Genomic DNA, 144,179 nt, shown 5'->3' with positions numbered 1-144,179 from the left:
TCCTGTGGGTCGTACATGTCCAGTTTATACAGCATACAGTCAAGCAGTCTAAGCAAGAGCAGTTTCTTGCCCAAATGGCTAGCCTTGCCATATTGAAAGCAAACTCCATAAGTAACTTCTTTGATGCCCATCATCCTCTTGAAGTAATTGGTGCTGCCAGGAGCAGACATGTCTCACTGCTGAGAAAAGCCTTAAGTTCATAAAATATTTTAAATTCTGTATTCTGTAGCTCTTTGACATGTTTGAAGATTACCTATCTATTTGAAATATATCTCTGCATATCTAGAAAATCTAGCTAATGTGACTATAAGTTTAACTATTATAGATGACTTACTTTATGTTTCTTAACTATACAATATATTTTTAGTAAGCTACATAAAGTTAATACCCTAAACTAGAGTAGAAATATACAGATAGAACTGGCTTTGTGGGAGCCTAGCCTGTTTGGATGCTCACCTTCCTGGACCTGGATAGAAGTGGGAGGACCTTGGACTTCCAGCAGGGCAGGGAATCTGGACTGCTCTTCAGTCTCGAGAAGGAGGGGGAGAGGAGCGGGGAGAGGGGGAGGGGAGTGGGGAAAGGGGGCGGGGCGATGTGTGGGAGGAGGGGGAGAGAAATGGGAAACGGGGAGGAGGCAGAAATTTTTTTCAACAACTAAAAAAAAAAGAAATATACAGATAGTAAGTATAACAAAATTGACCTCCAATTTGTATCAGTAAATCAAAATCCATACCAATGTAAAGTATTTATTTCTATATCATATCCCCTTTTTTCTTTATAAGCAGATTGGCTATGACCATTAATTATTTATAACCAACCTCTTTTAAATAAAAACAAACATTTATAAACAACATTTTGGGAATTTGGGCATGGGTTCTATACTACTTCCTGCTGACTGAGGGTACTGGTAATCTTTTGGGGATCCTGAGAAAATTTTAAATTATGGTTAAATCTTGACTTGTAGTAGTCTGTAAGGCTGCATAATCTCAGCCAGTTGTCTTGAAGCTGTTCTGGATGTTGGATCACCTGGGTCATTGTCCCCATGGAGACTTCTCAGGGGGTCTTACTTGATGAAACCATGTTACCTGGAAGGAATCCACAGCTTCTCATCTTCTGTGGAAACAAAAACAGAACTTATTTTCCAAAGCAACATATCATTAGACCTAAAGATATCATTAGATATCTTTAGTTGGTTTGGCTTAACAACTCCCACAATCAAATGTCTCTCTGTATTTAGCTCAGTAATAGTCAAAAATTCAAAGAAAACCCAATAGTATACATAATCCAGACTCTGTGTATTTTTCATCTTTACATGGTTTTTTTACATTACTTTTACTGTCCCTTTAAAGACTTTGTTTTATTTTTTTGAAACTGTCTATATTCTTTTCTTCCTCTCTCCTGAAACTATGTACATTTTAAATACACTGTGACTTGTTTAGAGGGTTTTTCTTTTTCTGAAACTATCTTTTTTATTTTTTTTAAAAAGAAAACAATCTTTTTTCATTTTACATACCAATACCAGTTCCCACTCCCTCCCCTCCTCCTATTCCCGCCACCTTCCTTCCCACCCCACTCACTGACCACTCCTCAGAAAGGGTAAGACACACTGCTTTGGGGAAGGTCCAAGGACCCCCCCTTCCATATCTAGGCTGAGCAAAGTATCCATCCAAAGAGAATGGGTTCCCAAAAAGTCAGTACAAGCAGTAGAGATAAATCCTGGTGCTGCCAGTGACCCTGCAGTCTGCCCCAGTCATACAACTATCACCCACATTCAGATGGCCTATTTTGGTCCTTTGCTGGCTCCTTCCCTGTCCAGCTGGGTTGCTGAGCTCCCATTAGCTCAGGTAAACTATTTCAGTGGGTGTCTTCATCATGGCCTTGATCTCTTTGCTCATATTCTTACTCCTCCCACTCTTCAACTGGACTTTGGGAGCTCAGCTCAGTGCTCCACTGCAGGTCTCTGCCTCTGTTCCATCAGTTGCTGGATGAAGGCTCTATGGTGATATTTAAGATATTCATCAATCTGACTACAGGGCAAGGCCAGTTTAGGCACACTCTCCTCTGTTGCTTAGAGTCTTAGGTGGGGTCATCCTTGTGAATTCCTGGGAATTTATCTAGTGCCAGGTTTCTTGTTAGCCCCATAATGGCTCCCTCAATCAAAATATCTCTTTCCTTGCTCTCATCTCTGTCCTTCCTCCTTCTCAACTATCCCATTCCCACAAGTTCTTCTCCCCTTTCCCCTTTCCACCCTCTTTTCTCTCCCTACCCACATGCTCCCAATTTTGTCAGGTGATCTTGTCTATTTCCCCTTTCCAGGTGGATTTTTTTATATATGTTTTTCTTAGGGTTCACCTTGTTACTTCTCTAGTTTCATGGACTATAGTATAGGCTTGTTATTCTTTGCTTTATAGCTAGTATCCACTTATAAGTGAGTACATACCATGTTCATCTTTATGGGTCTGGGTTACCTCACTCAGGATGGTTTTTTCTAGTTCCATCCATTTGTATGCAAAATTTCAAGATGTCATTTTTTTTTTTACCACTGAGTAGTACTTCATTGTGCAAATGTACCATATTTTCTTTATTCATTCTTCAGTTGAAGGACATCTAGGTTGTTTCCAGGATCTGGTTATTACAAATAATGCTGCTATGAACACATAGTTATACAAATGTCCTTATAGTATGATTGAGCACCCTTTAGGTATATGTCCAAGAGGTATTGCTGGGTCCTGAGGTAGATTGATTTCCAATTTTCTGAGAAATTGCCATACTTATTTCCAGAGTGGTTGTAAACATTTGATACTAAGATATTAATGACTAGTGATTACTAATTCCTGTTACTTTTCGGTGGTAGTTTTTGTATGTTTCCCTTCTTTGGGGTTTGCTGGTGTGAGGTTATCTGTTGCTTGTGTTTTTGTGGTTGCAGTTAGCTTCTTTGGGGGGGAGTGCTTCTTCTAGTACTTTCTGTATGGCTGGGTTTGTGAATAGGTATTGTTTAAATCTGGTTTTGTTATGGAATATATTTTCTCCATTGGTGGTATTTGAAAGCTTTGCCTGGATATAGTCATCTGTGCTTGCATCTGAGATCTTTTAGTGTCTGCAGCATAACTGTAAGGGACCTTCTGGCATTCATGGTTTCCAGTGAGAAGTCATATAATTCTGATAGGTCTGGCTTTATGTTACTTGAACTTCTTCCTTTGCAGCTCTTAATATTCTTTTTCTATTCTGTATGTTTTGTGTTTTGATTATTATATAGTGGTGGGACTTTTTTTTTTTTTGGTCCAGTCTATTTGGTATTCTGTAAGCTTCTTGTACCATCATAGGGATATCCTTCTTTAGGTTGGGAAAGTTTTCTTCTATGATTTTGTTGAATATATTTTCTGTGCCTTTGAACTGGAGTTCTCCTTCACCTATCTCTATTATTCTAAGGTTTCATCTGTTCATGGTGTTCCAGATTTCCTGAATGTTTTGTGTTAAGAATTTGTTGGATTTAATGTTTTCTTTGATCAATGAATATATTTCCTCTATAATATCTTCAACACATGAAATTCTCTATCCCACTTGCATTCTGCTAGTTAAGCTTGTCTGTAGTTTCCATTTGTTTACCCAGATTTTCCATATCCAGAACTCCCTTAGTTTGTGTTTTATTACCTCTATTTCACTCTTCAAGTCTTGAACTGTTTGAACTGTTTGCTTCAATCAACTATTTGATTTTTTTCTTGGTTTTACTGAGCTTCTTTAAGAGATTTATTGATTTCTTCCAATTTTTTGTGTTTTCCTCCATTTCTTTAAGGGATTTTTTTCATTTTCTCTTTAAAGGTCTCCATCATCCTCATAAAGTTATATTTAAATTCATTTTTTTTCTGCTTCTTCTGAGTTAGAATGATCAAAGTCTTCCTGTTGTATGATCACTGGGTTCTGGTGTTACCATGTTGCTTTTTAGATTGTTGAATGAATTCTTGCATTGGTGCCTACCCATCTCTGCATCCTTCCAACTGGTGCCAGCAGTGTCTTTGCCTGTTGGTCCAACCTTTTCAGTGGCTCACTATGACTTTGGGAACTGTTCTTGGTCTTCTCTGTACTGTTGCTGTTTGTGTCTCAGGGAGTAACTGAGGTCTCTCTTGGCCCACTCTCTTGGTCTACTTTTTTGGTTCCCTCTCTTGGTCCACTCTGAGCAGTCACAGCTTGTGCTTCAGAGTTCCTCTCTTGATCCTCTCTATGAATTTGCAGCCTGCGTTTCAGGGTTCTACTTAAGTTGCAGGGTGTGGAGGGCAGGAGATAGGAGGATTTGGGGGTGGAGTGGGACTTGTATCCTGCATGGTCCCATCCATGGGGTGAGGGACATCAGTGCAGCTTACCTGCAGCCCAAACCTGTCTTTATTGCTTATCTGTCATCATTTTTTGATCACTATTTTAAACTGGTAAATTGGTCTGGCTAGACCAAAACTTACACTTTGGCTGTTGGTTCTGCCCTGCTCAGCCTTTCAACATGGCAGAGGTAGCAATGAGTGTCACTCTTACCCCACAATGCTGACAGGTAGTGTGCAGTCAAAACAACCCACAAACCATTTTTGTCTGTATGAGCAAAAGCCAAATTTGCCACACAGTGCAGGCTGATTAGACTCTCTGTAATGAGGCCTCTGTGAGTATGCAGAAACCCACCATGCAGGTTAGCTCATGGAGGCTGGTGGTTGGCTCCATCTTGTAGGCAGCTGTTGAGAGATGCTTCTCTGTGCTGCTGCTGGCATGAGACTGTGAAACTAGCAAGACAGTGTGGCTCCATTTTTGTGTGTTTAGAATCTTTTTAAAGCTTCTTCAGGTCTTATGTAGATCCATGCCAGATGGTGGTGGGCAGAAAGTGAACCCTGGCAAAGAGCTTATAGTAATTTTTGGGAGAGATTAACAACAAATATTCCAAAAGCAAGAGAATTCAACTTATAAAGAAAACTGGATCCTTTCTTGAATTGTATGGGAAGCTGATCAAATAGCCAAAATTTAGGTAATTTAGGGATTTGGCTGTTGTCTGATTAATCCAAATTTCTAAATTTCCTTGTCTTGATCTATAAAATTGACCTTTTTAACCACATAAACCAAGTAAAAAATTAAAAACTTATGTAGATGATTAATTTCTTATACTCTGATGTGGGAGTCCCTTCTGTGTGGTATGATTACCATTATGAATAAAAAAAAAAACTGCTTTGGATCTATAGTAAGACAGAACTTAGGTAGCCAGGGAAAGCTAGGCTAAATGCTGGGAAATAGAAGGGTGGAGTCAGAAGAAGCCATGGAGCCTCTGCCAGAGTCAGACTGTAGAAGGAGCTGCAGGCAGGCCTGCTTTTCATCCCGCCTGGCTCCCGCATGGCTTGCTTAACACCCGAAATAACAACACACAAATTGTATTCTTTTAAACACTGCCTGGCCCATTAGTTCTAGCCTCTTAATGGCTAATTCTCACATCTTGATTAACCCATTTCTAATAATCTGTGTAGCACCATGAGGTGGTGGCTTACTAGGAAAAATTCTAGCCTGTGTCCATCTTGGGCCAGAGCTTCATTGTGCCTACCTCACTGCCTTCTTCCTCCCAGCATTCAGTTCTGTCTACTCCACCCACCTAAGAGCTGACCTATCAAAGGCCAAGGCAGTTTCTTTATTAACCAATGAAAATAATACATAGACAGATGACCCTCCTACATCATTAGACATGCCAAAACTTTGCCAGTAAGCCACTTCCACATGGCAATACACAGATTAATGGAGATAGGTTAAATTAATATGTAAGAGTTAGCCATTAAGAAGCTAGAGATAATGGGCCAAGCAGTGATTTAAATAATACAGTTTCTGTGTGATTATTTCAGGTCTAAGAGAGCCAGGTGGCCAGGAACCAACAAGCAACCTCCCTCTCACAATACCCATTTCTGCTCTCAATCTTCTGATAAAAGAAACTGTTGATAAGTGAGTATGCACCCTAAAAGTTTATAGTAGAGCTGACAGATTCTTTTTCTTGTTTTTTAAAAATATTTATTTATTTATTTATTTATTTATTTATTTATTTATTATGTATACAATATTCTGTCTGTGTATTTGCCCACAGGCCAGAAGAGGGCACCAGACCTCATTACAGATGGTTGTGAGCCACCATGTGGTTGCTGGGAATTGAACTCAGAATCTTTGGAAGAGCAGGGAATGTCTTTAACCTCTGAGCCATCTCTCCAGCCCCAGATTCTTTTTCATATATAAAAGTTTATGTTTGTGATTCCTTTAAGATTCCTTATAAGAGTACCTTTCAAGATAAGTAATAAGTGACCCTTTCTTTGTAATTGCAAAACACAGCCTAGCAGTAGAAGACCTGACTGAAAAGAATATCTTGCTTGCCTATACAGTTAGTTTATAACAAGTTGTTTGGGTATGAATGTATGTGGGTTCTTGGGATAATTTGTTTTACCTTTAATACATAAAATGTTTAATCATGTAAGGGAAAATGAAAACATGCTGTTTTTACTGTTTATTTTGTATTCATTGTAATCATTCACTTGAAAAACAGAATATAATCACATTGTAATTCCTGTATTGCCTGAAAAACTTTGTTGGGGTATACAAGCTGTAGGAAAAAAAAGTATACAGTAGAAAGAACACAGAAGAAAGGATGAAGAAGGAATCCATCAAGGGAGATTGTGAGTGTCTTTGTCCCCTAACCCACTCAGATAAAAAAGTCTAACATGCAAGAGGACTCTGTGGATTCCCTTTGCATCCTGCTCTGCTGGAGATAGTCCCCCCAAGCAGCTAAAGTATTCTGTTGTAAGGTTTTACATTTCTTTAGGTATCTCTTACCATTGTTTTGTTTCAGTTTTGGAGATTTCTATTTAGATATCTTCAAGTTCAAATATTCTTTACTTAGCCATACATAGTCCACATATTGAATCATCAAAAAGTTTTATTCTGTTACTTTTTAAAAATCTCTAGCACTAGCATATTTTTCTACTCATTTCTTAGATTTTTCTTCACTTTGTATTGTCTACTCTTACATTCCATCTACCTTAGAACCCTTAATTGATCACAGTTGCTTGAATTCCTGATGTGATCATTCCACACCCCAACATATTCTAGCCTTGTTTTAATGCTCCTTTCAGACTTTGATTTTTGCCTTTTAGCTTTGTAACTGTTTCTTGATAAGACAGACACATACACTGAGTAAAAGTAACTACTATAAATAACGGTTTTAGCAATATGGTGATAAGCTGTGAGGAAGTGCTCCACAAACCTAGGCCTTAGTCTCAGTTGTTGGGAATTTTGCCATTTTCATCTCTCCTCAGCATTTAGGATAAAAGGGATGCTGTCAGAGCTATAATTGAGCAATTCCCTTGCATTATTGGAGTTATGATAAAACTCCAGCAATTAGACTTTTGCTAAAGTTTCTCCTTTGTTAAGAAAATGGAGTACTCTTCTGTGCTTCAAAATGATTGGGCCTTTCTTCCTTCCCTTGCTGGAAGCATAGGGGATTTCCTCTGAAGTTTGCTTTGAGAATATTCGAGGTCTTTGTCAAATAAGACTGAAAAACGAGTGCACCCAACACTCCTGTCAGACTGGGTCTGCACTGAAGTTTGACTCTCAGGTTTGTCCACACTGAAGATACAGCACTTTGCCTGTTACAGCTCAGATGTCCTATCCCAGCATTTGTTCTCATGGTGATTGTTGCTTATGGGCTTCTGTTCTGGTAAACTGCTTCTCTGTCAGTTCCTCTAGTTTTGTAGGCAGCAGTATAACCTATTGAATCTAAAAAGAACTGTTTTTTCCTTGTTCTTATGTGTATATGCACGTGTCTTCACACATGGGCAAGTGCCCACGATGGTCAGAAGAGTGTGTCGAGCCCCTGGAACTAGAGTTACAGGCAGTTGTATACAACCGAGTGTGGATGCTGAGAACCAAATTTCAGCCCTCTTTAGGAACAGCAAGTGCTCTTAACCACTGAACAATCTTTCCAGACTTGAGATGTTGATTTTTCAGAGAGTTCAGCTTTTTACTTGTGATAGCATGGTAACTGAAGCATCTTACGTGTGAACTAGAGACAGTAGTTCAACAGCAGTCTGTATGTCTACTGTATAGTGACTAGAAAGTGGTTGTATTTATGCCTCCATAATAGAATATATGTGGACCAACTCCAATAAAATTTTTCTATTAAATAGGATAGTAACAGGTGAAGGCGTAAGTCACAAACAATGCCACACCAGTTTGGAATTATGATTAATAGGGTAGTATTTATTTAAAGGGGAAAAAAACTTACAGATCACCGTCCCAGACAACAGCCCTCTGCACAACCAGGAAGGGAGTCTAGTCGCCAGCGAAGCAGGAAGTGAAGAGAGAAAGGAGAGGGAAGTGGCCGCTTTTTTAAAGGGAGAGAGACCACACCCCAATGGGCTGGTATCTCAGCGGCTATAGGCTGGAGGAGAGGGAGGACCTCCCGCAACATCTCCCCCTTTTGTTTAAATAAGAGAGTTCTAAGCCTACTATGAAATTATATACAATAAGTACAAATATCCTATTCTAACTAGCTTAGGTCTTGTATAATAAATAACTTGGCCAAGTCATGAGAGAAAGTAACTACATTTATATAGTCTTCAACCCCATCAAAGATCTGAGAAGGGAAATAATGTTACCTGGGTAATTAGGAAGTTCAGTAAAACAACTTCCAAAACATGCAACAAATCACAGAGACAACTAGCTACCTGGGCAATCACCCAAAATCATGTTAGCAGCGTTGAAGCAACCAACTTTGGCTAAGGCCTAACATAACTGACATACCATTTTCAAAGGCAAGCAACTTTTCAAAACTATCTTACCCTGTCTTGGCAGGATATGACAGTCCTGTTTTATCCATTGATGCATGCTCTGTATCTCTGTCAGTGGTTGAGGTATGGGCATTTCTTTGCCCAAAGGCCAGTTCTGCTAAAAAGAAAGGCTCCAGGTGGAGTGTCTTTGGTGCTCAACATTCTCTCGGGAATAGAGCAGTGTTGCCAGGAGCAATTGTGTCTCACTACCAAAAAACTCTGAGTTAGATTAAAGGCCATTTTCTACAGTTCTTTGAAGAAGTTGAAGATTATCTATCTATACTGAGTATAATCTCTATATGTCTAAAGAACCTGATTAGTCTAATTATTAATAACAAACTTAGATGACTATTAATCTATATAATTCTCAATATCTATCTAACTTAAAGACTAAGAAAATAAACGACTGTGAAACAAATGAGGACAATGACCTCCAAATATAAACAATGTACAAATATACATTGCAGTAGGTAAATATATATCAATACACAAACATTATATAAGTATCTTAATCAGAGGTAGAAATGTACACTGCAATATGGTAAATATATACTATATATATATATCAATACAATATATGTCAATACATAAAAAAATATTTTAAAAAGAGGTAGAAACATGCATGCATACAATAGTCAATATAATTTAACTTTGTATCAATATACAAGAATCTATACCAATATATTTGTCTAAAAACAGTAACTCACAATTACAAATCTATTATCCCATCATCCCTCTTTTTTTTTTCAAAATGATCCCTGAGCTTATAAAATTCCTCCCCCAACCCTCAATCGTATACTAATTATAATCAACCCCTAAATGATGTCGTTAAACCCAAGGGCAAACTTTACTGGGAGAGGGGACTTCGTCCTCTAGAATTACTTCCAGCTGTCATGGGGGCGACGTTCTTTCTGGGGGATCCTGTGAAAGTAAAATGATGGTTAAATTTCAAGATCAATGTCTTTTAAAATTGCCAATAGTCTCTGAGTATTTTGTGCAGGTCTGGCCAAAATGTTGTATAAGATGTGCACCATTTCAGCTAACCAAGTTGGAACTGTCTTGTGCAGCTGGTACCCAAAGCAGGTCTTGTAGTAGCGCTATCAGTATCATGACGTCATATCAACCAGGTGGAGTTGTTGTTATGGGGCCCCATCTTCTTCCTGGAAACTTCAAATGTCACTTCAGGAAAAACTCATTGTTCATTGTGAAAACCTTAAACATTAATCACACACACACACACACACACACACATATATATTCACTGAAAGGCATGGCATAATAGATATATTCAATGAAAAGTATGATAGATATGAAGAAAAGCAAAGATGTTTTCTAAACTCATATTTCTTTCTGTCCCATATCATGGTTCTTGACATGAGACAGAAACTCCAGAAACTCTGGGTTTTTCTCTTACTAACAGGCTTGGAATTGGAGAGGGACTGAGCCAGAGTCCAAGTTCAAAACCAGCTTTATAAATTTAGAAATATGGTTTAATATTACTTACACAACCCTTTCAGTTTTCTTGATATTTCCTATTGGGCAGGTATTTTTCCATCTGTCAGTATCCAAATATCCAGGGTCCCTTGAATTTTTCAAAGATGAGTGTTTTCCTGTGGAGATAAGAACAGAACCCGGCCACGTCCCTCTTCTCTCTCTCTTCACTTCCTGCTCCACCGGCGACTAGACTCCTTTCCTGGTTGCGTAGAGGGCTGTTGCCTGGGACAGTGATCTGTAAGTTTTTTCCCCTTTAAATAAATACCACCCTATTAATCATAATCCCAAATTGGTGTGGCATTGTTTGTGACTTACGCCTTCAAGCCATTTTAAAGGTAGGGCTGTTGGTACCTCTAAAGGGTTGGTATTTGCTGTATGTTCTTGTACAGCCTGAATAGCTGGTGACCTTTTTCCATAATACCTCATCATATCCTTCCCAGAATTATGAGTTCCTGGAACTACAGGAATGTTAATCTGGGTATTCCATTGCTGTAGCAGGTCACGGCCCCATAAATTTATGGCAATATTGGCTATATATGGCCTTAGTCTTCCTATTTGCCCTTCGGGCCCTATGCATTCAACCCATCTTGTGCTTTGTTTTAAACGAGATAGGGTTCCAATTCCCAGAAACTGAACATCTACCACTTGAAGAGGCTAATTCGGATGCCAAGATTCTGGGGAAATGATACTTATATCCGCACCTGTGTCTAATAAACCTTCAATAAAACGGCCATTTATACAGACTCTTAGCTTTGGTCTTTGATCATTAATAGAAGTCTGCCAAAATATACATTTACTCTGTCCTACTGGGTTTTTTGACTCATCCTCCACACGTAATTCATCATTTAGACCAGTATTACTTTTTACAGCAGAAATTGGAGCTTTTAATTTTCTTGGTGAGGCACGTTCTCCACTGTGACTGGGAATGACTGGGCCACTGTTGGCTTGGGGGCCTGCGAGAGGCTCCCCAAGGAATTTCCCGATGATATCGGATTGCCCCGTCTCTCTGTTGTTGACCTTCATTCGTTGGACCAATGCCTGCCTTTACCACATCTCCTACATATACCTGAAGGCCGAGGTCTCCTAATTTTGTCATTCCCAGAAGAGATATTATTCCTAGAAATTCTTTCCCTGCAATCCCTTTGCAAATGTCCTAATTTACCACAATTAAAACACCTGGCAGTTTGATGTCTCCTCATTGCTTTGGAAATTGCTTCTCCTACCCAAGATTCATCATTATAGCTAAACATCTCAACATTCATCGTATGCTGAATCCATTCATCCATAGGTGCTGATCTAGACTTTAAAGGCCCAATTATCTTTTTGCATTCTATGTTTGCATTCTCAAAAGCTAGAGATTCAAGAAGTATTTGTCTAGCTTCTGGGTCTGTTACCCCTATGTCCAGAGCCTTAATTAATCTTTGCAAAAAGTCAATAAAGTGTTCTCTCTGTCCCTGCCTAATTCTGGTATATGATTCAACCCTTTTTGCTGGATCTTGTATCCTATTCCAAGCATTTAAAGCTGCTTGGTGACAGAGACACAGTACTTCATCGTCATAAAGAGCTTGGACCTGTGGATCAGCATATTCTCCTGCACCAAGAATTTGATCTTGGGAAACCTCAACACCTTTTGCTCTTCCTTGCTGTTCCATATGTTTGGATTCTTCTCTGAAATAAATTCCAAACATCAAGGAAGGTCCATTATCTAAAACTGCAGACACTAACTGATGGAAATCATGGGGGGTAGCTCTAGCATTAGAAGCCCAAGTCCTTATCATTTCCTTTACATATGCATTGTGCAAGCCAAAATTAACAATAGCTTGCTTAATTTCTTTCAGATCATTCATTGCTATTGGCCTCCATTTAGCTTCTCTGACTCCCTTTGAGCCTTTAGAAGTTGACGCTTTGTCAGAATTAAGTATAGGGTATGTCGCTACAACCCTGGGTAAGCCAGTTCTAATAGCTGGTGGAGGCATTGTATCCTGTCTTTGTGCCTCCTTACTCTGTTCACCAGCTGCAATAATTTCTCCAATCTTTTCAAATCTTTTTATCATTGTCTCTCTTAAATCCTGAATCTCCTGACCTGTATATATTTCCAGTGATTTCACTGAGGTATCAATTTTTTGGTCCCCATTCTGCACCTGTGATTCCAAAGCTTTAATTTTTTCCTTCAAAGATAACATGTCCTCCTTAAACTTTTCTTGTATATCATGTAAATTCCCATCTTGGAGGTACATTCTGTCTGTTACCTTATCAAAACTTTGTGATAAAGTCTGAAGGTCAAATTCAACAGCCTGAACCCTTTCAGGTAACTTTCTAATACCCTTGGATATGGAGTCAATTTTGTCTGTCATAGCATCCACTTGTTCAGATAACCTCTGATTTTCAATAATTTTAATCCTGTCAATTAGTTGTTCATTATTAGTTTGTAAAGATTCTATCTTTCTTAGGAGTGCCATGTTCTTCCTTAATGATAGAATATGGAAAAGAAAACTGAAACCTAGTAACAAGCAAATTAAGGTATCCCCATAATCATATAAACCTTGTATGATGTAATCCATTGTATTAGTAAATATAAATTTACTAATCCATTGTATTAGTGAAAACAAAGCAGTAAAATTTGCGTTAGAAACGAAAACTGCCATATTACCTATTATCCAGCAGGTGGCGCTGTTGCCGAGTCGCGATGAAAACGGGGTCCTGTTTCAGTGCCTTTGCAGATGCTAAAAACTGGAAAATGCAAGTTTCTCAACAAAGTAAATGTAATTAAATCAATTCCAGAGACGGAACCAGAAACCCAGAATCCAGGGGTAGAGAAGAGCAACCTGGAAGCTGTTTATGCCTCCACATGACAGAATCACCCTGAGGGGTTGCAGCTTTCAGCAACCGGCAACTGCGTGCTCTGGTTCGCGCCACTTAAGAGCTGTGCTTGCAAGGGAGATTTAAAAATGACTCAGAAAAGAGCAAACCACGCAGGCAGAGACTACGCAGGCCTGTGGAGTTTAAATCCACGTGGGGAGGCAGACGATAGGGTGCGTGGGGACTGGAAGTCAATCTGAGGTGTCTAAAGGGAAAATATAAAGAACTGCAGCAAGAAAATCCAGTGTGTGGTGATTTATATTAAGCTGCTGGCTCCACACACAAGACACAGGCCACCAGGCCGCCGCTGCCGCAAGGCACAGGCCACGGCTGAGGAAGGGAGGCTCGCGCCAAGCCGAACTCGCGGCCGGCAGCTAAACGGGGTAAAGAGAGGTCCTAACACCAAACGTTGGGCACCAACTGAAGGCGTAAGTCACAAACAATGCCACACCAGTTTGGAATTATGATTAATAGGGTGGTATTTATTTAAAGGGAAAAAAACTTACAGATCACCGTCCCAGACAACAGCCCTCTGCGCAACGAGGAAGGGAGTCTAGTCGCCAGTGGAGCAGGAAGTGAAGAGAGAGAGGAGAGGGAAGTGGCCACTTTTTTAAAGGGAGAGAGACCATGCCCCAATGGGCTGGTATCTCAGCGGCTATAGGCTGGAGGAGCGGGAGGACCTCCCACAACAAACAGGTCTGCATTAACCTTGGTTTCAAGGTCATTTTCCTGGTTTTGACAGTGTGGTATTTTATACAGGATGTTATCATGTTGGGGGGGGGGAGGCCTGATAAAGGTTATTGTCTATATTATTTTTTAAATTATATTAAGATACAGTATTAAATAAAACAATTTAAGTTACTGAAAGTCCTTCTACCTTTGCCTCCATGAAGTAGGTACAGCTTTATAACCTACTCTTTTCCAAGACCAAGAAATTGAAAATATTATCTCAAATTTTACAGCAATCTTTTAAAAATGCTGTACCATGCTTATATTCTGACAACTGGATGCTTTACTTATCTTCGGCTTTGGTTAAAGTAAACCAAAGGAGCACTGCAGTTAACAAGGCAGCACAGGGGAAAATTCAGGCTGAATAAGACTATGATGTCAGTGGTGTCTGCAAATGTCATCTCACAGTAAACGTCCCTTAGAGAAGGAAAAGGTATACTGGCTGAGCTACCGATTTCTCTGTCCAACAAAATTTTAAAAGTCAGTTCTAAAAGTTATTTAAACTTTTGTATGATGATTTTTAGTTCACTAAAACCTGAGAACCTGGCATTTTGTATAAGTAGTCTACCGAATCACCAAAGCCTCCACCTTCTGACCCAGAAGTTTTCTGAATTTTAGGTATTCATTTGGCAGACATCATGAACCTTTTGTTTTTAATGGGACAGTGTTTGAAAAAGAGCTGGTCTCAAATTGGTAATTTTCATGTCTCAGCCTCCCGAGCAGCTAATGGTGTATGTCACCAAACCTAGCTTGACCATTCATATTCTACATGTGACATGTATGAGGTTCTTCTGAGTAGCAGTGTCCATTAATGGGGTACTAATTTGTTGACTCATGTCAAGCTATGAAAATGCAATATTGTGCTGCTTTAAAATGAATGCAGAGATTCCTTAGAATCAATTTATGCTGGGTGGCAGCGATGGTGCATGTCTTTAACCTAACATTCAGAAGGCAGAGGCATGCAGATCTCTGTGAGTTTGAGGCTAGCCTGGTCTACAGAGTGAGTTTCAATACAGTCAGGGCTGTTAAACAGAGAAACCCTGTCTCAGAAAAGATAAAAAATTTAATTTACAAAACCTCCAAGATACATGATGAAAGATAAGAATTCAAGTTACACTACACTAGTATCAATATACAGCCATATTTGTTTGCATTTACATACACTATATACATAAAACACAGAGTTTAAGAATGTGGGAGTTGTGCAAGAGTAGAAGGGGAAAACGTTCACTGAATATTCACTTTGGTAAGTTATTCCTTTTGATTTGTGAGATGGGTTTTCTATTTCCATTTGTGAGATAGTATTTTCTATTAAAACAGAACTAATTTCAGAAAAAAGGTTACAATTCACAAAAAAAACACTGTTACATATGCAGTGACTATGCAATTTCTACATCTATACTTGTTACAGCAAACATGCAGTAATGTGGAAAAATGATGCCAGGCTATAACTGAGGCACATTCAAAGAGAAAGCTATACACAGACCTGCATTATACACTACACAAACATCTTTACTATCCCTACACAGTTAGAAATTTAAAATGTTATTAGTTTCTAGAACTCTTCATCCTGTTTTATGAATATGGTGGCAATCCTATTACAACAAATTCTCCATCATGTTCGTAAAGTTACTGACAACTCAGAAAATTCTTAGACTGAGTAAATACATTTACATCACCCTTTTGAAAAGTATGTAGTAAAAGAGGAGTGGTTATGAAAATAAAGACAGTGTAAGCTGATTTTCAGAGACATGGGATGTTGGTTTCCTGGAAGGACACAGTGATGGAATAAAGGGTGTATATCTTGATTCATCTTGTGTCAGAATACCCAAGGCTGCATACAATATCTCAGAAGCAACAGCAGCTCATTTTCTTTCCATTTTGGAGAAAATCCAAGATCGAGGTGCCAGGATGAGTTTGACTTCCTGCAGATCTTGCTGCATCCCCACACTCTTAGCAGAAAGTCAAGAGGTAAGAGAACAAAATAGCAACATGAAGCTATTTTAAAATATTTAATTCCATCACAAGGAATGAATATTCAAAGTCTGACCATTTTACATGCTGTACTTCTCAATACTGCCTGTCACATTGACAACACCTAAACTTTTGAGTATCATCCAGTCAGTAGAGGGATGGCACAGGAAAAGAAAGTGAAGTACTTTATTTCTGTCTGGTCTAGGATGTCTCCTGCCCTAAAATATTGACTCTCCTGGTTCTCAGGGAATCAGTCTTGCACCAGGATTTAAAGCTTATAATTCCAGATTGCAGGGCTGGAGAGATGGCTCAGTGGTTAAGAGCACTGCTTGCTCTTCTACAGGTCCTGAGTTCAATTCCCAGAAACCACATGGTGGCTCACAACCATCTGTAATGAGATCTGGTGCCCTCTTCTGACCTGCAGGCCAGACAGACCACTGGATACTTAAAATATAAATAAATCTTTTTAAAAAATTCCAGATTGCATGCGGCAGTTTGTGAAACTTCCTCCTCTTGGCTAGCTAATATATCAGAGAAAATTTTTTCATCTTTTTAGAAGCAGTTTGTAGAAACAGCAGAGCAGTTCTATAAACTCACTAGGAGCCTGGCTCTCTGAAGTCCTCTTTTCTACCATCACTAGAAAACCCCTATCTAATTCCTCTACATAGAAAACTAGATGCAATTTCTAAAGGTCTCTTTGGCCATTTAGATTCGGGGAAGATTCTTTTTTCTACTCTGTAGAATTGAAGCTAGGCAGGTAATAAAGACAATTAACTGCACTGAGAAAATAACTGGCTCTTTATGCTAGCATTTATAAATCTTAAAACGAAAGAGTGCAGAAAATTATCCATTCTCAATTTTTTAAAGTCTCATTTTGTTTTGTTGAGACAAGGTCCTTTATTTATTTATTTTAAAATATTTATTTATTTATTTGTTTATTATGTATACAGTATTCTTCCTGCAGGTCTCATTACAGATGGTTGTGAGCCACCATGTGGTTGCTGGGAATTGAACTCAGGACCTTTGGAAGAGCAGGCAATGCTCTTAACCGCTGAGCCATCTCTCCAACCCCTCCATTCTCATTTTTTGGGGATAATTTTTATCACAAGGAACAAATCATTCCAATTACGTTAGTTGAATTGAGGAATTAAGGGTGAAGCACACCTGAGGAAGGAAGGTTTCATTTCCATTGTTTTCCTATCATTCTTTTATTTATTTATTTAAAAGACTCTTCTCTCACACAATACATCCTGACTACAGTTTCTCCTCCCTCCACTCTTCCTAGCTCCATTTCCCCTCTCTCCTGAATAAAACCCTTCTCCATTTCCCTTCAGAAAAAAACAGATCATGACAAAGCAAGAAACAATAAGTCAAGGCAAAAACTCTCATATTGAGGCTGGACAAAGCAATCTAAAAAGAGTCCCCAAAATAGGCATGTTTTTATGGAATTCCTATTCTGTTCAATAAACTTTTATTATCTCATTATGTCACTTCTTCAAAGAAAAAAATTGAGATAGGGTCTTAACATATTTCAAAGTGACCTCATATATGGTAAAGGATGACTTTGAACTTATGATCCTCCTCCTTAGTGCCAGGGTTGCAGACATGGACCACACTTCAGGATAGAACTCAGAGCTTTTCACACACCAGGCAAGATGACTACCAACTACCAACTACATCCCTAACTACCAACTATATTCTCAACTTCTTAAATTAAGGAAAAAACATCTACTTATAGGTGGTCATCCTGTAGTGCACATTTGGAGGTCAGAGCACAACTTGTAGGATTTATTCTCTTCTTTTATGTAGGTGCTGAGGATTGAACTCACTGAGGCTTGGTGGAAAGTGCCCTTACTTACTAAGCCAGCCCTCTTGCCAGCCTATACAAAATTTTATAAAGAAAAAAATGTGTGATCTGATTAAGAACCAAGGCTACATCATTTGTATTCATTGGGGAAGAAGCAAGATTGGGAATCTTGGGTCAGTGAAAGCTTAAATTTTGCAGCCTCTCTCATTCCTGGCCTTTTGGAGATGTGTGGGGGTCATATATTTGAGGCAATCTAAGTACAACTTCAGCATCCAGATATTACTTTTTTTGTGGCACCAAACACTGAACATGCCTCTTATTTTAAAGAGAACTCACTTGTTCTCTTCATTACTTACAGTTTAATGAAAGCTTAAATTGAGAGTCAGTGGTTCCGTTTTTAATACAGCTGCCCTTGGTTAGCAAAGAGCAGGCATAGACTAGATTGTGGTTTACTTTCCTTAGTGATTATTTATGATTTTTCCATTATTCTTATTCTAAAGTCTACTATCATTTGAGCAAATTTACTTTCAACTCTCCACTGAGTTCACCAAAGGCAAATAATCCTCCTGCAACTGGCAGGGCTGAAAATTAAGCCACCCAATACGCAATTAAACATATCCCAAGGTTCAGCTGGTATGCTACAGTTTACATTCATTACAGCCATTTAGCAAGGTTCTGCTGCTTATACCCTGCTCTGGAGGGGGATTTGTGTCTTTCATTAGCATGCTGGTGCCAGCAAGGATGTTGGGGCATATTCTACTATTAGGGTGAATCACAGTATTATGAGATTATGGCTGCAAATTTCACCCTTCTGTCACTAGTGGAGCCCTCTAGGAATAGGACTTTTCAAGCAGCTGTGCCAATTTTTTAATGGAAAGCTGGAGTTACTGGTTACTGGTAAGGAGCATAAACCAGGGTGAGTTAGAATGGTTACACAATTTGAAATTAGGGATTCTGTTTTGAATCAGGGCTCAAAATAAAGTTATACAAGTAAGTATAACTTTAAAATCACCAATTCAACTTTCTGCCTCCTGATGCAGTGAGGGAAGAAGCATTACTGAAAGTTCTTATCTCCCTGCCATCATATCTAAGTCAGAGTCTCCTAAGGAACCAGAACAGCTGCTGAAGCTCTTCATCAGAGAGCCAGACAACCAATGAGTCTCTGAGGACTCATTTGAGCAATGGGAAACTCACCCACTGTGTGGCAATGAGAGATCCAAATACAAAGCACTCCAGAGGCTTTGGACTTGTCACCCACACCACTGTGGAGGTACATGCATCTATGAATGCAAGGCTACACAAGGTACATGGAAGAGTTGTAGAACCAAAGAAAGTTGTGTCAAAAAAAAGACTCTCAAAGACCAAAAATATTGTTGGTATTGAAGAAGACACTGAAGAACAACACTTCTGACATTATTTTGAACAGTATGATAAAGCTGAAATGACTAAAATGACCGACAGAGACAATGGGAAAAAGAGAGGGACTTTATCTTCGTCACTTTTGATGACCATGTGGATAATATTGTCATTCAGAAGCACAATATTGTGAATGGCTATTGCTGTGAAGTAAGAAAAGGCCTGTAAAAGCAAGAAATGGCTAGTGTTTCATCCAGAAAAAGAGGTTAAAGTAGTTCCAGAAACTTTGGTAGTGGTTTTGGTGACAGTAACAATTTTGGTGACAGAGGAAGCTTCAGTGATCACGGTGCCCTTGGTAGCTGCTATGGTGGTAGAGTATTTTGTGGCAGTGGGGATGTCTATAATGGATGGTATTGATGGAAACAATTTTGGAGATGTTAGAAGATACAGTGATTTTGGCAATTAGAACAACAAGTCTTCAAATTTTTGAGCAATGAAGGGAAGAAACCTTGGAGGCAAAAGTTCTAGCCCTTATGGTGGTGGGGGCCAATACTTTAAGTCACAAAAACCAAGGTGGCTATAGTAGTTTCAGCATCAGTAGCTGAAAGGTTCTAATTCTTGCCAGAAATGAGCAGCCTAGCATGAGGAAAGCCTGGGAGTGACAGGGAAACTAGAGGTTACAACAGATTTGTTAATTCATCCAAGCATATTGGTAGCGATGCCTAGATTCTATGAAGAAGGTATGTTTAGACAGTTCTTATATATATATGGGTAAAAAACCCTTCAGAACTATATTTGTGACTAATTGAATAACTGGTTACTTTAGTTTCTATTCTGTAAAAAATGTCAAGCATCTACAAAAGAAGGGTTTTTCTGCAGACTTTTTTCACCTGTACTGTTGGCTGCTAAATATAATGTCTGATCATATCACTGGATAAATACCTTTATTTCTTAAATGTGCTATGTAAAGTTACTCTACTTTGAAGCCAACTGGTGAACTTCTCCAACAGTCTGAAGTTAGACTTCCTTCAGGGTAATGCCATATTCCACTTGAAACTTTACTTATGACTATTTGAATTAAGAAGCCATTATCTTTAGAAATCTTAGTGTAGTTAAACTGCTATGTTACTGTTGTTGCTTTAATGAGTTTTGGCATTTAAATGGTCACCCAAACAAAGTCACAGAATTATTTGGCTAGAAAAATGGTTGCTGGCATATCCTATGTGATATCAAAATTGAGTAATAGTAACATAAAATAATAGAAGAGAATGTAGCTTTTGCACCATCCATCCTCATGTGTCAAGGGCAAAAAGGATGAAGTATAGTATGAGGGAGCTGGCTGTGTCCTGCCGCCTGGCTACCTTAACCCCCGAAATAACCACACAGAAATTGTATTAATTAAATTACTGCTTGGCCCATTATATCTAGCCTCTTCCTGGCCAACTCTCACATCCTGATCTAACCCATCTCCATTAATGTGTATCGCCACTTGACTGTGGCTTACTGGCATGAGTCTAACCAGAGTCCGACTGGGGCAGGAGAACCAGGGCGTCTGCCTGGCTCTGCTTTCTTCCTCCCAGAATTCTGTTCTGTCTCCCCACCTACCTGAGTTCTGCCCTATCAACTAGGCCAAGGCAGTTTCTTTATTCAACCAATGAAAGCAACACAAATACAGAAGGACCTCCTACACCAATGAAGAATGTCATACAATTTACCAGATGGGTCAGAGTTTTGAGAATGTTTTTGGTAATGATGAAAAAAGAAAACATCAGTAAACAACCAGGTCACTCATTTCAAGATCTGCTAATTAAAACAGATTGTGGCAGTACACACTTAAAGTCCTAGTATGCACCAGAGAGACTAGGGTAGGATTGAGAGTTCCAGGAAAACCTGGGCTACACAGTGAGACTCAAAAGAAAAAATTCCAAAAGAAACATAACATTTAAAAACTTACAATTGGGGGCTGGAGAGATGTCTCAGCAGTTGCCTAACTGTTCTTGCACAGAACTTGGGTTCAATGGGTAGCTCATAACCATGTATACTCTAGTTTCAGGAATGACACTTCCTCTTCTTCCCTCCATGTGTACCAGGTACACATGTAATGCACATACATACATAGAGTAAAAACACCTATACATATAAAATAAAATAAATTAAAACATTAAAATTAAAAATGCAATACCCTTAAGATATACTAATAGGAGACTATTAGCCACAGTTAGGACTGAGGATCCTGGGATTTTACAGTTGGACCTCTAAGGCCATCTAGACCACAGTCCTCAGTCAGCTTCTTCAATAGTTGCATGGACATACATGATTTTACAAGCATTCTTTAGAGTTTGTCAATTTAGGTCTGAAAGTTCTCCCAAATCCCCATGTATTGAGTCCTTGGTCCTCAGCATTCACTATCAGGAAGTAGTGGAACCTGTAATAGGTGAGGTCTTCTGGAAGGTTGTCAGGTCATTAAAGTCAGTGCCCTCAAACAAATAGTAGGATTCTGATACTTCCCCCTTTTCTCCTTCACTCCACTTCTCTCATTCTCAGCATGATGTGTTGTCTCACCACAGTCCCCGAAGCTATGGGGCCAACCAGTCACAGATCGGAAACTTCAAACTTTAAGTAAAAAGCAAACCAGCTCTAAGATGATGATCTCAGGTGTCTTACATTAACACAAAACTCTCTCACACGCATATGGACTCCTGGATCTAAAAATAATTTTGTCATAGATGGGAAAACTGAGTTACATTATTATTTCTTTATGATCTAAGAGATCTTTCACCTGGTATGAAAATTATGTATTTAGAAGAATTTAGTATTGAGTCAAGATGAATATATACCATATTCACCAAATGAGGGCTGGAGAGTTGACTTAATGGTTAAGATTATTCTCAAGTTTGGTCCCTAGAGTCTATATCATGCATGCAGCTCACAATTGTCTGTATCTCTAACTCTAGGAGCTCCAACATGACTTCTGGCCTCTATGGGTACCTGCACACACACATGGAATACACTCAGACACACACTAATTAAAAATAAAACAAATATTAACAAAATTAAAAAGATGACTATAAACCAGATTTAGCATGGTGGCCAAACCTATAATCCCAGTAGCTGTGAGGAGGAAGCAGGACAACCAAGAGTCCAAGATAGGCCTTGGCTACAAAGGAAGTTTGAGGCCAACAAAGGCTACATGGAACCCTGACTTACAAACAAAAATAACAATAAAGAATTAAATTAAACAGGCTAGAACAGTTCTTTAAAAACACCAACAGCACTCCTTCACACAGGGTAGTCTCTTCTCCATACTATAATCTGCCAGGTTGTTAAAGGGCTGGCCCCTGCCCACCTTCACAATTTTGCTGTTATGTCATTTTCCTCTTGCATCATCATCCAACCAAGCAAGCTTCTGTGCTGTTTCCTGTACTTGCCAGATTTGGTGCCTACACAGTTGCTATTCTCTAGTCCAGGTACTCTTTCCCTAAATGTTCATATTTTACTTGCATTTCCTTATCTTATGATTTCAGACAAATAGAGGCCTTTTTTGAACATGGAATTTACTATACCATTACCAACCAATCTTCTTGTATTTATAAATGTAGCCATTTGTTATCTTCTATATGGTCAGTAAAATCATCTGAGAGTGGAAACTTTGTTTTGCTCTTTAGCATATCCTTAGTACTTGTATTCAAGCCTGAAATATAAAAGGTACTGGATTGGTATCAAGTGAGTTGACTGATTTACAATAAAATGCAAACCACAAAGGAACCCGGAAAAGAAAATGTGCTACAATGTTAGATTGGGGATGTTAGCTCAGTGGTAGAATATGTGCCTAGCATGCACAAGGCCCTGGGTTCATGCACAACAAAAGCAACAATGAAAACTTTAAAATATAGCTGAATGCTGCACTTCATAACTAAATTGTGAGAGAGTTCATACACCTTATTCTTATGGGCAATGGGCACTTTTTTCTTCTAGTTTTCTGGATTGCTTTCACTTGACAATTGTAATGCTTAATCCAAGTAAAAATGAAAGTTCATCAAATCAATCTATATCCATATCTAGGAATTTTGTTTTTACTAATTTAGTAACACATATGCTAGTGTGGGTAAAAATGCTGTATGGAAGTAAGCTTTGGAAAAAAAAAAGTTGTAATCACTGAACCTATGGCTGAGTTGCTTCCTTTGCAAGTGGACACCATAACACTGCTTCTTGGTGTGTGGCTTTCCTCTGTATTACCAGGCTTGTGAGTGTCTTACCAAACATTGACTGAAGATGATGAGTTGGCTGTGAAAAGATTACAAGCTATCCTTCATCATGATTAATGATGCTCTGATTTCAAAGGTTAACAAAGATTCACTTTGGGTTTTTATGCTGTTTTCCCAAGTCATTCTGAATTGACAGCTAAGTATGCAGCCGCTTTGTTGGCACCTTTTATGGGTAGGTGCAGCTGGATGAAACTCAGCCACAAAGGAGATCCCAGTGTTATCATTAATGATGACTTTGTGTAACAGATGTTGTCTACATATTAGGCAGGCTGCTTAATTTGTCTCTTGCAAACATGAAGCCTCTTGAAACTATAATGTACTACTACACACTGAAATTTTCTATTCTTTTTTAACACAGTCCTCCTTCAAAAAGAGCAGCATTTACAATTCAAAAATCAAAATAGAGACTTAAATGGAGAAATTCTATGATCTTAACATCTGTATTCATCATGATTACAATGAAGAGAATAAGGAAAAGACATTATGGGTAAATGCATGTATTAAAAACAAAAGTCCAAATGAGTAGGTGCTGAGCAAGTGATGAGATGTGTTCTGCCTCATGTGGTTCCAAACGCAAGTGTCTCCATTAATTTACTGCTTAGAATAAATAGAATAGGTAACAAAGAATTAGAAATTTTTCATATAATGTTAAGAAAAAAAACTTCATCCCTCCCACCATCTTGTTATGTCTGTCTTATTTTTAGGCAAAGAACTAGTCGTTTGTTAAGTACAGTAAGATCAAGTTTTCCACAAAACCATCTTCCACAGTAATGATACCATATCTTTTTCTTTGATTTTTAAATAAAAATACACATAAGTTCCACTTTAATTTTGAAATAGCAAAGAATATTGTCATATATATCATTAAATTAATCAGTTCCATTTTTCCCTTACTAAAAAAAAGTCATAAAATCATAAAAAGGTTGTGGACAGGTACATACCTCTAATCATATCACTTGAAATGCTGAAGAAGGGGGATCAGTAGCTCTGAGCCAGACTTAATCTACATAGTGGAAGCCTGCAAAGAATGAAGTATTTGAAAATATTTAAACACCATAACCCCAAACATCACTCTTGAAAATATATTCTTAATAGTTTAAAGTGATTTAAAAAATAGATCACTAGGCCGTGGTGGCACAAGCTTTTAATCCCAGCACTCAGGAGGCAGAAGCAAGTGGAGCTAGAGTCAGCTGCACAGGTTGCTTTGGCTTCTTTACAACATGGTGGTTGTAAAGACCAAGCTCAAGATTGCAAAGATCACATGTGAGGCATTTTTGCGTTCTCTCAGGCCTCATATACCAGCTCTTATGATATCTTTACCGGTTGAGTCATAAAAGTTCCTCCATGTTCAACAGAATGTGTATACCTGACATTGGGAAAGAAGAATATCATGGTCACATTCCAGAAAAGGCACACATAAAGAGATGCTGTAGCTATCTATGCAAAACACAGGAAAGTAGAAAAGGCACACATAAAGAGATGCTATAGCCTATGCAAAACACAGAAAAGTAGATGCTGTAGCTATGCATTTAAAGTACCAAGTATCATTCATTGCCATTATTATTTTCAGTTTTTGAGCACTCTAACTTTATAGGAAATAAAATAGTTATTTCTGGAGTAAAAAGCATGTATTAATTAATAGGTCATATTAATTACTCTTATCAGAAAATTTCAAGAAACCTATAAAAACATTATTAAATATAATTAATGAGCTAATATTAGGTAAGAAATTCTTTTAGGGTTGGCTAGACCTCAGACCCTTAAGTACTCTGGATTAATATTTTCTTCTCATAGATTAGGGGAGAATCTTTTGTGGCAAACTTGTTTCTTTTCCAGTGGCCATAAGCATCTAAATTCTGTTTGGTGTGATATTACCCCCTAATTTAAAAAAGATGAAGACCTAGAGCTTAGAGTCACTTACACAAGTTGTCTTTCTGCCATGAATGATCAAAAGCATAGTTTGAGCCTGTGTAGCAAAATAGGAAGGGACAGTAACCATGCTTATCCACAAGGAAAAGAGGACTATTGTCCTTCCTCTTTCTAACAGCTTCTGGGTGTCCCACCCCACTCTTCTCTACTCCATTTGACTTTGTGCCCTGGGAGGCTTGTCCCTCTGAGCTGTATAATCTGGGCTCCAGTGTCCACTGGATTTCAGTAGGAGCATAGAAAGAAGACAGAAGTCTAAAACATCTTTACATATCTTTCATCATTTACTTTATACCCTTACAACTTGCTTTTATATATCTTAAATCATTTTCTGTATTCCTTTAGTGGGAAGTTATATCTGAAACCTATTCATCCTTTACTATGAAACTTGTGAACAAGGTAAACCTGTCTGCATTTTTAACAAGAAACTTAACTAATAAACAAGAAACTGAACTAATAACTAATGAACTACCGAAGTGGTTGTAGATTTGGGAAGGGGTGCTGTTAAAATGGAGAAGATATCAGTAGCCTAGTCATCAAGAACCATCAGATCTGAGCAAGCAGAAGTGCATACCAAGAAGCTTCCGAATATATTAAAAATGGTAGGGACTTTCTGACTACTTAGACAGCTACCCCAGGTTCCTCCATGGTCGTTGGGGACAGAGGTCCCAGGGCAGCATCAGTCTTTGGCTACCAGGCGTAGAAGATATGAAAGACTTTCCTGTGAAACAGGAACTCAGAGGGGTATCAGCCTACCTTGTCTAGTAAAGCAGGGCAATCAGCTCCTCAGTGTCTTGCCTGTCCATAGTCTGGACAGCATATTGGCAGCAGTTGAGGTGAAAGGCAGTTTTTTTTTTCTGCTCCATGACCGGCTTTGTCATATTTAAAGCAAGTTCCAGGTGGAAATTCTTCTGTTCCAATCCATCTTCTTTGGAGGAGGTAGGGACACTGCCAGGAGTTGGCATGTCTCTCTATCATAAAAAGCTTTTTTATTAAACATTTTATTTTATTTATTTTATTTTACTTTATTGGTTTTTCAAGACAGACTTTCTCTACAGCACTGGAGCCTGTAATGGAACTTGCTCTGCTGACCAGGCTGGTCTCAAACTCACAGAGATTCACTTGTCTCTGCCTCCCAAGTGCTGGAATTAAAGGCCTACACCATCACCACCTGGTTTCACTAAACATTTTAAATGCCATATTCTCAGATCTCTGAAGCATTTGAGGACCATTATCTGTTAAGTATATCTAGATTAGACAAATGTTGTTTGTTTCTAGTTAGTTGTTTTAGGCTTAACTTTGAATACATATATAAGAAGCTAGATCTGTACATATCAAAGAATTTAATCCTTAATGAGGTGTTTGACTATTAACTTATATGTCTTAAAATTTTATAGCTTTATCCATGTTAAGTTTAGCCTTAAAACAATAACAATTTCTGAATTGAAGCTCTTTTAAAAACAAGACTTTTCTGTATGACTTCATTTATCAAACTAGCTACAGCTTAACAATATTAGTAAAAGCAAGGAGGTTAGACATACATTCCTAAATCAGTCTCTGTAAACCTGAATAGACTAGGAGTCTGAATAGACTAGAATAAGAGACCCTTTGCCAGACTGCTTAGGTCACCATCTTGCTACATCATGAAATAGGAATACCTCAATCTCGAGTGTTTAGCTGTGCTCTTAAGTTATTATTTCAAGAATAAAGACACAGAAAACACCCATAATTTGTAGAAGACAAAACCAAGTTTCAACACTGTAAACAATTCAGTGTTTCTAAAATCAATACCAAGTGGATTACTCTTATGTTACAAAATTCAGCTGCCAGCAAGATACGTCTCTGTAATGCATCAAGGTGCAGTTTTAATATCTCATTAAACCAACATTGTTTTAAATTCTCTTTCATAAACCTTGTATTAAGAACAGGACAGGAATTATCATACAAAAATCCATTCTAATTCACCTTTAATCAAAATGGCAGCAAAGTCACATGACCTCCCTCTCTCCAATCCTAGTCAAATGGTGACTGCCCACATGGCTGCACTTAAGAGGATGGCAAACAATGCATTGCTTCCCAAAACAGCTCCAATTCGGACTCACAAGTTTTAACGTTTTGTTACAGATTTCCAACTATATCCAATTCCCTTGGCTGTTTTTTAAATAAGATAGAATATCACAAAACTTTAATATTATTTATACCCAAATGACATATAAATCTCTGTTATTACATCAGATTCAGTGGCCAGAAAGCCCAGAGGCAGATTCTGATCCCAGGCAGCTAGTTGCAATAGTAACACCTGAGCTATCACCAAAACATACAGAAAACAGTAAAAACACACATCCAAGACCATTCAGAAACAAACATGCAGTGGCCACACACATTTATACATCTGAGACTGATGAGATTTTGTGTGGCTCCATGTACACAAGGAGACTTAAAGGCACAGATCCATACATATATACAAAATAGACAAGCTTTTCTTTTTTTAATTTCTCAACAGGGTTTCTCTGTGTAACTGCCGTGGCTGTCCTAGAACTCACTTTCTAGACAAGGCTGGCCTCAAACTCACAGAGATACACCTGCCTCGGTCTTCCAAGACCTGTGATTAAAGATGCACACCACCACCACCCAGGACAAACCTTTTCTAACAAGACAAACAAAACTTCCTGCAGGAAACAGACTTTGTTACAAATTATATAGATTTAAACCACAAGTAAGGAGAGAAAGAGTACAAGTAGAACATTGTCAGAGTGGTCAGGTTGGCTGCAAGGCAAAATAAAATGAGGGAGAAGAAAAGGGAAGAGTCTATGTGGGTCAGCTGGTCAAAAGAGCCAGAGCCATGTGGAATACAGTGGCCTAGAGTTTAAGCTGTGGATTCCCTAGGCTGCTAGGAGAAGGAAGAGAGCAGGAGAGGAGATTCCACATGGGTGTGAGAAGGCTGCAGAAGCCAGAAAAACACATATGTGCCAATGTGGATGGTGACACAGGGCAGAGGGAAGCAGCAGTTGAAGAATCAGATTCTAGAATTTGGAATCAAATTTATAGACAAATAATCCATACATATCTTATTGAGGATTAGATCAGTAGATGCTATAAGGGAGAAAAGGCACGTGCTGAGAAGACACCAGCTGGCCTCTCTTGTTCTAACTAATGTAAGGACAGGGCATTTGCAGAGTTAAGGGTGGGATAGCAGACAGAAACAAAGAGAGCAGACCCATTGCAGGTGGAATGGGCAGGTAGGATCCCAGCATGGTAGGGTGAGAGAGCAGACAGAAACAGAGGGAGCAGATCTGTTTCAGGTGGAGCAGGTGGGTAGAATCCTAGCATACCAGGAGAACCTAGTGAGTCTTTGGCACCAATGAAAATATTTTCAAACAGCAAAGTGGGTACCTTTTGACAGGCCCTGCCAAGGTAAGCCATTAAGTGAAAACACCAAGTGCAACAGAGTTAGTGCAACAGGTTTATTGGAGGAAAGAGAGAGTGAAAGAGCAAAAGGCTATGTTAGAGTGAGTACATGAGAAAGACGGGCAAATAGACAGAATAGGGATGAGAGCTAAGAGGAAGAAGAGAGGTGGGGATGCCAGCAACTCTAGAAGCTCAGTCAGGGTGGAGGGCTCAGGGTCAATCCCTAGGTGAAAAGGTGTCTGGAGCTGCCACTACTCTGGCGAACAAAACCTGGACCAATTAGTACTGGCTACAGAGGGAAGGGCAGAAGTGCATGGCTCAAAAACCCTAGATAAGGGAGCTCAACCATTTGTTTTGGTCATATGGTGTGAAACAGCCCCAATATGGATGAAATTCACAGCAGACACCCAATACCAGGGGTTACTGAGGATCAGGTTTAGATCTGGTGTGTTGAAGGGAGCTGCAGGCTTGCTTTTCGTCCTGCCCACCTCCTGCACGGCTAGCTTTACACCTGAAATAACCACATACAAATGTATTCTTTTAAACACTGCCTGGCCCATTTCTATTAATGTGGGTAGCACCGAGGTGCGCTTACCGGGAAGATTCTAGCCTACGTCCATCCTGGGTTGGAGCTTCATTGCATCTGCCCTAGAGAGGAGAGCTATGGAGTCTGAGCTCACTTCCTCTTCCTCCCAGTATTCTGTTCTGTTTACTCTGCCTACCTAATTTTCTGTCCTATCAGGCCCAAGGCAGTTTTTTTTATTTAACCAATGACCTTCCTCCATCACTGGTATTGCACATTTCCAAGCCTGTGCCAGAGACCAAAAACTAGGGTGAGGCATTCCACACAATAGCCTGGGGTTGAGCAGTGGGGGGTCGGTAGTCTTTGGGAAGGATATCTTCTAACACAAAAGTGTCCCCAAAACAGAAACTATCTCTGCTCTGGGATGGGAGGGCTTGTCCAAGCATGGCCACTGTTTGGCAGGAGATCCTGAGGATCCTGAACCCAGAAAGAGGTACTTGGTACCTCTTTAGGTGGCAGTTGGGAAGTGGGTAACTTACCCGAAGTCAAAAGTCTGTCACATGGAAGACCTGGGCTCCCATGTTTTGGCACCAAGATAATAGGTTTTCTGTCCCTTAATAATAGGTTTCTCTACCAATGCAATAAGTCAGATCAAGCAGAATTGAAAAAGTATAACAACAGGTTTATTTGAGCAAAGTAACTCCCAGATAGGTTCTCCAGTCCCAGAGATCAAGGCGAGAGTAACTGCACCCAAAAAAGCAGGGAGATTAAATAGCTTGTAGACAAGGGTGATGATGTGTCTTCCATAAGCTGGGTTTGTACCCAAGTATGGTCAAAAGCTGAATGCTTTAGGCGAAAACTTGGGCAGCTGGCTAATTCAAGGGAGGAAACTGCAGTAGTCACCAGGAATGTGGGCTTTTGGTGCCTTCCCTTTGTTTGGAGAGTCTCTGAGTGGACAGGGTTTAAAGAGACAGGAACGGGGCTTTCCAGATGATGCAGGGGTGAGCTGGAGGTTGCGACTGAACAGTATGTATATGCTTATTGTTATTTTATTGTATTATGTAATCTTGAAATTTAGTTTTGTTTCAGGGTAACTCATTTCTCTTGGATTTGGACATCAGTCAGTGATCTCAATGTTGACATTAAGTGTTATTGCTCTATTTATAGAACAGGTACATTACTTATATTTAGAGTTGTCTACTCAAACATATTTTCACTTTCAGTGTTTATAACAGAAACCTTTAGTTATCTTCACTTATGAGAAACTAAATCTCCCAAACGCAGAACACTTTTTAAAAAATGATGTGAAAATTTTAAAAATAGTATAATCAAGATAGTCCACCAGACAATTATTTCACATAAAGCAATAGTTTTAAATCCTAAAATATATGTAGGTTTACATAATGATATATATGGAGATTAACTGACACAGATATTTTCCCAAATGTCTCTCAATCTGTACTTGAATTTTCTACCTAGAATATCAGCAAATTATAGCTCTGTCCTGATTAAGTACTTGATTGTGGTCAGTGATTTTTGAAGGTTTTCAATGGTTTGCTTAAGTTCCACTTCAGACACTCTGTGATAAACCTCTGTATCAATTCTCCTACATCCCTACAGCAAATATATTCTGAAGGATGCTTATAAGGTCTTGATCATATCTCTGCTTTGGAGAGAGCTGAGCATCAAGCCCACTGACCTAAACTCTGGAGAGCTGGGTATTATATGGCTTGGCAGGTAGGAGCTAAATTACATATTTTTTATTCAGCAGACTAAGTAATTCCTTTGAAGAATCTTAAAGAACCTAGGTTTCATGAGGCTTTTTGTGAAAATTTGACAGGCAGCTCTCTACCAGATTAAAATTCCAAATCTTCTTTCAGTATTTGCCATACTGGTCAATACCATTTTGAATATCTATGATTACTCTTCAGAATTTCACCTGAGCAAAATTCTATCCATGAGCAGCTGGCTTTCTTTCACTGCAACTCAAGTACTCTTGCTTGTGATAACCTCTTCTACCCCACTCCAATTAATATCATTTCTTTGGGTATTTGGCTGTTTTCTAAAGTATGTATTTTAAATAATACAATGTTATATTAAAATGAAGAAACACAGCATTGGCCTATTATCACACCTGAAAATGTTCTCAGTATTTCATTTTACCCTGCAAAGAACTCGGTGTCATACTCCACAGATACTTGTTCAGACATGTTCATCGGTGCTCTATTCACAATAGTTAGGCAATGAAAACAATTTAAATATCCTTTAACTGATGAATGGATAATGAAAATGTGGTGCATATATACTATTGAAATCTATTCAGCTGTAAAGCAAAATGAAATGATGAAATATTCAGGTAAATGGATGAAACTAGAAGAAATTATACTGAGTGAGGTGACCCAGACTCTCAGACCAAGAAAGACAAATGCTACATAGTCTATTCTCATCTGTAGCTCCTAATTCCAAATCTTTAAACATAAGCAACTCTCACCCCTTATCTTAGTTAGGGTTTCCACTGCTGGGAAGAGACACCATGACCATAGCAACTCTTAAAAAGAGAAATATTTAATTCTGGATAGCTTACAGTTTCATAGGTTTAGTCAATTATCTTCATGGTGGTGTGCAGTTAGACGTGGTGCTGGAGGAGCTGAGAGTTCTTCACCTTGATTCACAGGAAGCAAACTGAATGCCACATTGTGTGTAGCTTGAGCATAAGAGATCTCAAAGCCCGTCTCCACAGTGACACATTTCTTTCAACAAGGCCAGACCTACTCCAACAAATTCATACCTTTTAATAGTGCCACTCCCTATGGGGGTCATTTTCTTTCAAATTACCACACCCTCATAAGAAATTCTTTGTAACAGACAGAGACCATTACAGAAAACACAACCAATTAATATGCAGATGTTATGTGTTATATGTATACTTTACCACTAAGCAACATCCCAGTTCAATGGCCCATTTTCAGTTTTTAAACGTATTGAATACCTTTAAGATTTAAAAAATCTCTAACTACTCTATTGCAAAATCTTAACTACCTGTGTTTCACAATGCATTCCTCCTTTTTCATTCTTCTCTGGTATGTCCCGTGCTCTTTTTTTAGTGGTTGTTCCTCAAGACTCATCCTCATTTTCTTTGCTTTCCATTCACTATTTTCTCCCTATGAGTGCAAGTTGAGTTTTTCAACTTGACACAAATTAGACATATCTGGGAAGGAGGGAATCTTAAATGAGGAACTGCCTACATCAGACTATCTTATGGGCAAGTCTATAGAATGTATGACTTGATTGATGGTTGGTAAGGGAGAGCCCAGCCCACTGCAAGTGGTCTTGAGTGGTATAAAAAAAGGCAGGCTCAGTAAGCCATGAAGAGCAAGCTAGTAAGCAATGTTCTTCGATGCCCTCTGCTTTTCACTTCTGGTTGCATCTTTAAATTTGTCCTCACTTGCTTCAATGATAGCCTGAGGCATGGAAATTTGAGCTAAAAGAAACCCTTCTCTTTCCCAAATTTATATGCATCTTTCACAGCAATAGAAACTAATCTAGGACACTAAGCATCTTTCTCTTCCCATGGTTTCATCAGATGCCTAAATCCAACCCTGACCCACTCCTGAGTTCCAAGACTACACTATCAACCAGTTTAATTATCACAAGTATTCCAAACATGAACAACATTAATGATCTTTCCCTCTTCAAACCATATCTTATAGTTCAATCACTGAAATTCCTAACCATCCATTCTAGCTCTATAATGTAAGACTGATATTTTTCCTCTATTCCAGACCTCTAACAGGGCTCATCCTAGTTTGCAAGAGGCCTGCCAAAGTAGCTAGTATTAATGCCACCATCCAGCCTCTTACTAGACTGTAGTTGAAGTCTTTTGCATACAAGTAAAAGTTCCTCAGATGCCTTGCTCACCCAGGTGTAGTCCAATTTCTGCTCCCATTTCCCTATCCCTTTTTCATAATTGTTTTACATGGTTTCTCAATGAGTACATTGCAAGGTCTCATTTTGTTGCTTCTCTTCACATGCTTCCTGTTCTCTCTGCCCTTCCATTAGCCCTCTATCTGATAATCCTACTTATCTCCAGGTCATTAAATAATAGTTCCATCATAAGTCTTTCCATATCTCTCCTGCTATATTTGACTTAACTAGATTTAAGTCTCTGGGCCACTACATGATTTGAACCTTTATTTTGATGCTATCTACAGATTAACAAATAGACTGTTTCATTACATGTGGACCTGTCTCACCTTCCACATTTTTAACTCCTAGGGGATAGGGTTACTTGTGATCCAATTATTTTAATTTCTAGAAGCTCCCAGGCACATGGTAAGCTGTCAACAAATATTTCATATGACTTTTATTTCTTCCTGTTACAATTATACCAGTTACCTTGAGACATTCTAGTAAAACCTGTCATTTTTATTTTGAAGTGCTTCTTTTGATAGACCAATCATTAATGTGGGATTCCCCTCTGTATGTTGTGAATATTTTTTATTACCATCTGTGGTTTCCTTTCTCTTTTTATCCCTCCTCCCTATTGCAATATCTCACCTTATCCCCTTAAGTATCCCCCATTCTGTTGTTATGAAACAGGGTCTTGTTATGCAGGTCAGGCTGACCTGAAACTTATTTAGTCCAGGTCTAATCCTTCAGTTTCAGCCTTCTAAGAGTTGGGATTATAAGCATGTGCCAACTGACCTGGCTTACCTTCTTCTCTGAAATTTGCTCTTATGAAAGGGGTGGGATTACACTTCACTTGTAAGGATGGGTAGAGATAACAATTCAGTTCTCTTCGAAGACTTTTATACTGTTCTCTTGTGACAGGACAGTGGGGACTGGATAAAATTACATCAATATTAATATATGAAAATCCAATCACAAAGCATAGAGAGGCTGGGGAAAACTATGAATGGGAGAGACTGGTAACTGTTAAAGGCCATACACTGAGTGACTGGATGATTTTGGACTATTTTCCTCAACTCACCAGGCCACTTCTATTCTCAGGAGTGTTCTTCTTTATTTCTGGTTCAAATGGGTCCCTGGGACACAAAAGCCTGATATCAAACGTCCACTTAACTTACACCTGCAGCTTCTATGCATATTTTCCTAACACTACTGACTTCCTCACCATTTCTCTGATCTTCATGGCTAAATTAAAAGGCATAACTTTTTCTCCATATCCCTTTCTGGTGACTGCTAGAATTTTAAGTTTGTCTATATTGTTGCTTTTCTTTCAAAATCTAATAAAATTGTCCTTCTTAGTCTGTTGTTAAATCATTTAAGATACTATGAACCCCCCAAAATAGAACCTCACTTTCTCCACTAACAATCTTGTCACAATTCTTCGGTCCCTGCTAGGTGAAGTATTCTGCACCAGATGACTCTATAAGCTCTAGTGACACACTACAGAACATCTTATGAAAATTCTAACTTGCAGACCAAATCAATAACATTCAAGAGAGGTTAGTAAACTTGCTCAAGGTCATCTAGGCAGTTGGCAGCAGCCTTTTGGGTTTACTGTATTTTCACTTTTATCATTCCTATGAAGAGAGCTTTACACATCATTACTCACAATGCTGAAACAGTCTCCCAAGAAAGCTCATTTCACAACACTAGCTCATCTTATCTAGAGCCAGTCATTGTTCCTCTTCTTGATTACTGAATATATTATATTTTTCTATGTTTGCTAAGTACGTTTTCATATATTGTAAATAATTCAGAAAGACAATGTTTCACATATGGGAATTAACTAAACATCAGTCTTTATTTTGCCAGATAATTGCAAAATAATAAACACCTGGAAAAATCAGATATAGTTTTCTATATTCTGTTGTCTTCAATAGCATTGGATTTGATTAACAAGGGGGAAAAGAGCTGAAACGAGAAAATGGAAGAGGGTTATTTACATCCTGGTTTGTTTGTACATCCTCAAAGAAACTGTAATGCTGCACAATTTCAATGATTGTCACAAAATTGGTAGTTCTCAGCAGCACCTAAGATTCTCCATTGACCTGATTGTTCCTGGAATTCATTATAAAACAAAGATAAGGATAATTTTCGTAGGATTATTGTTAAGCATCTGATTGTGTGTAAGAGCAACTACCATTTTCAGTTTTCTGAATATAAAGGCATGGCAAACAGAATGCAGTTATTAGGAAGAAATCCAAAGCATGCCATACTCAAACTTCATAATATCTGTCAGTATTTGTTCTGTTTTTAGAACTCAAATTCAGAGAAACAGAAACTATATCCTTTTGGATTCATCTTTATTTAATATTCATTTCCTGGAGCTCATGTAAATTAAGTATTCTACTTCTTATGTTTGCAGTGTGTCTTGCTTTATTTTTATTTTTTAATGATGAATCTTCTAAATAATGCTTAGATCATTTCCAAAGTAAAATGTCTTCCTCTGTGTCTAAAAGAAGTACATCCAATTAAAAATAAAGGCTCAATGGTGGTTAATTTGAGTTTACTTGTGTGTGAAGGTGTGTTCCTCATTCTACAATAAACAAAAACCACTCTGTCTTTAAACAGGAACATTTTGGTTTGAGTTCTTCCAGAAGTAAGTAGTGCTTTTAAATATAATTTTCATCTTGTGAGTACATCATTTTCATTACATTCAGATAGAATACTGCACAAGTAATGTCATCTCTTGCTCAATATTTTATTTGAAGGTACACAATGTTTTCTCATTGGCTTCTGCCCCTCATTAGTATTGTTAATTGTGAACACCTATCAAGATGTGTACAATTTCTCCTACTAATAGACCATCTCTGGTGGTGGTGACACAAGCCTTTAATCCCAGCACTCAAGAGGCAGAGGTGGTGAATCTCTGTGAGTTCAAGGCCAGCCTGGTCTACAAGAGCTAGCACTAGTTTCAGGACAAGCTCCAAAGCTACAGAGAAACCCTGTCTCATATTAACCTATACTTAAAAGAAATAAGTTCTGTTGTTCTCTTACATAGTAGAGTGACTGTAACAATAATGTACCTGTATATTTTTTGGAATACAGAAGAGTAAATTTTTGATGGTTTTACCACAAATATAACAGTTTGAAGGGATTATTTATTTATTTTGTTTAAACATGATACACTGTATTCATGAACTGAAACACCAAATGATACCCCACAAACATCTACCATCTATACACCCATCTTTAAAAAGACATAAATAAACAAAAATCACCTGCAAATTGAAATTTAGTATGTGATAAAGGCAAACACCTAAGCTGGTGAGATAGACGTCTCAGTGGGTAACAGAACTTGCTCTGTAATCATGAGGACTAACCTGAGTTTGAATCTCCAGCACCCATGTAAAAAAAGCCAGGCATGGATGTGGGTGCCTATAACTCGAGCACTGATGGACTAAGACAAGTGGATCCAGAGAATTCATTAGTTAGCCAGCCAAAATGATGAAATTCTGGTTCAGTAAGAGAACTGTCTCAAGGCAACAAGGTCTGCTCTGGCCTCCCCGTGCATGCACAGACACACACACACATGCTCACACATGCACACACACCACCACCACCACCACCACCAACAACAACAACAAATGTACATACATACATACACCATACTACCTTCACATCCCACCCACTAAATAAAAAGAACTTAAGAAACATCTCAGCTGTCTCAGGAGAAAAGAGGTGTTAGATATTAAAACAACTATGTGATCAAACAGAACAGGTTAGGTTTTTATCTACTTTCTACACCATAAGATTTTTAAATGGATCAATGATTTCACTGTAATGTGGCAGTAGTGGTGCATAGTTGTAATCTCAGCATTTGGGAGACTCAGATAAGAAGACTGTCATGAGTTTGAGGCCATTCTGGGATATACAGTTAGTTCAATGCCAGCCTGAACTACAGATTGCATCCCTTCACCACACTTCTAATTTTTTTCTGCATAAAAATTAACATGTGGAGGAGGGCAAGAAACAAAGTAAATGTCTCTATAATCTAAAACTGAAATTACGACTTTATAATATAAAAATCTATTCACAGTATAGTTCTGTTGATAAAGGGCTTGCTGCACAAGTATAAATTCATCTTAGTTCAATCTCTAGTAGTCATAAAATCTGAGCCATGGTGATGCATTCTTCTAATTCTAGTGCAGAGAAGGAAGTGGCATCAGGATGGTCTCTGGAACTCACTCACCATCCAGTCTAGCCTAATTGACAAGTTCCAGACCCCAGTGAGAGAATCTGTCTTAAAAAGACCTTGTAGGTGGCTCCTGAGAAATAATAACCTAGTTTGTCTATGGCCTCCACATACACATATGCATCTACACACACATGTACACCATGCACACAAAATATTCAAACACAAATCTAGAAAAAATAAAGGAAAGATACGTTACAAAATGGGCTCCAAAATGGCGTGTTGGTGCTACACTTAAAGAGGGAAGTTCAAGTACCACCAGAACTGGTTTTTGCTGGGAAACAGAAACCTAACCTCCAACAGTCATTCTCATCTCTTCCTGGAAAATACCCATACTCTCAGAAAGCTCTCTCAGGCTCTTTGGCCTACAGGCCATCTCCCAGGATAACACTGATAAGACTTTTCCTGTCAAGCTGCGGCTTTCTACTCTAGTGAGCCAGTCAGACAGTTTGTCCTCCAATAAACTTTTTTGCCTATGTATCGAGTGGTCTAGTTTGGTGATTTTGCTGCACTTGGCTTATAATGATAAGCTAGGAAAATAATTTTGCAAGGCATACAGGGTTGTCATTATTCTTATATAGGAAGAGATTCCCAAGAAAAGGGAAAAAGTCAATACCCCAAATTTTAAAAAAAGAAAGGAAGGAAGGCAGGCAGGCAGGCAGGCAGGCAGGCAGGCAGGAAGGAAGGAAGGAAGGAAGGAAGGAAGGAAGGAAGGAAGGAAGGAAAGAAAAGGACCAAGAATTTGAACAGAAAACTCCAGGAAAGAAACTTATTTTTTTTATTTTATTTTCTTTAAGATTTATTTATTTATTGTGTATATAGTATTCATGCATGCTTGCAGGCCAGAAGAGGACACAAGATCTCATTATAGATGGTCGTAAGCTACCATATGGTTGCTGGGAATTGAACTCAGGACCTTTAGAAAAGCAGTCAGTGCTCTTAACCACTGAGCCATCTCTCCAATCCTGAGGAAAGAAATTTAAATTGTGTCCTAGCTACTTTCTAATGCTGTGATGATAAGACACCATAGCCAAAAACAACTTGAAGAAGGGTTTATCTTACAAGTCATAGTCTATTGTCTGGGAAGCTATTGCAGGAACCCAGGAACCCAGAGACAGGAAGTGAAGCAGGGATCACAGAGAAATGCTGCATACTGGTTTGCTCCACATGGCTTGCTCAGCCTGCTTTCTTATACCACCAAGAGTGGACTGTGCCCTCCTATATTTGCCCTCCTATAATCATATGGAGGCATTTTCTCAACTGAGGTTCGTTCTTCCCAGATGACCTTAATTTGTGTCAAGTTGACAAAAAACAGCAAACTATCCAGCATAGCTAGAGATACAACTCAGTTTAGAAAGCATGCTTAGCAGGCTGGTGTACCTGAGCTCATTCTCTTGTGTGAAGGGAAAAGAGGGAAAAGAAAGAGAAGGAAAGGGAATAGGAAAGAAATTCTTTGACACATGAAAAGTTCTTTACCACATGGAAGGATATTGAATCTTATTTGCAATAAGGGAAGTGTAAATTAAGAGAATACTGGAATGCCATTTATCAGATTAGCAGAAGTTATCAAAAAACATTGGTGGCAGGAATACAAAATGACACAACCATCCCAGGAAAAGAACTTGGAAATATGTTGCAAGATTACAAGGGCAGTTCTTTTATCTAGTAATCCCATTCTAAACTCCAAACATATCCTGTAAAGAAAAACATGAAATGATACATATTATTCACTACAGTGTGCTTTTGCAGAAGACTTGAAACAACTCAAATTTCAATCAGAAAGGGGACTAGGTGAATGTATTATAACACATCCATAAAATGGAGCATCATTTACCTGCTCAAAAAGACTAGGAAATGTCTATTATCTCCACACAGTGATTTCCAGGATATACTGGCATGTGAAAAAGTAAAGTAAAAATAAGTGTATACAGTATACTCCCCCCGGCACACACCTTCATTATAGGAACATCAACTAGATTATTTTATTTAGTGGGTAATTATTTGCTTACATGTCTAATAATAGCACCAAGGTTTTAAAGTTCACATTTCTAGGAAAGAGGTATGAAAATATATTCTCCAGGAGACTCAGAAATAGGAAGGGAAAACTCAGAACTCAAAAACAAAAAATGGAGGTGTTGCATAATATTTGTGTACCCTGTAAAGATGTGTCTCTGCTTGTGGTGCCTTCTGATTGTTTTAATAATGAACTGAATGGCCAATATCTAGGCAGAAAAAGATAGGCTGGGATTTCTGGAGAGGGAGAGGAAAGGAATCTAGGCACACAGATTTTGCAGAAGACTCAGGGCAAGTCAGACATGATGTACTGAGGAGAGGTAACTGAGCCATGTGGCAGAACATAAAGTAAAATAATATGAGTTAATTAAGTTAAAAGAGCTACTTGGAAACAAGCCTAAGTTAAAGTTCAAGCTTCCATAATTAATAATAAGTCTCCAGGTCACTATTTGGGAGCTGGCGATCCAAAGATAGTCCAACAAGAAAGCCTGCTACATAGAGGCCAGGCATGGTGGTGCACAAATTTAATCTCAGCATTTAGGAGGCAGAGGCAGGCAGAGATCTTTGTAAATTAGGAGCCAGGCTGGTCGGTAGCAAGTTCCAAGTCAGCCAGGACTACAACAGTGAAACCCTGACTAAAAAGAAACAAAAATATAGAGGTAGAATATAGATGCAAAATCCCTAAAAATGTATGAAACCTATGTAAGGCAAATATATACAAGTCAGATATATTTTATATACTAACAACAATAAAAATTAAAGTATTTTACTTACAATGGCAAAAAACTACAAAATGTTTCGAGAAAAATATGTATCCTAAAACATTACCAGTAAAAAACTTTAAAAGCTCTAAATAATGCTCATAACATCAGTTATGTGATATAGGACATAACTAATTTTAGAACTCTGGAAAGTGAACAGGAAAATCAGAAATTCAAGATCATCCTCAACTACATTTGAGTTCAAGTTCAAGACCAACCAACATGAAATTCTGTCTCAAAAAAGCTCATAAATTGTGCAGCTCCGTGTTATCAGGATGACAATTCTCTGTAAACTGATCTACAGAGTCTAATACAATTCCAGTTAAAATCCCAATACAATGCTTTGTGTATACTGAATGGTGTTAAAATCCTTTCAATTTCATATAATCCATTCCAGATAGGAACAATAATTTTGTTGGTGGTAGTGGTGTTGTTGGAGCTGGCTGGTGTGCTCTTTCTCACCCTCTTCCTCCACCTTCCCCACTCCTTCTCCCCATTCCTCCCTGGTTTTTGGAGAGGGGTTCTTGAAATGAAACTCTGGCTGGTCTTAAACTTGTCAGCTCCTCCTCTGCCTCCTAAGTCCTAGGGTTACTAAATCCAGCTATCCAACCCATTCTGGATCTGATTGAAGCCAATTTTGTAGCACTAGACAATAGCAACAGCAACAGCCAGGGAGCACACCTTTATTTCTGTGAGTTCAAGGCCAGGCTGGTCTACAGAAGGAGTTCCAGGACAGCCAGAGCTGTGACATAGAGAAACCCTGTCTCAGAAAAAAAAAATAAAAACTCTCAAGAAAATGAAATTTAATCTGTCAATCAGGCACCTCAATTCACAATTTTACATCCTTTTGGCATACTTTTTCCTTTTTCCCCTCATATAGTTTATCACTGAAATTTTTTGCTCAGAAACATGCTCCTACAGTTAAATGTTTTTTTATCAAATGTGAAGTAAAATGCATCTTTTACTAAGAAAATGAAGAAATAGAGAGAGGAGTAAATGGGTAGATTGTACACACACACAAACACAAAAAAATAGAATTGGAATTGTTTGGTTATAAAAACCAACATTAAATATAAAAATTATTCTATTGCTCTAAACATAATAAAAATAAATTTGCAGAAAAAATATGTGCTTGGTTTTTTGAAGCAGGTTGTACTGTATAGTAAAATGGTCTCAAATTTCCTATATACCTGAAGCTGGCCTTAAAGCCTTAATCTTCTTGTCTCTTCCTAAGTGGTGGGATTACAGTTGTGTGACATCATATACTTAGCAAAATATTTCACTTAAATTAAAAAACTGTAAGTGCAAGTAAGATTATACTACTAACTTTAAATATATTATAAAATAAAGCATAAAAGTGTTATTATTTGTATCTAAAACTTAATTACAAAATAACAGGGATGAGAGAAGAGAGAAGTACAAGTGTATCAAACCTCTTGACTAACAGAAGCTATTTTAACATACAGCTTTCTCTTGTTTCTGAAGATTACAAAAATAATGACTAATATTATTTCTGAAAACTGTAAAAGTAATCACTAGCAGAATTTAAGACAGGAATATGTCTTTTTGATGACTTATGCAGAAAAGTGCACACAATTATTTATGACAAGTAAAATAAAAAGGGGGAAACAAAAAACAAAAACAAGATGACAAAAGTAAGATAAGTCTTACAAATTATAATAATAATTAAAATACATGAAAAGCCAAATCCCTTGACTGAGTAACAACAATGTCTCATCAAAAAGACCAAAAGGTCAGGTGAGTATTAATCGGGCAATTCAAAGAACATAAAATCACGTTACAAAATTAATATCAAACAGCAAAGCATTTAGGGCAAACATTAATTGGGTAAAGCTATTAAAGCAGATTGAGAATATAATTTTCAAAATGAATTAGTTTCATGAAGTTGTACTAAGTATAATTATATTACAATATACAGAAGTTATATATTCACATCTTGTGTTTGCAAGAATAAATTTACCAAGGCTTTGTAAATGCTACTACGCTGTGAAGTTTCCCATTATCAGCCATGTTTGACATTAGTGTCAAAGGCAAACTTTTAGGCTGCTGCATCTTTGTTGAGCTGTTTGCAGACCAATTTCCAAAAATAGTAAAAAAGTTTTTTTTTTCTAAACACTGAAGAAAGGGAAGTTGGCTATAATGGTTCCTCCTTTCATAGAATTATTCCAGGATTCCTGTGCTAGGGTGGCAACTTTACATATCTATGGCGAAGATCTTAACCAGAGCACACCAGCATTTTGTTCATGGCAAATGCTGAAACAAACACAAATGTTGGCCAGTTTGTCATCTGCACTAACAAGACTGGACAACTGGATAACAAGTATATGAACTTCTGGAAGATAAAAGAGAGCAAGAGTCTTATAGGAGACATGAACATTTGAAGTCTAGGAATAGACAAAGCTAGCAAGACCACCACTGCCACTTGTGACAATTCTTTAATATTTTGACTTGTGTTCATCTCAAAAACCAGATCATTTCTTTTGTAGCTGAGAAGAGTACACTCATCCCTTCTAAGTCTAGCTGGATTGCAGAATTATTTATGATTATGAATAAATCCTAAATAATAACAACAAAAAGAACAAAAACTAGCACAGTTTTATATGAGCAGTGGTGGTAGAAGGCAGAACAGCACAAAAAAATTATCTTTCAGAGACTACCACTGGCAGATCAAATAAACAAAAGGTAACTCTTATGGGTCAAGTTCCTTGGAAAGAGACAGCTACTGACTGCAAGAGATTTATTGGTTACGCTCTTAAAATTAATACTTGTGATGGAATGGTAAAACTGGATACGTACAAAGGGAACCTAAACCATTCTGCAGGTATATTAAATACCTTAGATTCTACAGGGAGCTCTGGAGATGGTAGGATCCTCTGAAACAAAGTCCCCACTGAAGGAAGGATGGAAAATCCTTGTATTTCCTTTTTTAAAGATTTATTTATTTATTGTGTATACAGTATTCTGCCTGCATGCATGCCTGCAGACCAGATCTCATTACAGATGGTTGTCAGCCACCATGTGGTTGCTGGGAATTGAACTCAGGACCTGTAGAAGAGCAGGCAGTACTCTTAACCACTTAACATCTCTCTGGCCCTCTTTGTATTTCTCTATCAGTCTCTGGGGCAGAAGTTATTGGGAAATGACTCAGCTCTAAGTTATAAGCAGCTAACAGTCATTACAATGTCCCGGACAATGACAATACTGTTCTCAACAAAAAGAGGAGGAGCTAGAATCTCAAGAGGACCACTGGATCAGAATAGGAAGACAGGCGAACTGCATATACATCGCCGAGATTACTCTGATATGCTTCTTCCAATCCAAGTTGGAAGCACTAAAACCTAAATAATGCAAAGTTTAAAGCTGACCTAAAATACATACCATGTCTTTCAGGCTGGAGGGGTTCAGTAGTTAACAGCACCTGCTGCTCTTCCAGAAGGCCAAGTCAAGTCACAGCACTCATTTGGAGGCTTACTTATAACCTTCTGTAACTCTAGTTCTGAGGAATCCAGTGCCCTCTTCTGGCCTTCATGATCAGCAGGTATGCACATAATGCATAGAAATATAAGCAGACAAAAGACTTATACACATAAAATAATGAGTAAAACTTAAAATAATCCTTTTAAATTTAAAAATTGAACTTACTTTCCTAGCCAGCATCTAGGTAACATTTACAAAAGTTTACCAAATATTAGATTATAGAAAATGTGTAAGTACATTAAAAACATATTATATCCAATATTGTTCTAAACATAATAACTGAGTTATAAAATAAGACAATCATTGGCAAAATGCTGATTAATTAATAATAAATTAAAAGAGTCCAAAATAATAAGGGAAAATGAAATGAAACACAGAAAGGACACTCCTATTGTTAACAAGCAAAAGCTGCTTTTAGATCAAGAAAAAAAAGTGAAAAAAAAACTTTAACAGAAAAGTGAACAAAATAAACATGATATTGCATTGGCTGGAAGCCTTGTGACCTGCATCACTGCTTTCACCAAAGCTACTGCAGCTACCTTTTTCACTTCCATACATGTAACAGACCACATAATCCTTCTGTTGACCTATTCTTCCTTCTAGATTAGGCAAATTTTCACTAGAAAAAAATATGCTGGAGTGGAAGGGTAAGTAAATAGGAAATAAGCAGAATAATTTGCCCTGCATCTCAGTCCTAGTATAACAGGAACAGTTATTTTGTGTCTTGTCAAGAGACACGTGGAAGAAGGTGTACAAGGTATGGGGAAGTCTCACAACAGATTTATTTCTGTATTTCCTGGTAGACAAATAATGTCATAATTTTTCCTTCATTGATTTCTCACTGCATGATCACAAAAGTCTATCTTTCAACTTTATTGATAGCATTATATCCAATAGATACCAAACACAAAAAGAATGGTTCGGGAGGAAACAGAACAAGTAACCAACTTCTAAAATTCTTTAGATTAAAAGGCTGAGGATATTTTAGATTAAAACAATTGTAAAGTAATACCACAAGGAAACTCTGAGCCTATATGTTAGAATATTAATTTTAAAAGTAACAGATGGATCAGTGGGGGTTCTTGGGAGAAACAGAACCAAAATGAGAAAAAGAGATGTATACATATAATCATCCTGTAAGATATATAAAGGAATGGCTGTAGGACAGAAATTCATGAACACAAAAATCTGTTGCTGTGCTCATTTCTTACATGAAATATCATATACATAGAGTCTATATATTTTTCCTATATGCTTTACTCCTTATTTTCTTTTTTAATTGTTGTTATTGTGTCCTTTGTAGTGCTGGAGATTAAACTCTTGGCCTTATGTATATTGAGGAAGAAATCTTCCTCCGAGCTACACCACCAGTTCCCTATCTCAAGTATTTTAATGATCTCTTGGTTAGCTATATATCATATATAAAGTCACACAATCTAAATATCTATTATACTGTATCATTTAGGTAATAAGAACAAATGTCTATACACATTCCATATAATTTTAGAAAACAATTTTGGTCTATAGTTAATGTCACAAACATGGAATTCATGTATCTGTAAAGTTGACAGTATATATAGGTTGATAGGACTTTAGGAGTTAGGAAATCTGATACCTACAAGGCAGAATTCCATTCCCTAGGGACTGCAATCTATAGTGATATTTCCTTTGTACTTTAATAAATAAAGCTTGCCTGAAGATCAGAGAGTAAAACAGTCTCACTGGTTATAGACCATGCAGTGGTGACACACGCCTTTATTCCCAGTAGCCACACCAATTTGCCATAGAAATCAGGCAGTAGTGGTTCATGCCTTTAATCCCAGCCATAGAGAGGAATATAAAATGGGAGGAGGCAGCTCTCAGACATAGTCTTATTCTGAGATTCCTGATGGCAGGATCTCCATTTCAGACTGAGGTAGAGGTAAGAGCCAGTGGCTGGCTTGTGTTTCTGACCTACAGACTGAACCCCAGTGTCTATTAATCATGCTACAGCAATCTTTGCTTTTAAGATTGTCAGCTAACTGGATGAAGATCACTCAAATTATGGAGAGTAACATGTTCAAATTCATGTACATTGAATTAAATGTTAATCGCTTCTAAATAAAGCCTTCATAGTAACATCTAGACTGGTGTTTGACTAAACAACTTGACACTGTGGTCTAGACAGGTTGATAGAAGAAATTAACTATCAGATTAATTATCATGAGGTTTTAGACTCTGTGGCATAAATTCTATATATTAGAAACATATAAGCATCATGCTATTCCCAGGACCAGTCTTTCTAAATGCATTAGAGTAGCAAGCAATTTCATGCAGATATTTGAGTCACTTGAGAATAACTACTAAAGAGCAGTCTAGAGCAAATCTTCACAATTCATTCAAGTCTCTTAAAGAACACCAGAAACCATTCTAGTGGTAAACATGATAACAGTATTTGATGTAACTATATTATAGTAAAAACTCAGAACACTGACTGGCAATGTTGGAGGATCACAATATATTAAAGTTTAATATTTTATGAGGCCAATATACTGACCACTATGCAAATTAGCATTTTAGCATCCTTTTTTTCTTGGAAACCATTTCTGTTAACATCAATTTTACACTTTTATGCTACTGTTTCATCAATGTATAGTGTTTATTTTTATGGGAAGTTACATTTCTCTTTTAATAGTCACTGTGTTGATATGCTAATAGCAATTTTGATATGCTACAATCATGACACTAGCTATGTTGTGGTGAAAGTTTTTTACATACTAGTACTTGCTGAAATTTTTCTGAATATTGAGTTTGCTGACTCAAAGCAAACATATAAGCTCTTTACATTTTACTTTTGAGTTCTAATTTTAACCAGCAGTATTCTTATTAAATTATTGCCTTCATTTTATGTGACATATTGCCTAACTCTTTCCAAAATCGGATAGTTCTTTTTCCTTATTTTTATTTTTTGTGTGTGTGTGTGTATACAAGTGAGAGCAGGTGCTTGTGAAGGCCAGAGGCGTTAAACACCTTGGAGCTAGAGTTACAGGTATTTGTGAGCACCTGGTGTGGGGATACTGGGGACCAAGTTCAGATCTTCTGGAACAGCAATAAGGACTCTTAACTGCTGAGCCATTTCTCCAGTCTGATGTGGGAGTGTCATATATCAATCTGTTGATTTCATTGGTTAAGCAATAAAGAAACTGCTAGGCCCATTTGATAGGCCCACCTTTAGGTGGGTGGAGAAAACAGAACAGAAGGCTGGGAGAAAGAAGCTGAGTCAGAGAGTCGCCATGATTCTTTTACTCCAGGCAGATGCAGGTTAAGATCATTCCTGGTCCCAATCCTCCTTTTTCCCCAAGTTCCCCCCTTCCTCCCCTTCTCCCTTTTCTCTCCCCATCTCCCCTTACCCCCATCCCACCCCACCCCCTAGATCTCAATTTTCTCCCCGGCAACTTTGTCTACTTCCCATAGCCAAGAGGATAACTATATGTTTTTCCTTTGGTTCACCTTCTTACTTAGCTTCTTTAGGATCACCAATTGTGTAGAAGGTTGGATAGGGGAGCACGGAAGCACAATTCTTAGTTAAGGGAGCCACCTTAGGGTTGGCAAGAGATTTGAACCTAGAGTGGCTCCCAGGTGTCCAAGCCGAGGTCCCCAGTTAATTCCTTGGGCAGCTGGGGATAGGGAACCTGAAATGACCCTATCCTATAGCAATACTGATGAATATCTTGCATATCATCATAGAACCTTCATCTGGTGATGGATGGAGATAGAGACAGAGACCCACACTGGAGCACTGGACTGAGCTCCCAAGGTCCCAATGAGGAGTAGAAGGAGGGAGAACATGAGCAAAGAAGTCGGGACCACGAGGGGTGCACCCACCCACTGAGACAGTGGGGCTGATCTATTGGGAGCTCACCAAGGCCAGCTGGACTGTGACTGAAAAAGCATGGGATAAAACTGGACTCTCTGAACATGGTGAACAATGAGAGCTGATGAGATGCCAAGGACAATGGCAAGGGGTTTTGATCCTATGTAATGTGCTGGCTTGGTGGGAGCCTAGCCAGTTTGGATGTTCACCTTCCTAGATATGGACGGAGGGGGGAGGACCTAGGACTTACCACAGGGCAGGGAACCCTGACTGCTCTTTGGACTGGAGAGGGAGGGGGAAAGGAGTGGGGGGAGGGGGAGAAGGGTGGGAGGAGGGGGAGAAGTGTGGGAGGAGGGTGAGGGAAATGGGAGGCTGGGAGGAGGTGGAAACTTGTTTTTTCTTTCTCATTTTCTCAACAAAAAAAAGATTAAAAAAAAAAAGATCATTCCTGGTAAGCCAGCTCGTGGGCTACAGCAGATTATTAGAAATGGGCTAGTCCAGGTGCGAGAGCTAGCCTAGAAGAGGCTAGATAGAAATGGGCCAAGCGGTGTTTAAAAGAATACAGTTTCCCTGTAATTATTTCGGGTATAAAGCTAGCCGGGTGGCGGGAAGCAGCCCCGCCGCTCCTTATTACAACACCAGTCCCTTATTTTTAATATTTAAGTATTGACACCCTCATTTTCATTTTCATCAAATATTTCCAGCAAAATGTCTTTTGATTAAATGAATTTAATTGAAGTGTGAAATTTCTGTCAAACTGTCAGGTTTAGAATTCTGATAAACAAAAAGAACATAAAGGAGTTTGATTGTGAAGTGTGCTTGATTGTGCTTTGAAAAAGAAAGCAAACTTTTATAGTTAGGAATTTAAAAGATACAGTATAAAACAAAAAAACAGACAACTAAGCTTTTAAAACAAAAACTTATAAAAAGAATTTATGACTCAAGAATCTGGTATATGACAACCTTTTACAGAATGCAAAAATTAATTGCATAGCACTAAGTGGTCAAATATAAGTGATGAGCCTGAGCCAAATTTATCTCAAAACTGAAAATTTTCACACACATGCACACATACATATATCTTATCCAAGTTTAAAATATACTAAAATCAAATGACCATTTATACTCTCTAAAAAGGCAGATGTAGGTAGGTAGGTAGATAGATAGATAGATAGATAGATAGATAGATAGATAGATAGATGGAAAAAATCTCTATTATGTCAGTTTATACTGTTGAAAGTGGTTACTATGAAAGACAGAAAATCTGAAAAGCAAGCAGTTCAGGGCAGTAACTGCTGCCTAAAGAAATAGAGTGAAATTACTGACAATGACGGAGTGATTTCAGGAGGAAATGAGAAAATCATATATCAGCGAATAGAATTTTCACAAACGAAAATAGCCCCAGTTTATCAAAGTTTTGATACTCAGTATTCTAGAAATAAATGTACTGCTGACATCTGATTCATAGAACATTAGTAACTAAATTACCACATAATAGAGAAAGTCAGAAGCCTGAGACATTACCATTAGAAGAGTATTATAAGGTCATTGTGCACCTATATGGTAAGAATCATTTACAATCTGTCTCAACACAGCTGCCCAGATATCTCAAGCTGAGTGTGGTAAATACCCACATCATGATCTTGTGAGCTACTGGCATGAATATTTTTAAGGCAGTTAGTTGGTTATTTCTGGCTATTAGCAACTACGTAAATGTATTTGAGTATTAACTCACCTATGAAGGAGTGAATCCTTTTCTCATCTGTCACCATTAGAGGAGCCTGTGTATATGTAAACGAGCCCCCTCAGGAAAAGGGAGACCACTGGTTGGTTTGGTTTTCGTTGTTTTGTTTTGTTTCTGACTGCCATCTGTATTTGAGTTTTCCCTTCTCTATCCCTTTGTCCCACATCTGGACAAGCTGAGAAAAACCTAAGCAGTCCTTTCCTGCTTTTCTTGAGCCATTTCAGTATTGCCTGCTCTGCTTTCTCCAGAACTAATTATGTATGTAATACAGTTTTTCATATCCTCTTGGTATGTGTGTGGTGTCACTAGTATCAACATCCAAATCTAATCTTGAGAAGGTGTCCTTTCTGTTCCCCAGTGGTAACAAAGTAGTTCATAATATATTGCTAAAAAGGGATTCTTTCGCCCGGATTTTACTTTTATTTTATTTTTCTAAATAAAAATATAATAAAAAATCCAGGTTACTAGTTAGTGGCTTAAACATTAACAAAGCTGGTATAGATTTAGTGATAGCTACAGATTAAAGAGAAATTTGTCAATGTAATGACAAGAGAATCTACATTTAATTTGCTTACAGCACTTTTGGAGTAATTGTGGATATAACTATGAGGCCACAACATAATCAAACTGAACTCCTGATCCTATCTTATTTTTGTGGTGTTCATAAGATTCTATGTCAGTGGTTCTCAACCTTTCCAGTGTTGCAACCCTTTAATACAGTTCTTCATGTTGTGGTGACTCCCAACCAAAAATCGCTTTCATTGTTACTTCATAACTGTAATTTTGCTACTGTTGTGAATCATAATGTAAATATCTGATATGAAAGATATCAGATATGCAGTGTGGAAGGATCATTAGATCCCCCCTCTAGGGGTTGCAACCCACAGGTTGAGAACTGCTATTCTATGTTATTAGATCTGTTTAAAGTGACTTCACATTATATTAGCCTTCTCTATTCCATCATTTGGCATTCTCATAACAAGACAGATCTTCTGTGCTTAGATTTAAAAAGGCATAAGAACAACATATTAAATATATTTTTGTCTGAGAAAACATAAGCTATGAAAGAAAATAACTATATAAAACTGTGTTTTGGGGTTTTTGTTTTGTTTTGTTTTGTTTTTTGTTTTTTGTCAAGGCAGAAATGAAGGTTTCCAAGGCCACAAAAAAAAATGGTAGCTTCTGTTGCAGCCCAATAATAGTTGGGTAAGATAAGAACTGCTGGAAAAGGGGACAGAAAACCTGTATCAAGTCAGCTCCCATTTCTTTTAATCCTCAGTTATGGTGATGTCCAGAGTAATTGAGAACCTTTGGCAGTATAAGGAAAACCCCAGTTTTTAGCAGCGGGTGCTCTATCCCTAGCTCTTTGCACTACCAACAACAATAGACAAAAATCTATCCATAGCTAAATATAGCATAAGGAAGGGATTAGAAGATGGATGGCTTGAAAGAAAATTGCCCCCAATGGGACTGGAACTATTAGCAGGTGTGGTCTTGTTGGAGGAAGTGTGTCACTATGGAGGTGGGCTTTGACATCTCATATACTCATATATGTTCAAGCCAGGCCCAGTGAGACAGACCTGTTGCTTTCAGATCAAGATGTAGAATTCTCAGCTACTTCTCCAGCACCATGTTTGCCTGCATACCACCATACTCCCAGCTGCCATGTTCCCACCATGATGATAAAGGGCTAAACATCTAAAACTGTAAGCCTCCACCTCAATTAAATGTTTTCCTTTATAAGAGACATAGACATGGTGTCTCTTCATAGTAATAGAACCCCAACTAAGACAAAGTCAAACACCTGATATAATAAAAGCTTGTCAAAAACCACAAAGAGAAATTACTTCAGGTATAGGCAAGGGAGAAATTGGAGTCCCTCCAATCTTGATGCATATTTTTGTAACTCAAACTCATTTAGATAACATGCTAAATAAAAACAAAGAATCATTTATCAGAAGTTCAGAAATACATCTCTACTATCTTAGTAATGTTTTATTCTTAAATATTTTTAATATTGAAACAGATTTTTCTAAAAACTGGCATGTAATTATGGGACTGTGACAACCTGTGACAAGGCATAAATAATTTCATTGTAATATCGGAAAGATTTTCAGATGACAAGTTTAAACATGTTAACATTTTCATTTCATTATTCTGGCAACATAATTAGCTTTAGAATATAAGTATGGAAAGTGTTAAAAAGGTACAGAAGGTGTTAATCTGAGTATAATATCTTTATTTTAGCTCTGAGATATAAATGCCAATGAATTTTGGTTGCCTAAGGCATTTTAAAAAGTTAAAGATATATAGAGAATATAGAGAGTTGCTGTTCACTTTAATTTTTTTACATATATAGAGAATATATAAAGTTGTGTGGGAGTCAGGAAACAACTTGCAGGACTTTCTTCTCTCTTTTAACCCTGTATGTCCTGGGACTGAACTCAGGTCGTCAGTCAAGATTAGCAGCAAGTGCTTCACCCACTGAGTCATTTCATCAGCCCTTCTTTGTATTTCTTTTTGCATGTCACTGATTGGACAAATAGAGAAATACTGATAGCAGTGCTATGTCTTAACCACACTAATTTAAAATTTGTAAGATTTGTAAACATTTAGATCAACAAAATGGGAAAACTCAGGCATTAACGTTACTAAAGTAACCAAATATCCAAAAGAAAAAAAGAAAGAAGGAGGGAAGAAAATTCAAACTAAACTACATTTATTCCTTCTCATATGCTATGCAAAACTTGGCTCGATGGACCAAGACCTAAAAAAAGGCAAAACCTAAAATTAAAACATTAGTGAAAAGGGCACAGGAGTGTTAATGAAATCCTGGTTACATGATTGCACATTTTTCAAAATTCACATACTTAGAAAGACTAAAAAGAACAAATTCTGACACATATTTATGCTTAATTTTGATTATTTTCCAAGTATGAGTGTTAAAAATTATTATTTTATCTGACATTGTGACATAGTCCTACAATTCCAGCGTCCAGGATGCTAAGGCAGAAGGGTAGCAATTTTGAGGCCAGCCTGGACAAATGGCTATCTAGCAAGTTCTAGGACATCCTCCTAGGTGACATGAAAAGACCCTGTCTAAAATGCTATATTATTTCACAGTCTTGTCAACAATCTGCCTATGTGGTTTTATTTTCTCTAGCTCTGCTTATAATACAGATTTTTCTGGGAGCATGGATATTGTATTTACAAGCCCTTCATACTAGAGGGGAATAAAAACTTTTTTTCTGGTGACGATTTATCCAATATCCTTTGTAAATTATTCTCTGCTGGCTTATTTGAAGGCATTGCCACTATAAGTGGCAATATCAATTTTTTATATACAAGTAGTACACATTTTCTCCCATCATAAGTATTTTTTGACAGTGACACAGCTTGCTCAACCAGTCCTATTCTTGGCTTTTTCTTTCAAAATTCCAGAATGTGGAATGCTGCAGTCACTTCTTAGCAGTTGTCTCCTGAGCTTCTAAATCTGCCTCTTTCTGAGTAGCCAGAAATACCTCTTGATCCTTCTGGTAAGCTGCCAGCTCTTCTGCACTGATATCTTTCACTACATAAATGCCCAAGTAATAGGCAAAGCCAATGATAGAATAGATAACATACTGCAGAGCAAAAGCATCATCCTTACTTAGCTTTGATATAAAAAAAAATCTCATATATGTGCTTCAATGTTCCCAGGCCTATAACTTCTTTCCCTGTTTGCCAGGCCCCCTTCTAAATTCCGGCAGCTGTCTTTAAGTATTAGTATATAGCAGTTTTAATCTTGAGCTTGATTGTCCTGCCAGGCTTCATAAATACATTTGTAGGTAGAGAAATGTATTCTTTGATGTCTTTTGTCTTCTTATGAACTACTACAAAATTGATAAATATTTATCAAATTGATAACTTTATCAAAATTTGTTATAAAGACACTAAACCGTGAGGTGGGGTTTAGTGGAGACCAAGGCCCTGGGCTAGACTGCCCTGTCTGTATGGTCCAGATCATACCTTGGGTTTCCTGAGGGCTAGAGTTACCCAGCTTAGCTTAAATATGATGTGGGGACTAACAGTCTTAGTTAACCTCCCCTATCAAATGTCTTTTAGCCTTGCTTGTGATATATTTTGCTTCATATTAATTTTGAACTGCTCTGGAATTTAACTTATAATGCTTTCCAAAAGCAAATCCAGGCTCTTCATTCTACAGATGTACAAACAAACTCAGGGCAAGTCTCTTGCCTAATTTCTATCAGAATATAGCTGTTTCCACATAATTCTCTTGAACAACAAGAAAATAAGAAAAATGATGAATACAATTGATAAAGTTAGTATCATAGAAACCCAAATGTTTTATCAACTTTTCAAAATTCAGCTGGGTGGTTGTGGTACAAACCTGTATTCCCTGCACTTGGGAGGTAGAAGCAGGCAGATTTCTGTAAGTTCAAGGACAGCCTGGTCTACAAAGGAGTCCCAAAATGGCTAGGAATATATACACAGCAAAACACCACCTTTGTGAGCAGTTTTCTTCCTTTCCCATCTTAAACACGTCTTTAACTCAATAGTTCTGAGGCTCCAACAGGTTAGTGTTAGAAAGCTCATTAACTCAATAGTTCTGAGGCTCCAACAGGTTAGTGTTAGAAAGCTCAATCTTTCAGTCCTTTACAGGATTAGACTGCCAGTCATCCTACAAATTTAAAACCAAGTTTTGAATACCACAAATGTTTAAATGTAAATTAGTAGCATAAATTTCTACATGAGGCTGAACTTGTTTCTATTTTAAACTTCAAGGAAAGTAAGAGAGATTTCTGTATAATGATTCTTGAAATTTTAGCTCCAAATATTTCATCTCTTGAGTACATTTCAAATCTGTCCTTCTCTATCCCCATGGCCTCTGCTTTTAGGAGAGAGAGAGAGAGAGAGAGAGAGAGAGAGAGAGAGAGAGAGAGAGAGAGAGAGAGAGAGAGAGAGAGAGAGAGAGGTAAATGTGAAGTAAATGTGATTGAATCTATGTGTTTGCTGGTCATTTTGTCTCTGCAGCATCCTTAGAGGCTATGTGTCACTGAACAATAAGTAAGATGAAGATCTGCCAAAAAAATCCAACTTTCACAGTTACATTGGGTCATTTGATTATGAGATCTCTTGAGCAAACCAACCCTGGATGGCTATTTCATTAACTTTCTTTCTGCAAACTTCTTTTGCTTTACCTCAACTGTATCCTTTAAAAACAGACAATGCTTACTCTAAATTCAAATGAGTGGAACATGTTTCCACTGGAAAACTGGACCATGTTCATGCTATTTGAACAGAGACAATGACAGATAAAATTCTACCTCAGGGTATACTAAAACTCTAGACAGACAGAATGTTACATGATTTTTGAAAGTACTCATGTCTTCAGAGTCCAGAGGAAGGAATATTCAGACTTTTAGATTGTATGTAGCAAATAGCAAGAAAATAAGGGGATCCCATGCCAATGCCACTGTAGCACCTTCACCATATGAGCTGAGCACTGTGAAAAAAGCTGAGGGTAGAGAGAAACCAGCTATAAGGGACCACTCCCCATGGATTTGACTGGCTAACCAGGTAATTAATTCCTGAGCAAGCCGGGAATTACTGGTCAAGCCAACCAAGAATTATGTTGCTGGTATACTGGTTAACTGATGCTTCAAAATATTATTATTATTATTTGTTTTGTTTTTTGTTTTTTGAGACAGGGTTTCTCTGCAGTTTTGGAGCCTGTCCTGGAACTAGCTCTTGTAGACCAGGCTGGTTTCGAACTCACAGAGGTCTGCCTGCCTCTGCCTCCCGAGTGCTGGGACACTGCCCAGCTATTTTTTTAAAAAGTTATGTGTATGGGTGTTTTGACTACATGTGTGCCTATACACCACATGTATGCAGTATCTACAGAGGTCAGAAGAGGGCATGAGAACCCCTAGAACTGGAGCTACAGGCTATTGTGAACCACCATGTGAGTTCTGGGAATCAAACTCAGGTTCTCTGAAAGCAATCCCTGCTCTTAACTGCTGAGTCATCTCTATAACCTTAATATTCCTATTCTTAGGAGAAGAATGGGGACACAGAAAGGAGGGACAGGAGCAAAGCAAGATCAAATCTAGTAAGGAAAACATTAAATCCCATAATTTGGTATCATACACCCGGAACACATGGTGACCTGATGAGAGTCCTGCCAAGTGTGGGCAGTCCCATCCCTAAGGCTTTACTGTAGGCCCATATGGTTTCACTTATGCTGGGTTCCCTTGCTGCCTACGGTTTCTCTCGGCAGACATTCCACATCCTTACTATGTCCAACATCCTAGAGTCTCCATTACAGCTTAGGTTTCAACCTCAGGGCTTCACACATCAACCTCTCATGCGTTCCTTGCAAGGGAAACTGACACACCATCTGATTTTCTAGACTTTCCTTTAAAAATAAGGATGCCTCGATGACTCTGTAATTCGTATCTTGCATGCTTGCAAGAGCAGTATCACATGGATGATTCAATGGCTGGGCCCCCTTGGACCATTGTTGCAGTAGCCTTTAAGTGTATGGGTAGTTAAATCTAGGGAAATTCTTCTACTCTGTTGTTATCTGATTATCTCATAATCTTTACTATTCACATTCCTACCCGCATTCAAATATTCCAAGTTAACCTGAGAATAACTCATTAAGCTCTGCTTATAGCATTCAGGCCTCTCTAGCTTAAACTTCCAAACTTCACATTTCTTGTGTGGCTTTTTATAACAACCTTCTAACTGAATGTTCTACATCAAGCATTAATATTCCTGAATTCTTTATCTATATTGATGATAGCATGATTTCCCAAAATATGAATCTAGTCTTGTTCTTTGTGGATAAAATCCCAACTACTTAATGTTTAGCAAAGTACTTTATAATCTGTATCCTACCAAACTTTCCAATTCTATCTCCCATTGATTCTTAGTTTGTAGTTTATGCTCCATCCACATGAAACAATCAGTCACTTTCAGAATACTGTACATTTTCTTGGGCTTAGAATATGTCTATTTTTGTTACTATAACAAGGAATCCAAAGTTGCACACTGTTATTTAACAGTCATAGAAGATGAAAGTCTAAAATCAACTGATCCCATCTGTTTGACCACTGGTGAAAGTTTCCTTAACTGTACCACAGCATAGTAAGGAAATTGCTGTATGTAATAAAAGGTCAGTAGTGAAGAGTAGCCTTAATTTAATAAGAAGTTGTAAGTTAGGTCCCAAGAAAACTGTATTAACCTCATTCAAGAGCAATGCCCTAAATGGTCTATAAATGGTCTATTTACCAAGAGGGCCCCTACTTTCCTTTTTTGGTTTTGGAAATTGAACTTAGGACCTTGTGCATGCTAGACAAGCACTTTACCACTGAACTGCATCCCCAGTCACTGTCCCTCTTAAAAGGGACTAAGTTTTCAGCATATGAATTTGGGGACACAAACTCAAATTATATACAAATCATAGCAGTAGGCACTAAGTGATCACTGATTTAAATTACTAGATGTGGTAATATATGCCTATACAGGCAGACATTCCATATCGCTACTCCACTCCCAGCTCTCAGAAGGCTGAGACAGGATTGTAAGTTCAAGGAAATTCTTAGCTACATAGTAAGATCTAGGCCAGCCTTTTTGAACCTGTCTCAAAATATACATACCATTCATTCATTCATACACACATATACACATAACTTCTATAAATATTCCTAAAATAACCTTTGGTCTGGAATATCATTTCTACTTTCTATCTCCTGACCTACAGAGTTCATAAAGTCCCCTTCTATAAACTTTATAACTTTCTTAAGACATAACTCAATGTTCCTCTTCTTTGGCATATAATTTTCCTTTGCAAGCCATTTGCTTAATAAATTCTGATTGATTCCAGGATTATCCAATCCATTTTCTTCTAAAAATATATAGGTGTAATAAAGAGAATAAAGAGGGGTACTTATTTTATGCCTGAAGATCCATATTTTCACAAGTATTATTCCACATTTTGGATATAGAGTGATGTGTAAAAAGTGAAGGAGAAGTGTCATGAGACTACAGTAAAATGACAGTCCTGGAGGAAATAAATCTTTCTATATATCTATATTTATAAATATATTAACATCATTCTCCAGCCATCACTATTTACATATTGGAAATATGTCTTTTCTGTTCTGATAAGGGAGTAAAATGAAGAATAATGTTGTGAAATATTATTTTAAAATATGTTACCTTCTTTTATGCTGTGAAATTATTTAATAATGCAAAGATGTGTTGCATTCCCTTATGTTGCATTTGTTTAACTCTGTGAAGTTGTGTTACTTTGTGTGTCTAAACCACCTGATCGATCTAGACAAATGAGTGTAACTGTGTTCAATAAACCTTTATTTATGAGTACTTAAATCTGAATTTTATGGGGTTTTCACATGAGATAAATTAATATTATTTGATTTAATGTTGGTGCACACTTGTAATACTGGCACTGAGGAGGCCAAAGCAGGAGGATTGTCATGAGTTTGAGGGTAATCTGGGTGCGTGGATATCAGACCCACCAGGACTATTTAGCAAGAATCTTTCAAGAAAAAACAAAAAAGAATAAAACCAATTTAGTTCTTGGAAGATACAGAAAGAGATACTAAGCCAAATCTGGGGCACAAATTTCAGATCTATGTGAATTTCTGTGAAAAAACATACTTGTAATGACAATGAATATACATTTAGACAGAGACATAGGAAATGTGAATTAAACACTATCAAATCATTGTCTCTCAATACAATAACCATGAGTGACACATGTCCACTGAGCCCTTGAAGTACGGTTACTCCAAACCAGGAGTGCAGTAAGCATACAACTGCAAAAGTCTAGCACACAGTCAGAAAAAAAAAATACATCCTTAATCATTTCATATACAGTGGTTGCAGAGATGGCTCAGCTGTTAAAAGCACTGGCTGCTCTCTTCCAGAGGACCAGGACTCAGTCCACTCACCCACATGGTGACCCACGGCTGTCTGCAACACCAGTTCCAGGGCATCCAATGCCATCTTCTGGCCTCCAAAGGCACTGCACACACACATTGCACTTACATGCTTGTAAAACACAAAAATAAAAATAAATTTTTAAAATTTAACTCCATGGATGAGAATAATATTTCAGATATATTGGGTTAAGTATAACCCACCTACTCAAGCATTTTCAATTATATATTGCCTTATATTTCTATGAAACAGCACTGGTATATATACTTACTACTTGAACTGATTTGTAACAAGCTTCTCTTTGCTACTTACAATCTTAATAGTGCCAAGCTGATATTAATAATCAATAACAGTGGTCTGTAAATATGCAATTCACTATAATATGAGAAATCATACTGTTAAGTTTTCTAAGAAAATTATTGTATTATTGTAGGATCTGTAAGAAAAAAATAAATTTCATCAATTAACTATTTACAGGCACTTGAAACTTTCGGGCTTTCTATTCTGCTTATAATATAAACATGCAGACATGTGTATTTGAATCCATACATATCTATATGGATACAAATATCCAGATGAATATTTACTTTGTAAACTTTGTCTGAGTAGTCATCAAAGTCATCAGGCAATATAAAAATGTCTATCACAACTGACACTCAAAGATAGCATAAATTCTGACCCATCACCCTTGAAGAGTTACAAGAAATTGATGTATAGTTTTCTGAGATCTCCTTTCCTCTCCTACTGAGAATATTTAATTCTATGCCAAAATTATTTTTATGTTTGTGTCAGTCACACTTTTAAGTTCTATGTATCAGTTAAATAAAATAAACACATAAAACTCATGACAGCACTGAGTATGTTACAAAGCATTAATAAGTGTTAATGACTTTTCAATTTTAACCTATTTTCACCTACCAAGTAGGACATGTTCTAAGAAGCTGACAAACTTACAAAGCTTGATATATAGTCTGTATTGTTAGATGTTTCTCCTTTCTATTCTTCTAATAAAGTTCTTATTTGTGAGGTATAGTCAGAATGCCTTTTAATTTTACAAATCAGAGAAAAAAATAAACTGTGTTTTTTGCCTTATACAATTCCTCCTGGGTGTCAAAATATTTATGTGAGAGATGCAGCTGGCTTGAGCACACACAAATGATGCAATCTAAATAAAGATAAGTACAGTTTGTGGGCTAGCTTTCCTTTTCTTTTTTTAAAGATAAGGTCTCACTATGAAGTGTAGGCTGACTTCAAACCCACCATTTTCCTTTAATCATCCCCTTTATGCTGGGATTAAAGGTGTGTGTCACCATGCCTGCCTTTGTGATTAGATTTTCATGGTCATGAAAAGTGTTTGACGTTTCATGACTGCTTCCCATGTTAATTTATTACCTATGAAAATAAATTCAATCGCAGAGAATACATTGAATATACACAACATTCTCCATTTCTTTTTTGGTATGGGTATAGAATAGATAACCTAATTTGTTCAATAAAGAACCATGCTCAAATATGTTTTTGACACATTTTTTTTCATGAAAGGGCACTTAATATAACACTTGTCTCTGCTAAACCTGGTTTTATGCGAAGAGGATTTCAGAGGGCACTGGAAGCCCCAGGTTGTCCCTTCTGTCCTCCAGTGTCTTTAGAAAGCAATTTCTAAATCACCATTTCCACTACCCTTTTAATCTCTGCAAATTGTTGGTAAAAGCTATGTCACGGCAGTCTGCCAACAGCAGCTCAATCATATATGCACTATCACTGATTATTCTAAAGAAATATTGCATTTAAGAGAATCCACTCTAGAACATATACCTATCAGATTATGAAGACAAAACTTCAGACCATTTAGCATATAACTTAACATGTCTACAGTGATAAGCATATAAAACATAAAAACTCATTCTTAACTGCTTTATAAATAATTTTATTATCCAAATTCTAGGGCACATGTACACATGCGCATGTGTGCTCGTACACACACGCACATGCATTATCACTAGTCCTTCAGTGCTTGTTTATATTATCTAAAAGTTAACTTTATAAAAGTATCAATTCAATTGTTAAAAATTTCATCCTTACTACATAATTTGTCTTTACCCATTGAGGTGCACCATTTTCATAATGGAAAAGGTAATTTGCCACTTTTGCCTTTATTTGAGATTATTATACATTCTTAACAACATTCTGCACACCAACAATAAATTACTTTCATTTAAACTAGTACAGAATTTCTCAAGCAATTCTTATTTCTATGGAGTTATATTTTAGATTGAATTACAATTCCCTATACTTTGTGATACTTTTGTGTTTTGTGAAATTCTTGTATTTTCAAAAGAAAACGCAAACAAGAAAAAATGGTTTTAATCACCTTTCCCATATTATTGCTATTTAATTTCCTATAGGGCATATTTCATATCTAGTATTTCATTGTTTTTAAATCCTAAAATAACATTAGATTTGTTAAAGGGTCAGATCCCATTGTTAGTTCACTTCACAAGCTAAGTATTTTAGGGCAATAATTTCCAAGTACATTTGACAAATGTGTTGTGGTTTGACAATGACTTCTTACTGAGGATGTAGTTTACAACACTTGGCCTTGGGATTGATGCTCAGCACTGCAGAACTAAAACAGCATTAAAAACTTCACTGCTGTTTATTTGTTTGTTTATTTATTGACAGGGTCTCCTCTTGTAGACCAAGTTGGCTTCACACTCACTATGACACACAGGCTAGCCTTGAACTCACAATTCTCCTGTCTCAAGAGACTAGAGATTACAAATGTGTCACTGTATTCAACTTGATTTTATTTATTTTTGAGATCACATGAGACAACTTTATCAATCAGGTTTTCCTGATGGTACTCACAATGAATAGAGTAATTAAACTATTTTGTATCAGGCTTTTTAAATGCAAATTATTAAGCTAATAAATGAACTGCTTGAAATTTACCCAGTTTTATGAAGTAGACACTAGCTTATTGCTTCCTTTTATGTGCAATTCTCAACCTAAAATTCAGACTGATAATCATAAACAGCTGCTAAATAACATCTCAACATTAGCAATACACAAAAATATAAAGAAATTGTTCTCTAATTGTAATACTGTTCTAGTTATTCCTTCCAAAATGTACATAAGCTTTAATAACAATATAATAATCTAATAATCAAGTCACTAAACATCAAAACTTGGAGTTCTCCTTTAAGTAAGTGATGGCAACAAATAACCCAGCTACCCAGGACAGATGTGAAAAGGACACCTCTGAGCACTGCAAGCTCATTTGTAAAGCTAAGGTCATACCATGTTAATATAATTTGCGTTAAAATCACTTGACTACAAGATTGGGGAAATTTACTGTATATGAAAAAGTTATGAAGGTGTATATTATTAAAAGCTGTGTGTAAGTAATTAAGAATGTACAAAGACAGAACATTTAGAATTTGCTCTCTGCAAAAAAATAATAATAATTTTTTCTTAAAATTCAAAGCATTCTTTTTCTCTATAATGGGCATTTAATGACATTCTATAACATGAAAAAACAACTAAATGGAAATAAAGTTTTTAAGTTTCTGTGGTAGCAAGATATATAAGTAAACTTGCTATTCAGAAACAAAAATTATATTTCAGTATTGTCAGTTTTCCTATAGCATACAGAACTTTAAATCATTATTTTTAAAACTACAGAAAATGTAAATATCTAGTTTAAGTTTATATTTTTAAGGTAAGAGAATTTTAATATTGTAGATGTATTTTTACTTCTTGCCATATATACCATGTTATTTTCTGCTGTGAGTTAAAAACTAAGATTACAGTTTTCCTGTAATATAGGAGAAGTTGTTGTCTAGCTTGAGTTGTTTTTATATTACTTGTTTATGGTAGGGTTTTTGTTTTTTCTTTGTTTTTTTTTTTTGCTTTGGGAAATCATATTTGAAATTTACTATTGTGATTTAGCCAAAAATAGTATTTCTGCTATTTACCATTTGTTCTAATGCTGTACTAATAGCTATACTATTAATAATGGTACTAATTTAAAACAAACTCTTTGGTTAGATTCACCATTAGAAAGAAAGCAGAAAACAATTTTCAATCTAAGAATATATGAATCATAGAAAATGTTCAGTCAAAAGTCTTTTTGCTAGTATTAAATTACAGGGATTTTATATTTTTTTAAAGAAAATATGAAAGGAGTATTGTGTAACAGAGGAGGTCATAACTATAGGAGTAAAATTAGCAAAAGATATGTGAAATAATTTAAATAATCAATTAAAACCAAAATCATTTAGAAGACGAAAATAAAAATGGGAACTAGATTCCAGAAACTAATAAAATTATCAAAAATATTAAATTTCATTTTGTCTTCTTAGCATTTTGCTTATACCTTTGCTACATAAAACTTGTGCTATTGACATGATTCTTTATTCCATTCCAAGAAAAAAGTTCATAATTATAATATTACAGCTACTTCTTCAACATGAGAATTTTCCTAACTAAATTAATTTACAACTATTTCAAACTAACCACAAGTACAGCAAATGCTCGTTTCTAAAATAGCACTTATGTTCTTGATTAGCCAGCAGAGAGTAATATTTTCAAGAATGGCTCAACTTGATGTAGAAAGTCAGAAGCAATTGACAATCTATGTGCCACTATAGGAAGACAAAAATCTCCCTCTTATTTCTTCTGGCTGGAACTCTACTTCAAAGGGGGTCTGTCACAAGGTTTCTCCCTCTTCTCCAGGCCCCTCTAGCTGAGCTTTATGACATCAGTAAATCCCAATTGTAGGGAAGGCTCTCTCTTCTGATTTTTTTTTTTTTACTTTTTACCAAGGTTTTTTTGTTTTTGTTTAAAAAAAAAAAAAGGCCAGGAGAACCTACTGGATCTTTTTGTCTTTCAAATTGTTCTTTATCTTTATAGGCTATCTTAGTAAGTGTTCAGTGTTGTGTGATGTATGAAACTCAAAAATCTGATCTCTGGAAAAAAGTCAAGGTACCAAAAACTAAATACATACTCTCCCCGATGTGTAAAGCAGTGTTGTACTTCAAGATGTGAAGCCAGTCCCAGCAGCAGGATAACAATGTCAAGTGCTGTAAGGAGAGGAAATGGGAAATGTAACCAGGGAGTACAAGGGGGGCGGGGAATAATCTCTTTTCACTACTGTATTCCCTTTGAGAATATTTGTCTGTTTTCCTTCCTTCCTTCCTTCCTTCCTTCCTTCCTTCCTTCCTTCCTTCCTTCCTTCTTTCCTTCCTTCCCTTACTTTTTTCCACTGAGTGCCAACAAGAAAACATTCCTGAGAGAGACATTTTCTGTGACAATTTCTGTGTCGATAATATTTAACAATCTAGTAACTATAAATTTCCATTCACAATTTGGGCAGAAAATAATTGGATGAAACGAGTTTAGTGGAAATCTTCAATAGAATACCAAAATATTTTGTCTTTAAATATACATGTGTACATTCTCCAGATTCTATTATCGAACTCATCTGCACACACAAATAGCACTTACATTTTAAAGGTTTTAAATGTCTAGGGTAAGACACAAATAACTGATTCAAAAAAATGTTGAAGATTTTAAAATATTTTTTTTCTTTCAGAACCGTTCATGTCCAGAAAAGGAATTCTACTTGGCTTATGATGCTCCTAAGCAGTCAAAAAGTGAATTTTGGCAGAGACTCTGTTTTGTTTTATTTTTTTTTAAAGATGAAAAACTCCCACATGTGAGTGCACGGATAAACTAAGCAGCAAAATATAGTACAGCTACCTATAAAAATCGCCATACTGAAGTTCTACAAATAAAACGTCATGAGATAAAATCTATACTTTGAAAACAGAGTAACATTTATCTGAAAAAACTATAACCACTTTTCCCAGCTTGGACAACTCATCAACATGAAGTTACAGTAATTTTTTTCTTTATTTTTTAAAGGTGTCTAAACTTGAAAACCATAATGGTTTGCTTGAGACTTTCATATTCAGATACTATGACAACTATATTTACTTAGCTCATTGTTGATTAAAGTTTAAGATTACTTTCTGTTGCTTTAATCTATTAAGTAGTAAGCAATACAATTTAAAGTAAAACAAAGTTTAAAACCCACATTGTAAAAGCATCCCAGCATTTGAGATCTCTCTCTCTCTCTCTCTCTCTCTCTCTCTCTCTCTCTCTCTCTCTCTCTTCTCTTTCTCTCTCTCCTTCCTCCTTCCCTCCCTCATTCTCCCTGACTTCTTTGTATATCATTAGTCTTAGAAATATAAGGAAGCAGTTCCAGTGCAAGCTCAAGTGTCTCAAGTTCAAGAAAGACCTGTAAAGGTAGCACCATGCTGGACTGCATCAACATCAATCTTGTTAAGACAATAACTGATGACTGTAAACAGCTGGTAGAGCCTGGCATTTTGTACCACAGTAAGTGTTTCAAAATATTAACCACCACTAAGGTTGGTACTTTCTTTCCATGAGTGATCATATGGTCCTTTTCTCCCTACTAAGGGCAGATTCTTTGCAAAAGTGTACTGAAATGAACACAATTCCTGATTAAAATAATAAGACAAAATCACCAAGAACATTCAACCCACAGAGCTGAAACCAAGAAAAAGATAATGCTGAACTGTTCAGATCTTCAAGACACAGACACGTGCTGCCAGGTTAAACTTTGGTAGTTATCCTTTTGTTATTAGACACAATAAAATCTTGCTTAAGAAACATGCTTCTTTCTTCTACTCCAGCTTCCAGGAAAACTTTAAAAACTGTCTTTGTTTCCTTCTCTTCTTCATGTTTTCAAATTTTACCCATGCCAGCACACTTCTTTGTCTTTTGTCTTGTTCAGCATTTGGTGTAAGTTCATAAGGTGTAAGTTCTTTGTCATTTAAGAACATTTGTAAACCAAGAGATGACAATTTTTGAAAACCAGCTTACAGGTTTGCATATTTCAAGAGGAGCTGCCATTTTTACCTGCTTTCTGCATCCTTCTTTATTTTCATATTTCTTCAACAGATTATTTTCCCACCACCACCAAAAAGATCCATTACAAACAAGTAAAATCAATCTCAATCTCTCTCTCTCTCTCTCTCTCTCTCTCTCTCTCTCTCTCTCTCTCTCTCTCTCTCTCCCTCTCCTTCCCTCCCTCTCCCTCTCTCTCTCCCCGGGTAGAGACAGAAGAAGAAATCCTAAATCAGATTCTGGGGACGTGAACAAAGGAAAGGCAGCGGCAATGGAGGTGCAAATTAAATATGAAACATTTTTAGCAAATACACTTTCTCTTGTTCAATTTCCATCCTGAGAGTAGGAACAGCATACTTACAAGCCAGCATCTCTGTTAGCCAGTATCTCTCTGTGTGTTGTCTCTCTTCTTTGGATTTGGATACTTTGAGCTAATTTGGAAGTGTCCGTTAGGTTGCCTACAAAATGATGCTTTAAAGGATCTAACGATGCATAAATTAGGGAGCCCTACAATGGCAGAGGACGGTCATTGTACCTCTTCTCTTTATGCGCTCTTATGGTGGGACCCAAGAGCCCCCTTTTTTTTAACACTTTAGATGATGGAGCCAGTGAGGGGCTAGTAGCTGGAAAGGAGGTGAGCCCTATAAACCATCCCCCTCCCAAACTTTACAGCTGGTCGTCCCCCCTCACCCTCGACTTTATACTGAAGTTTGTTATAAAGTCACTTTAGGAAAACTCCCAGTCTGAATGAAACAAGAGTGGCGTCTTTCACTGGCCTCGGAGTTTCTATTTCTCGAGGGCGAAGGTAACCCCGGCAGAAGTGCGAAGGATGAAGATCGCAAAGGGGTGTGATCTTTTCAAGAAACATTCAACTGGCCCTTTACCTTTTTTGCCTCCGTTATGGGGAAGGGGGGTGAGAGAAAAAGATGTCAATGACCATTGTTTGCTCGTAGGGGATGTTGCTCCGCCCCCCGAGTCTGTCGTAAACCTGGCGCTGGACTAAAATAAACCAGAGATTCCGCAGCTCGGGGGCTCGCCGCGCCGCGGACAGCTCACCACTGGCGCTGCCGCCGGGCCGAGGTGGCGGCGACGAGCTGCCGCCGCGTCCCGCCCGCCCGCGCTCGTCCCGGGCCCCCCTACCTGGCCGTCCGCCGAGCCATGTCGTTGAGCCCCAAGCACACGACGCCCTTCTCCGTGTCCGACATCCTGAGCCCCATCGAGGAGACCTATAAGAAGTTCGGCGGCGTCATGGACGGCGCGCCGCCCGGTCTGGGGACGCCCCTGGGGGCCGCCGCCTACCGCGCGCCGCCGCCCGGCCCCTCCTCGCAGGCTGCGGCCGTGGCGGGCATGCAGCCGGCCCACGCCATGGCGGGACACAACGCGGCCGCGGCGGCGGCGGCGGCGGCAGCGGCGGCGGCGGCGGCCGCTACTTACCACATGCCGCCGGGCGTCTCGCAGTTCCCGCACAGCGCCATGGGCAGCTACTGCAACGGCGGCCTGGGCAACATGGGTGAGCTGCCCGCCTACACGGACGGCATGCGGGGCGGCGCGGCAGCCGCGGCCACCGGCTGGTACGGCGCCAACACGGACCCGCGCTACTCGTCAAGTGAGCGGGGCCAGAAGCGCGGGACTGAGGGCGAGCGGGCGGCGCGGGCTTTTCCCGCCACAGCTGGGGCGCCAGGGTGCTGGCGTTCCAGTCAGCAGCGCCCGAGGGCCGGCGCGCGGGGGGTCCTGGGACGCGGCCTAGGGCTCGTGAGGGGTTCTGGGTCACGGCCGGAGACGCGCGGGGCGGCCTGGGGCGCGCGGGGGTTCCTGGGAGCCCCCCGGGGCACGCGGGACTGGCCGGGCCCCTGGGCGCGCGGAAGGTGCGGGGCGCGGGCCGCGGCGCTCTTGGGGACCTGCGAGGCAGTCGGGGGACCCGTGCCGTCCCGCAAAGCGAGGGGGGCGACGGCGGGAGCGGTGCCCGCGGGCCCGGGGCTCACCGGCCATCCTTCTTGGGCCCCCTCCCCAGTCTCCAGGTTCATGGGGCCGTCGGCGGGCGTGAACGTGGCCGGCATGGGTTCGCTGACCGGCATCGCGGACGCCGCCAAGTCGCTCGCGCCACTGCACGCGGCCGCGCCGCGAAGGAAGCGCCGAGTGCTCTTCTCGCAAGCGCAGGTCTACGAGCTGGAGCGGCGCTTCAAGCAGCAGAAGTACCTGTCGGCGCCCGAGCGCGAGCACCTGGCCAGCATGATCCACCTGACGCCCACGCAGGTCAAGATCTGGTTCCAGAACCATCGCTACAAGATGAAGCGACAAGCCAAGGACAAGGCGGCGCAGCAGCTGCAACAGGAGGGCGGCCTGGGTCCCCCGCCGCCGCCGCCGCCGCCGTCGCCGCGCCGCGTGGCCGTACCCGTGCTAGTGAAGGACGGCAAGCCGTGCCAGAACGGCGCGGGCACCCCGACGCCTGGCCAGGGAGGCCAGCAGCCGCAGGCCCCGACGCCCGGCCCGGAGCTGGAGGAGCTGTCGCCCAGTCCGCCCGCGCTGCACGGTCCCGGGGGTGGCTTAGCGGCTCTGGACGCGGCTACCGGGGACTACGGCGGAGGCGTCCTCGGCGCCAACCTGCTCTATGGCAGGACGTGGTGATGAGCCCCGGGGGTCTGCCTGCGACTGGCAGGATCTGCCAAGAAACTGCAAGAACGGATGGGGGAAAATGTACAGAAGCTGAGCCTTTAGTGCATGGAGATCAGGACGAAGGAGTCGCGCAGAGGCTCAGGCTGCTTTGAACCTCTTGGCTGGGGGTGGGAGAAGGCTACAGCCCAGGACCGAATAATGTGACACCACACTTTGAGGTGGTGATTTCCCTTCTTTCGGAAGTTTCTAAGTTATGTGAAGAACTGACGGGATCCACATTCACCACGTTCCTAACCAAAGCTCTCTCAGAGTTTTAGAAGTTGGAAACTTTTGTTGGTGTTTGTATCTCTATAAATCAACCAGCTTTCACGATGAATCCTTGAAGTGGAATTTATTTTGGGAGATTAATTTGCAAAGCCCCTCCCTTAAGTGCAATTTCGTTAATGCTTGATTGAAAGTAAATTGAATTGTAGCCCAAAGTGGATCATATACACAGCAACATGATTGCCGAGGAATCACTGCCATTTGGGTAAAATAGAGCAATGGAATAAAAAGAATCGAAATACTAATTATATGGATCGTTACTGTTTTTACATTAAATGCTGATTTTAAAATATCATGTTCATTATTAGACAACCAAGTAACTATTTTTTTTCTAGAGGACCACAATCCCACCCCCAAGATGAAGCTCATCATAAAAAGCGTTGTAAAATAATTTTTATATAGAATCTGGTCTTTCCAAATTAACTGATGAATATAGCATCTCCTTCTATAAACATGGTATTTATTCACTTTAAAGTATTTTTGCCTGAATTTGAACTCCTCGACAAGGTACTAAAACAAACAAGTAAAATTGCCAATATTACTTACTATCAGTCTATTTTAAAACATGTCAATAATTGTAATCAAGTTATACAGAAAATTAAGATTATACTTTTCCATAATATTTAGAACTTGAGTTGTACCAATTTTATTGTACAGAGAAATGTATTTACTCTTTAATATGCCAATTTATATTTCCAATACTTCAAATGAATATTTAAATATAACTTTTAAAAAATAAGTATTTTTTCCCTAAAAGTTAAGGGGTCATTTCTTTTTCTTAAGTGGTGTAGGGATTTTTTCTTTTTCCTTTTGGCAGAGTGTGGCAAACACAGCTCATTTATTCACTATTAAAATAATCATAATGGAGGAAATTAAAGCTGACTGAATAGTGTAAACTTATAGTTAATGGAAGTTAAGTAAAATGGGCAAAATGTACTTTCAAACGATCAAAACAGAGGCCACTAGAGACCCCAAACCTCTTCTGCATTTGAGTTTTTAGAACAAATTTGAGACTGAAACATTCGATTTCCTTTTATGGCTTGAGCATTTTTTTTCTGGAAAATTCAAAGTAAATTTATAGGAAGGTACATAGAAGTCAAAGAACTTTCTCCAAAACGTACTTCATAAAGTAAATCCTCCTTTAAAAAATAAAAACTCTAATTCCTTTTACTGCAAGAGAAGGGACTATGGAGCAGAGATTGTCTTATCAAACCACCAATGTGCATTTTTGGAGGATGAGATTTAATTTTAAAGCATTTCAATAGATAAATTAGTCAAAAAAAATGGTGTGATAAACATACAGAAAAAACTCCCAGCATGAGTTTCTACATTATTAGCAGACTGACTTCAGAAGTCAGCGCTAATCTCGCGGGTGAAGCTATCACTGATGTGCTGCGATTGAGTGCTTTGTTTTCATCAGTTTGACTATATTACTTCTAAAAACATGTTTTAAAAATATACACAGTTTGCTTTTTTATTTTATATTTACAGAGCAACACTTACAAAAACAATAGCTTTATGGTCCATGGGCATCCAGTGATACCCTTCAGGAAAATAAACCTGTAACAGTTTTTTTTTCCCTAGATAACTTATTTCCAGAACAAAGAATCCTTTAAATTAAATGAACTCTACTAAAAATAATGTCACCAGGAGCAAACAATCTTTTTCCATTCACCATTTTCTGAAAGTATATTTACTGTAGTCATATCTTTTTCCAGTCAGCATTCTCTTAAGTAGTAAAAACCCCAAGCTTGAGGTAATTGCTGCAGAGGGCTTAACATTCTACACCAGAGACTTACTGAGCACATCCTGACATTAGGAAAAGGTTTGATTCCTGAAACATTGAAAGAAATGTTTTTACTATAGAATTCCACTTTCTGATTAATGCAAAGCAAGAGCCTTTTTCTTCTTTTGCAGTTGGTGCTTCACAAACCTTTTATAAAAATACAAACGGCTAGACTAGGTGAAACTCATTAACTGAAGAGGAGGATAAGTGTCTCCACAACCAAGAGGGAGAACTGAAGCAGGGGCTGGGTGGAACAAAGCCCTCTCTAAGTTGAGCAGAGGCCATAGCAAAACCGGCTTTCAGAAATGCTAACTCTGCAGACGTGGCATTTTGCAATACATTTTGGGATCTAACATCTTTTCCAGCAGAAGGGTGGAAACCAAAATGCAGAATGAAAGTTGCAGGGAGTCACGGCAGGGATTGCAGGTACTTCCATGTCATCTTCATTAGGATGTAAATTGAAGTATGAGAGTGTTCAATTTTGAAGGACACAAGAAGGATGTTTTGTATATGCAAGGGTGGGAGTGTAACCCAGTTGTCCTATTTAAGGCTTTGCTTAGAACCACAATCTAAAGGTCAGAACAAGTAGTTAATCAACACAGATGTGTTCACACTCCATTCTGCTAGTAGCTGTTTACTTTCAATTTAAAGCAAATCAGAGACTCAATCCTGCTCACTAAATGCACACACCTTCCACAGTGAACAATAATGGCTCTAAACATGAATTTCTGGACCATAATTATATAAAGACGTATAGATTTGATTTTTAGATATCAACTTGTGCATTTGAGAAAGTAATGCATTATGTGATGGCAATATAAATTCCAGTTCAGATACAAAGCACAGACAATATTCCCCTGCCATTTAATACCAGAGTATCGTGGTGAACCCCTGTATGTTGTTTGAATTTAGGTTTGTTTGTTTTTTTTTAATAACACTGTTTTTGCTATCCACAAGCCCAGAGAGACAGAGAACTTGTATACATTTGTAAAACATAAGACACCTCTTTACTGTTAGTGAGAATTGGTGAGTATCTGGGGAAATTTCAGAGATCCAGACTGGGAAACCAAATCCACGTCACCTAGAGCTCTTCCCTCCAATGAGTATGGAGATTTCTCTGTGATCTCCAGAATGCTTTTACTAATTTTAATAGTGATGCAAGTTTCTGACAGCTTTTGGTTTTGTTTAGTTTTGCTTTAGAATGTTTATCTGAAGTGGAATAAAATGCTGTTCCAAAAAAAAAAAAAAACTGTAACCTCAGTATTTGTTAAGGTAGCTTCTAAAAAAAAAAAACCATTAATACTGTTTAGGCTAAAAGTGCACAATTTTGCAGCAGTGAATACAAATTAAAGCATGCTGTTCTTTTACCCCAGTTCCATAAACAGTATAGAAAAACAGCCACATCTATTGGAATCAATGCTGAGTGAAGGATGCATATTTCAAGAATTGGCCACTTGTTATTTCATCTGTTCTTTGACCTTTTTCCTGGTTAGAAATGGAGGACTTGGTCACCAGGAATACAGTTGATGGCACCTTAGCTTTCTGACCCTTTTAGAGTGAACATGAAGTCTTGAGAATATAGTGATACAAAGCCACTCTGTGGCCTTTGGGGACAAATTAACTCTGGAGAACGTCCAGATTTTAGATTTCTAGACACAGCTAAATTTAGTTAACAATCAAGACTTTGAATTTTAAACAGAAACCTGGGGCAGAGGTGGAGGCTGTTTCTGATTTTCTTACAGGTTCAGTGCACTTGCCTGGAGAATTGAAAGGATGGAACTGCAGGTTGAGACTGCATCCAGGGAGTGATGATGCTACAAGGCTCCCAAGGTGGAAGGTCTGAAATTCCCCACACCTACCCTACTCAACACTGCCAGTCTGCCTGCTCCTGGCCAGGCTTTGAGATCCTTGAGACTGTGGGGCGTCAGAACCCAGGGGCCAATGACTGCAGCTTCCAGATTCCACAGAGAGGCCACTTTGACTATGAGGGGTAGCTCACTCTCCTTAGCCCTGCCAACCTGCTGCTCCCGGGCACTGCCACCAGCTCAGGCTCAACTGTGAAATACTTGTGTCCTAGCTCTTCATCCTAGCCAAACCTGAGCATCTGACCTCCATCCAGAGGTAGGTGGATCCCTACAACTGGTCAGCCCTGTTATGTTGTCCCATGTCTTTGCAAGGAAATTAACCTACGGGTCATTATACCGTTTGCCTTTGAAAGCTAAAAGGCAATCTAATACTGATTCAAAGGTGGCTTTGTACTTTTACATCACCCTCTTGGTACTGTAGGGATAAGGAAGTTGCTTGCTCCTTACTAGGTTCTCTTAGGAGATGTTTACAGGCACTGACTTAACACAATTTAATGAGACCCTGAAAAAAGGTGCCTTAAAGGTAACATAATGGAATACAAGTAACAAAACTAGCCTGTTGCCTGAAACACGAGGACTTAGATGGAATTTACAGCTGTAAATATCCCACTTGAAAGATTTAAACAGCACTTTAAATGAAATACAACTCAGTAAGTGTTGGGGAGGAGGAAGAGCATTCAGGAGCTGGGCAGATGTTCTCAGGACACACCTGTTTCAAAAGAGGGAATCCAGTGTCAGCTAACTCATTAGGCCTTCTGCTTAGACTTCTTCAGGATCTGTCAGTCAAAACAGAATTTAAAAACTAAACCAAAACCAAGGAATTGGGTAAATAAACAGAATTAGTGTGGATTTGGTGTGCACATGAAACTATTGGAATACACAGTACTTTATTTAGAGGACTAGACAGCTTTAATATTTGGAAAATGAGAGAAATTAGTAGTAGGATTCATTACTATGTGGAGTAAGGGTAACATACAAAGGCCGACAATTCCTAATGGAGACTCTGTTTTTAACAAAAGGATGCTGCTTTCACAGCATCAGCAATGGACTCAACAGCTTCAAAATGCCTGTCTATTCAAAGATAAGGTGGATTTCCCCCACATAAGCAAAGATTAACAAGTGTGCTTTAGCTGTGTATTAAAGCAAAAAAGTCCTAAGTCAGAAGGTCAAAGAGAAATCTTACCTTACAAGCTTAGGCTATGATAGAAAAACTGAGACAAAGCTTCAGTTACAGGCTGGTGTCCTGTCTTACATTTGTTTTGGTAATTAAATGAAAATGCTGTGTGTGAACTGCACACACATTTAGAGTCTTACTGTGCTCAAATGAAAGGAAGGAAGAGTTCAAATTCAATTCTACTGTGAAATTCCATTTTAAATATGCTAAGTATAGATTGTTTAGTTGTAAATTAAAATTTCAGCTTGAAAGTTTTAGATGGTCCCTAAACTTTTAGAAGTCCTTAAAACCAGAAAACAAGTATGAAATTTGTAAAATTGTAAATAATTAAAGATGTGTTATTAACATGCTAATAAATGCTTCTGTTGAAGTGGTGACCGTATCCTTTTCAAATCTTTGCCCCGACTTGCTTTTGACATCTAATTGTAGCAACTGTTTTCTGTAAAAGTTGACTTAACAAAAAAGGCATTTAAGCTAAGACTTTCAGCTGAAATAAAGAACACAAGTAACCAGAGCTTTAAAATTTAGCTTTATTTTTATTTTTTTTTACTAAAGTCCACAAATTTCTATAAGACAAGTACTTTAATGAAATGCTTCCAAAGGAATTCTGAACAACATATGCTCTAGTCTGCTGAATGTGCAGTTCAAATGTTCATACCTAATTATTCATGTCTGTCAAAATCAGCACAGAGCTGGTTTGAATTTTAACCATAATGAAAACCCAGGACTCCTAATTTCATCGAATGTGTTTACAAGCTATAATAAATTCAGACACACTGTATTATGCAACACACATCTCTGGGAAGCAACATAAAACAGTGGGATCAGATCAGTAAAAATATACACACAGTTAAAAGAAATACACAAAGTACTGTGGTTTTATTAAAAACTACTACTTGAGAAAGAAATCTTTCCACAAATAGCATAGAAGTATATAATAGTGAAATGATTTGGGAAAGCTTTACAAAAGCCTAATTCCAACTGTATCTTCCTGAGGGTGGTGGCAAAGGGTATTTCCTTCCATCTCTGGGATATCCCTGAAAGTAAACAAAAGAAAGTTTATCTTCTGGATTAATATGCCTAATCACCTTACATCTCTGTGGAAAAGCACATCCTGAAGAAGTAGATTGTTTAAGGTACATCACACGGGAATGGGAAGTCTTTGTAAGTATGTGCTCTAAGCCTACAGCTCTAACATAGCTTGTTACAAAGCTGGAGACACACAAAGGCTGAATGAGTACCCAACAGGCATTAATAACCACATCTAAGAAATTCCCTATAATACAAAAGAACAATGAAATGTTTCTTGTAAATATGTACAGTGAGGTCTTTTTAATTTTTATTAGTTCTTTAAAATTTTCAAACAACGTATTTTGATCATATTCATCCCCTTCCCCTACTCCTCTCAAACCACTCAACATTGTGTCTTTATTTTTTTTTTTTAACTCATCAAGTATAGTTTGTGCTGCCCACATACTCTGGCTATGTGGCCTTCACTGAAGACTGGTCAACCCACCAGGATCCACACCCTTAAAGCAAACAAAGAGCAGCAACAACAAAACCCACCACTACTTTCCCTCTCTCCCAGTGGCTATCAGCTGCCAGTAGGTCCTTAACTAAGGACTTTGTGTCCAGCCTCCCCTCTCCATGCTGGGATTGTGTCTGGTCTGAGCCTGCACAGGTATTATGCATGCTGTAGAGACAGTGCTTTACAAATTTCCTACCATTCTGAGCACTTGGCAGAAAAGTCGCTTATTTAAGCAAAGGAAGAGATTTACTGAGGCCTAAAGACCAATTATTTAGGAATATATTTTTTGTTCAATGAAAAACATTAAGTAATAAAGTTATTACATAATTACACTTGGAAAACCGTTTCTGTACATAAATAATTTCTTAATAATTTGTATGGTTGGGAATATATCTCAGTGGTAAGAGCATTTGTGAAGTGAGTGTGGTACTGGGTTTGATTCCAAAAGAAATAAAAAAATTTCTATTTAGGAGCACAGGGGTTCCATTTGTCACTTAAGCAGTTTACACTACATAGTATGAGAGATCTTTGTTTAGACATATCGATGTCACTAAAAATTTGAAGGCATGGGCATGACTCTCTGTAATAACATATTGTAACTTTATTAGTTGTGATTTAAAAAAAAAAAAACTAAGTAGAAATAAGACTGAAAAGAATGAGTATATTTTCTAAAAAAGTCTTCCAACTTGTTTATTTATCTTCCCAGTGAATAATTCCACCTCTTCTAACAGCAGAGTTCCTTGAAAAGAAAAATCTCCTTGGCCTTTTGCAGAGGCAAGAAGATGGACTGGGATTCAGTGTCCCCAGCTCTGCTCCAAACTATGAGGTTACAGGCTTTCAGTTCCTGACCTGCAAAATGAAGTGATTGGACATGACATTCTCCAAGGTTTCTTCAGTTCTAAATGTCTTCATTTAAAAAATGCTGTTATTTTAATTGACCAGTGCCATCTAAACCCCAGTAGCACAGAGCAGCAATTTCCTGATGTGATTTTTCAAAGATGTTGGGTGGACAAATTAAAAGTAAAATTCTATGAAACGATTTTAATGAACTGTAACAAAATTTTCTCGAAAGGAATTAAGTATAAGCAATTAAGGTGACTACTTTCTTGTAAGGTTGAAACAGACAAGTTTTCCTTATATGTCAGAGATCTTAAATTTAAGAGGGGCACAATTAGAAAATCAATACACAAAGCACTACAAAAGGCCCAGAGGCAACACCAGGCATACAATTTAAAACTTAAAACCCCTTCACATCACTGCAGGTGCCCAATTCCAGGAACACTACGCTCTCTGAGTTGCATCATCCCAATCCTGTTCTCTACCACGGGTTAAAGTGCGTATAAATTCTGTCCAGGGTATCAAATTGCTAGGAGAAAATATGTTAAGTAGATCCTAGCCTTAAATGTTGCTAAGACTGGGTGGAATTTAAAAAAACAAAACAAAAAAAAAACTAGTATCATCTCAATTTCTCTATAAATTGTAGTGTTCATTAGAATCACATGGCACTTTGCATTTAGTATAAAAATGTGTAGAAAATCATCAAAGAAAGATTTGCTTCCACAAGAAGGACTCAATGATGAATCAGATAAGAATTCTAAGATGAATAAAGACAACTGGTAAACAGATAGGATGTTTTTTATTTATTTATTTTTTCAGCTTCCAGTCAGTCTTCGTTTGTTAATGAAGGATCTAGTTTATATTAGAGAATGGTATTCTCCAAGATAAAAAGAAGTGTTTTGGTGACTGTGACTCATGCTAATCACTACTGACTGCTATGATAAAGGGGGCTTGTAGGCTGGGATTCTTGAGCATTGCCCATGTATAAACTACTTAGGTGAGGAACTTCCCTTAGATGCATTTTTAACAGTGACAAAAGTTGAACTACTCTATTAATATTTTCTCCAGAAATACTAGTAAGAAAGTATTAAGTCCTAAGAAGCTTAGCAGTGATCAATATGCTGCTTTTCCTCTACAGCCCACGTGTATTTATTACCTGTCTCCCTCCTCGATCATCACGTCTGGGTGGATAACCTCCAGGCCCAGCCAGCATCTGGTACTGGTTTGGCTGAAAAGCTGCATTTTGGGTTTGGAGCATCCGGTTCCACGGCAGCAGAGGTTCAGCTCCGACACTTCTGTAGAAAGACATAATTATATCAGAAGTGAAGCCTGCTTTACAGCATAAGCCTAAAAAGGCAGGTTGTCTCCTCCAAATTTTAGGACAACCCAATTTGCCTAGATTTGTTATATAGAATATACAATATGGTGGCCTTTATGTCTCTTGTAACCAGAGCAGTGAACTGTATTTCATAAAGCACCACAGCTTATTAAAAGGAATGTTTAGACATAATGAGATAGCTCAAGTGCACGTCTTACAAGTCTGATGACCCAAGTTCAATACCCAGGACCCAAGCTGGAACTTTCATGTATGCAATGTGAAACACACACCCTGCCACATTAGTGTGCACACACACAAAAATAATAATTTTTTAAAATGAGGATGTTTAAAGTTAGGTGATTAATTTATACAAAATATTTTTGTATATATAAAGTTGTAAATATAAAGTTTCTTTTTATCATTTGAAGCTCTAGATCCCGGCAAGCTGGCAGGCTACATTTATGAAGCTGTCCAAGAGTAAACATGTACAAGTAAGAGAAAGAGGCTTTATTTTCAAAATGTCCAGACTCGTTCTTAGATTCTATTCTTTCTAGTTAATTGCAGGTTGCAAGTGAATTCTTACTGCTGAGTATTTTGAATCCAGGGTAGGGAATTTGGCTGTTTTTTCCCATCCATTATTCTGCTCAATATGTCAGAAGGTCTGATCGTGAAGAAACCTTTTCAAGTTCTATTGATGCAGTTTTCAATTGACCATGGTGACCTAGCAACATGAGCACTAATTGGCATGGGCTGACTGGCATTTGGTGTACAGTTTACATGGGAACGTAGATTCAACAGCTATTATAAACCAGTTTGCTGTCCCAGATTACTAGTTGAAAGACATGTTTTAATTGTCTTCAAGTGCCTATTTTAACTTTAGATATACAACAGGTAGAAGGCATTAAATCATAACTTAATTAAAAGCTGTCACATCAACAATGTAGCAAAAGATATTTCTAAAGGCAATAATCACCATTTAAAGTGGAACTTTCTCAGTATTCACTTTCAACTTTTATTTTAATCAGGAGAAAAATAAAAAGAAGCAAAACGTTCCTGTGTACTTTAACATTAGAAACCTTGGGGCCACAGATGATGATAGGAAGAATTTAGTAAAATTTTGCATTCACTAAGGCTCTGACTGGCCAGCATCACTATAACAATATCAGCATGGAGAGAAAATCTTAGGCATAAAAGCCTGAAGTTGGGATCACTTGGTGATGGCCTCATTCTTAGAGCTAGTTATTCATCTGAATCCATCCTCTCTTTACTCACCACTTACAACAAGCCTTCTTAAAAACAAAACAACAAAAATGAAAAGTAATTATTCTTGTGTAACAGTTCAAAGACAACAGCTCCTGGCGACCTAGCCAAAGCTACTCTTTAGAGATAGTGGGCGAAACCAGAGCTCTAATACAACATGCTGCATGTGATTCAGAGTCAGTACAAACAACTTCTGATTGACAAGAACAGTTCTCAGAACACACAAGAATAGTCTTTTCCGGCCTCTGCAGATAGATGAGTAATATGGTAATGGGTTCTGATCAAGGATCATCAATGCTGGGATGTATGTGCAAAGTTCACAAGTCAAGATTAACTTTACGTTTTAGTTTTATAAAATAGGTTGGAAGATAAAGCCACAGTAAAAAAATTTTTATTTTTGTTCAACATAATCACTAATATTTTTGTTCAAAGATAATTTTTATGATAAAAATCAACAGTAATAAAATTTAAAGAGAAAGAACAATTAAACAGTGTAGGTATGTAGTATCACTCTGTCTATGGCAGAAACACCTGTATTTACCACAAAACAATCGTTTTTATGTTAACTATATTAATTTACAAATATAAGCAAACTGAAAGTTATCTGACAAAATGTTTCTGAAATGTGAGAGGGAAATGCTAAAGTCGGTCCACTGTCACTTTTAGTAGTTAGGACAGGTATGGTGGTGCACACTTTTATTCCCAACACTCTGGGGGCAGAGGCAGGCAGATTCTATGAATCTGAGGCCAACCAGGTCTGCTTAGGAAGCTCCAGGACAGCCAAAGCTACATAGAACCCCATCCCATAAAAGCAAAACAAACAAACAAACAAACAAATAAATAATAGCTAGTAGCTATAGCCAGGCAATGGTAGTGCACGCCTTTAATTCCAGAACTGGGAGGCAGAGGCAGGTGTATCTCTGTGAGTTTGAGGTCAGCCTGGAACAGGATGAGTTCCAGGACAGCCAGGGCTACACAACACAGTGAAACCTTGTCTCAAAAAACAAAAACAAAAAAATAAAACCTAGTTAGTTGATATAAACGGAGGTAACTTATAAGCCAAGGTACTTCTTAGTAGGTACCACCATGGCAACAATCCTCTTATGTTTCCAAATCACTGGTCTGGAGACCTGTTGTTAAATGAAGCCTGCCAATTTGGGTAGTTTAAGTTTGTACTATGTTTAATCACAGTTTTGAAAAGTTTTTTCATCATTAAACTGAACACCCACAAGTAAAAAACAAAAACAAACAAAAACCCAAAAACAAATTAAAAAAAACTAAAGTAAACACCTTCGATAGTTGAAAAGATACTAAAATGCAGGCTAACTCTGCTTAGTATTGGCACCATAACACAAAATATTTTGTTTGGGGGAGGGGAAGAATGGCTTGTTTGTTTTTAAGTCTAAGCAGCCCTGGTAGGCCCTGAACTCAAATTCTTCTGCCTCACCCACCTCAATTCCGAGATTACAGATGTAAGCCACCACATAAGTCTCTTACTGATTTCTTTTTAAAGATATGACGTTTATTTATTTATTTGCATGTGTGCCTGTGTGTAAGGTCAGATGATAAGTTGAAGGATTAGTGTTCCTCTTCCACCATGGGGATATAAATCAGGTTTGTCAGGCTTGGTTGCTGAGGCCTTTACCCACTGAGCCCTCTCACTGTATTTTTAGGCCAAAGGAATATATGAATTTAAAGTACTACTATCACAAAGCGAAAAAATAATTCAAGACAACATATCAAAGTTTAGGAAACAAGATACATTCAAAAGCTTTTTTTTTTTCCTAATAGGATTTTCAACAACACTCAAAACTAGTGCACTGGAAATGTTCTGAACTACGAATTACAAAAGCTTGGCTCTCATAAGACTACCACCATCTACTATCCATAACTTCTTGTTAAAGAAAAATGGTTCCTCTTCTCTGTCTTGTAAGGTCTGAATAGCTGGAGTTGACAAGTACTATGAAAATGAATAATAGATTGTACCCACTTATTAGCTACAGTTTAAGAGAGCAGAATTCAAACTTACTTTTTATTTATGAATAGAATGGTTTCGTTCACTAGTACTCAGGAGACTGAGACACAAAGGTGCAAGTTGTAGACCAACATGGCCATACAGTGAAACCCTACCTAAAAAGTAGAGATCCATTTCCCTAAAAACCATGAGTTAAGGATTCTATAAATGCTTACCTTTAACCTTTTCTTTCAGGAATGGCTTTAAAGTATCTAAAACAACTAAAAATACATACAAAACTCATTCCTAGCTTCCTAGGTTCACAAAGTCAGACAGGTTAATAATACTAGTTGGTAAGGGTAGAATAAGAACAAGAAAATGATGGACAGGGCAAAGAAGGGGACAAAGACGGTGGTCTTAGAAATACTTTACATGTGTACACAGAGAAAGGAAAGCTGCTGCAACTACAGAAGGAGCCTCAGAAGTGCAAGCCGATCCTTCACCTCCTTTGATGTGCTGTGGCTTTATATTATGCTCAGAGTAAACAGTCTGGTGAGTTCTGTTCTACTAAAAAGTTTCTTAGTAAAGAATAGCATGGAAGAGTGAGTGACCTTGGATAAGCTACTGAATGATGTGTTTCACTTTACATAAAAATGAAAATTAATAGCATCTCCTTTAGAAGGTAGCTGAGAGAAACATACACTCACATTTTTAAACAGATGTTAATTCAGTGCTGAAACTTCTTCGGCAGAAGATAATCATTAGAAATTGTTATTAACATAGCAAAAAAGTGAAAAACAATAGGAAGAAACCAAGTCTAATAATTTAGAAAAATTTAGCCCTTTACTTCTCTTTTAAAATCGTGTTAATTTGGTTGTGTTGTTTATCTGTAATCTCTTCTCTCAGATTTGGGAGGAGGTAGGAGGATTGGAAGTTCCAGGCCAGCCTGGGCTCCCTGATGATAATGAAGTAATACATGTTCTATACTTTGAGCACATACATTAGAAACATTAACATATGCTTACCAGTTGTATTAAATTTAAAATATGACTTGCATGACACCATCAGCAAATAGCTGAATTACACAAATCTTTGTGGTAATCTTGAACTAAACAACAGAAAGAATTCTGGAGGATCTGAATAACTACTGAGTGTTTGTGTAAGAAGAGCACTATTTCTAGCCCCATTTGTTAATACACTCCATTCATTACAGATGTGAACAGATCAAAATGGTTAACTCAGCAACGAAAAAAACAGATAACTGGAAAAGTGAAAAAGGAAGCTTAATTGGAATGGGACTCCATTTAGTTTTACATTTATGGATGTTGGCAAAATAAAATCCAGCTTGGATTTTAAAGCATCATTAAAAATAGTATCCTACAGATGTTAAAAATTATTCATAACATGCCCAGCTGACTTCTCATGGATAGTCCAATCTGACTTAGGAACACAGAACTTATGAATGAAGGAACACATGTCAAACATCCCTTGTTATTAAACCATGTCACATTCTTTCTAGTCCATGGTACTTATTAGACCGCAGATCCCATAATCCTCTTCTGAGTCCCTTCTGCATTTAATTCAGTTCAGTCTTAAGTAGTTGAAGAAACTGTTTTCAGTGGCAACTAATAACTACTGACCTACAGTGACACTGCCCTACAATAGGCCTGTCAGCCCTGAAAAAGTTGTACCAAAGAAGCTGATTAGGACTTGAAGAGGTCTGTAGTAAGAATCAATAGCTGGTCTGTACTAATGCTGTGCTGCTGGCAGACATGATAAAAGTGGAACACCATTAGTTATGCCTCATTAAACCGCACAACCCTGCTTAAAAGAAATTTGTTTAGCCTGACAAAAACCTAATACAATTTTAAGCTCTCTATGTTGCATTTTTTAGAGTACCTCAAAGCTTCAATAAAATATAGTCCAAGAGAACCAAGAAACAATATAAACACAAGCATTTTAATTCCAAGTATTAACTTCGTATTTCCTAAAAACAGGTGTAGGAAAAATTATTTGGAGTGGGGGGAAAGTATCATTTCAAACCAGGTAGGTTTTGTAAGCAGCCAACCACACCCCTCCCCCCCACACACACACCATGTCAATACAGGCAGCATTTAAAACATGCTTACTTTAGTATTACCTGTCAAATCTCTGCTGCTGGAAAAGAGGAGGAGGACCTCGCCAGGAATCCTGGGGCCTCATATCTGGAAAATAAATAGAAGGAGTTCACAGAAGCCTTGTTAAAGTATTCTCTATCACCTGTCCACATAGTTTATAATTCAAAGTCCTGAAAAGGAAATGAGATAACATGTAAACCAAGTAAGCAAGCTAGAATCAGAATTAACCATGAATGTAAAAATAACCAACAGAATCAACAAAGACTTCTGCTGATTATGTCTATGTTGCCAACATGTTGGTTTTGGTAACCTTGACCATACTCACACTTTTCTCTCATTTGATATACTGTGTGGCTATGTACTACATACATACACTTTTTACATGTCTATTTTAAATGCTATACACAAAAGAGAAGACCTTGGCCTTGTTTATGACTGCACACTGAACTGGTAATAGTAACTCAACTACACTTTGATACTTTCCTCTGAGTGTGCCAGCTATGACACTGTCCAGTGGAAAGCACACAAACCACCAAGAGAAGCTAATGAAAGAACCACCCACTTTTACAGTTTCCTGGTCATCAACCTCCTACCTGATTAGTGCAAATCTGAACTGGCAACTTTATCTACTTAGAAGAAACGCAATGGCTGCTTCCATAAACTGAACATTACATGAAAGGAAAGACCCATCAACTCCTGTTCAGGAGTGACAGGGAGTGACATTCACATTCAAAGCACTCAGAGGGACAGAATCAATTAATTACTGCTCCTGGCGGCAGCCTTGCTGTTACCATCTGCCTTTAGCAGGGTCTGCTGTACCCTAATTAAAACAGCTGGATCCAGAAACTGTGTAATGAGTTCACTGTGTGAGGACAGTACCTATCTCCAGACTCCTAAGACCATGGACAGCACAGCTTACTATATGTATTCAGGCCCATATTTTAATGGAAACACAAACCAAAACTATGCTTTTCAAAATTAATTTCTTAAAGGAAAGAAGAAATAAAAGTTTATCCCTAGTTAAGAACCAAAAAATGTACAATTTTGTTTTACAAAAAAAGAATTATACTTTTAAAAACTTCACAGAGCACAAATGGGCAAAGTAAATAAAGTGCGTGGCAACTGATGACTGTAACATGACACAGCTGGCCTCCTCTGCTCTGGGCTTTCTTCCATCTCCACAGTCTGAGGCAATTCTCTAGATGTGGACATACTACCCAAATATCCATACCAACAAGCATGGTTTCCAGTAGTCAAAGAGGCACTCCTTTTTCACGGAAAGGATGCTCTTCACCAGGAAATCAAGCAGTCTCTCTAGATGAATTATATCCGGTTTTACTGCTTAATAATAAAATTACTAGCACTCAAGCCAAGTCATAACAGAGAGGTTTCTCACTGGTTATCAGATATGAAATGTAACTCAAGGCCTCCATGGAAATTTTGGAAGCTTATTACCATAAAGTCTACAGAAATGGAGAAGAAAGGTGCCTATTGGGCCCCGAGTGAATCACTACTACAGACTATAAATTGCCAGAAAAATCTGTATTTTATCTCTTTTTTTTTTTTTGAGGCAGGGTCTAGCCTAGCCTTAAACTCTATATAGTCAAGGATGACCTTGAACTTCTGGCCTTGCTAATTCTAGTTTTTGAGTACTGGGGATTAGAGTAAGTACCACCATCAGGCCTGGTACACATGGTGCTGGGACACTGAACCCATGGCTGTGTGCTAGACAAGCACTCTACCAACTGAGCTAAACCTCAGCCCCAAAGAAAATCTTGAACAGGTAAAGTCTAGAAATTCTTACAAGAACAGCAATTATTTCATTTGTATGGAATCCTTAGATGGAAAATGTGAGATTTACTAAAAACATAGTTAATTTTCAATGAGTTGCAATTTATGAGAAAGCAGTCTACTGAAAGTAAAAAAAAAAAATCAGCATTTGCACTTTTTCTGATTATTTATAAACTTGAAGACAAATTCAATGGCATACAAAAATTAGTAAGAATCAGTTAAAATGTTTTAAAAAAATGTCGCATTTTAATGTCTTTACATGTACAAAATTAGGTAACAGTCTGATAAGCAAACAAAACAAAGCCAACAGAACGAATCTGCTCAGACCCTCTTTAGCACCACTTTGCAGGCTTCTTCACTTCACCTCGGAAACATGCCTTTGTTTAATGTTAAGACTTAACCCTGTAAGTCTGGTTCCATGTTCCCTAATAAACAAAGAATACATACTCTCTATGGAACTTAGGAAAAACTTTCACACGAAACTTGACTTTTACAGACCAAATGAAGACAATGAAAAAGATATATATATATATATACATTAAAATAAACTTTCTAGACCACTTTATTCTGAAAATAAAGGGGGAAATTTATTTTCTCCTAGAACATGTACAATTAGAGGGTAATGCCATTACCACCATCAATACACACATTCAATTCAAACCTGCAGCACATTAAATTAAGAAAACATTATTTTCAGTAACTGGAATTAACTACATAAGCATCAAAGGTTAAGCACTCCCTAACAATCTACATTTAAGTTCTAGAAAATGGTGATAAACACTCATTCCCATGTCACAATTTTTGGTACATCAAGTGTTTCCATATTTAATCCTCCCTTTAAGAACAACCCCTTTCCACATAATCTCAGTATTAGCAAATACATGATGTTTTCCTAAAACTTGAGCAAATATAAAATTTAAAATTTTTGTCATAATTATTAAGTATCCTTTGTTTTTAATCCAAAAAGAAAAATGACAAAAAAAGAGACATTTTCAAAGCTATCTTTAAACATTTTTTTTCCATGTAGCTCTGAGTAATACACATAGCCCTTAAGTATTCATAAAGCAGAAATATTTCCTGGCTGATAAGTAATGAAATAGACAGTAAAACAAACTTATTACCATTCATTTGTATGGCTCTAACAGAAGATCTTTTTGAGTGGGAGAAAAAAACCTGTGAGACAATGAATTGCACTTCAGAAGGTACAAGCACAAAGGGGAATAAAAAGACAGTTAATTTTTTCCTTTGGTCTTTAAAAACCTATCCCTTTTCTAGAGCTCTAAGGCCACATCAACCAAGTTTTGCCATTAGCTTTTCAAGTGACAATTTATTTAATCATTGTGCCAATCACAGAAAAGATTCCATGTTTACTGACTGCAGTAATCACAAATCACTTTTCAAATGCAGCTAATTGACAAGTTTACTGTCCAAAATGAAGAGGAATCACACATCAGGTTCTTTGGAATGCAGAAACTCAATGTTTAATTCATACTGAGTGCTCAGGGCTACACTTGACTCCAACAAGTTATCAATAAATGAACAATTACAGCTCAAAACTATCACATTAAAGGCAAACTAAAGACCAACAGTAAGAAACACCAATGGCTGACGGTTGGTAGAAGTAGCAGTTTGACCAAATAGTTCATCTTCAGTGGATTTTAAACCGTATTACAGAAAATAATTATGGCACTAAAAACATTTTTTTAAGATTCAGTGGTTTAGTCCAGAGAAATAAATTAGGTAAAAAGTAGACCCTAAGGGGACACACATGGAGGGCCCCAGGAAATGGGAATAGTTAAGATCTCCTGGGTAAACTGCAAAGGGAGTAGAAGGAAGGGAATGGGGAATGGAAATATGAGGGCTCAAGATGGCCAAATTGGGGGAAGAACGGAAAGGGGGAGCAATGAAAGAGATATCTTGATAGAGGAAGCCATTATGGGGTTAGGGAGAAACCAGGTGCTAGGGAAATTCCCAGGAATCCACAAGGATGACCCCAGCTAAGACTTCTAGCAACAGTGGAGATGGTGCCTGAACTGAGAACCTATATCCAGTAACTGATGAAAGCAGATACAGTGATCCACAGCCAAGCACTGGGCTGGGCATCTGGAGCTTAGCTGAAGAGGGAGAAGAGGGATTATATGAGCAAGGGGGTATCAGGATCATGACTGAGAAAACCACAGAGACAGCTGACCTGAGCTAGTAGGAGCTCACTGACTCTGGATTGACAGCTGGGGATCCTCTATGGGACCGAATTAAGCCCTCCGAGTGTGTGACAGTTATGTAGCTTATCTGTTGGGGTGGGAGAGCTGGCAGTGGAATCAGGACTTATCCTGGGTGCATGAACTGGTTTTTTGAAGCTTATTTCCTATAATGGGATACCTTGCTCAGCCTTGATACGGGGGTGGGGGGGGTGCCTGGTCCTGCCTCAACTTGATATACCAGACTTTGTTGACTCCCCAAGGGAGGCCTTACCTCCTCGGAGGAGTGGATGGGAAGTGAGAGAAGCAGGAGGGGGAACTGGGCTAATTAAATTTAAAATTTTTTAAATTAGAAACAAAAAAAGATTGAGTGCTTTAAGTTTTTTTTCTTTTTCGAGATAGGGTTTCTTTTTGTGTAACAGCCCTAGCTGTCCTGAAACTAACTGTAGACCAGGATGGCTTGGAACTCACAGAGATCTGCCTGCTTCTACCTCCCAAGTTCTGGGATTAAAGACATATGCCACCACTACCCAGCTGTTTTAGTCTTCAATTTTACTAAAATAAAAAAGTTTCTGACAAAGCTTCAAGCTTCAAATTTCTAGTGAGTGATTTTCTTCATAGTGAGTGATTCTCTTCTACAGCTTAAAGACTCCTGTTAAGTCAAGCACCAAAGTCAAATACCACTGACCTAGTAGCATTTCCCAAATAGGGATGCTGTCTTAGGGATTGCTGTGAAGAGACACCATGACCATGGTAACTCTATAAGGAAAAACATTAGATTGGGGCTGGCTTACATTTTCAGAGGTTTAGTGCATCATCATCATGGTGCTACATGATGGCAAGCAGGCAGACATGGTGCTGAAATTTCTGTAACTGATTAGGCCGAGTGATCTAAGACACTGGGCATGGCTTGAACATATATGAGACCTCAAAGACTGCCTCCACAGTTACACACTTCCTCCAAAAGGGCCATAGCTACACCATCAAGGCCACACCTCCTAATAGTGTCAATCCTTTTGAGGATCATGTTCTGTCAAACCACCACAGATGTGTTGGATTGTTTTTTGTTTTTGAACAGGGTTTCTCTGTAGCTTTTTTTTCTTTTTTTGGTTTTTCGAGATAGGGTTTCTCTGTAGCTTTGGTGCCTGTCCCGGAACTCGCTCTTGTAGACCAGGCTGGCCTTGAACTCCCAGAGATCTGCCTGCCTCTGCCTCCCTAGTGCTGGGATTAAAGGTGTGCACTACCACTGTCTGACAGATTATATTGTTCTTTGAGACAGGGTCTCCCTCTGTGACCCAGTCTGACCTCAAATTTGTGGAATCCTCCCCCTATCTTAGCCTCCCAAATGCTGCTGGGATTAGAAATGTGTGTTATCATGCCTAGTGCAACTGATTTTTGGTAGTCACAATCAGGCCTTTATTGTGTGTGTGTGTGTGTTAAAGATTTATTTATTTTTATTTATCTGTTATGGATGTTTACTTGCACATGTCTGTCTACAATGTGCATGCAGTGCCCTCGAAGGTCAGAAGAGAAATGTCAGATTCCCCTAATCCTCTGGAACTAGGGTTACTGATGACTGTGACTTGAACCTGGGTCCTCTGGAAGAAAAGCCACTGTTCTTAATCACTGAGCCACCTTTTTTTTTTTTTTTAAAAAAAGACACATCTAATGTGTTATAATAGTGATATAATTATGAATATATAATAAATTGAGGAAAAAGAAGAGTTAAAGGTGAGTATCTAACAGACACTATCCAAAGAGATCACAGTAGAAGTAGGCTGTTACTGAAATTGAGGAACATAATGCTTTGGGTTAGTTATGGCTTAAGTGTCCCTCTAGGATGACATGTTGAAATATGATTCTCACTGTGAGGTATTAAGGGGGTGGAGTCCCAGGCTACTTAAGGGAGGATCACTTTAGCCCAAAACCTTAAGGGAAACCTGTACAAAATACTAAGATCTTGTCTGAAAAACAAAAAGGAACGGGACATAAAGGGACAATGACAGGGAGGAAAAAAGAGTGATTACAATTAGGTTACGATCATCACGCCCCCCCCCCCATAACTAAATCACAGTTAATTTACTAAGCCTAGAAAATATCCCTATCTCTTGCTACCTGCTGCCCAATACTGTTTTAGGACTCTGCCAACAAAAGGTTCAGCAACAAATGAAGTTCTTTAACCCTACTCTTTCAGAATGAAGAGCCCAGATAAAATTTCTTTATTGGACCAGGCGGTAGTAACACATGACTTTAATCCCAGCACTTAGGAGGCAGAAGCAGGTAGATCTCTATGAGTTTGAGGCCAGTCCAGTCTACAGAGTGAGTTCCAGGACAATCAGAGCTACACAAAGAAACCTTGCCTTAAAAAAAAAAGAAAAAAAAATCTTTTTTTAAGTTATCCTACCTTAGGCATTTCATGAATAAGGGATAGAAGGAGCTGTTAAATGGTGAACACATGCTTCTCCCTTTGCAGTGCAAGCTTGTTTCATCCCATGAAGTATAGAAGTATATACATGCAGTATGTAAGAATTCCTGATAACTATCATCTTAATAAACAGTAGCTAAACTAAGATTAATTACATTGGCTCTAGCATTTTGGCCTCTCAATTCCTTTTTCTTGGGGGCGGGGGGTGGTGTTGGTTTTTCAAGACAGGGTTTCTCTGTGTCCTGGAACTCACTGAGATCCATCTGCCTCTGCCTCCCAAATGCTGGGATTAAAGGCTTGTGCCACCACTACCCAGCATCAATTCTTTTTCTTATGTGGTTCAATTATGGACAGAAATAAATGGTTAAGAGCCATAAGAAAAAGAGAACTGAAAAGGAAAGTGTCAGTAAAGAACTGGCTTTGAAAATGATCTGGTCATGCACTTACTATTTCCCACCAAAATCTCAGGCTGTAGAGTTCTTTCAAACTGATTAGACTGCTCCATTGCACACAGCAGGCATTAAGAACAAAGACAGGGAAGGAAACACTCAGAAATGTCATCTGCTAGATATTAGAAGCAAAGTAGATATTCAGCTATTGCACTACATAGATTCCCAGTGAACTTACTAAAACTCTGCACCCTTCTGCACTACCCCCCCCCCCCCCAAAAAAAAGAATAAGACACTGGCGAGATGGCAGCAGTCAAGAGTACTCATTCCCAACACTCACAACTACCTGTTAATTCCAGCTCCAGGGGAATCTATGCCTTCTCCACTGGCATACATGTGGCATACATACACATGTGGTATGTACACAAACACATACAAGACACATAAATAAAAGTAAATCTTGAAAAAAGAAAACTGTTGCAATACAAAGTTTCCCTGACAGTGAGCTATGATGTTGTATTCGATTTCATTAAGTTATACAACACAGCAAAGCAGAGCATCAGATAGCATACCTGATAACAAGTGGGCCCTGAGAGAATGAGACCTTCAGAACTCATTTCTTCTTAGGGACTATGTCCGGAAAAATCTGTGCTTCAAGTTAGAAATGGTTTGTAAATCAACTGGCATTAAGACTATGATAAGCACAGACACATCCTAACAATCTCCAACTTTACCTGGCACTTTAATACCTATTTAGCATACCCACCTAAAGCAATGTCTGATTGTATGACATAAAGTACTGGGATAGAATTTGGATCAAGAAAGGATGGCTTAAATCTGTTGTGACAGATTGAGCCTGTTGTCCCACACTCAGAAGACTAAGCAAAAGAATTTCTGAAGTCTAAGCCAGGCAGTGGTGGCACACGCCTTTAATCCCAGCACCCAGGAGGCAGAGGCAGGTGGATCTCTGTGAGTTCGAGGCCAGCCTGGTCTACAAGAGCTAGTTCCAGAGAAACCCTGTCTCAACCCCCCCCCCCAAAAAAAAGGTAAAATTTCTAAAGTCTGAGACCAACCAGGGCTATGGCAAACACAAAATCTTATCTCAAAGACAACAAAAAACAACAAAACAATTGATATGAGAGAGGGAGAGAAGCTTAAAGACTTCTGAGTTCTCTGCACTAAAACAGCACTCTTTCTTTTTATTACATATGGTAGCAGAGATCAAACACAGGACCCTGACAAGCAAGACAAAGATCTATTGTTGAGTCATATTCCCTGCTCCCATCCTTCTTTTGAAATCAAATTTTCGTAAAAAGATTACAAACATTCAAAAAATAGATTGTAAGTGTTATTGCACCTCTGACTTAACAAATGCTAACCTCTTGCCAAAGCCAAACTGTCGTCCCCTGATGTGGGATTCCCCTCTGTATGCTGTGAATACCATTGGTTAATAAAGAAATTGACTTGGCCTGATAGGGTAGAACAGAGGTAGGCAGGACTGAATGCTGGGAGAAAGAAGGGCGGAGTCAGAGAGAAGCCATGCAGTCCTACCAGAGTCGGAGGGAACTTTACCTGGTAAGCCACAGCCATATGGCAATATATAGATTATTAGAAATGGGTTAAATTTAGATGTAAGAGTTAGCCAATAAGAAGCCAGAGCTAATGGGCCAAGCAGTGATTTAAATAATAAAGTTTCTTTGTGGTTATTTTGGGGCTGGGCGGCAGAAACAAACAAGTGCTTTCTACTACAGTCTCCCCACTGCTACCCTTGCCTGGCTGGATATCAACCAGAAAACCAGGAATAGAAGAGTAAAGGCTGTATGAAGATAGTAGCCTGATCTGTATTTTCATGGTGAGTGAGCACAGCCATGGGCTCAAAAATAACATTTTAAATGGGAATAAAATTAAAATCAATGGGAAACCTAAGTTTTCTAACATTACTATGGCAATCAAAATACTATATTCTTTTGAAGTTGACTTATAAACTGTCTCTAACAAGTTTTGAGAAGTGAAAGAAAGAAAGAAAGGTCAAGGTTCTCTCAGATGAGAGGTATTACCAACTAAAGCAATGCCTGGCTTCATGTTAGGTAGAACTAACATACAATTTGGGCCAAGATAGGAATACTTTTATCCTTTAACATCTAAATGATTACAATTTCAACTCTTCAAATATTTGAATTAACAGATAGAAACCCATCAACTACATATACCTCTTTCTGTGTAGTTAACTCAGAAATAGATTTATAAAGAAAGAAAAGGAAGAAATTCAGTTCGCCTTAATTAGCTAGATATAAACAAGAGAGAAACTATTTGGAAGATTTCTCATTAAGTGTTCTCTTACAACTCTTCTAGAATTGCTTAATTCTACTTCTCCAGCGAAGCAACCAATCTTTTTGGTAATGAGGATGAAAAGCAGCCTTTGCTCATATTTCATTTAGAATATAAAATAACCAATCAGTAAAAACTTACTTGACATAAGTTTTGGAATCTGAGCTTGCCCTCTCAACAGTGGCCTGTGTAAGCTGCCCTGGTAAGCTGCAGGTGGTGGTGCATTGTTGTTGTAAACACCAGTCCCCGAGCTTCTTGGCATAACATGTCTGTAAAAGAGATCCTCACATAAGAAAAGATATTGAGAGCTATATACAAATATATATTAATACATTAAGCTGACAGATCAAATACTAGTTGTTGCCTCTTTTAGACCTGATTCATATAATAAAAGGTTCATAATTAATGTTGAAAACTGTAAACATAATAGTGATAGCAAATGCTCATCTGCCATATCGATGGTCATAATCCTCTAAACATCTAATTACTTATGCAAAAGGCAACAAATCGTTTTTTCTGTATATGTAAGCTTTTTCCCTCAAGGATCTATTCGGTTGCTGTCACTACTAATCTTGTTGCTGTCACTACTAATTATTATTCTATATTCTGCTATTTTAATTTATCAAATCAAACACTGCCCTGCGTCTTTCTTTACTCCTAATTATGAACATGCCATCTATAGGCTATTTCCCTAAGTTACTAAAACTTTTCTCTCATTTAGTGCTAATATTATAGGTTTTGATGAGTAAGACATATTTAGGGATACAGCTATGCTCCTTTGAAACTATTTTCTCAAGGTAAGTTCCAAATAATAAGAACTTACATAAAATACTGTCTTTGAAACTAGGAACTCTACCTAGATGCACTTCAATGTTGCTTTCTAAAAGACTAAAAACTAAGCAAATGTTACTGAGTCTATTAAAGTTGTTTCTTTTATTCTTAAGAAGAAAAACTTTCCAAACAGTGACAGTATCCGCTGACATTTACAGTGTTGAAACTATTTCATTTCATAAGGTAGGCACAATTATTGTCTACTTTACCCTTAGATGCAGAGTAGTATAATAACTTTTATAAATACAGGAAGAAACGTCAAAGAGACTGAGTTTTACGCTTAACCTCTAAGACACTGTTTTGCTTTAGTTGTCTCATTAATATCAAAATTTATTAATGAGTTATAGTTTTATTTCCTGAACAATGAGTCATTAACATTTCCTCTAACAAGCTGCTTTTTCTGACATAGGGTCTCACTTTGTAGCCCAGATTGGCTTCCAACTTATGATCTTGCCCATCACTGCTCTGATATATATTTTTTTTAATTCTTTTCATGACAAGGTTTCTCTGTGTAGCTCTGCCTGTCCTGAAACTCATGTAGACCAGGTTGTCCTCGAACTTACAGAGATCCCCCTGCCTCTGCCTCCTAAATTCTGGGATTAAAGGCATGTTCCACCACCAGGCTATCATAGTTCTTTTTATCGCAGACCTAACTATCATTGTTTCAATGTTCTCTAAATGTAAATAGTTTCTTCTATCACTAGGAAAAAGACAATCCAACAGCAAATAAGGGTAAAAGATAAAAAACCCAAATTTATAAAGGAAATACAGATGATCAAATAAACATTACTTAGCGGGCATGGAAATGCCAATTCAAACAACAATGAGAGACCACTTTTCAAGCAAAGGGAAATAAAATTAAGAGCCTGGTGTCTCTGTTGACTAATATATTAGTTAATATTCATAAAGATACTCTGTTGTAGTGACGCATAACAAATTCAAACCTTACTGACATTAAAGGCAATATTTCATTCCTGTGTCTGCTAGAAAACTAGAAAAAACCTACAAAGAGAATAGACTCTTCATGCAATAAATAAAGCAACATATATAGAAATATAGATGTGAACATCTAAAAAAAAGAAAAGTTAATCCCCAGTACTCTGAAGGGAGGGGCAGGTGGAGCTCTGAGTTTGAGGTCAGTTTGGTCTACATAGTGAGTTCCAGATCAGACAGAAAATCACTAACATAGATACAAAGTAGTTGTACTGATTAGTCTCTTAAATATTTGTGGTAGAAATATTAACTTGTTTATGGAATGACTCAAAAAATATAATATACCAACAGGAATCATAAAACTCACCCTAAAGTTCTAAAAGCTGCCTGGTCCAGGTGAACAGGCCGCCGGTCCCGATTAAAGCCAAGCTGGGGTTTCCACTGCCGCCCATTGCTGGATTTTTCCCAGTCACCAGGTTTCAAAACTGCTGCTGGCTTCCTGATCATTTGAAAATACACTATTTAGGCTACAGGGATGGACGTTATCACAAAGCACACATGTAGGTAAGTAGTTTACTATTGTTACCTCGCTCCTGGAAGCATTACAGCTTTAAAAACATAATCTTCAGCAAACTGTGGATCTTTAAAATTAATACTGAAAGAGAACAACAAAAACTTTAATTATTTGATTATGTCATTGGTTTTAATTATCAAGTAAACAAAGATTTTTTTAATGTCTAAACAGAGTTACTAAAATTCAAAACTACCCACATTATTATCTTAGAATACTGCTATTGTCAAATGGTTAAATATCTCTCTTACCAAACTACCTCTTATCTCTAATATATTGTCTTCAGGTAACTCTCTATAGAAAGAGCCAGGTTCTAGATCTGTAAATGACTATAGAAAAATAATATACATTATCCCAAATCTTGAGAAGTTCCAGTACAATACCGGAGAAGCAGAGGAAGTTTATAACAATATCTAAAAATAAAATGTATACACAAATAGCTCATCAACTGTGCTGGCTAGTTTTATGCCAACTTGACACAAGCTTGACACCTGAGAGGAGGGACTTCAATTAAGAAAATGCCTCCATAAATCAAGTTGCAGGCATGCCTGTTAAGTAATTTTCTTAATTAGGGATTGATGGGGGAGGACCCAGCCCACTGCAGGTGGTGTCACCATTGAGCTGGTGGTCTTGGGTTCTGTAAGAAAGCAGGCTGAGCAAGCCACAAGGAGCAAGCCAAAAGCAGCAATCCTCCATGGTCTCTGCATCTTGCCCTTTTTAAATTCTTTTCCTGACTTCCTCTGATGATGAACAATGATATGGAAGTATAAGCTAAATAAACCCTTTCCTCCCCAAGTTTCTTCATCATGGTGTTTCAATGCAGTAATAAAAATCCTAACTAAGACAACAACTTCTGGGGACAGGGGGCGACAAACATTAAGAGCTTAACTAAATATCATAGCTGGAATCACACACCCTTCCTTAGTAAAATCTTGGTTAACAACTAAAGATATACTGAGTAGCTCTTCAAATTTTCTCTTTTTGGTGGTGGCAGGTGTATATGTATCAAGCCCCTAAATTGTTAAGTCTATGTCCGAGTCTTCCTTCTGACTCAGGAACAACCATTCTAGTTTAGTTATGCATCAGGCTTATACTCAAGAATGCTTATGACATCCTTATTCACCATGTTGTATGTTATAATCTGAATGTGTGAGTAATAGTACAACTTGTTAAAGAAACCAAGATTCATCCAAAAAATGAAATCCTCAGGAGACAAATAAAAGAATTTAGTAACAAAAAAATAACATGTGTAAAGTATATACACAGTAGACCAAAGATACATTTCAGTAACTGTTACTTTCTTTGTGTAATCATTATCTCCTTGTCAATCCTATCTTTTTAATATTTTCTAAATTACTCTTATAATTACAATTAATTTTTATAGTCAGTTAAAGCCTTTTGCCAGGTGGTGGTGGTGGCACACACCTTTAAGCCCAGCCCTTGGGAGGCGGAGGCAGGAAGATCTCTGAGTTCAAGTCCAGTCTAGTCCATAAAGTGAGTTCCAGGACAGGCAGAACTGTTATACAGAGAAACCTTGTCTCCAAGAAAGAAAACAAAAAAAGAAAAAAGTTGACATTTTGGGGCAGCTAATAATTTTCTTTCTTGTTCAATATTACCGTTTTTACAATTAGGGTCCATGTATTATACAGAAAAATTTACTATAGCAAGATTTAACTGTATATTTTAGGTTCACAAGTCACATTTAAAATAAAAATTACCATGAGCACATGGAACCACTGAACAATACTTCAATTAGTCAGTTGGTTCTTCTTACATCTCACTTTTTACTTGCAACAATCACCTTTATCCCTAGTGTTCCTTGCTGGGCAATGTGAAAGAAAGGGCAAAACAGGAATAGCAATGAAATGTTTCAGAGTATTGCAATGAACACAGAAATTATGTATTTGGGGTCACTGGGACTTTGAAAATACCAAGAAAGGACACCTGTTGTAGATGTTTTCAAGTACTCTCTGCCTCATAGCAGCTATCTTGTTTCATTCAGTAGATTCCAATATTCTAGGCTGCCCATTACACACACATTCAGGGTGGCAGCCTGCACACACAGAGTGATTAGGTACCAAGTCTGTCTCCCCTTCTAAAATCAGAAATAAAGAATGTTTCACAGTTTTTGTTTCTTTGTTTTTTAGTTTTATGAGATGAGATTTCTCTGCCTTAATTGTTTTATAAACAAGAGAGTAGATATGCAAAAAGATGTCATTAAAAGATGCCAAATAAAAGCTGTGTACCCTTGCCTTTCATAAACAAAGGTATGCATGAATGGGGGAGAGGAACAAGGAAATTCTTTCAATTGGGAACCAAGGAAAACACTCAAGGGGCTGAAGTCTGAGATACAGTAAGACTAGTTATGGAATGGCAGAAAAAAAATATTGCTGAAATTTTGCCTGGTGGTGGTGGTACAGGCCTTTAATCCCAGCACTCGGGAGGCAGAAATAGGCAGATCTCTGTGAGTTTGAGGCCAACCTGGTCTACAAGAGCTAGTTCCAGGATAGGCTTCAAAACTACAAAGAAACCCTGTCTCAAACAAAACAAAACAACAAAACAAAAAAACCCAAAATATTGCTGAAATCTATACAACACTTGATTAAAAACTGTCTTTCTCAGACTATTCCGAAAGACTGAAAAAACAGACTGTGTCCAGATACCAAACCACACAAAGGGCATAATAACCAAAAAAGAAATATACAGACCAATATTTCTGATGAATATGTATGTAAAAATTGCCAACAAAACCCTGTCAAACTGAACTGAATAAGACATCAAAAAGATCAAACACCAAGATTAAGTAGGATTTATCCCAGAGATGTAATGGGATTTTCACAAGTCAGTAAAATCAATGCCTTTGGTATATGGTTTGAATATATAATGTCCTCCCCACACTCATGATTTGAATGTTGGTCACTCCTTAGTAACACCTTTTGTGAAGGTTGTAAAAACCAGGAGATGACTCACCTGGAGGAAGTAGGTTACTGGGGAGGAAGTCCTTGTGGAGTATATTATTTATGGCCACTTTCTGCCACATTCTGTTTCCTGGTTAGTTATGAAGTAAACGAACTCTCTCCCATGTGCTCTGCCCAAGTTTTTAAGACCAAACAACTATGACCCAAACCATTTAAAGTTGTAAGCCAAAATAATTTATCCTCTTAAGCTGTTTCACTGACCCTGTCACAGCAATGAGAAAAGTAACCAAAGCAGCATTACATTAATGTATTGGAAATAGATGTAATTAAAGTGGAAGTAATGTAATTCAAGAGTTTCAGAAGAGTCACTTGCTGTGGGACAGAAAACCAAAAATCAAAGTACAATTCCAAATTGGCTAGCTGAGACAGTCTACCTTCTTACAACAATCTAGCCAGAACTTCAGATAAGCTTTAACTGCTACTCAGAGACTGGCTTAACCATTGTTTTAGTTAGTTTGCTTTTTTTTTTAACAGGATCACATAGAGATATCCCCCCAGACAGCTGGAAGTGAATTCTAAGAAAACAAAGCCCCATCTCTAAACAGTTGGGACGGACGGTTTTGGTTTTTCTCATGGTTGATTATAAGTTATTACAGGATTGGGAGCATAATAATAATAGTTAGACTCAGGAATCTCCTTTGGTATAGAAAAAAGGGAGTATAGATAGGATAGGATAATAAGATCGATTAGTGTGACTACTCGTAAACTATTTTAGCAACTATTAATTATAGACAATTTACAATGATATAGATTCTTGTATATTGTTGAGTAAAATTATTTTGCATTTCTAAGATAATTTGTATATTGATATAAATTTTAAATTATATTTGTCAGATTATGCATGATTCTATTTTATTTACAATGTTTTGCACACAAATGTAACACTATTTTTGTCATATAGTATGTATGTATGTTTCTATATATGCTTAAGACACTTTATATATTGACAGAATTTAAGGATATTTTGTCATATTGCACTATATATTTCTACCTCTGATCAGGATATTTTTTATATACATTACAATTTTGATATCATTGTCCTCATGCTGCACATCTGTATAAAGATTACTTTTATGTAAAGTTCTAGTCTGTAAGCTGTATAGGCTATTTGGAGGCAGAGGCAGGTGGATCTCTGTGAGTTCAAGGACAGCCTGGTCTTCAGTGAGTTTCAGGACAACCAAAGATAGAGAGAACCTGTCTCAACAAGCCAAAAATTAAAAATAAAAATAAAAGAAATAGAGGTTAAAATAAAGTCACATAAAGATGAAAAATACACAGAGAATCTTGATACTGTATGTTATTATACTCTCTTTGAATTGTTTGAATGCTGAGGAAGGAGCAATAGCTGCTAAAAGATATTTGCTTATAAATATTGCTGAATTAATCCAGATAGGTATTGTGAAAGCACCTTGACTTCAGAATTGAAGTCAAAAGATATGCTACTTTGGAGAAGAGATTTTGCTTTTGTTTCTACAGCAAATGAGAGGCCATGGATTCATTCTGAGTTAAGAAAAATCAGGTTTGATCAAGGAAGACTACCTGAGAAATCTCTGGTAGAAACAGATGGCCCAGACATCTGAGTTCTACATACAGAACTGGTTCAAGACTGCTGCCTGAGATGATCAAGACTCATAGGATATTCCAGTCAGGACTTGGTCATAATTCTAAATTTTCTTTAGGTCCCCATAAGATTATCAGTGCCCCTAACCAGCAGGAAGTAACCTGGAAAACTATGCCCACATTCCCAAAAAATGAACTATAAATGTTCTGTTTTTTTTTTAAAGGGGGGGAAGGAGGAAGTGATGTGGGACAATTGTCTATATTCTGTCGATTATGTTTTAAATAAACGCTGATTGGCCAGTAGCCAGGCAGGAAGTACAGGTGGGACAACCCGACAGGAAGTAGAGGCAGGTCAATGAGGACAGGAGAATTCAGGGAAGAGGAAAGCTCCCTCTGCAAGCCGTAACTACGCTGCTGAAAAAGGTACTGAGCCATGTGGCTAACACTGATAATAATGGGCTAATATAAGTTATAAGCTTTCCACATTGTCATTATTCATGAGTGTTCCCTAATAAATCTTTGCTATCCTTTTATTTGGGCTTTTGTAGATTCACATACTTACACCTACAAACATTTGTTTTTGTTGTTGTTCTTTTTGATACAGGGTTTCTCTGTGTAACAGTTTTGGCTATCCTGGAACTTGCTTTGTAGACCAGTCTGAACTTGAACTCACAGAGATCTGCCTGTCTCTTCTTCTCAAGTGCTGGGATTAAATGTGTGCATCACCACCGCCCCGCAAAACTCCAACAGTCTTTCTTGAAAAAACCCTCAATAAGTTAGGCATGAAAGGAAAATGTGTCGATATAACAAAGGCTATATATGAAAAAGCAAAAATGATCTTAAGCTTTAATGGGAAAAGGTTTAAACTGTTTCCTTTGATATATGAAACAATATAAGGGTCCTATGCTCACCATTCCTATCTAACATAATTTTGCCAGGGTAATTAAGTAAGGCGAAGAGAAAAAGGACATCCAAAGTGGAACAAAAGATCGAACAAGCCAACTTACTGCTGTCAGGTTATATGCTCTTATTTACAGAATCCCCTGAAGACTACTAAACCCAATGCAATTGATAAATTTAGTAAAATTACACGATATAAAAATCAATACACAGGGAGAGTGACACACAGAGAGAGAAAAGCATTTTACCTCACTAATAACCAACTGGCTAAAAAGCTAATTTTTAAAAAGCAGTTTCATGGGGCTAAAGAAATGGCTCAGCAATTAAAGGCACTTGTTGCTCTTGCAGAGGACCACTGCCCACACTAGGCAGTTCACAACCACTTGTAACTTTAGTTCCAGGGGATCTTGCACAAACATGGAGCACATACAAACATTCAAGCACACACACACATAAAAACACATTTTTAGAGGCAGTCTCACTCTCATATTCAACCTTTTAAAGGGAGAAAACTACTAGGAATAAATTAAACTAAGAGGTAAAAGACATCTATGAAAATTACGATACTGACAAAAAAAAATTCATGCAAGGATACATAAAAGGCTCAAGAAATGGAACCATTAGCTGGACGGTGGTGGCACACACCTTTAACCCCAGCACTTGGGAGGCATAGGCAAGTGGACCTCTTTTCAAGGCCAGCCTAGTCTACAGAGTGAGCTCCAGGACAGCCAGGGCTACACAGAGAAACCTTATGTTAAAAAACCAAAGAGAGATTTTTAAAAGGAACAAAAGAATGGTCTTCTTCCCAAGACCAAAGAAAAACTCAATTTAAATGAAGCAGCCCTTCTCACAATAGGAATCTGGGAGAAATGTAAACCCTATAAAAATGATCTAATTACTTACTAAATTCTCCCAAGGAAGACACAGAGCTAGTACTGTTCTACTGTTGAATACAACGAATGCCTTAAATTCTCAAGTCTATTCTCCTGTGGAGAAAGAACGGACAATTTAGGCAAGAGCGTTCAATGGGTACGTTCAAGTTCAGATGACAGAGTGAAAGGATGATCTCCAGCAAGTCACACACAGAATGATCTGAAACTAAGAAAGTGAACAAGATCAGCAAAATAACAAGCTCCCAGGAAGAGAAACTAGTCTCAGGGTGCCAAAGATAATCTCCTCTGGCTCTGTAGACCAGGCTGGCCTCAGAGATCTGCATGCCTCTGCCTCCTGAGTGCTGGGAATGATGGCATGTACTAGCATGCCTAGGTAACAATAAAGAGATTTAAGAAGAGCTGGAACTAACATTTGGGAAAACAAATATACTCATTCACCTATATTTGCAATTTATTTCATGGACTATTCCTTTAACTGTTAAATATTTTCATTTTCCATGCTCATTCTCTGAAAGGGGCAAAAGTTTAAGTCAATAGGGAAACTAATTCCCAAAGTTTCCCTCAGAACCATACCAGAACAATAATTTTTATACTTAAGGTATTATGCAAATCATTTAAAGAAAGAAAAGTATCTAAAAATAAATTTGGACATAGTAGTTCAGGAGACAAAGATATTACTTATAATCTTAAAGACTAAATCATTCCTTTTTTCACTGTATATCTGAGAAAATAATAAAGATAAAGACTTTTAAAATTTTAAATATTAACTAAAAATGTATATAGACATGTACTTTCCAATGTTGTAACATCAGCCACAGCACAAACTTACTCCCTAAAGCAAAACCCAACAGGCAAAGATCCAAAGTGGGGGAAAAAAATCTATTAAAGTTCAAAAACCTTTTAAAAAAACATTCTATCTACCTACCTACTTATCAATCTATTTGTGCAGTGGGACACACATGCCATGGCACAAGGTCAGAGACAGCTTGTAGGAGTCACCTGGTTCTCTATTTCCACTATGTTCACTTCAGAGACTGAACTCAGGCTGCTAGGTTTGGCAGCAAGCACCTTTACCTGCTGAGATATCTCTGGCTAAGGATAATCTTTGATATGGGTCCACACATTTCCTGTCCCTTCACTTCTCTCAGGTTTATTATCTTGTAAAAACTCAGGTAAAGCACTGAAGAGGAACATACAGATGGCCAATCCCAATCTCTACAACCAGAAACAGGAACTAGTGTGTAGGTAGAATTTATCTGGGAAAGAAGCCCCAATACTTAAGACAGGAGAGAACCCACCCTGCCCCTCATGAAAGTCCAAGAAAGAGGAAAGTCAACAACAGAATGGCTATGGCAAAAGGACTATAGCTCTGTGGTAGAGTACTTGCCCCCAAACGTTAAATGAAAGCTCCTAAGCCAGCCCAGCCTATAAATTCAAAAGGATGTTTTGCTGAGACCAGCAGATTTACTTTATTCCATACAACTGTGCACCTGAGAATATTTTCACCTGCTTTTTTCAAACAGATGTAACATGTTGACTCAACATCTGACTTAGTTCATTTCAAGATTTGAGGTGCTGTCAAGATGCTACAGAGGGTAAAGGCCCTTAATGCACAAACCTGACAACCCAGTTTCATCTCTAGAACCCACAAAAAGGTGGAAGAACCAACTCCTCAAAGTCATTCTCTGATAGTCACATGTGATGTGTGTGTGTGTGTGTGTATTGTGCAAATGTACCTGCGTGCCTAATAACAAATTTTAAAATAAAAAAGAATTATTCAAATGTTGTTCCAACACTGTTTGAGAATGGTAGCATGCATCTCAAAGCAAGGAGAAAACTCCACACAGAAAGCTTCATTTTTACTCTATCTTTTCCTATAAACTCTATGATTAATGGTAATGCAAACTGTTCTTGCAGGGAGTTTTTAGGATTCATATACTTGACATTTTAAAACAAAGAGTGTGTAGAACTGTGACATTCTATCAAGAGAGAGAGAGGTTAACCAGTTCAATGTCCTAGATGCAAATCCTCCTAAGTGTTTTCCACCATTAGATCTGCTGTTGAGTGTATGTATCCCATTTCCTCCAGGCTTTGATTCTCAGTTACCTATCTGCCAGCTGTGAGCCTTATAAATACTGAGGTGATCATTAACATTTAAAATTTGTTTTACACACAATCCAATTAAAAAAAACAAAACTGCCGGAAGAGATGAAATTATCTTTGCTACATTTATTCAAAGATGATCAGAGTAACTTTGAAAGACACACCTCTTTTCAAGGAAAAAAATGTTATAGCTGAAAATGTCTAATACAAAATTATACAAATTATACACTTTTTTTAAACAGAAAACAAGAAAAAAAAGCAACAGAAGTTAGCTCATAGACAGGCAAATAAAGAAGGAAAGAACATTTCAAACACTAAAAGAAAGGCAAAAAGGTCAAAGTGATGTTGAAAGGACAGCCAGAATGGCAAGGAGGTAACCTTAAGAAAGCAGAGATTCAGGCCACAGAGCCAATGACCCTTTCACAAAAGTGGCATAGCTGATATCCATATTATAATTCATAACAGTGGCAAAATTATAGTTATGAAGTAGCAATGAAGATAATTTTATGGTTGGGGGTCACCACAACATGAGGAACTGTATTACAGGTTTACAGCATTAGGAAGGTTAAGAATCACTGCTCTAAATCATGACAGGCCTAGAAAGCACACGTTGAGTGTGTATGAATGCCTCCTGCCCCTCCAAAAGAAGAGGCAATTGTGCTGATGAACTGTACTTTTCTATAATTTAAGTCATATATAGCATGATTTATATATTTAGAGCTTGTTGGGAGATATCAATCACACCGTGAGCCCCAAGTTTGCATTTACATTGACTACATAAAATTAACCTGGGTCAGGAGGCTGAGTTAGCAACCAGTTGACAGTAATCATAGAACACCAGAAGGTATCTGGAAGAGATAGAGAGAAACAGGAAGTTGGAGTAATTGAGCCTTTTCTGGACTGGTGAACAGAAGAAACCAGGTCTTTCAGAGATGCCAGTAAGGAGAGAGGGTTAGCTGGTTGCAACTCAGCCTCTCTGAGCTTGCAGGTTTTCACCCCAGCCTTAGAATCTTGAGTCTTATTTATAAATAGAATGATAGAAATTCAGTTAAAGCTACCTATTAGCGGCAGCGACAGGGCCAATGCCTGTGGGAACTGAATTCCCACCAGGCTGCGGCCTGAGCAGCCAGCCTGCTGCTAGAGAAGCTGGCTGAGAACTGCAGAGTTGCAATTGCAGGCTGAAATAGAAGTAGATTAAGGTGTAGTCGCTGTGCCAAAGATAAAACAACAAGAGTTAGCAAGGATTATTAGAAAAAACACTATGTCCAAACAAATTAAAATAGTGAAGGAAAAAAACCAAGATGAGGACAATTAAATGATCATCCAAGTTAAGCTACTAATACACTGAATAGCTAAGGAAATCAATACTAAAAATAAATAAAAGATCTCCGAGGTCACAAGTTATATCTGCTTATATATGAACTTGAGAGGTAAGACCAGATGTGACAGGAACCAATAATCAATCTGAGCAAAGAATTTCAAGAATGGAAGGAGATGCTGGCTGAAGGAAAGTATAAAAAGAGTCAAAATAATGACTAGAAGGTTTTTTTGATCTTCATTTATCAAACAATTACAGTTGGAATATACAATGTGGATACATTATGTACATGCACATGCATGCACGCGCATGTGCGCACACACAAACACACACATACACACACACACACACACTTGCAAAAACCTGGATCTTGGCCTCAACATCATCTCTCAGAGAAAATGCTGAAAATTACACTGTAAAATAAAAATTAGCTCAAATTTACCACAAATCTTTTAGAAAATTGTCTCAAAAAAAGTCCACATCTGAAGAAGTTTCAACAAAAAGCTGAATATGCACCAAGAACTTGGATTTGTTCTATAAACTTAATGAGAACAGCAGATACATTAGGCATCAAACATTACAGGGTCCTTCAGGTTTGGAAACAATGAGCCAACAAGCTCATCACCTATCACTCAAAAAATACTCCAGGACTTGTCCACTGATCTATAACTCTCCTGCAGCCAAACTTCTCTATCGTAATTAGAAACTTGAGTAGAATTAACCATTTCTAGAGGGCTTGGTAGTAAAGCCTTTGAAAAAATGCAGAAAACCCAAAAAGTATAAACAAAAATGTGACAATTCAAATAGAGAACTGGTGCAATTAACTGGCCTGAAGCACCAATGTGAGGCAGAGACCCCACAGGTTAATGCAATGTCCACACTAAATGTGGTAGAGCCAGTTTGTTTGTAATGGGCTTAGGAGCATGGCTTTAAAGTCTGCACTTCACCCTCAACAAAAGAACACAAAGAGAATCAGGACAAACCACATATAAAGAAGACAGCAAAACATATATTTATAAAATAAGCCCTTCTAGAACAGCAATTAGCTACTAACTAGATCCATTTAAGTCAGGAAATAAACTGATTATATTTTGGAATGAGAAATTTAAGTAAAATCTAAAGCATCTCCTGAAAGTATGAGCAATTTTAACAATGGGTCAGAGAGAAAGACTTAGAATTATCATGTATTTACCAAATTCTTAAATGTGTATGATTTGGTCTTGCCTAAAAACTGCCAAAAATAATAACAGCATAAACCCTGGCACTCAGAGTTTGCACACAGAAGCTGTGTGCTACTGTATACTTTATCTGCAGCAGTTACATCCCACTCTACACCCTCCCTTTTTTGAACTCAACAGAAGATGCTGAAGTTAGGGATAAATTTTCCAGCTAATCTTAATATACTACATAATATTTTTATTTTTTAATTCTGCGGGACCACAATTATAACAATAATTACAAAAACAGAGAACCAGTGTAAGCCAATGGGGGCGGTAAGGTTCGTCTGCTTCTGTATAACATGCTACCCACAGACTATTTCCACCTCCCACTTTCCCTAATCCTGAAAAAATCAGAGGTTGTCAGGGGAAACCAGAAAACAGATAAGCATGCTTGTTAAATCAGTAACCTTAACAATATACATAATTTAAAGTCAAGAGGCTCTGCTCTGAGGTCTGCAACACAAGGACTCTCAATCTCAAAGAACTGGTGAATTAACACTGCCATTTCCTTGTAAATTAGAGATCTGTTAAAACTCACTTGTAATTGTGAAACTGTGCTCTGGGCAAATGCTCCAAATTCTAGAAAACTTACCTGACTGAAGTGTTCTGTGTCAGGTCCCGTAACATGGGCACAGGGGAACATACTGTTCTAAAGGAAAACAGAAGAATCACCAGTAAGCACAGTGAAACTCTTTGGGAAGTTACACTATTTGTGGGGCTTTTTTTTTTTTTTTTTTTTTTTTTTTTGGTTTTTCGAGACAGGGTTTCTCTGTGGTTTTGGAGCCTGTCCTGGAACTAGCTCTTGTAGACCAGGCTGGTCTCGAACTCACAGAGATCCGCCTGCCTTTGCCTCCCAAGTGCTGGGATTAAAGGCGTGCGCCACCATCGCCCGGCTTGTGGGGCTTTTGAAAAATCATTAAAATGCACTAACAACATTAGTATATAAGATGGCACTGTTTATTATGAGTAGAAAACAATTATGGATAGTTTATATTAAAATCTGTAAAACAGAACAACAAAAGACAATCTCCCTTCCCCTAGTTAATCCAAAAAGGGAAGGAAGAGATTAACAAAGGGACTCAGCAGTTAAAACACCTCTCTTCTAAAGGACCCAAGTTTGGTTGCCAGCACCCCAGTTAGGAGGCTCACAACCTCCAATAATTCCAGCTTTAGAGGAATCTGACACTCTTGTCTGGCCTCCACAAATATGTGCACTCACACGCACATACCCACACACAGACAAGAACTCACATGATTAAAAAAAAAATAATTTAGAAAAGAAAGCCTAATAGTCAGTGGTGTGGGACATTGGTCTGTATTCTATCAATTATATTTTAAATAAACATGGATTGGTCAGTGGCCAGGCAGGAAGTATAGGTGGGACAACCAGACAGGAAGTAGAGGCAGGTCAATGAGAACATAATTCTGGGAAGAAAAAAATCCTAGTCTGTAGTCCTGACCCAGCAACAGAAGAAGCAAGATGTGACTGCCTTGCTGAATAAGGTACTGAGCCACAAGGCTAACATAGACAAGAATAATGGGCTAATATAAGTTATAAGAGTTAATAAGAAGACTGAGCTAATGGGCCAATCAATTTATGATTAATGTAGAACTCTGTGTGATTTCTTTGGGACTTAACGACTATGGGAACCAGGCAGGACAGAAACCCAGACAACAATTAACTGTAAGATATTTAATCTTAGTAGAAAACAGAGAAATACAACTGTAAAGCACATGAGATCATTAAACAGATTAAGAAAGAAAGAGGTGGCCAGGCGGTGGTAGCGCATGCCTTTAATCCCAGCACTTGGGAGGCAGAGGCAGGCGGATCTCTGTGAGTTCGAGACCGGCCTGGTCTACAAGAGCTAGTTCCAGGACAGGCTCCAAAACCACAGAGAAACCCTGTCTCGAAAAACCAAAAAAGAAAGAAAGAAAGAAAGAAAGAAAGAAAGAAAGAAAGAAAGAAAGAAAGAAAGAAAGAAAGAAAGAAAGAAAGAAAGAAAGAAAGAAAGAGGTGACAAAGTCTCAAGGGGTCTGCCTGAGCAGAGAGTATCAATCTCTCTCACACTACAGCTCACTAGGATGATACTATATTGTAATCACTTAGAAATATTCAACTCACTTTAATGATTAGTAAGTCTCCTCCCGAATATGTGCCCTGAGTAGCTGTCCAAAAACTCTGATCTCAGAACTATTTTATATTCTTGAAAATTATGCAGTCAGGCTGGGGAAATGATTCAGTCATAAAGTGCATGAAGACCAGAGCTCTAATCCCCAGCACCATGGCATAGGGCTGGAGAGATGGCTCAGTGGTTAAGAGCATTGCTTGCTCTTCCAAAGGTCCTGAGTTCAATTCCCAGCAACCACATGGTGGCTCACAACCATCTATAGTGAGGTCTGGCACCCTCTTCTGGTCTGCAGGCATACACACAGACAGAACATTGTACACTAAATAAATAAAAATAAATAAATAAATAAATAAATAAATAAATGTTAAGCATAGCAAGCTGTCCTTGTAAATATCAGGGCTGAGAAAGTAGAAACAGAAGGATCCCAAGTATTTGTTGGATAGCCAGTGTAGCCAATATTCCAGCTCCAGGATCAGAGAAACCATGTCTCAAAAAGGAAAAGGAAAATAAAAAAGTAGAGAGAAAATGAGGAAGGCATCCCATATAGCTATCTATTTTCTATACAAGTGAATGTATGCACATACTTGTGTACACACACACATTGTATATATATACACGATGGAGAGGGGGATCTCAAAGAACTTTTCTATTTGTTATAACTATCTATTAAAAATGTTTAAAATACTAAATTAGCAAATAACATTTTGATGTAAAACAACTGTATTTTACAAAATAAAACAAGAAATAAGAGTATTTCTGTTACTTTTTTTAAACTAAAAATCTGGCTTATTTATTTCAATCATCTTTTCTGTTTCTTATTCCACCTCTGAAAACTCCACCATGTGTTCAAGAAACAGAATGGAGAAAGCAAGTGGCAATGAAATAGTAGTAGCATATGACAACAGCTGTTTGACTGTGCAGGTGCCTTACTTTCAGGTACCCAGAAGCCCCACAGAAGGCAACAAAGCTACTAAATGCTACAGATGGACTAGGAATCCATGTCTGTATTTTAGTACAACAGAGTTTTGTTATAATTTTCACACTGGACAAAAAGGAAAAGCTAACTAAGATTCATTGAGTTGTCTCAATGATGTACAAGTGGGTACTTACTGATCTGGAAGAATGGCTTCTTCATCCAAAGAAAACTTTCCTTGAATCCCATGACACAATTCAGGTGGCACATCTACTGGCTGTGGAAAAATGCATTCCTCTATTTTACTGAATGCATGGTACACAAGGATGCAGCAGAGACTTGTGCAACTTCTCTTAAGTTAAGAAGATGTAAGTTCAGAGGCCTGTTACTCAGGGCCAAAGGTGAAGGTACAAACCAACCAAGGATCTATCAGCAGGTGAGCTGATAAACAGATTGTGCATTTGCTTCTTACTGAACATTATTCAGTCATATAAAGAAATGACATTTTGGTAATGCCTAAAATATGGATGAACTTTTAACACGCAAAATGAAACGAGGCAGACAATGAGGATTAACACTGTTGAATTCCAGTTATATAAGGTATCAAGAATAAACAGATTCATAGAGACAGATAAATATCTAACTTAGGGGATCACAGAGATGTTGTTTACTACTGTCAACTGGGCATAGACTTTTCTGAATGGGTAAATGGGAAAGTTCAACAGAAGGATAGTGGTGCTAGTTGTATACCATAAATACACTAAGTGTCACAACATTTTATGCTTCAAAAAGATAAGGATAAATTAACTCCTAAACACACACACACATGCACATATTCCTAATTATTACAAATTATGTACTGTACCTCTGTGGAACCTGTCTGATACAGCTCTAAAATGAAGTCACGTAGTGGATGAAGTTTCCCCACAAACAAAACATCACTTCCAAGACTATTTCTCCTGTCTAAATAAAAAAGAATAGGACCACAGTCAAGCAATTACATCTAATAAGACCATCTTTATAAAGCTACAACAAAGGAAAGTACCTGCATTCTAAAAATAATCCCAATACAATGTTTATGAAAAATAATTTATTAGTGATAAACTTAAATGTGTGATGTGTAGCTCTTAAAATATATGAATGAGTTTTTGAATAAATAACTCTATGAAAGTGGTTATTGCTGAGACATACTTGGATATATTGCAAGATAAAGGGCAAAACTTTCTTAGTTATAATGTATCCAATTTCTTGCATAAGTCATAAACATTCTCTAAGGAAAGACAAATAACCTCATCATAACAAAGATGAACCAACGGTTTCTTAGACTTGTTATTTTGATACTGAGATTTTCAAAACTGAGTTCATCTTTACAATTTTCCAATCTAAATATTCTGTATTAATTATAAAATGCTATTTTTTTATGCAGAGTAACATTTCAAAATAGCCCCCTAGGAGTAAATGCTTATTTTACCCACTACTTTCAAGAAAAGTTAATCCTTTGAGGATAACAGGAAGAAGGCAGATGGAGAAAAAGAATAATGCTTTCCTAAGAGGCAAGAGTATTTGTGTGTGAATGTCATTAAGAATCAAAATGTCAAAGGGTATTCTTCCTTTTTTTTTAATTAACCTAGGAATGTTTATTTCCTTCTTAGTTTCTTCAAGGACCCAGTCATTGTTCAGTAGTGTGTTGTTTAATCTCCACAGGTCTGTGAATGCTCTAGGGTTTATCTTACTGTTGATTTATAGTCTTATTCCAGTAAGATCAGACAGAATAGGAGTAATTATTTCCATTTCCCTGTATTTATTAAGACTTGGTTTGTGTCCTACTTTATGATCTATTCCAGAGATAGTTCCATGGACTGCTAAGAAGTATATGTATTCTGCAGTTCGGATGAAATGAATGTTCTATAAATATCTGCTCAGTACATTGACCTAGGATGTCATTTTTCTTTTAACTGATTTTATTGAGCTATACATTTTTTCTGCTCCCCTTCCTTTCTCTCCCCTCCCCTTCTACCTCTTCCATGGTCTCCATGCTCCAAATTTACTCAGGAGATCTTGTCTTTTTCTACTTTACATGTAGTTTAGATCCATGTATATCTCTCTTAGGGGCCTCTTTGTTTTCTAGATTCTTTGGGATTGTAAAATTGTAGGCTGGATTTCTTTGCTTTATGTCTAAAAGCTACTTATGAGTGAGTACATATTATATTTGTTTTTCTGGGTCGGGTTACTTCACTCAATATGATGCTTTCTAGACCTATCCATTTGCCCACAAATTTCAAGATGTGATTATTTTTTTCTGCTATGTAATACTCCATTGTGTAAATATTCCACATTTTCCTTATCTATTCTTCAGTAGAGGGACATTTAGGTTGTTAGGATGTCATTTCATTTAGATATTTTTGTCAGCATTAGGATTACCTGTCAATTGCTGGGGTTAATCTGTGACATTATCTCTATCAGTACTTGTTTTTATCAAACTGGATGCACTTCTATTCAGGGAATATTAACATCCTCTTGATGATGGTCCTTTAATCAGTATGAAGTGACCATCTTCATCTGTTTCCGCTAGTTTGGGCTTGAAATATATATTATCAGGCACAATACCTTGTTTCCTCGGTCCACTTTCTTGAAATAACTCAAACGATATTCTTGAAATGTAATTTTTTTTGAAGGTCTTATAATGTAGCCCAAGATGAACATGGAACTTCCAGCAATCCTCCTACTTTACCCACTTCAGTACTAGGATAACAGAGGACTGTGCCACCAAGTACAGCAGAACAGTAATTTTTAAAATAAATTAGTAAATATTTTTAAATAAAAAAGTTGTCATTTAGTACTCAATTTACAGATAATAGATTAAGAAGCAAAGTTAATGTCTGCTACAAAGAAGTAAAACAATAATCTGTGCCTTCTATATGAGAAATTAAACAGAATAAAAAAGTATCATCTTATACAGAAATGTAAAGTCTATGTTGCACACACTCAACATTGACCAAGTGGCAGTGTGACTCTTACTCTCTTCTGGAGTGAGGTCTGGGTACACTTCTTCTAGGGCAGCTCGCAGCCTTCGTTCATCCACAAATGGCAATAGAGCAACACCTGGGGAAACCAGCAAACCTGGTTACCCGGCTATTAAAATCACCCAATTTCAGATTTTCATAGGTTCAAATGAACATTCTAGTAAAGTATCTCTGTTGACACAAAGACATTAAACTCTATTTTGTCATGTAGCCAAAACTCAGATGTAAGTATTTTCATATGCGGTGGTAATGACCAAAAATGTCCCCTATTTTTCATACCTACAATGCTATCACCTCACTAAAGCCCTAAGGCCAACAGCAGCTAATCTTCCTAGAGCTTGACCTGTCCTTTTGTCCTTCCTGATTCTTCGTAAAAATGAGGTCATTTACCTAACACACTCAGAAGTTCTATTTCTGGGCTACATGAAGTCTTTTTAACTTCTAAGCTTCCAAAGCACTGTTTATACTTTAATATGATTAATTTGTATGCAAACATTCTTTAGAGCCTTGCCTAAATAATTTGCTATTGGGAAATAGAACTATCTGTCCATATGGAGCTAAAAATGGTCCCCAGAGTACGCAGAACTAAAGGTATTGTTTTATTTGACCTAAGATTATTATTTTCAGGGAAGTTTATCCTTAATACAGTACCTATTGTAATACTAAAAAAGGTTACTGAAGCATATCTATTTTCTGCTAGAGAACAGCAAAAATCGTATTATGAACAAATAAAACTTAAAGATAAATAGCAACAACAAAAGTTTAATAGAACTAAATAATTCTAAAACAACCACCACTCCAAACCACTGTATTTGAAAATTATAAGAAATGAAAAGCTTCCAAAGTAGACTTAGATACTACTATTTTCTCAGTAAGGAAGCATCTGATTTTACTGCCATATAAGAATCTAAGTTTAAAAAGAAACTAAATTCTGGTATAAATTTTGCAGTACCTAAAAGAAGTGACCTTGGCCTGGCGGTGGTGGCGCAAGCCTTTAATCCCAGCACTTGGGAGGCAGAAGCAGGTGGATCTCTGTGAGTTCGAGGCCAGCCTGGTCTACAAGAGCTAGTTCCAGGACAGGCACCAAAAACTACAGAGAAACCCTGTCTCGAAAATCCATAAATAAATAAATAAAAAGAAAAGAAGTGACCTCAAAATTACTAACAGAAAAAAAAAAGGAGTTATTCAAATTCTGTTTAGTTACACTCTTGGGAGAAATATACCAACAAATACCCAAGTCATTATTTACCTTTATTTTCTACCCATTTGACTTAGGATTTAAAAAAAAAGTTCTATAAGACTTTCCTATAGTAAAACTTTTCTATAATATTAATTCCAGAAGCTGGATCCAATCAGGAAACAACTTGCAGTAACACTGACAGTGCTAAAGTCACCAAGGAACAAATCACCGCTGTTGCCTGGGTAAAGGTGAGACAGTTCGTCTCTCTGTGCTCTAGTCCACACATTGCCTCTTCTGATCCTCACATTCACCCTGATCCAGCTCAGGCACTGGTTCTGCTCAGATAGAGAGTCACTTCAATAAAGTTCCTCTAGAGTCAAACATAAAGAACTATTACATACATAACAAATTCTATTCTATAACAGTACTGCTAAATTACATATAATGTGTTAAAAGTACACACACTCAAAAAAAAAAAGTTTTGTTTTTTTTTTTAAAGTGTCCAGCTGCAGTTCTCTATCATTTTAAGATATAATCAACCTGGGCAAAAACATTACCAAGTAATATGCTGACAATGCTTTCAATAAGTTAATTTTTTTCTTTTATTTTTCCTTTTTTTTTCTTTTCCTTTTTTTCTTTTTAAGGCAGGGTTTCTCTGTAGCTTTGGAGCCTATCCTGGAACTCGCCCTGTAGACCAGGCTAGCCTCAAACTCACAGAGATCCACCTGCCTCTGCCTCCCAAGTGCTGAGATTAAAGGCTTGCGCCACCACCGCCCAGCTACTTCAAGTAAGTTTTAAAAGTGTGTTTAAAACTCTCTGTTAATAACTATAATAACGTAGGTTGGCAAATAATCTATATGCTTATATATTTATTTAGTATAAACCTAAGCAAGACCTGATTTATTTAATAAACACAAATATATTTACTTATTTTTTATCACCCCTCCATTTTCCTATGCTCCTTTTCCTTAATTAAAACATCCTCCACAAAGTTCCTTCAAAAACCTTCTGAGATTCTAATCCATTTATATGAGACAAAAACATTTTACATAACCCCAATCAGTAGGATGCATTTCCATTATCCCAAAAGTAACATGAAATTATCACTACTACGTAAACCAAAGCCCAACCTCCCTCACAAATCTCTTAAACTTTTCAAATAAAGCATTGGGGGTGAGGGTGAATGTTGTGAGGCTGCTGTGGACCAAAGTCAGTTGTACATGCCAGGCAAATGATCTACCACTGAGCTACATCCCAGTCCTTCAGTCTTTAATTGTTTCATATGCCCCTCTGTCTCACAATTCTGAGCTTAGAATCCAAGAAAAGTACACACGTACACACACACACACACACACACACACACACACACAGTCAAAACGATTTGCTAAAAGAAGTCTTTGGCCAAGGATTTTTTTAATTGTGTTTTATATTCAATGATCAACATTTGTGGAGTAGTAAAGAATAGCTCAAATTTAGTATGAATCTTAAAATTGCCTTTTCTACAAAATTTATTCATACAAGGAATTTAAAAACAGACAAAATAAATGAATTTCAAGTGTTAAGTTTCTAGTATATATTTTTTTTAAGTTACCAGGGTATAACCCCAAATGGGCATGACTGATTCTTTCTCAGCAGTTTCTCAGACAATGGACTACTGACTACAGAAAAAGTCACTAAGGACACTAAACCTGCAATTTTAACCCATTTCAACAAGTTACTATTTACCAGAAAGTTCTGTTAAAATTATTATTGACCATTGGCGATCATGTATTGAACAGATACATCCACTTTCACATGTAACTATGAAAATAAGTGTAGAGTATGGTTTCCAAAATTCTTTTATCCTTAAGTCAAGACTAATCGATCAGCTTTATTAAAAACTTTAAACAAACTAGGTAGTGATGGTGCACACCTTTCAAGACCAGCCTGGTCTACAGAGCTAGTTTCAGGACAGCCAGGGCTACATAGAGAAACTGTGTCTCAAAAAACAAAACAACAACAACAAAAGTAAACAAAAATATCTAGATTTTACCTTGCCATGCATATTTCTTCCCATTCAAATCAATAGCAAAATCTTCAGGATAGAAGTCAATTATACTAGAATCCTATTTCGGGGAGAAACAAAAACAAAAGTCACACACCTAGTCACAAGACTCTTGTTCAAGTCATCAGACTTCAATGAAGAAATTTTGAAGTATATTTTCTCTAAATGCTAAGGCATGAGGTTACTAATATGAGATGCAGTAAAAAAAAAAAAACTTTATTTAAACAAAAAAAAAAAGAATTTCAGAACTGTTAATTACGGGCTACATGTAGTCACTGAAGGGTTTAGTTACTCAACATTTCCTACTCCCTGGCTGGGTCTCACTTTTTAACTAGCACAAAAAAATAAGCTTAGAGGTAATTGTTAAGTTGGGAACACAAGCCCAAGCCCCTCGCATCTATCCCAGCCCCCAGGCCCACAGAGTATTTAAATGATCTCCCAAAAGAGGAACACGTGGTCTCTTTTCCTTCCTCCCGGTGGTCGTGTTCGCTTGCAGAACTCCCATTAAACTTGGATATTTCTTATTTGGCTTGACTGGTATTTTGCGTCGGCAGAGAGCTCACATAAGGAAAATATTCCTAACATCTTGGAGGTTCCACCGAGATAGGGCAGGCCCTTGCCACACAGCAGGCCACATGTTGAAAGTCCCCTAGTCTATTTTGCGTTGGCAGAGAGCTCACCTTAGGAAAATAGTCCTAAAAGTAATTTTAGGTAAGTCAGATAGAATGTTTAAAGTCATTATATAGGGATAAACAAACTGGAATGCTTATGCAGCGCATGGTGACTTACAACTTTAATTGATAGTGGAAATCAGAGGTGGATCTCTGTGAGTTCAAGGCTAGCCTGATCTACAGAGGGAACTCCAGGACTATCTAGTAAGTTCCCTGTCTCAAAAAAGTTACATGAAGACTGAAAATAGATCAGTTTTATTTACTGGACAGAATACTCACAGCCAAATAAAGTACAGAGTAACACACTGTGAAGCGAAAAATATATGGAAGAATTTATTCTTTCTGTACTTCAGTATTTAACTATGAAATGCTAAAGCAACTCTAAGGTTGCCAGCATACTTTAGAACACTAAGACTTACAGGGTCACTCATGAGCTTCCGCCATGATGGGGGTAGAAAGTTACCACTCGCAGCTGGAAAGACTCCCATGAGTTGCTCCAATGGTTTAAACTGCAAGAGAGGGAAAGGTTAAAGACTCCAAATTATTATCCAGTTCAAATTACTATTTTTTTTTTCATCAACTTGAGGCTTACCGGTTTTGTGCCCTTCTCAAATTCAGAAGACATGTCTGCAATACCTTCAAAGTCTGAGGCAAATGGTGCATAATGGAATGGATAATACCACTTCCAGGAAGCACAGCCCTAAAATCATTAATTGACAAAAGCAAAATACTCTTAACAATGAACATGGTATAAAAAAAAGTCTATAATATTTGTAAAAACAAACCTTCTGTTATATACTTCACTCATTAATTTTCTGAGTTCAAAATATTGTTTAGTTGCCTGCTTCATATCAGTGGTTCCTATACCTAAAACATATGGTGAAACTTCTTGAATAATCAGTAGTCTGATGGAGGAAGGTCATTGGTTAATAAACAAACTGCTTTGGCCCATTTGATAGGACATCCCTTAGGTGGGTGGAGTAGACAGAACAGAATGCTGGGAGGAAGTGAGACAGATGCCATGCCGCTGCTCTCCAGGGCAGATGCGATAAAGCTCCGACCCAAGATGGACGTAGGCTAGAATCTCCCTGGTAAGTCACCACCTTGTGGTGCTACACACATTAATAGAAATGGGCCAAGCAGTGTTTATATGAATACAGTTTGTGTGTTGTTATTTCAGGGCATAAGCTAGCTGGCGGCCAGGAGCTGGGCAGCAGGAATGCAGCCCGCAGCTCCTTCTACAGTAGTTAACATCAAATTTTATATTCACAAACACAATTGGGCTAAGATATTTATCCTTAATATATTTGATGACATTTCTTTCCAATCTCAAGCTTCTTTCATTAAATAAAACCAATTAACAAAAAATTCAATATTCTATTTCATATAAAAATCAAAATACTATAGGAGTGCTGGTACAACCAAATTCCTTCCAAATTTCTATTGGTATGATTTACACTGTATCTTTTCTTTAATTAGTGACTATCAAATACTCAGTTATTTTTAAACTCTATTTAAACAATCAAACCAAAACACCAATAAACTTTAATCATTTTAAAGACCAATTCAAACACTCTGATCCTAAAATCTTTTAACGTAACAAAATCAAATTTTACTGATACAGTAATTTCTAAGGAAATTCCAAGTCCTTACAAATATTAAAAAAATTTTAATAGAAAGTTTTAAATAACAAGTATGGATTCTATCTAAGAATATTCAACATTATGCACAGCTACAGAAATTACTAGTTTTCTAAAATGAGTAGCCAAAACTTAAAAGGAAAAATTCTTTTGGTACCTGGTAATAATATCGAAGAACCCAGCACAGTCCTTCAACATAAGACTGAACAACCTTACGCCGGAATTTCTCATCAGCTGCATCTACATCAAATTTGTTCTTGTAGTATCTCTGCTTCCAACCAGCCTCCCATAACCTAAAAATTAGGTGAAATAAGTTTATGTTGAATTAATACATCTGCGGCAAGTCTACTGGTTCCAATCTAAATCAATTTATATTTAATATCTAAGGGAAATTAAAGAAGCTGAACAGAAAAACTAACAGAGATTCATTTAACTTTCTAAAATGATGAGCTCTACTTTTAGCACCAATGATAATTAGACATCAAAAACCCAAATAATGATTATGGTAAGGCCATTAAATAACTACATTTGAACAAAAAAAGAAAATAACCATTTTTTCAGTAAATACATGATACTTGTTTGTGCCGATCATAATTCTGCTTTCCATGTTTTTTATTGTTTAATAATTCTAAAACTATGTTCTAAGATTAAAATATTAAAGACATTTTATATTTCAAATTTGTCACAATATGTTAAACCATATAAAGGAAGTAAGTTATTTTTAAAATAGTATTTTAAATGTTAAAAAGATATTTAAAAATCTAGGGAGCAAGCAAGCAAGATTGTGTGATACTTGTACTCACTATCTTTGCTCACCTCATACCTCTTGCAACACAGAGTTCTGATGACTTACTAGGAGAGAGAGATATATTTCTGCATCTCCTCCCCTCATATCCCTATTCTCCTCACTTATGTTCTGGTATAACCTAGAACATGTCAATTAATTTACTGATATATCAATAACATTGAAAATAATCACATCTTAAATTTTATGTGTGTGTTCCTACATTCATGACTGAGCACAACATGCATGTCTCATGACCACGAGGATTTCCTGGAATTGGAGTTAGCTGCCAAATTCGTACTGGGAATGAAACCCAGGTCCTCTGCAGGAGCAGCCCATGATCTTAAGCCCTCATCTATCTCTCCCCAGGCCCACAAACAATTTTCACTCCCAAAAAATTGTGTTTTGTTTTGTATCTTTATTCTTTCAAAGATTTAAATATGTTATTCAAGGAACAAGAAAAAAACTAAAGAACACTTTCAAAAAAAAATCAAGGGAGACCAAGAACATCAAGTCCTTCTCCATTAACGTATGTCAGACTTTTACAAAATAACTTTGGAGAAAACACCATCTTCCCAAACTATCTACCAAAAACAAAAAGTCTCTTAGAACTAGAAGAAATGGCCTCTACTCTACTGTTTTACATAACAGTATAAATGAAACAAATGATAAAAGCCCTAACCATTTCTTGATAGAAGCTTTGAATAACCCTGGCACCCATTAAATAATAAATTACTGAACAAATCAAGTTACCTATTAACCTAATGTTTATCATGATGGCTATGTGATAAACAAAAAGCAATATAGCTGGGTAAGATGGCACATGCATCTTAGCACTCAATGGCAGAAGCAGGCACATCTCTGTCAGCTCAAGAGTAGCCTGGTCTACAAAGCAATTTCCACACAAACTTAGACTACTCAGTGCCTTGTGTTTAAAAAAAGAAAGGGGGCGGGGAATTGGGGAGACAGTTCAGAGGAGAGAGAGCTCAGAGGTTAAGAGCACTGTCTGCTCTTCCAGAAGACTGGGGTTCACATCCCAGCACCCAACCACTATCTGTAACTCCAATTTCAGGGTATCTGAAATTCTCTTCTTGCCTCTCCAGGTACCAGGCACACACATGGAACAAAGACATACATTCAGGCTAAAACACATAAATACATATAAAAGAAAACTTCTAGGATGAAAACCCAAAGTGATAGGGCAAAGACCAGAGATATGTTAATTAAATGTTTATCTCATGGCAATTCATTGATCTAATTTTTCCCCATTGATCCCCATTGATTAAAGGATTCTAGGAAAGTCAAGTCATATATGACATACACATGAAGTTCTTAATCATAAATAAGAATACCCACATTCTATCTCCTGTGCAAGAAGTTTGCCTTGCTGGACTTTGAAAGACACCATTTTCCTAAATTCTTAGTGAGCTACAATGTTTAGAATTGTTGGCCTTTTGTAAAGAGAGCACAGGGTAATCTGGACTTGGGTATAGGAGAGGCTAGTAATCTTTTTACATAATGACTCCAAGTCCAGCCTCTGAACCAATTACAGAATCAAAGCTTCTCACTATAAAATTTAAGTATGCAGTTAAAAGGAAGAAAACTTCTCTGCCATGAAACAAAATTGTACATATGCAATTCTATAGTTCTTTTTTAAAATACATATTTATATCTTAAAATGACTTCTGCACATTTCGTTTTGAAGAGCAACCTTTTCAGTTGAGAACACTAAAGCAAACTATGTTATTGTCAAAATGTATCTCAACTTTCTAGGCTAAGCAACTTGAAAATTTAATTTCTAAACAGTAACATTCAGATCACATTATTGGAGCTAAATATTCGTGACTAGCCAATCTAGCGCTTGGTCTCAGAGGGGAAAGTGGCTTGGAAGACAGAAAGCTGCCTGCATACTAATCTAGATACTTGGGTTTAACAGCAACAGCTTACACATCTCTGTGGAATTAGTGACTATTCTAACTCTCCACATTAATTACTGATGGATAAAAAGATCACAGGCAAGTATCTGAAGGCATTGCTGCTCTAAGCTAAATAGCATTAATTAGACCACATCTATTTCAGCAATTTGCTAACAAAATGCTACCAAAAAAAAAAAATGACTTTACCTGATGTTATCCTCTGGCTCTGGCTCACTGTCACTGTCTTCTGCTTTTCTCTTATATCCTGCTAGTGGAGATGGGGAGCCATCAGATGCAAAACTTGTATTAGGAGATACTGAGGGACTCTGCAGACAATTATGACATTACAGAAGGACTGCATTATTCATTTTACACAAGAAGATATAAGCAAATATCTACCACTTAAGAGTTTCATGGTGATAATTTTCAAAACTATTAAACAGAGAGCAAACGTATCTAGAAAGACGAGACTGACCTTCTCCCACACCAGTTCCCTTCCCAAGAAATCCAACAAAGTACCAAGCTTTCTATGTTCGAATTCCAAAAAATTATTAAGACAAAACATGTTTAAAAAAATAATAGTTTAACAAACATAAAAAAATTATTCAGCTTGAGTCTTGATTTCTTTTGGTAGTTTCCTACATTATGAATTTACAATTAATCTCTACTATCAAACAATAAAGTTATATAAAAACCCTCTGAATGGAAAATCAAATACATGGTACATATTATCTGTAATACATAACAATTACACACATCAAACAAAGCTTGTGAGAGTGCCATCAAATAGTAAGCCATACCCAACCACTCTGGAAAGCAGCAAAGACTTTAGCTGAAAACTGTTAAATTATTTTATATGTATTGTTTTAAGATAAAGTATATAAAATATAAGTGGGGACTTTCATTAGTATTGCAAAAAAACTTGAATGATAAGTTACTATTTTTCCTTTGTACCAAACTCAAAGAACAAAACAGGACCCTAAATATTTTAGTATTTAATTATTTTAAAAAAATCTTTGCGATTATAGTTAAAATAAATGACCAAAATTGTCATGATAGATAACATTTTCATAGTTAAGCTTTCCTTCTGCTAATCACAGCAGATTAGCTGTTTTAAATAAATTTAATTACTTTAAAAATGAGAGCTCACAAGGCTCTATAGGCTTTAATAATATTAAAACAAAAATCTTAGTATGAACACAGTTCACATTACATACTAAAAAAATGTTAGGCTATACTTCACATAGAACTTTAAAGTACTTTTCTTTCAAAAACGTATGTCAGCTTTGTTCAGAGCAATTTAATAAACCAAGGCTAGAAAGACAGCTCAGTGAGTAATGCACTTGCTGTACCAGAACAAGACTCTGAGTTCAACCCACATATATCAAAAAGTAAAAGGCCAGACACAGCTTTTAATCACAAACTCTATGAGTTTGAGATTAGCCTAGTCTACACAGTGAGTACCAGCCAGGACTGTATAGTTAGAGTCTGTCTGTTAAAAAAAAATTGTGAAAGGTGAAAAACAACTCTACAAATTGCCCTATGACTTCCATAAGTGCACAATGATTCACAGCACCCTCACACATACATCATACACAAACACAATAATAATCATTAAATAATTTCTTTTAAAAATACATATTCAGTGTCTAAACAAATCAGTACAGAAAGGTATCTTTGTATTTGGAAAATGAGAGAGGGGGGCATTATCCAACAGACTGATAAGAGTCTGACATACCAAGTTCAGCCTCTACTGGATGCATGCATGGCCTTGAGCAGTGCAACCTCTGTGAGCTTCCCCGACACTGATGATGATATACTTTTTAGATGGTATAACAAGTGTTAAATAAATTATGTGTGTCAAAGATAACTGACTAGTATTCTGCTTGTCTAGCACAAGTAGTTAATCAACCAGTAAATGATCATTATTAGGTAAGTCTTATCTATTTGGGTGACATTCATATTAACTACCCAAGCAAAAGCATAGAGAAATTGTATGCTTTTCAAAATACAGTATTTCTTGGACTATCAAAAAAAAGATATTCCTCAATGACTAAATCCTCATGGGTCTAATTAAGGCATGGAACAGTTCTGAAAAGATATTTTAAGGTATCCATTACTACCCAAAATTTGGGTAATTTGTATTTGTAAAGATAAAAAACAGATGGCAAAAGCTCAAACTGGTTCCTAGGAGGAAGGAAAAATTAGACAGCAAAAGCCACTGTGCCCCCTAATCTAGGCCTTAAGACATTTGGATACCCCAAATTTTTACATTTTTAGTACTATTTACCAATCAGTTCTTTGGGGTAGAGACAAACAGCTGTAGTCCATGTATTATAGAAATACCAATGCCATTTAGCTATCTCTTTATATAACTTGTATTGACTACCCCATTTTCTTTCACTTCATTTAGTGATTTTCATCTTAATAAAGATAGATTTAATAAAGTTAAAAATATTCTGAGACAATGTTGGGAAAACCCTGTCAAACAAAACCTTAGACAAAATAATAAAATCCACAGACACACAATTGTAAAAGGAATTGAACATTCTCCATGCAACGCCACACAGAAGCAAGTCACTTACAGAGTTACTATGCATCCTCATCTCATAGGCCGCGTGTCTTGGATTACTGGCTACTTGACAACCTGGGGAATTTCTTGAACCCAAGGCATGAGGTGTTAATATTCCACCAGGAGTAAAAGCTGGTTGATCTCTCTAACATAAAACAGAAGTAAAATTAAATTACAAAACAATTAGTGACAGGAAACAAAGAAGATAATGGAATAGTCCTCATAAGTACTTTTGATGATGAACTGTTTATGTGGAACTCTGAGAGAAATAAACCCTCTCCTAGTTGTTTTAGGTCATGGTGTTTCATCATATCAATGATAACCCTAACTAAGACAGTGCTCGTGAATCCAAATGCAATGGTAAGCAACTTAACATTTCTCCCTTTCAGTTTCAGATACTGCTCAGTTCTTATAAAACATAGTAAAGGCAACAAGTCTGAAAATCCATCTGGTAAGAAAAAAGGGTGAGGTGACTATAAAGCATCATGCAATTACAGACAGAATCTATCACAGTCAGACAATAAGCAGCATAGTTAAGAGAAAGGACTGATCAATACTAGGAGCAAAACCAACAAAGAAGGCCACGTGTATAATGGAAGGGAGTAACAAAAGCAGTAATGTAATTAGAAGTACAAATGAAGGAACCCCTCAAGAGCACAATAGGTGAATTTAGAACACGGGGAGGGGGTGGTTCTAGATGGGCAGAATTAGACCAAAACCAAGATAGAAGTGAATTTCGAAGGGACAAAGGAGTCTGAGGAGATTTCAAAAAGAAACAAAATTCAGAGGGTCACATTCTAAGAGGATCAGAATCTGACAAAGATGAAGACAGCAGACTGGAGGTGGATGGTCTTGACTAAGGAATATTTATCATCCTCAAAAAAAGTTAAACTATGACCAATCCCATACAATTATTTAAAACTCACCTTCATCCTCTTTCTTTTTTCTTTCTGTCGTCTTCTAAAACTGTCCTAAAAGTATAAAATCCACATATTCTGTCAAATAATTACACAAAAATGTCAGAGTTAAACATTAGCAGGAGTGATTCGAAAGACCATTTAAGTTTTAAAGGAAAATATCAATAATATGGGAACCTAACTGAACTAGGACAACCTACATTTAGCCCATTAGTTTCAACTGCTGTTGTTGTTTGTTTGTTTGGTTGTTTGTTTTTAAATCTTAATGGCATTTAAAACTACCACATTACATGGTGGAGTTGGTGACTGTGTTTGTTGTCCATCTTCCACTAAAGAATGCAAGCTTCCAGAAGGCAGAATTTTTGTCTAGTTTTACTTTAGTGTTTTACTTTGGTTTTCTGCTGCCTTATCACTTGCAATCAAAACACTGGCACATAGCTAGGCTCATAGTAAGATTACCAAAGCTCATAATGCATCCTTTTCTGAAGCCTTCCATTCTGCTATCTGATAAATATCTGACTCAGAGGGTTGGTAGTAACACATAAACAGAAGAACATACTGCTGGTGTGAACCTTATTGGTCTTTAACTTTTATGTGCTATGAATACTTTTATGAATGTGTCAAAAACCACAAACATACTTTCTAGAAGTTTCAAACTGAAATTCTGATGTTTCCCCTGTTTCCAGGCAAGGGAGAAAACAATATGACAAAAGGGACACCAAGGCTTAAAATATCTTCTTAATAGGTCAGCCAGAAATCATATTAAGTCTGAAACACTAAGGCAGAAATCAAACCCTTTCTGCTTCAATGCTAACTTATCAATATTTAATGTGATAGTATCTGCTAAAGTCACAGAAAAAGACTGCTCTTGCAAGGATTTTTTTATACCAAGCTGTAACAAAGCATATACTATTTTTTGTTAAGTATAAATAGTAATAAAGTAAAGACACTGTTAAGTGTTGAAGATATAGTCAAACACACACACACACTCCAAAACAGCTGTTCCAGTAGATACTGGAAAAAAACAACTCAATATCAAGGCAATTGGAAAGAATGCTTACTTAGTCGCTTAGTCAACTCTTATTACATAAGAGAGATTCAAAGTCCTAAAACTAAGAACAGAATTGTGATATACAAAGTTTTAAAAACAAATGTAATTATTATTTGCTATTTGCTCAGTAAAGCCATGTGAGTTTTTTTGTTTGTATTTTGTTTTTGTTTTTTACAAAATTAGCTTACAAAAGAATTTTTCTCTTTAAGAAGCTACTATCTGGGCTGGAGAGATGGCTCAGTGGTTAAGAGCACTGCTCGCCCTTCCGAAGGTTCTGAGTTCAGTTCCCCGCAACCCATGGTGGCTCACAACCATCTTTGATGAGGTCTGGTGCCCTCTTCTGGTTTGCAGGCATACATGCAGACAGAATACAGAGAATACTGTATACATAATAAATAAATAGATTTAAAAAAAGAAGAAGCTACTATCAGCTCATTTCCCCATTCTGGTCTCCTTAGCATTTCTGGTCTCCTTTGCTACCCCTACATATCAATCTCCAAACATTCTGACTGTAGACTGCTGCCATTCCAGCCCACCTGCTTCCTTAGGCTTTGTACCCCTGGCCAAGGGCTAGGTAGTATGACTAAGTCACTCTAACCTACAGCTTTTCTTCTATTTAGGGATCTCCTTTTACCTCTTATTAATGGTAAATGTTTCCCAAGCTCTCGTAGGGCACTTTCATTCTACACAAACTCCCACAGAATTTCACATTCCACCATAACTTCAAGTACCTCCTCCCATCATCCAAGGTTCTAAAATTATTTTCAAGATTTTGCCCATCCCCATGTCAGACACCCTTAGTCCCCTCATACTCATATCCAAAATGAACTTCAATTTGTATCTGGTCTCTCACCCCAATCTCCTATACTCACAGTATTTGCTATCTCAGTGAATGGATTCAACAAACACCAAACTACCTAGGATAGAAATCGGGACTTCTCTAAAAGCACTTGTCAGTCTTAAATGGTCCAAGTGCTTTTTTTTTTTACTTTAGTTCCTTCCTCTATGTTTCAATTTGTGGAGGGAGCTACCACCCTCCACAAAACCTACATTCTTCCATCACTCTATTCTAGCTGACGCTATCCAACTCAGATCCTATACTTGGACTCCTAGAATACAAACTCTTAGGCCTTACCCAGTTTTCTAGAGTATAAACAGTTTCTGTAAAATGTGGTAGCCATGTTTTAGCTAGTTTAAGATTTATATCCTAAATAAGATTAGGAAGAGAAAAACTACAATACAACTCAAACAATGTACAATACACAGTTACACACAGCAAGCATCGCAGCCTTTATAAAATAATCAAGTACCAAGCTTGGGATTATGTAAGTGACAACACATTACAGTGGTATTACACACAGACAGGTAAAAAGTCTATCACAGCCTATGAGAGACAGGAGTAATTTTAGCTACTGCAATGTATTTACCTCATCATCTTTTCTCTTTTTAAAAATGCTATCTTCAACTTCACCAACTGCTAACATGATCATCTGTACTCTTTGTAGATTGACATAACCACTTTCTGTAAGGTAACCCTGTAAGTGATAAAATACATGTAAAATGATCTGCCTAGAAAACCAAATACTTCTGTTTTTAAATTACTCAAGAATAAACTTACCCCAGTTTTGTGTACCACGTTTTTGTATATGTTAACCAAACGATCAATAGCACCTTCCCTGCCACCAGGAGACAAACATTATTCATTAGGACCAGTGGGCTCTGTAAAGTCAAGAAGGCTGAGACAGTCATTGGAACATCCCAGATACACATACCTAATCTCTAGTGACGGCAAGTGAGGAAGGAAATCATTGCCCACAAAGAAGCACATGAACACCCAGTCATCAATGCTCCTCTCCACATCAAATGGGAATGGTAAGCTGGCCATGGTGAGTTCTCTTTCCAGATACTACAACCAAAGAAGAATGCTGACATCAAAGCAATGAAAAGAACATGTTTGAGGAATGACAGTTCCAATAATCACTGAAACGTACCTCTCGAAGAACATTCAGCCGAAGGAAGATAAACTCCCCTTCTGCACAAGGAAGACTATCTGCAAGTTCATCATGCTGTAAGAAAGACAGTGGAGATTATGCCCAGACTACACCCTGAAATTTTTTTTCTAGTCACACAAATTTTAGGGTTTTTCTAATGTAAGATCTCATTTAATATTTAAGTACTAAATTTGAAAAGCCCATCAAACTATTTAAAAATAAATACATCTAGACCATAAGTAAGCAAGTATTTGGTATGAAAGACCAGCAGTGCATATTTTACTTTTGGGGAGACAGATACAGATGGATAGTCTTTCCGTGGACTCAAGTTCAGTTCCCAGCACCCACATCAGGAAGCTCACAACAACCTATGACTCCAGATCCAGAGTAACACACACACACCTTAAAATAAAACCCTCTAAAGAAAAAAAAAAAAACATTTTTAACTTATACGTCAGTATGAAAGACATATTTGTCTTTCATCATCTATGTCCAACCAATATTAGTATTTTGTTGTATACTCCTCTGGTCCCTTCTCAGAAATGTATACTTCATTTATTCTATCTGCACTACAAAACCATATAGTATATTATATTTATTTTTCACTTTTTCTCCAAGCTCAAAGTTCTTAAAATAGAAACACATGTAGGTTGAACTTCATCCAACCAAGTAAGCTCAAATAAATAGAAAACAGAATATCTAATGTATCTGATGTGTAGTTCCCTTAAAAAATACTAATCATCTGAAATATCTTCCATAGATAATTCACATTCAATGGGCATCATCATCTACTTACCTTCACAGAAACACAAATTACATTAGAAAAATAAAGTAGAAAATATGAGTATGTGTAAGCTTGTGAGTACAGGTTCACCTTATATTATTTTATAAGCTACATTTCTGTGAAATACTTTCATGAAGCAGTTTGAATAGACGGTGCTTAACTATACGCTTAAATAGTTAAATGACATACTTGGTGACAGCCTTAATTTTCCCATGATAACATACTTTTTAAATGCAGTACTGTTCATCTTAAAGTTCTTACCTTTCCCTTCTTTTCTCTTGGCAAACCTTCACAATCCTTGACCTCATGTCCAAACTGATTACAAAGAGCACATGGTTTGGGTTTGTTTGGCTTGAATTCTTCTCTGATTATGGTGAAGTTAGGTTCATGTGTAGCAAGACCAAGCATAATAAGATCAGCTATCAATCAATAAGAAAAAAACGAATGAATGGCACTTTGGAAGAATCCTTTACCATAATCAAAGTACTACTAAACGATGACACAAGAAAAAGCCCCACGAAACAGAGCATAGGAAGCAAAAATCAAAAAGTAATCCTAGTAGTTGTTCTGTCTACAAAGCCATTCAGACATGAATCTACAACAAACCCCGACTCAGATTACATGTGGGAAACTACCCGTCGTAAAGTCAGTGACATGCTATCTAAAGTTTAAAGAAAACATAGAACAAAATTCCTGACAGGTGACCACAGTACAACAGCAAATCAACAGAGATTCCTTCTAAACTTAGGCAAGACATCTGGGAACTATCAACCAACCCTAAAATATCCACAACACAACAATACAACAACATATTCTGGCTTAACCCAAAAACAGAAAATCCTCAAAACGAAACATACCATCAGCTCCACACAAACAATGATGCGTATTTGGGTCATGGTTAGGCTGGGCTAAAAAAAAAAGAGAGAGAGAGAGAGACATATTTATAGAAACATATCATCTACAAAAGAAGTACCACAACTTGCCAAGTATTTTCTAGTTAACAGCCTTTTTGTTTGTTTACAGGCAGTGCTGGGAATAAAACCCAAAGTACTCCATGTGCAGGTAAATCTTTTACCAGTAAGTTATATCCCCAGCCTGCATTATATTTGTTAGAACAAATATACAATCAAACACTTTTGAATTTTACCTCTTTGTCTTCTAATGTAATCCATGATTTTGTGTTCTCCTTCACCAGGTGCACTAGCATCAGATAATATAACCTATTAAAAAAAGTTTAATATGTTTAGTTCATCTTCCCAGTTTCTACCAGAACAAAGAGGAAGACTGACTGCTTTAAGAAAAACAGATGATTTCGTTAATGTGGTGTTACTACGTGGAAAAAACTCTAAAGATGTGTGCTAAACACTAACAGTACACCACTGAATAACTAACCACATAGAGTGGAAAAGAATAACAGGACTAGGGTCAGATGCCCATTAGTACTACCAATCAATTCACAGACTCTGACTACTTACTATCAAGGATAAAGTATCAAACCCAAGAGCAATCAATAAAAGGTAGAGTTTACCAAGTCTAATTAAAAGGAAACACACCTTAAGCCACAATTACTGAATAGTTCACTCAAGCTTTATTTATCCATTTGCAAATGCAGTCCCACAACTTTAATCTGTTATCTAATGACATATCTACTTTCTAGTTAAAAACTACATTCTTACACATGTATTTTTAAGATTTATGAATTCCATTTTATAGCTTCACATGAGGTAAGAGAAAGAAATTGGCATTAAGAGAAAATTCAGCTATATAAAACCTGGCCATGAAAGGCATCCCATTTCCAATAACCTGGAAAGTTTCTCTTTCTTCTGACAGTCAACTAGCATTTTATGGGAGAAAATCATAAATAATATCAGTCATATCAAAGTACAGACTCAAATGGTCACTCTAATCTTTTTGAAGTACTAAAGTGTGAAACTTACTGTCAAATTTTTCCATCCAGGGTCATTATTTAAACGATCAGCTATGTAATAGCGAAGGCATTTAGCAAGATTGTCCATGAACTCAGTTCCCTAAAATGATAGAAAGAAAGAAATTAACCTACCATTTAAGAGTTAGCAGCAGCTAGCAAAACCTGAGACTACTTACTGGTGTAATACAGTTGCTGTCAAATCTTTCTTTTACTTCTTCTGGAGGAAGAAAGCCACCTAGACAAAAGAGACAATGTTTTTGTTTTCCCCATAAAAAGTGAAATAAACTAATCACCAAAAGTGAACAAGAAACAAAAACATTCAAATATAAAAGAAACATGTTATCATGTTATCACCTAAGAAAAAAATGACCCCCTCCAAGAAAACAGCATTTCCACCCTTCAATTTAAATAAAACTGTAACACAGTGGTCCTCAACCTCCCTAATGCTGCAATTATTTAAAACAGTTCCTCATGATGTGGTGACCCCCCAACCATATTATTTTCATATTGCTATTATCATGAATCATAATGTAAATATCTGATATACAGGAGATCTGATATGCAACTCCTGTAAAAGAGCCATTTGACTCTCAATGGTATTAATTATAACCTACAGGTTGAGAACCACGTCTTTAAGAAGACTGTCAACCATACAAAAGGTGCTACAACACCAGTAGAATAAAAATCATGAAGTCCTTCCTCTGTAACAAAAGAACATAAGCACTGGATGATGGTTTTAACTTTGACAATAGATATTAATAAATCATTAAGATATTCTTTTTTTTTTTTTTCGGTTTTTCAAGACAGGGTTTATCTGTAGCATTGGTGTCTGTCCCAGAACTAGCTCTTGTAGACCAGGCTGGCCTCGAACTCCCAGAGATCCGCCTGCCTCTGCCTCCTGAGTGCTGGGATTAAAGGCGTGCGCCACCACCGCCCGGCTTCATTAAGATATTCTGTCATAAACAAACTTTAAGAGTCTTAATTAAAGCCATGTCCAAAATAACTATATACTTACACACTTCCAAATAAATTAATATAGCATAATAAGATTTATAAATGCAGTCCATGACATCTTTTTCTCCAGCTGTAAAATCCAATTATAGCATCAAATAACATCATGGTTTTCCTGTCTATTATATTGCTATGGGTAGCACACATCAAAAAATAAACCTGATAAAACCAACCAGACATCACACCACACACATTGGGTTGGAGAAGAACCAGGTCTCAGTATCCCTTTCCCACTTCCCTCTTCTGTGAGACTTAGATCTAACCTAGGTACCCACCAAGAATTTTAAAGCTTTGGGAACTGCAGAAGAAAAGGGAAAAGTCCAAATTAAAGGCACGCTCTCCCTACCTTTTGCAAGTATTTCTTCTCTGACTCGCTGCTTCTCAATTGCTGCTTCCATTCCTTCCTTTGATGCTCTAAACCTCCTTGAACGCTGTTGGTTCATTTTGGCACGTGGTGCCTAAAAATGTATAGCTCATGTTTACATAATGCTATTCAAAATGTTCACAAGCAAATCTATACATTATTTTCCACCCTCTCTTTCTATCACCACAGTAAATCCAAACTGCCTCTTCTCAACTAGTACTGCTAAGTAATGAAATTTACTCATGGCCTATGTCACTTCAAAAGGGCAATCACCAATAAGAGGCTGGGAGGAGGTGGAAACTTGTTTTTTTTTCTCATTTTCTCAATAAAAAAAAAAGATTTTAAAAAAAAGAAAATATCAATGAATTACTGAAGTATCAGGCTTTTCTTTCTAAAATTAACAGTCAATATTTTTCACTAGTCAGCTGATTTTCATTGCAATATTCAGAAAGCTAAGAACAGAAGGAGACTTTTAAAGTATTTTAGCACTTACCACTCCATCTATTGCCATATAGAGAAGTCTTCTTGGTCTTACAATATTGAAAAGTCTGTCAATGTACTCAAAAATTGCAACCATCATTTCATCTTCATTTTTTGGTGCTGGTCTATAATTATAAGCAGACAATGTAATAGACTACATAGTACTTCTATGACCCGTGCTATCAATGGCAAAAAGGGACTACATACTTGTCTTCAGGATGAGTACAGGGATGGATGATTCCATTCATATCCAAATACAGATTATCAAACTCCACATCATTTGGATTAGGTTTACTGGCGTCAACTGGAATCTTTACACCATTGCATTCTTTTGGCTATGAAGAAATGATAATTTGATTGTTAAAATCTAAATAAGACAAGTACTAAGTTCAATATGAACCAATTTAATTTCAGAACTGGAAATAAAATACTTCAAGTACAAACAGAACTAAATTAACCCATTAAATGTGAATGGCTTCTAACTCAAGTTAATTATGTGAGATCACTGAGGTATCCACGTGGGTGGGGAGAGTCATCTTAGTGACTTCTCTCATCATTCACATCAAGTTCTGTCAATTTAACATAAAACGCTTTTCCACTCCCTTCCATGTCATGAGCACACCATGCTAGTACAATCATACATAGAAAGTCACAACTACCTTCCAACGACTGCCTCACCAGTACACAATCTCATTTCCAGTCCAGAGTTTAATCAGGAAAACACAAAAGCATCTTTGTCTAACCTTGCTTACTTTCCTAGTGCTTTCTATACCAAATAGCTAAACAATAAGCCTGCCCCACAACAATATTATGCAGCCTGTTCATTTCTCAAAAGTTCCTATAAACCAGGTATAGTACCTAACACCTGTACCCAGCACTCAGGAGGCTAAGAAGGAACAGTGTCCTGATTTTAAGGCTAATGGACTACAAAATAAATTCCACTATACAGTAAGTTATAGATTTATAGAGTAAGACCCTGTCTCAAAAGAAAACCTAAAAACAAAACAGAAGTTCCAAGAAAGTAATGTCATCTCACTACCCTTTCTGAATGCCTTCTTCCTCTCTACCAATACTCACTTCTTAAAATCTTAGTAACTTCAGCTAGACACAAATCAAGACACTTACTTGCTTCACAGTACATGTAACATATCACCCAAGAAAGGAACTGTTTTCTCCCTACATTTTCTTAGAATTTTGCTTATATTCTTGTAGTACCACTAGTTTTAGGATTAATTTGTCACTTCCACCCAACTACACTGTTAAACCCTTCAAAAAGTAGGGTTGTATTTTCAAAGGTTCTCAATTACACTTTTATAATGACAGTACTTGAAGGCACAGAGAAAAGCACGGGAATGACGACAAGACCATTTCAGAAAAGTGTTTACTCAGAGGAAGGAAAGGGCACGAAAGCAAGATTCAGTGTGTATTGTAATTGAGGGTGAGGGATATGGAAAAATGAAACTTTTGACAGGGGCTCAATCACAGTTCCAGGAAAGCCAGGACTACATATAGAGACACAAACAAACAATAAAAATATGTATATATCCCAAGTCTTTGGAAATTGTTCTAAGGACAAACAATAACTTTACCAAGAAAACCCATGAAAATGGATGCAAAAGAATGTACATATGGTACATTATTTTTTAGTAATGGTAGGAAGAGAAAAAGATGGAGCAGAAAAAAACATATTCAAAGAATACTGAAATTATTCCAAATTTAAAAACTATACCTAGAAGCTCTATGAACTCTAAACTACAGATAACATCACATTAAAATTCTGAAATATACAAAAAGAAAAAAATTATATGGTAAAAGGCAGGCTGGAGAATTGGCTCAGTGATTAAGAGTACTCAAGGCTCTTGCAAGGGACCCAAGGTTGATTCCCAGCACCCACATGGCACTCACAATCATCTGTAATCCCAGTCCCTGTGAATATGATGCTCTCTTCTAAACTCCAAAAGGCGCACGCGTGCACACACGCATGCAGGTAAAACACTCATACAGATAAAATAATAAATCTGGGCAGTGGTGGCACACACCTTTAGTCCCCAGTGGGCAGAGGCACGCAGATCTCTGTGAGTTCAAGGCCAGCCTGATTTACAAGAGCTAGTTCCAAGACAGGCTCCAAAGCTACAGAGAAACCCTGTCTCGAAAAACCAAAAAAAAAAAAAAAAAAAATACTAAATGCTAACCAAGGAAAATTCTATCTAGGAACTAAGAAAGTTATCATTAAACAATGAAGATGAAGGCCAGCAAGGTGGCTCAGAGGATAAAGGCCCTTGATGCCAAGCCACACTGCAGAAAGATCTGACCTTCACATGCACACCATGGCATGTACCCATGGCCTCCAAATAAATAAAATAAATATAATTTTAAAGCATTTAGGACAGTGAGATGGCTCATGAGGTAAAAGCACCTTGTTGACCAATCCTGGCCACCTGAATTTGATCCTCAAAAGCCCCAGAAATACGGACAAAGAACCAACTCTGAAAAATTGTCCTCTGACCTCCATAACACCATGGCATACAGTCACCATAATATACTATGCACACATAATAATAAAATTTTAAAGTGAAGGTGAAATAAAGACATCTCTGTGAAGAGAAACAAAATTTGTAGATAGCAGACTTGACTTCCAAGAAATATGAATCTTCTTCAGACTAAAGTGACTGTAAGATAATTCAAACTCTACAGTGATGACTTCAGAAAAATAATTTTTAAAAAGCAAAGAAGATAATAATCACTCAGTGTAAAAGAAAGTAAAGAACACAGGAAGAAAAACTATATGAAGCATAGGAAACAAAAAGTCAAATAGCAAACACAAATCCAAATATACTGGTAATTACAGCATAGATACAACAGAAAAAGTCAGTGGACCAAAATATATCTTATCTATAAGAAACAGAGTTGAGATTCAAACACGAAGAGTAGAAGTTAACAGAGAAAAGAAATCAGGCAAACAACCAATGAAAGAAAGGTGCAGTAGCTACACTGTATATGTATATTGTGTATGTATGTATGTGTGCCTGCTTGTTTACATGCCCACCACATGCATACAGGTATCCTTGGAGGCCAAAAGAAGGCATTGGATCCCATGGAACTGGAGTTGCAGGCACTTGTGAGCTACCAAAGGTAGGTACTGGGATATGAACATAGGTCTTCTTCAAGAGCAGCAAATACTCCTAACTACTGATCACCCTCCCCCAATACTTTTAATTTTTTAGCTACATTTTATTTGCTTTTTGTATGTGGAGGTAAGGAACATGCACATGCCACTAATCCTATGTAGGGATCAGAAAACCTACTAGAATCCTCTCCATCGTGTGAGTTACAGAGCTCAAACTCAGGTTACTGGGCTTGAAAACATATGCCTTTACCTACTGAGTCATCTCACCAGTCCACAAAACAGGATAAAAAAAATGTTAATAAAAGAACATCCTCTAGGGGCTGGAGAGATGGCTCAGTGGTTAAGAGCACTGGCTGCTCTTCCAGAGGCCCTGAGTTCAATTCCCAGCACCCACATGGCAGCTCACAACTGTCTATAACTCCAGTTCCAAAGGATCTAACACCTTCACACCAATGCACATAAAATAAAGTTAAATAATTTAAAAAAAAAAAAAGAACATCCTCTAGCAGGGTGGTGGTGGTGCACACCTTTAATCCCAGCATTTGGGAGGCAGGCAGAGACAGGTGGATCTGAGTTTGAGGCCAGTCTGGTCTATAGGATGATTTCCAGGACAGCCAAGGTTACATAGAGAAACTCTCTTGAAAAACCAAAAAGAAGAGGAAAAGGAAGAGAAGGAAGAGGAAGAAAGAGAAAAAGATCTTCTAGCTCCGTGACCTCCAAGCGTACACATGGTGCACATACCTAGATGCAGGCAAACATAAACATAAAAGCATACCTTTAAAAAAAGATCTCAAATCAAACCAGGCAAGGTGGCAAACATCTGTATTCCAGCACTCAGTCAGCTGAAACAACATGATCCTGAGCTTGAGGTTAGTTTTGCTTGCATAGCTAGACTACACTTTAATCATAATCACAATTAAAAAAAGAAGTATCTCAATAAACTTTCTCCATTTCAAGACCCCATGAAAAGGGATAAATCAAGTCTAACATAAACAAAAAGAATGCAAAACTAGAGTAGAAAATAATCAGAGAACAGGAGAAAAGTCAGTTAAACTAAAAGCTAATCCTTCAAAACGATCAATGAAACTGAGAGTCCTTTATTTAACTTGAGCAAGAAAAAGACTAAAATTACTAGAATGAGACACAAAAACTTACTTTACTGCCAACTTTAGAAACCAAAAATAATTATTAAAATACTACAAATAAACATATCAACAAATAAGCTAGCACAGACAAACATATTACTAGGAACATAAGTACCAAAACCATTCAGGAAGAGATGATGAAAGCAAGCCAATAATAAGTGAAGAAACTAATCAGTAATTCAAAACTGACCAGCAAGAAAGCCCCAGGCCAACGTGAATCCTACCAAGTATGCAAAAAGAATTCACACCACTTATTATTCATCAACCCTTTCCAACATTTCCTACTATGTTGTATAAAGCCAGTATCTTAACACCAAATCCAGACAAATCCTAGCAAGAAAAAAAGTTACAGATGAGTATCTCATGGGACTATTGATGCAAAAATCCTCAACAAAACACTAGCACATAATAGTCAGCCCCAACATCATACACACACACACACACACACACACACACACACACACACACACACACAGGGGGTGGGGAGAAAGTATATTCACAGCTAGGAGTCCCTGAGCTACCTTCACCGGGTTGGTGATCACCTTTCTCCTGTCACACAAAAATTTTGCATTCAAGTGACATTACAGACTAAGTGTATTAAGTGTATGCCCTCTTTTCTTTCTTTCTTTCTTTTTTTTTTTTTTCGCGAAAGGGTTTCACTGTAGCTTTGGAGCCTGTGCTGGAGCTCTTGTAGACCTGTACACCAGGCAAGCCTCGAACTCACACAGATCGGCCAGCTTCTGCCTCTGCCTCTGCCTCTCTCTGCCTCTCTCTCTCTCTCTCTCTCTCTCTCTCTCTCTCTCTCTCTCTCTCTCTCCTTCTTCCTTTCTTTTTTTATTTGGTTTTTTGTTTGTTTGTTTGTTTTTGTTTTTTTGAGACAGGGTTTCTCTGTGTAGATAGTGCTTGTATTAAAGGCAAGCGCCATCACCGCCCGGCTTTCTTTTCTTTCTTTCCTTTTTTTCTAAAACAGGGTTTCTTTGTGTAGCCTTGGCTGTTGCTCTGTAGACCAGGTTTGTTGTCTCTATAGAGCCTCAAGGGGAAATTGAAGTAGTTGGTTTTGGTAAAAGGGTCACTCACATCTGTGAAGGTCACCACCGACCAAGTCAGCTCTTCCCCTTCCCAGGGTAGGGATCATTCCCTGAGAGTCTTGCCTTCCCAACCCCCCACTTCCTCCACCACCAGGGTGTGGCAGGCAGAGCTGAGTGAAGCCACAAGGGCCAGTCTGTCATGGTGTGGCTTGTGACACCAGTCCTGGGAAAATGAAAACAGTCTCTGTAAATGCTCTGGGAATGATGGCAGCTTGACGCTCACCTCCATTCAGAGCCCCTCTGAGTTTCCAAGGAAACACTGACTGCTTATTTATCAAACACCTGATCGGTGCCAGAAAGCCGAACCAAAGTGTGTTTTCCAAGAATTCCCAGTAATGAGAAAGGGAAATGGACTAGGGCTCTGAGACCTAACCAAGAAGCCAACTGCAATTGCTACTCACTTGCAAAGAAAAGCTAGTTTTCTTCAATGGAATCCTGCTGAGTACACTAACCACACTTGAGGGCAGGCCCCATGCCCAGCAGCAGATGGCCAACACAGAGCAAACCCCATGGTATTTTTGTAGACTTTTTGTCCCAGTGTGCTTTGGGTACTTTTTTTTTTTTTTGGTCTTATTGGTCTGCTTGTATGTCATGGTTTCCAATTTTGTATTTTTTTTTTTTTTGGTGTGTTTATTTCTTTTTTAAAATTCTTTTTTGTTGTTCTTACCAACTCGTTTGCTTTCTAAAAAGTGAGAAAAAAGATGTGGGTGGGGAGATTGGAAGGATCTGGGAGGAGGGGAAACTGTAACCAGAATATATTGTATGAAAAATACTTTTTCAATAAAAAATGTACGAAAAAAAACTTAACTCAATATATCATACTAATATCACAACATGGGTTACATAGTGAGACCCCCATCTCAAAAAATAAAACACAAATCACCCACTAAAAGACACTGTTAGAATTGTACAAATAATTTTTTTTGCAAATATATAAGCAAAAAGAAAACTTTAGTGAACTGAACACAACAATAATAATAATAACCAATATAATATGACCTCTGGGGTCTTTCCAAGGAAGGCACACTAGGTTTAAGCATTAAAAAAAAGATCAAAATAATGAACAAAGAGACTTAAACTTCTTTAAGAAAATAAGAGAAGAGCTTGAATGATCTTGACATAAACTTGTTTTTAACAACGATGCAGAAATTTAAAAGAGAAAACTTACTAAACTCATCATTATAATCTAAGATTTTCCACAGCTGTTCTTCCAGAGGACCTGGATTCAGTTCCCAACACATACAGGGCTCAAAACTCTGTAACTCCAGTTCCAAGTGTTCTCACTCCCTCTTCTGGTGTCTCAGGCACTGTACATCCATGGTGCACAGACCTTTGTACATCCAAGCAAAACAATCATAAACATAAAATTTTTAATTTTAGGTATTCTTTTAAGTAAGAGTAATCTGAAGATTAACAGAAAATATATGCAAAATATTTATCAACCTAAAGACCTCTATCTAGAATATCTAAATAAAACCGAACATAATTTCACATATGGTCAAAAAAATTGGAACAGACCTTCTGCCTAAGAAGATACATAGGGCACTTGATAAAATGCTTTATTATCATTTGTCCCTAGGAAAATGCAAGTTTAAAACCACAATCAGATGACATTACGCTATAATATCTAAACCTAGAAGACAAACCATCAGTAATGAAGCAACTGAGAACTCTCAAATGCTGCTCAAGTCAAAAAGACAGAACTGATTTGCAACAAAAGGCTGGAGGACTGATTTTTCTTGCAAAATCATACACCTACCACAGAATCTCATCATTTCACTCCTAGATTTCCACACATAAAAGGAAGTATATGTGTCCATTTGAAGTGTATGCAGATGCTCATGGGTTTTATAACAGCCCCAAACTAGAAACAAGGCAAATGTTCCTTACTGAGAAGAATGAAAAAACAAACAAATATAACACAACCACAAGACAATATGTTACCAATCTCGAAAAGATTAGCTAGATTGACTGATCCTGTGCTTACTTCAGCAGTACATACTCAAACTGTAACAAACAGGGAAGATAAGCATGGCCTTAGCATAATACCGACTACTATTCCTTAATCAAATTAGCCACAAGAGAGGATATTCAAATTGATAAAGTTAGAAGTGAAAAGGGGACAACATAATAAATAGTAAAGAAATTCAGAGGCCCATTAGAGAATACTTTGAAAACTCTATTTCAATAAACTGGAAAATCTAGAAGTGGATAAATTACTAGACCCTTATGACCGAACAAATTAAATTTAGAATTTATGCTCAGTGAAAGTGAAGCTGTAATAGAATCTCCCAACAAAGAAACCCAGGCTAGGGCAAATTCATCGCTAAATTCTACCAGATCTTTTTTTTTTTTTTTTTTGGTTTTTCGAGACAGGGTTTCTCTGTAGCTTTGGGGCCTGTCCCAGAACTAGCTCTTGTAGACCAGGCTGGCCTCAAACTCCCAGAGATCTGCCTGCCTCTGCCTCCCAAGTGCTGGGATTAAAGGCATGCGCCACCACCGCCCAGCTTTCTACCAGATCTTTAAATAAGAAATGACACCAATGTTCCTCAAACTGTTCCAGAAAATAGAAAGAATTCAGCTAACCTCATTCTTGAAAAAATAGTACGACTCTGACACAAAGAAATATGGACACAACAACAAAACTACAGGTAGATCAGTCTTCCCTGTGAACACAGATACAAAACTCTCATTACAACACTTTCAAACTAAATTTAACAACACATTTAAAAAGATCTTATAACCAAGTTTGTTTCATCCCAGGGACACAGGGATTATTTAACATATACAAATCAGTGTACACAAATCTAATACACCATAAATTAGAGCAAAGGTAGGAAAATCATATGATCTCAGATGCAGAAAAGACCTCCAACAAAGTTCAACACTCCTTTATGATAAAGCCCTCAAGAAATTAGGAATAGAAGAAGTATACTTCAACATAACTAATGTTATATATGAGCAACACAGTCAATAGTGAATAAGGGAAAATACAAAACCATTTTCTCTAAAAACAGAAACAAGACAGAGATGTCTGCTCTATCCACTCGTATTTCCAATACAGCACTGGAATTCTTAGCTGGAGAAATAAAGCAAGAAAATGAAACCTGATACAAACAGGAAAGTAAATTATTCCTATTTGCAGATTGAATGTTCTATACTCAAAAGGTGCTAAGGATGGGTTAACCGAGATGGCTCACTAGATAAAAGCTATTATCACTGCATACATATGCTCACACACAAATACATTTAAGGATACCCTAAAAATTCTACCAGAAAAATCTCAGAGCAGATAAACATCTTCAGTGAAATATCATAATATAAAATCAACATTAAAATAAAACCAGCAAAAGGGCCAGCAAGATAGCTTTGGGATAAAGGTAACTATCAACAAGCCTGATGAACTGAGCTTGAACCCCAGGACCTACATGGTGGAGAGAACCAAATTTGTTCTCTGACCTCCACAGACACACCAAGGCACAGCCATATACAAACATATGCACACACAAAATAAAGTATGGTTGTTTTGTTTTTTTGTTTTACTCAGTAACAGCTGAGAATAAGTGACTATTAAGTGTTCATCCCTAAATGGACATCAACTTTCATGCCACCAAGGCTAAGGGAACATCATGGAAGAGGAAAAATCTAAGTTCTAGAGGGTGGAAAAGGGTGCTGCAAAATGCTGTCTTATGGACATGACATGGTCATTGCACTCATGAGAAGCTGGAATTACCAGCACAAAACCTATACAAGACCAAGCCAGTCAACATTCCAGCAAGGATGAGGGAAGGACTCATAAAGTGCTGCCCCTAGCTAGAGAAGGGAGTCAATTTTCTTTGGGGGTATAACTTCCAGTACATTGTTGATGCCCCAGTCCAACAACACCCCCATATACATGTGAACAGTATTATTTGGATTCAATCCAGATGTATCATTTGAAAAGACAAAACAAGACAAATGGCAAACATATCCCAGCACTAGAAAGGCAGATAGATATATTGTGAGTTAGAGGTCAGCCTGGTCTCAAATAACAGCAGTTTGTCTACATACAATAATGAACATGCTGAGAAACTAGGGAAAAAAATCCCATCACAACAGCTTCAAAAACAAAGTCAACAAACCCCATTCTACAGTAAGTATGATCAAGAAGGTAAAAGAACTCTATAATGAGGTTATGCCTCAATAGGTAAGTGTGCATGCTCTGTAAGAACTGAGAATCTAATTCTGAATCCCAGGATCTATGTTGCAAAAAGCAGGCTGCGCCTAACTGTAACCTAGAGTTGGGAAGGTCACACAAGGAGATCTTGGACATTTGCTAGCTAGTTAGCCTCATCTAAAAAGTGAGCTTCAGTTCAGTGAGAAACCCTGTCTTAAATGAATAAAGTAGGAAGTAAGTAAGAAAGATACCCAATGTCCTCCTTCAGCCTCTTCACATAACAAGTACAGCACAAGCAACCACATACCCATGTGCATGCACCACACAAATATCTCCAAAATAAAACACTAAAGAAAGCACACACTAGGAGACGAAAACCTCCCATACCTTGGATTGACCCAAGAGCAATCCAGACTCAATATAATCTATATAAAAGTTCCAATGACATTCTCTACAGAGAGAAATAAAATTCATAAGGCAGCACAAAAAGTCAAAGCAATCCTGAGCAGAAAGAACACTAGAGGTGTCACTCAAGCTCAAATTATACAACAGAGCTGTGGTAACAAAAACAGCATTGTTACCAATCACAAGACATGTAAAAAAGAAATAAAATAGAGGACCCAGAAATAAAACAGCAATAGCCTTCATGCATTTGACACAAGGGCCAAAAAAAAAAAATGCCAGAGAAAAACAGTCTCTTCAACATTTCTACAGAACTGAGTATTACATGCAAAAGAACAAACCAGACCGTATCTCTTTAGTACAAAATTTCAAAATTAGATCAAAACCTTAAATGCTAGACCTGAAACTCTACAACTACCAAAAGAAAATTATTATGCTAAACAAGCAGGCTAAGACAAATAATGCATGCATGCTCTCATGAGGATTCCAGACTTGTGCTGAAAGAAGGGAGTGACAATGAGAATGTGACAATGAAATTCGTTAACAAATATATATTTTTTAAAACTGTAAAAAAATAAAAAATAAAAAAAATAAAAAAAAACTGTAGAAAGGATCCTGAGTTCCTGGAAAGTTTGAGCTATTGTTTCAAATATGAAAGCGATGCAACAATATCAATCTCAAAGTCTAACTATGTAACATCAAAGTCAATGAGCCATGAAGACTATTAGTAGGGGTCAACCACAAGTTCAACTGGGTTAAGGTGCTTGCTTAGAAAAAAAGAACCAAGTTCACAAAGTTGTCTTCTGACTTCCATACACATGCCAAGGCACACATGTTATTGTCCCTCACTTCTGTTCAGGGTGCACGCGTGTCTGCACACACACACACATACATACACACCCAAAAACTTTCACTAGGCACTGGTGGCACACACCTTTAACCCCAGCACCTGGGAGGCAGAGGCAGGTACATCTCTGAGTTCCAGGTCAGCTTGGTCTACATAATGAGTTTCAGGACAGCCAGAGCTACACAGAGAAACACTGTCTTGAAAAACAAAAACTAAGAAGAGAAAGAAAAAAATCCTCTCACCCACATTCTTCTAAACAACACTAATAAAACTGACCGATTCACACAAAGTCAATGTAGGAGGGTAACTAGTTGGGAATAAAGATGAGCAAGAGAGGAGCAAGACACTGTAAGGGAAGGACAACTGGTATCTAGAGGTGTCAATATGTGCAAAAGGCACAATGAAAAGTAAAAAACTGATCAATTCCAAAGAATGAAATGGAGGGTCATACATTTAGAAGCATGGCTTTTTTCATACTGGTACTGACAGTTATCAGCTGTTTGTTCTAAGCACCTATTAACATATTATCAATAAAGTGTTCAAACAGTGTCTGATACATTGTAAATGCTATCAAAATCTTGGTTAAATAAACAAATATCACATAAACAGTCAGGCCTACTGGCCATCACCTTCAATCCTGGCACTTGGGAGGCAGAGACAGGCAGATCTATGAGTTCCAGGCCAACCAGAGTTACATAGTGAGACAGTGTCTTAAAAAATGAAAATTTAAACTGAACTTTTCATCAACAATAATAGCTGAAAAGAATGGTTCCAACACCTTCATGGGAATTGGGTTTCCAACTTGGACTCAATCATGGGGAGAATAAAGGTATTTTGGAACCTAAAATGAAAACTCAGAACAGAAAACAGAAAATTCAGGTAACACACAGTGGCATTTCCTAAGAATTCAATTCAAAAACAAAAATGAAGGGCCACTTTAAGCCAAGAAAGATAAAATTCAGGAAACAGTAATTCCCAGGAATCACCTCCAGGAAGCATACTGAAAAAAATTGTTGTGAAGAAAACGGACATAAAGACGAAATGGGAGTGCCAATGTACGTGGTAATCCCTAATCCCAGCACGCAGGAGGCTGAGTGGGAGAGCCTGGAGTTTGTGGCTAAGCATTGATTCTTCATCCAAGGAAAAATTAAAGAGGCTTAATGAACAAAAGGACTTGACAGAATTCATGATAAAATAATTTGCATGGGGAAAGGTAAGAGGGGTGAAAGATGAGGAAATTGGAGGGGCCAGTTTAAATAAAAGATAAGCAACCTAAATTAATCACATATATAACAGTCAGCAAGACCACTTCTCTCGCAGTTCATATGGTCAAAGCTTTGACAATCTTGAATGAGAACTAAAGTACAGCTGACTGGACTTAAGACAGTTTGAGGGGGAAAAGCTAACATCAGCCTTAGAAACTAGAAAAGGATTACTTTGTATAGACCACAGAAACTAGTAAAATGATACTTTATAAAGGCGACAGAATTTCTGTTTTGAGAGAGGGTCTCACATGTAAGCCTTGGTTTGCTTTGAACTCCTATGTAGAGTAGGCTGACCTGGAACTCATAGATCAGCCTGTCTCTGCCTCCTGAGTGCGAGGGTAAAGGCATGAGCGTGATAAAAATTTAAAGGCATTCTCGGTTAAATTACAAAATTTATCATTGTCAGATATGTGTATTAGCATTAGGAAGGCAGAGTGGCGGTAAATAAATGTCTAGTTCCTCTTCCACCTAGAATTAGATAGACCTGAGACCCATAAACCAAATATAAACACAGTGAGAAATAGAACCACAACAGTTCAAAGTGACTTTGAAGAGAAGCCCAGACCGAAAAGGACGGATAAAGGAACTGTTGCTTTCCCTTTGGCCGAGGGAAACAAAGTTTTACAAGGAAACAATGATTCAGCTTAGCAATTTGTCTTTTGAGAACACAAGAAATGCTAGGACTGTCACCAAAACAACGCGTGTGGTTTCTTCTAAGAAAGGAGGTCAAAAAAAAAAAAAAAGCAAATAACCTAAAGCAGGAGAAATAGGTTCTTGAAGACAGGAGAGTACTAGGTTCTAAAGCCAAAAGTGGGAGGGGACACATGTGTACGGAACTTTTTCAATCCAGAAATTCTAACTGAGAGTACAAAGTCGAACTCAGACAGAATCACGAAAACGATGAAAATAAAACCCACGAATCGGAACGGCTAAAAGCCTACCCACAAACTCGTAAACTAACACCACTTGAGAATCCGGAAAGTGAAACAGCAATCTGCTCTGCAGCCCTACAGCGGAGCCCGCTCTGGCAACCGACGGCTCCCCCGTCCCAGTCCTTCGGAACTAGCCGCTCTGCGCGTACGGTTAACAGCAACAGATGGCCAGGCTCGGGTGAAAAACACGCGATCCGGCCACCGGAAACAATACGCGTGTGGACCAGCAAGCGGTCCCCATCCTGCCATCCCTGCAGCCCGCGTCAGGGGTCTACCCAGCCAGGGCGCCCTTCCGAGCCCTGAGCTGCACCGGCAGTCAAGGAAACAAAGCCGTGGACAGAGGCCGGGGTGTCGGGCTTGGCAGGCGGAAGAGGAGCCGCCCAAGCCCCCACGGACGCCCCCACTCTCCCTCGCTCTGCCCTGACCGTCTCCGGAACCGCGAACCCGCGGGGCGGCCCGCGAGGCTGCCTGGGGCAGGCGCCCGGCTCCTAGGGCCGCGGCCTAGACGTGCCGCGCCGGGTCCCCACCACGGCGTGATGACCGCCTCCTCACCTTCTCCTCCACGCAGTTGACAATGATGGACGGATACTTGCGACTGAGCCAGCGGAAGAACGCCGGGACTCCCATGACCAGCGGGCGGCACGGAGCAGCGGCCGGGCCAGCGGGCTAGTGTAACCAACGGGACTGGCAGGAGCAGCGGGCGCGGGCAGCGACACTTCCTCTCACGTGCGGTCAGGGACCGGAAGTGGCGTCACGCCCCGCCGCGGGGGAAGCCGGGAAAGGAGCTCGGCTAAGCTCCTAGACGGCACAAGTTGTGGCTGGCTTGGGCAGTCTGTGTGGCGAGATAGTAAGGCCTGGCTCGCGGCGTTCTAGGATCGAGCCTTCCAGAGCCAGGCTCCGGGCCTCCATCTTCGCCCGCAATAGTCCCCAGGACGCGTGGCACAGCAGGCCTGCGGTAGCAGGGTCTTGCCGGTGTGGTTACTACTTTCGAAAGGCGTGGCCTATCTCGCTTCCTTTCGCACTGATCAGTCTTGGGCTGCGCTCTAGTTTCCATTTCCTTGTTTCTCTCATTTTGATGCTACTGTACCAGGCAGAACTATGAAAAAGCATCACAGGATATTTTACAATTTAAAAAAAACTGCTTTGCATAAACAACTTTAAAAATGTTCAAGAATTATTTTTGATTATTAGTATGTGTGTATGTCTGTGTGTGGGTATGTGCATGAGGGCTAGAACCTGTGGAGGCCAGAGGCGTCAGATTCTCTGGAACTGGAGTTACAAACCTCCATAATTTGTTTGATGTGGGTGTCGGGAGTCGAACTCTGCTCTTTTGGAAGAGCAGTATGGATTCTTTGCTGCTGTGCCATTTCTCAGGCCGACAAGTCACTTTAAATAGTTGCAGAGGCTAGCAAGAATTTGCTGAACCTTGCCTCTCTACTCACTCAGTGTATCAACACTTACTAGTGTGTTCTAGCATTTGTTGCGCACTTACAATGTGCTA

The 144,179-nt window shown here is 37.7% G+C and overlaps 2 protein-coding genes across 2 annotated transcripts; one reads left to right on the top strand and one right to left on the bottom strand.

Moving 5' to 3' along the window:
- Nucleotides 1-66,251: 66,251 nt before the first annotated feature.
- Nucleotides 66,252-67,730, top strand: Nkx2-4 (NK2 homeobox 4). The gene is made up of 2 exons (XM_075963848.1): nt 66,252-66,711; nt 67,117-67,730. Exons 1-2 carry the CDS (start codon nt 66,264-66,266, stop codon nt 67,728-67,730), a joined length of 1,062 nt encoding a protein of 353 aa, XP_075819963.1. The 5' UTR covers nt 66,252-66,263.
- A 5,649-nt stretch (nt 67,731-73,379) lies between these two features.
- On the bottom strand, nt 73,380-143,395 carry Xrn2 (5'-3' exoribonuclease 2). Its single transcript, XM_075962388.1, has 30 exons — nt 143,231-143,395; nt 129,924-130,051; nt 129,730-129,841; nt 129,219-129,330; nt 128,038-128,096; nt 127,872-127,961; nt 127,082-127,154; nt 126,792-126,842; nt 126,196-126,353; nt 125,151-125,225; nt 124,932-125,065; nt 124,778-124,835; nt 124,587-124,694; nt 122,118-122,162; nt 121,205-121,336; nt 118,827-118,945; nt 116,077-116,212; nt 114,872-114,979; nt 114,699-114,788; nt 113,597-113,669; nt 110,380-110,463; nt 108,227-108,324; nt 107,559-107,638; nt 104,912-104,968; nt 93,363-93,431; nt 93,144-93,275; nt 91,154-91,281; nt 81,905-81,968; nt 76,389-76,527; nt 73,380-73,904 (listed from the first exon to the last, which is right to left on the bottom strand). Exons 1-30 carry the CDS (start codon nt 143,303-143,305, stop codon nt 73,839-73,841), a joined length of 2,853 nt encoding a protein of 950 aa, XP_075818503.1. The 5' UTR covers nt 143,306-143,395; the 3' UTR covers nt 73,380-73,838.
- Nucleotides 143,396-144,179: the final 784 nt, after the last annotated feature.

Source organism: Microtus pennsylvanicus, chromosome 2 (genome assembly GCF_037038515.1).
Source record: "Microtus pennsylvanicus isolate mMicPen1 chromosome 2, mMicPen1.hap1, whole genome shotgun sequence".
NCBI lineage: Eukaryota > Metazoa > Chordata > Mammalia > Rodentia > Cricetidae > Microtus > Microtus pennsylvanicus.
This window is presented reverse-complemented; position numbering and strand designations above follow the sequence as displayed.

Coding starts and splice junctions, on each gene's coding strand:
- Nkx2-4 (XM_075963848.1), top strand. CDS start 66,264: ATGTCGTTGAGCCCCAAGCACACGACGCCCTTCTCCGTGTCCGACATC. Junction 66,712..67,116: donor GGACCCGCGCTACTCGTCAA/GTGAGCGGGGCC, acceptor CCCCCTCCCCAG/TCTCCAGGTTCATGGGGCCG.
- Xrn2 (XM_075962388.1), bottom strand. CDS start 143,305: ATGGGAGTCCCGGCGTTCTTCCGCTGGCTCAGTCGCAAGTATCCGTCC. Junction 129,842..129,923: donor TGTACTCATCCTGAAGACAA/GTATGTAGTCCC, acceptor TTATAATTATAG/ACCAGCACCAAAAAATGAAG. Junction 124,836..124,931: donor TTGCCGTCACTAGAGATTAG/GTATGTGTATCT, acceptor TCCTGGTGGCAG/GGAAGGTGCTATTGATCGTT.